Source organism: Chiroxiphia lanceolata, chromosome 1 (assembly GCF_009829145.1).
Source record: "Chiroxiphia lanceolata isolate bChiLan1 chromosome 1, bChiLan1.pri, whole genome shotgun sequence".
Classification (NCBI taxonomy): domain Eukaryota; kingdom Metazoa; phylum Chordata; class Aves; order Passeriformes; family Pipridae; genus Chiroxiphia; species Chiroxiphia lanceolata.
Window position 1 is genome coordinate 65,963,356 of NC_045637.1, and position 144,179 is coordinate 66,107,534.

General features: G+C 38.0%; 2 long non-coding RNA genes across 4 annotated transcripts; both read right to left on the reverse strand.

The window, feature by feature from the left end:
- Positions 1-21,724: 21,724 nt before the first annotated feature.
- Positions 21,725-33,794, reverse strand: LOC116780135. Its single transcript, XR_004354344.1, has 3 exons — positions 33,752-33,794; positions 30,461-30,521; positions 21,725-21,851 (listed from the first exon to the last, which is right to left on the reverse strand). It is a non-coding gene; the product is annotated as an uncharacterized LOC116780135 (long non-coding RNA).
- A 6,392-nt stretch (positions 33,795-40,186) lies between these two features.
- LOC116780131 lies at positions 40,187-112,195 on the reverse strand. Of its 3 annotated transcripts, XR_004354341.1 has the most exons (6): positions 112,078-112,195; positions 109,850-109,985; positions 60,288-60,417; positions 50,031-50,105; positions 46,480-46,900; positions 40,187-41,942 (listed from the first exon to the last, which is right to left on the reverse strand). It is a non-coding gene; the product is annotated as an uncharacterized LOC116780131 (long non-coding RNA). The 3 variants fall into 3 exon arrangements; XR_004354340.1 differs by lacking the exon at positions 40,187-41,942 and having other exon boundaries at positions 45,818-46,900; XR_004354342.1 differs by lacking the exons at positions 40,187-41,942; positions 109,850-109,985; positions 112,078-112,195 and adding an exon at positions 62,919-62,959 and having other exon boundaries at positions 45,818-46,900.
- Between the last annotated feature and the right edge of the window lie 31,984 nt (positions 112,196-144,179).

Consider the following 144,179-nt stretch of genomic DNA (forward strand, 5'->3'; position numbering starts at 1 on the left):
TTTCAGAGAGTGAGAACACAATAAAAGAATTTTCTTATAAACTTCTATGAAACTATAACTTTCCCTGTAAAGGTGTTCTTGTACCTGATTCCAAGATCCTATGAGCTAAGCAAAAAAAAAAAAAAAAAGAATAAAAAAAGAGATAAAAACTTTAGAGAGGCTTAATTACATTTTGTTATAATGTATTCATAGCTGCCAGATGAGCACTCTCAGAACTAATTTTAACACCTTATTAGAATATATATTTCAACCCAAATTAACTAAAGGCATTAATCTTCAACACATATACATAAATCCAGACTGCAATTCTTTTAACTTTTTTCCTTTGTTATAATTTAACACTACTTTTCGTACAAAATGCAGTAAGACTATCGGTTACATTTTTCCATTTGCAAAACAAAAATATTCCATAATTCAGGAGTATTCTAAATATTTTACCTGTAATTTTTATTTAAAAGACCCAAGCATACCTCAGAATATAACCCTGTCTTCAAAAGGGAATGAAATCACATCTCTAAAAGTGAACATACTTGAGAAAGTATGAGAATTTAAAAAAAAAAAAAAAAAGGATGAGCTTTATGGATGTTTTTCTGAAAGCCTAATTAGAGCAAGACACAAAGACACACCAAATACTTTTGGTAATCCCTTCCCTCCCTTCTCTCTTCTACTCAAAGGAGCTTGTTTCTCCACTCCAGCCTGAGCCTGAAGGACAGGTATACAGCAATTTTTTGCCTTCATCACTTCACAAATTGCACAAATCTTGACACTTAACTACCAACTCTAGATGAAGTTTTTTAGAACAGAAGTGCACTGTTACTTCAGCTGATCACACCATCTTCACTTGAATCTTCCTTATTTCGGCTCTTCTGAAAAGGAGAATATTAGATGGTCATTTAATCTCATGTCATTGTCATAAATTCAGAGCAGCTACAGCAGTTTAAGACATTGCCACCCCACATCAGTGACTCTAATTTGGGTCAGGGCAAAGCAAAACAGATTAACTAAGGAAAAATCCAGGCACTGAAACGGAAGTCTCTAAGTACTAGCTCTGTGAGTTGAGATGTCTCAGCTGAGGGCAACAGTGAGCAAGAAGATGTGGTAATTTCTTCAAATGTGACAGTAGCTTTTTAAACACACTCAGGTTCGTGGATATTGCAGACAGGTCCTGGCAAGTATAACTAGAGAAACTTAAGACGCCACAGAAGTAACTACAGGGCAAAAAGATATAAACAGACACCGAGGTCAATTACAGTTCAAGAGATTATCCTAAGTAATGAGTTTTAATCAGCTGAGGACTGTAGTGTGTTTATCACCTTTTAAGGAAAAGAGAGGAAGCCGGGCATGGACATCCCTGATACACTATTGCTAAATGCCTCACAGCACATTTACCAAGGCTTTAAGTCTCACAGTGTTATTTTCAGAAACAGCTGGCAAAAAAATCCTGAAATTTATTGTGATTCTGGTGGGGATTTTTTGGGATAGAATCACATTCATATAAGCACATACTGGTTTCCAGTTCTGCTGTTTGTGTTCTAGGGTTCTTTTTCTGTGAGACTGTGTGGGGTTTCTTTCCCTGAGAACATTCTCTCCTCTGTCAGCAGTACTCTGACAAATAAAATGTTCACCTGAAAAAACAGAGGGACAAACACCACTAAGCAAAACTAGGTAGTTCATCCTGGGGATGTTCTCTGGAAAGAAATGCATATGTATCTTTGAATTTCTAGTATTGCATTTTTTTATACTCAGATATTTAAAACAACAAATGTTTTAATGGTACACAGAAGTGCCTCTTCTAAAGAGTCTTCAGGGATTGGAGAATAGCTATATTGAAAGATGGCTACTGAAATATGGATGTTTGTGGTTGACATTCATAAGGTTTAGAAAACAAGCTTGGCAAGACTCTCTAAATGCAACAAAATGCATAGCACCTAATGGAGTAGTTCTCTCTCCTTGTGACATAAAGACGCTCCCCTCAGAGCTGATAACAACTTATGGGATATTGCACTCTGAGGTCTAATAAATCCATCCATTAAAAGGGTAAACAGAGCTCAGACTTTGAAAACTAAGAATACTGTAGAATGCTCTGTCAGTCTTGTGTTGGACAGGATTTGATTTACTTTTATGGCACCACATAAAGAAATAATAGGTTATAAAGCTTTCAGATCCCTAGCATAGGTGGTAGAGTCTTTATACCCTCTCTACACAACTGGATGAGAAACAGATGCCACAGCACTTTCCTACACGCTCTGTTCTCTGTGTCAAAAACTGTCAGAGAAGTAAAGGAACAAGCTGCATGCCCACTGCTCTGTAAAGTACCACAACTGGACACAGACCTGATTTCCAACAGCAGGTTCTAACCTTTGCAAGCAGGCACCCAATTTATTCTAGCTGAAAACTGTTTGTTGGGAAAGTGTAACTTCATATGCAGTTAAATTTTCTTCCAGTCTGACGGAGGTTTCAATCTTCATCTAGCAACTCCTTCACTAGAGAGCAGACTGAAGATTTTACTAACTTCCATTCTTTGGTTATTACCAGGAAAGATAAAGGCACATTGGAAGAGTTACGTTAAATAGCTGCAGGTGATCACAAAATTCACAACCAAAAATATTTTCAAGCTTTGATTCAGTAAGGAAAAAGCTGACCAGAACCTCTTCTGCAACTTTAGAAAGGAATGCATGGAGGAAAACAAAGGTTTTATACTGGTAAGTATGACCTCTCAGCAGTCAAAAAGTGTTTACCTGCTGGATATTACACTTGTTCAGCATATAGAATACAATGCTTCCACAGCCTTCACTGTGCTTATTCCTACGTGCAGTACAAGGGAACATGAACATGTTGTATAAAATGTTAAATAACTAAAAATGCCCCAGAAAATTAATGGGAATCAGAGGGAACAGAGTTCTTGATCCACATGAATGTGCCTGGTGAAAGTGTAGATAAATTTGGATTAGCAAGCAAAACTGAGCCCTGTTGTTAAATAGCACTTGATTCCATTAGACTGTGTCGGATTGTTAAAAATGCTAACATTATGTGTGACTATTCATTTTCATCACCTGCTCTTGATTAATCCAGTCCTAAATGGCATCTGTGGACCCTGCCATCTCATACTACTTAATTAAATTAGCAACACATTTGTCTCCCCCGTTTTCCTATCAAAGAGTTGTGCTCAGGAGAAATAAAACCTTTGTTCACCGCATCGCCGTATAATTTACGTTCCTTTTTCCCTTTTTCCTCCAGCTCCTGGCTCAGATGCTAAATTGTAACTGGTAATAGGGAGCTATTAGGTCTATTGAAGCATGTCAAAGAAGTCAGTAGGAAACCAGACCTGAAAGGAGGCCCCAGATCTCATAAAACAACAGGGTCAAGATTCTAGATTCAGGATTACATTGTACCAAGATTCATTCATTTTGCAGTGGAAAAAAAAAAAAAAGCATATTACTTTTATATATATTTGGGGCAGAAAGATGGGAGAAAGGCTGAAAGAAAAGAGAATGAGAGGGGAAAATGCTGAAAGTGGTAGAAAGCTTTTATTTAGGTTATTTTCCCCAGAAGAGAAAGAATATAATTGTCAGTAACAGGCACCCATTTATGAGTATTGGGTCACAGTGTATTGTGTCTCCAGGATAAAGAATTAATATAATTCATACAGCAAAAAAAAAGTACTAAAAAAGTACCATCATACTGAACAATATATGGTCACAAAATGTATTTTGTGTGAACACCAACCATCCACCATACAATTATCCACAATCTCCACATATGATCCCATATGTAGTTTCCTCCAGACTTTGTTCTGCATCCCAAAAATGTTACATCCTTTCATCTACACATGTCCTAGGGCACCTTGTGGTATGTGTCACATGTCAATCAAACAAGGATATTCTAAATACTAGCAACTGGTTCTTAGGTTCTTCTTTCCAGTTTTACAGTGGGTATGAGCAGAGGAGGAAACACAGAGCAATTCTGTTCTGGGTTGCAAGTGAACTGCAGAAGGCAGGCTGGCAGAAGTGTGCCACAGACTCTACCTTGTTCCTCATGTAGTCATCCCTTCACTAAAAGTCATTTTTAATGCTGAGATGGGAACCTAGATGATTGCAGATCTTTTTTCAGCCTTCCTTGACCTTTGCAAGTAGCCCTCTGCCCTTTGCATGTAGCCCTCTGCAAGCAAAGGATGGGGAACCCGACACTGCTGAAAATGGGACATCTTTATCTCTCTGTGCCACTATTCCCTGTTTGGAAATTACTCATCCAGAAAGTGTAGTGACAAATTCACTCATATTTGTGAGGCAGCCACAATAGTTGTGAAAATGCAGGGTAGTCCATGAAGATAATGATACACTGAGGAACCTCAGACAGGAATAATAAATAAGATCCTGTAAGACATGGTGCTTTTGCACACTCTATGAGCTCTGCATTTGGTATCTGTTTCTCCTAGATACACACAGGTGACTGAGAGTCTTGCAAAGACATTTCCAGAAAGTATTTACTTAAGCAAGTATCAGTACCATCGAGTTGTGAGACACTGACGACAGACAGCTTCTTCAGTGTTTCAGGTCTCCTCCATTTGCAATTATACTGCAGAGACAGGGGACAAAGCCGGCATACTTGAGGTCCTTAGCTGGGATGTAGGATCTTCATTTTCAAATTCTCTCTTGGGCTGGCGTGTGAAGAACTGTACAGATTTTAGTGCTGCCAGGAGATCAATTTGGGACAGGGATGTGAACTTATGTCCTTTGAGTATCCCTCAGCCTTTACTTCTGCACATCTTTGTGTAATAGAAATGTTTATGGGCCAGAAGAGGAGCAACTGTCATCCATAGCACACTGTTCTAGAAACTGGAGCTCACATCCTTCCTGAAGCAGGCATTCATTTCTAGACTTCAATATCACAACTCCATGAAGCGGGTGACCTGCTCCGAACTGTGCCAGTTCTTTCTTGTCGCGGTGCCTTGAATACATCCAAAGTGCAATAGTCCACTGGTCAGAGAGCCATTCACCTAAATAATACAAAAATCCTGCTTCAGGGTTGAACGATGGACCAATGCCAATGCTATGAGATTAAATAAGTGAAGCGCCGGGTCCTGTGCTTGGGTCACAACAGCCCCATGCAGCCCTACAGGCTGGGAGCAGGTCTGGAAAGCTGCCCAGCAGAAAAGGACCTGGGGGTGCTGGTCAACAGCTGGCTGAACAAGAGACATCAGTGTGCCCGGGTGACCAAGAAGGTCAATGGTATCCTGGCTTATTTTAGAAACAGTGTGGCCAGTAGGGCCAGGGAAGTGATTGTCCCTGGGCTCTCACTTCAAGGCAGCCATTGAGGTGCTGGAACATGTCCAGAGAAGGTCGAGGGAGCCAGTGAAGGGTCTGGAGAATAAAACATATGAGGAGCAGCTTAGGGAGCTGGGTTTGTTTAGCCTGGAGACAAGGAGGCTCAGAGAAGACCTTATAATTCTCTACAACTACCTGGAAAGAAGGTTGTAGCAAGGTGAGGGTCGGCCTCTTCTCCCAGGCAACTTGCAAAAGGACAGGAGGAAATAGCCTCAAGCTGCCCCAGGAGAGGTTCAAGTTGGACATCAGGAAAAATTTCTTCACTGAAAGGGTGGTCAGGCATTGGAACAGGCTATGCAGGAAAGTGGTTGGAGTCACCACCCCTGAAAGTGTTCAAGAAATCATAGAATCATAGAATCAGCTGGGTTGGAAAAGACCTCTAAGATCATCGAGTCCAACCCTTGATCCACGACCACTGCGGTTACTAGACCATGGCACTAAGTGCCACATCCAGTCTCATCTTAAAAGCCTCCAGGGATGGTGAATCCACCACTTCCCTAGCCAGCCCATTGCAATGCCTGATTACCCTCTCTGTAAAGAATTTCTTTCTAATATCTAACCTAAACTTCTCCTGGCAGAGCTTAAGGTCATGCCCTCTTGTCTTACTGATAGCTGCCTGGGAGAAGAGACCAACCCCCATCTGGCTGCAACCTCCTTTCGAGTAGTTGTAGAGAGTGATGAGGTCTCCCCTGAGCCTCCTCTTTTCCAGGCTAAACAACCGCAGCTCCCTCAGCCTCTCCTCGGAGGACTTGTGCCCAAGTCCCTTCACCAGCCTCGTTGCTCTTCTCTGGACCTGCTCCAGCACCTCAGTATCCTTCCTGAACTGAGGGGCCCAGAACTGGACACAGCACTCCAGGTGTGGCCTCACCAGTGCTGAGTACAGGGGAAGAATCACTTCCCTGGACCTGTTGGTCACATTGTTCCTGATCCAGGCCAGGATGCCATTGGCCTTCTTGGCCACCTGGGCACACTGCTGGCTCATGTTCAGTGTATGTGACACTTAGTGCTGTGATTTAAGTTGACACGGTGGTGTTTGGACAGAGGTCGGACTTGATGATCTTGGAGGTCTTTTCCAAGCCTAATGATTCTATGATTCTGTGAATCTCCTGGCAGCACTAAAACCTGTACAGTTCTTCACACGCCAGCCCAAGAAAACACCAGTGCTGCGTCTCTGTAAAGATGTGGAAAGTGAGCGTCTAAAGTGTGAGACAGAAATACCTCAGAAATATGTAAGCACCTTTCTCATCAAAATGGGCATGGCTTCTTTAGGAGGAGAATTTGGAAAAAATTTGAAAAACAATTGTTGATAAGTTCCCTAACGACTATCTCCTCTATCTACTGAATAAAACAAAGACCTTACTGTATTCAAGTAATCTTATAGTGATCATCAAATTAACTCTATCATAATTTATATGCACAGGCAGATGATTTACATTTTTTCCTGTGCAGCCTTGACCTCAGCATTTCCTATTTTCTGGGTGCTTCATTTTTAACAAAATTTTTTTTTCCTATGATGATTGCCCTGTGCATAGTTACACGTATACAACAATGTCAATAAAAATGTAGAAGAAAAATACAGAGCTTTCATCAGAACAAAGATGTGATGCATCTTAAAACTTATATTTTTAAAAATGTGTTTGAGTTGCTCTCCTTTGCAAAAGTGAATTTGGTGCTCTTGCAAGTATATGTTTTCCATTTAAGTCTCTCATATTGAGGTGACAGGTACAATCAATCTTCCTGGTGACATTGTAGCAAAGCAGAAATTATTGCTGCTTACTAGCGACAGGATCATAAATAAGGAAATGGAAATTGATACCTAATTAATAAGGTACCTTCTTTTCCATTTTGGAAGCTTTCTAATTGCTTCATAGAAAGACAAATAAAGCTTGTGAATGCGAGTGGACTCATAGAAATACAGGGTAAAAAAACTCCAAAACATCAACGAACTTTTCATGTGGTCTTTGTTTTCTAGAGAAATCCCAAAAGACCTTCATGTGTACTTTCTCTCCTCTGCACATTAAGGATAAATTTCAGTTATTTGGCTAACCCATTTTTGATTTAAGTCACTTCTTTTGTCAGTTTATCCTTTATTATGCAAATGTTTGATGCAAAATAAAAGTGCCACATGTTCATCCTGTTTTGAGCTCCACCAAATACTTGGTAGAGATTAAAGCTCCCACTCAGGAAATCATTCCTATTGGGACACTCTTATATTAATGTTAAAAACGTGTATATGTGTTGAATTTAAACACATGCACAAATGGTTTCTTTAAATGGGACCTACTGTGGAAATACAAGTCTAACTCTGTTACTCAGATTTGATTTTGAAAATGAAGAGTATTAAAAATGAGGATAGTATCTTTATAACTAATATTTATAACGAACAATCATCACCAGGTAACTATAAAAGGGCAAGTGTCTTCTGACATTACCTAGGGATTTTTCCGCTGAGTCAATGAACAAATCAGCTACAGCTGATGGGTTGCTTGAACATACCTATTCCTCAGCAAGTTGTTAGTACCTCTCACCTCTGAGAAATACACGAGTATGTGAATGGTGCTGGTCTTTTTCAGAGTAATTTTTGTCAATGCAGTGCGGCCCGATGTATCAATGCCTCTTATCTCCTATGCTTAATTGTCAATACTTATTCAAATCTAGCTTACAAGGAAACAAACAAAAGTTTATAGACTAAACTAATTTCCAGGTAACTCAGACATTCAGTTATGTGTACCTTCTACAGAATACAGTATCCTGAGAAATAAAAATGGGAAAGATAATTACTTCACTACATATGTAAAAGACTTCACTTCTGTGAAGTCTTCCCCCTCTGTTCCAAGTGGAAGTATAATAGGAAACAAGTGGATATTTTTGCTGCTCCCTTGTGGATGTGCTGGGGCAGAAGATAATTCCATTTTTATACCTTCCACCCAAAGAGCATGTCTTCATTAGATCAACAGAAGAATTTTTTTTATTATTAATAAGTTTATCAATTCAAATCCAGCATTATAAGTTGATGATTAAGTACTGACTGGAATATGAAATTTTATGAGTTCAGGAATAACCTTCATTAGAAAGATTTAATAGACACACAAACCATCAGGAAGCTGTATCATGCGGATCTTATCTGTTGTATAATAAATCAAACAGCTCCCCATTAATTTATATCTTCTATGTAAGTGCCTTTTGTGATGTTTCATTTCATATATTCTTGGATTGATTTGAAAATTAAGAGACAGTGATAGATTTTTAGCTTGTATCCATCAGGTAGAGTAAAAATATTACAAAATCAACATTAATTAACACATATCATCACATACTTCCATTCAGAAAATAGCAGGATTTTGAACACAGGCAAGCAATTGCAAAACTGCAAAAAAAACCCACTCTGATCATGACAAAGACAGTTATAAAATGAAGGAGGGTGTAAATCAGGGACAAAGGAAGGCTATAGAAAAGCAAAAGTTAATAATAGTTTGCATGAGAAATCATGATTTCTTAGGAAAAAATAGCAGAATTGATCTTACAACATGCTGTGATATGATATTGTGTGCCTGTATGTATTTTCCAGCACTGGAATTTCCCAGTTAGGAAGGATTATGTGTTTTCAACAAAATGTTGTTTTATTATCGGTTTTTTTGCAACCTGTAAACTCTACTCTTCCAGATTTTCTTAGGGTGCAGCTTGCTGATTGCTGCTTAGCTTTGTGGCACATTTTATTGCAGTTATGCAGTATTCAAATGTTCACACTGGATACAAGTTGGCCTGAGAAAGGGTTCAGAAAATAATTTCTTTCTTAATAGTCTTCACAGGTTGAGTCCCACACGTATCAGTGCCTTTTCTACTCTTCAGTACCCTCTGAAGACCAGTTGTGAGATGCTATATATTTTCCATGTCTTAAGTGAGCTTAGCTCTCCTTCCCTCAGTGGATGTAGGCTCAATCACACACCTGAAAACCATAATAGCCAAGCTGCAGGTGCCATAGTCTCCTAGGTCTCTTGATAATCCAGCTTATAACCTGGTTTCCTGAACATCCACACCAGAGATCTACCCAGCCTATGCAACCTTTAGAACTATCCACACAAATATCTTCTCACATACTGTGGGGGAAGAAGAGAAGGGAGAAGAGAAAAGGAAGAAAGACAGGGAAGTGACAGCCCCCAGCTTTCATCTCAAAATGGAGATAGGACACATCACTGGTGATGATAACCTAACCAATTTCTGAAGTAACCATTCTGCAAACAGGCTGAATCATTTAAATGCCTAAACTGCACTTTCAAAAACAGGATATCCTGCAATGCTATCCAAGGTCACACATTGACTATGCTATCTTGAATAAGTTGTGATTGTACTACTTTTGATAGGTGAAAAAATATTTTCTGGAAATTTTTTTTTGTTTCCGTTTATAAAAATGTCTTTATTTGATTTGCAATAGAACATGAATATTCTCAAATTACATTGAATCTGAGAAAAAAATTTCAGGATTTCATACCTAAGATTTGTGGGTAAACTTTTGTTTGGGGACCTTCTGTGCTAAGCACAGTAAGCATAAAGAGTGGCATAGAATCCTTGTTCTGAGAAATTTATTGTTGAAAGAGACAAGAAAGTAGAAGCAGCAGAAAATAGTACGTATGTTCCATTATATCTTTGGGGTATGGATGGAGGGAGGTCAAAGAAAGAACTAGGAGGTTACCTGGAAATACATGAAAAAATAAAGGAAGAAAGAATATTGAATTTGTGGTAGTTAGAGGAGAAAAAGGGCAAAAGAACTGGGTAAGAATAAACATTGGATGCAGTGACTATGAAGGAAGAGGAAAATCAAACAAAGTAGAGAGACAAGAAAATGGTCAGACTGTAAACAGTCTCTGATTGCAGCAAGGCTCAGGCTTTGGATGCGTCTGCAGCTTGTCCCACCGACTAGTGTTTCTGACTCTATTTTTTCATCTGAGGGACAAATGAGGAGGGGTGGAGAACAGAAGAGGAAAATACTAGTCTCAGTCTGTTAGCCTTAATCCAGTGCCATGGTGATGAAACCCTGGAACCAGGGAGAAGTACAAAAAATACCTGGGATCCAAAATCAGACTAAGACCAATCAAGCTCCCACAGTTCCTAGTTGGATAAATAGAACTAAATTTCCAGAAGCAACTGTAAGTATTCATGTGTAGCTCTTTTCTGTCCTCTGTGTAAAAAATCCACTGTTAATCCTCAGATTATATTTGCATATATGAGTTACATACATCTTGAATGAAAATGCAGTTTGTATATAGGTTACATAGCTTTCTGAATATGCACCAATTTGGATAAGACAAATTGCACACACACAGTTTTAGATACTGCTTAGAGGCACCCTTGAAAGGCACCCTTGATTCAAAAGCTATTAGCTACTCATCTTAAATCTCACAAATCATGCAGGATTAGTCCTAGTATTATTAATGCAGAGAACAAAGTGATTGGAGATTCAAAAGTCATTTTAGATGAATTTAGTAAATTTTATAGCAATCTTTTCACATCAAAGGGTTAAGAGGATAATGGTTATGAATAAACTCCTTGATGTTTAAAGGATCCTTCAATTCCACCTGAGGACAGTATAGGTCTGGAATAATCTATTATCCGTAATCAGATGGAGCATGCAATTTATTTTGGGTGAAACTCTCCTCATCTGCATAATTGTTCTTTACATACAAGAATCTTAAGGAAGGGAAATTCATCTTGCTACCTTAGGGTCAGGATGCATCATATGGCCCTTCACAAAAATTCCAATTCATGAGCTAAATTCAACAAACATAAATAATGCTAGGGGAGGGGAGGGGAAGGGAAGGGAAGGGAAGGGAAGGGAAGGGAAGGGAAGGGAAGGGAAGGGAAGGGAAGGGAAGGGAAGGGAAGGGAAGGGAAGGGAAGGGAAGGGAAGGGAAGGGAAGGGAAGGGAAGGGAAGGGAAGGGAAGGGAAGGGAAAAGATTTCCATTATGATCCACATTCACCCACCTGCATCCAAGATTTATCACGTAATATCAGTGCGTTTGTCCCTCAATATTATCTGTAAAGGGAGTGTAGATATTAAAAATTGTTGGTATGTAACCTTTATTCTATTTGTTCTTGCTAGGATACTGAGAAACCTCCAGATTCCTTGCTATTGAATCATTGAATTTTTAAAAGATATATTCATGTATTCGTATGGCACGTGTGTTTGCATGTAGCTTTGTTTTCAAGTCTTTAAACGAATAGAGACTCACATATTTTGTAATTCCTGTTTTAGACATTTAAGTATCAGACATTTGTATTGAAGTACTGAATTCAAGGATACATCTGCATAACTACAGTGCAGTTCTACTGTAAATATAGTGTAGTTCAATTTCTGAACTAATTGTTGATAAATATACAACATAAATATATACATATAATTTCCACTCATGAATATAACTGGAAAAATCTGTCTTTTTTAATCTCAGATAATCACATTAAAATTTTAATTGTTTTATTGGATTTCATACAAGAATTTTTCACAAAATCCTAAAATCAGATGTTTAGGTATCAGGTTGAGTTTGTTTTAATTCATACTTTTCAGTTCCTTTCCACTGCTTTGTTATACTTCTGGTTTGCACACTTGTCTGTGCTTTCTTCTATGACCAACTTTGTTTCCAAGCAAACTTCTGTGTCTATGTAAAACTATGTTGATAGAATCAAACTACAAACTTCAGTAGGAAAGAAGATAATTTGTTTTCTTTCTCCCCTTTTATGTTGGTACTTTGGGGAGTGAAGCTGTATTTTTTTATCTCACACACTTATATGTGTGCCACTACATATGAAAGTGAATAATTTTAGTGTGAAAGTCTAAAAATTATGCAGCTACATGGCTTCCTCAGGACTGAACAGTGAGTGATGACTTCTGGGAACCTTATCTGAGAATTATCAAGCCTTATCTGAAAATAAGTTTATAAATAACTAAATAAATATCCCAAAGGCATTTATATCTTGGCTTCCAAGGATAAAGGATAGACCCCTAATAGAGAGAAATGACAATGCCGGAACTCTACATTTTTGTTTTCCAGCCAGCACATCAAGCAAGCACATGTGCCCATGTGGATTGTGTTTAGAACTCCAAAGAAGCCTTTTTTTGAACCCCTTCTGTGGTAAATATGTGATTAATTTCTAAATCAAGTATTTTAATTGCAAGGGAAGGAACAGGATGCTGAATAGTAATAACCTAATGAACGTGCACACTACAGGTTTTTGAGGAATCTCTGATATGTTTCATCTGTGATGGCTTAAACCAGTCTCAGTACTGCCATGGTACTGACATGGTCAAGCATGAAAAGAAATGCACATCTGCTTCACTCATTTTTTTAACTTTATTGTGGTTTCTTTGCTTTTTGTTTTGTTTGCTACAACACACTGATTTTAATTTTCTTATGTGGCTTTTCATAACTTTCTAAAATGCATATGTTTATTAAATTAATAATATTGTCCTTGAATTTATTGTAAAAAGACACAAGTACAAGGACAATACAAATTTGTACTTTTCATTATCCAAATCTTTCAATTTTTAGATCAGTGAAAATGTTACTTACAGTCTTCAAAGAATGTCTTCAAAAATCATGTCTCCCAAGAGGAAGCCTAAAAACTGCAGACACTTCCTATTTATATTATCTTTCAACAACCAATTTTTTTCCATTATTATTGGGGTGATGAGGAAACAATGTCATTAGCTCCCTGATGCAAAACTTTGCTAGAAGTGAAGCTCTCTTAGTTGGTGTTTTACCTCTTCTCCAAATAGTCACTGCGCCTGGTTAGAGAACAAGAAATGGATTCTTCTGAAGTGTAAAAATATTTCACATCTAGTTAAAAAAAAAAAATATCTGCTTGGAGCTTCCGCTATAGCCTGATTCTCAACAAATTACCCCATTATATTTGTGTCGAACATAAATAAAACTATATGACTACTTACACAGTTGTTGGGAAAAACTGACCAAGCTGTACAGCAAAAATGAGACTTGCAGTGTAACAACATTGTAAGTACAGTGTAGTTAAGCTCTAGCTAATGAATCCAGAGTCTCTGACTCGAAAACAGGCAGGAGGATGCAGGTGGATTTTAAAAATCCACAGAAGTTACTCTCACCATCATCCCACCAATCCATTTCCCTTTCTGTTTAAAAGCGGTTTTACTTTTCAGCCTTACAGAATGTCTTCTTGGGCTTTCCTGGTGCCTTGGGCTGTGGTGATTAGGGGAATAATCATCTTGTAAAGTGCTGGAGATAAGGAAGATATTTAAATAGTGGCTTCTGTCTTTGTTTACCTCTGCAGAAGGCCAGGGACCAAACAGCTAAGGGAAATATTTTGCAAGCTTTTCAAATTTACAGAGTAAATTCAACAGTGTTACTGTGAACATTATCACTGAGTTTTGTATTCGTGCTTGATTCTTCCCTAAATTAACTCTTCTGCAAGTAAATATATCCTTCTCAGTTGCACTCTTACAAAATCAGCCTCTGTCCTGAAAGTAACAAAACTGATGGAGTATGTTCCAGATATGCAAACCAATTAGCCTACATAGCTACAACATAATCTCAGTAAAATGAGTGGTCTCCAGTTTAAAAGAATCAGATATTGAATCCAAGTTATCTCATTTTCTTCACAACACTGTATGCCAATACAAAATCTTACATTATTTTGTGAAAATTCACATCATCGATCTTGTACAGTGCAGTGGAAACTTGCTGAGAAGCTGAAAGCATATCTGAAGACAAAACGATGCGATGAAAAGAATACCAGCATTCTTACTCACACTATCTCTAATTTTTAATTTGCAGTCTTTTCACATCTAGTTTATTTAGCAACTGAATTAACTTTTGAAGAAAAAAACCTCACAGTTTAATAAATCATTTAGTAGAATAATATTTTCATTATATTTTTTAGGCATAATAATGAGTACATAATCCCTACATTGTGACAATACCATAAGTTCAAATCAAAGTTTGAGCAGTTATAGAGAGATAAAAGATATATATTCTATCAATAGGTACATATACTGACACGTATTATATATTTGCAGAGGACATATATGTATATTTGGGAGAAAAGAAAGCAATAAAATGCAAAATTCAATCTATTATGGCTTTAGTTTTTACAGACCCCTAATATATTATGCACAGAGATTTTTTGGCAACACCACAAGCTCAGATTTTCCTTCCAAATTCTGCAGAGAGCTTTAAACTGAAAAGGTTCTATTCCAGAAGAATGCAGCCTCTCTCTTCAAACTAAATATTTTGATAGGTTTGTTTCTAGTATGAATAACTCCTGCTACTTTTTGTATATTATGCTATCGTTCGATATTTGTCCAATTTCAGTGTTACTTTTACAATTACAATATATTATGAAAACCATATGAAGCCAGCTTTTTTTTTTTTTCAAACAAATGATCATCATGGCATTCACATGATACTACCTCTACAGAAAAAATAAATAATTTCATGCACAGTACTTTCATGACATGGGTCTTCTAACTTCATTGACTTTAGGACCCAAGGGAAGCCTAGGCACAATTGTCAATAGACCTCCTTGAAATAAAAACATCATTTTTCCTTCCGTCCATTGCAAGGAAGACTGAAACTGCCACTGATAATTAATCCACTGAGAGAAATCAATATTGCAACTGGTTGGAGATGAAACAAACCATAGCAAAATAAACTTTTGCCATGACAGTGCAGCAGTTCTTCAAAGCAGATTCTGTCTGTGGGCAGATGTGGAGTCTTAATAAATGGTTGCAAAAAACTAGATGCCAGTTGTAGCAAACCGGTGGATTTGGGGCTATAAAATGCAGTTACTGTTCTTGCATGTTCTGACTTGCTTTTCAAGACATAGTAATGGCCCGTTATTTATAAAGACTGGAAATGTTGTGAAAGAGAAGGAAGACAGGACAGCTTGCAAATGGCCAGTAGTGGGTACTGACTATAAGAAAAAATACCAGTATTGTATTGCATTCTGCTTGTACCATTTCTGGAACTAGACTACCATACAGAAAGTTAGATTTTGTTATGAAACTCAAGAATTTGAGTGAACTGGTCAACGTTTACAGACATATTCATTTCAACTTGCAGTTGAAGGACAAAACTGTAGAAAAGAGTTTAGGTATGGATTACAATTTCAAAGAATGGAGTAGTGCCTGTTTTAATATAGACTCTTGATTGAAATCAAACCACTTAGATAAAATCAATAAAAACAATAACAATCTCCACAGCATCACAGGTGGAAATCAAGCCTATAGCTGTTTTGGGAGTAGCATTTAGCGGGAAATACCATGACAATCAATGACAATCCACTGATGTTTTCTCCTAGCAGCCTTCCTCCAGAAGTCTTTCAATGGGCCTTCAGAAGTGTCCAGACTTTAGGGCCAAAAGGCTAACATTTCATCCTGTCGTCTCAGCACAGGTGGTCAGTGAACGCAGAATTATTCGTGTTCCTTTGTACAAAAGGCTATTGCACTTTATACCCAGTATGAACCAAACAAGTTGATTCAGCTGAAGTGTAGCTTCCAGAAGGCAGCCAGAGAGGCGTTGCCTGCTATTTCCTTTGACAGCTTTTATCAACAGTAAAAAAATATGTACCTGATTTCAATTTCTAGACTTTGGCTTTGGGATATTTAGGGTGTTCCACAGCACTTTACCAGCCTCCTTATCATAATGTCTGGTCTACATTGTTTGCTGTAACCATTTTATCTACTTATCCATGGGGATTAGGTCCTTCTAATTGGACTGCAACTGAATTTGGGCAGAACTAAATAAGGCACATACCCTGACTGACAATATTATTTTAACAGCTTTTTATGTTATTCTTTATATTAATCAAATTTTGAAAATATAATGCAGATAACCCCAAATATAATTCATCAATTTATCCTCTCTGAAAAACTTTGTGGGTTTGTTTTGACTGTTTTCATTTTGGTGGTTTGTTGGGTATTTTGTTTGGCTTTTTTTTGTTCTGCTTCGGTGTGTTAGTTTGGACCTGGCTACCTGCCCAGCCAGAATTTTAAGTCAGAAAATATTTCTGTAAGCCATTTGGAGGTGTACAGTTATCCTTTTTCTTTACACAGACGTTTTCTCATAGGGTGCTTCATTCTCTCATCAGCCCAGGGAGAGATTTTTCTTCAGTCTATCAAGCCAGAATAATTCTTACCACAATTTATGTAACAGGCTGGAAGACAAGCATCACTGATGAAGGCTAGCTTGCTTTGGTTGTCAGTGAAGTTTCACATCAACATCCCATTATGATATGTGCTAAACCTAACTTTTCGATCTTCACTATGCTTCTATTTGCAAGATTTTTGATCTCTGGAGCGAGTACAGCTGAACTTTTCAGGCACAAAAGGGTGAAATATCACCTTTGCATATAGAAGTTGCTATTGATAAAAACTAAGATCTAATCAAGTCCTGAAACTTGTGGTTACTGTGAAAGCTTCTTTGCTTCTGGCAGATATGACCCCCACATGGAGCAATTAGTCAATGACTGCCAGAAAAATTGTCTTCAAACTCCACATCAACATATATCCCAACACACACAAACGTATATTCTATTATTTCAAGATGTAACTCAATGCACTGGAACAGGACATCTGTATTAGGATTTTGCACAAAGCTTTGCTACCAATTGCATATGAGAATATCATATGAGTTGGCTAATGGTTTTTTACAAATAAACTTTGAAACTGACTAGTGATATGCAAATAGGATAATTTTAAGAGTAAAAAGAACCTGAACAGATAAACAAGTATGATTCAAAATAATAATGACATAAAAAAAATGTCTTCTTGGCACACAAAGTTGGGTATGCCTCAGGATACAAAATATTAGCAGGATACTAGAAGAAATCTCCTCAAGAGTTTTCCACATAAAAATAATAGCTAAAAAAAATGCCTAGAGAAGAATATAAATATATATGGGAATGCTACAGAAAAAACCCCAACGAGTGCATCTCTACTGATATTTATTCTCGCCATCAGAAACTGCTATGTCCATTTATAGCAGAATAGATATCACAGAAAGGACCAATGAGATCTAGGAGTTTCCAGGGCAAAAGATCTCTGCACTGAATTATCTTTCTCATCCCATTCTCCCCTTATGGTCTTAAAAATAATAGGATAGCAGTAATCATAATTCAATTTTCTTAAAAAGCTGACACTAAAAATAATGTCTATGCCACTAGCCTCAAAGAAGTAAGCTCAAGTATGGCACAGGAGATTCTTGGAGCATCTGAGAATGTGTGTGTGTACTATGTGTGCATGTATATTTGTGTATACATATGATCCTGTGCTCTGGCATCTGATGGTACAGATTTTCAACTGTTTTCACAAGACCTCTGTGAGTCAGATATTTTCCAATACAGTTTATACAGGAACAAACTAAAATGCAGCAAGGCAGGGAAGTCACCTTCAAGGAGATAACAGGGTGCAGAGCTCTGAGTCCTGTGATTCCCACCCCCCTTCTATTAAAAGCAACAAGACAGACAAGAAAATTCCTCTAGAGAGGATTTTGTAGTGCTGTGGTTTTTAACCTCTCCAGTCCTCTGGAGCAACTGCAGTTTGGGGTTAGGTTTTATAGAAGCCCACAGCACTCATGGAAACAGCTTAATGATGTTTGTTGTCAATAGATAGCCTGAGTCTGGGGATAATTCATTATTTTAGTTGCGGCTCCTCTGCTTGAGGAGGGCTGGTGGAAAAGATATTACCAACTTCACACCAAATGTCTCTGTTCATTGGAAGTGCATTTCAAAAATTAGGCTTGTGATTATTCCCTTCTGTCTCAGATAGAGGGAGCTTTCCCTGGAGGGGATGCTAGATGGAAACTAGTTTGGAATCTCCCTCTGAAGAGTGTGGTCTCCTTTCTGACCACAAGTTACCTTTTTCCTATGTTACCTATCCTGCTGCCCCGTGCCACTCAATTGCTCTAGCTGCCCCTTTTATTTACTGGTTGTCAGCTTTCCTGATTCCAGGTATCATTTCCTTGACAAATATTTATTATGCCCCATGATTTCTGTTCTCCATCTTACCAGCACAGTAAAAAGGCTTTTGTCCTGAGCTGCAGACACTACGGTAGCTTTCAAGTTCACTAGTTGCTTTACAAGAGATCATTTGTCTGCAGAGCTGGCCCTAAGGGTAGGCAAATTAAGTACCTGCCTGAGGAGCCAAATTTTGGACAAAGGGGTGGCTCACACAAGCTGCTGCACGCTGAGCACTTGCTGCCAGTGTTTCTGTCTGTATAAATTAATCACCATCGGGCATTGTGATTCCAGGAGGAGTCGAGAATCACAGGTTTTGAGCCTTGGTTAAAACCTTTTGAGCTTATTTCCCCCCAGGATGTAGAAAGCCCGATTTGGCCCGTAAGCACAGCAAGTATGGCCACATGCCATCGCAGGAAGCACACGCTGGCAGGCAGTTAGTTGCAGGCAGCCCAGGCAAAGGTTATAGCAAGACACCTATGGACAAGTATGAAAGGGAGAGGAATTAAGCCTCTAACCCACAGGCTAGACCCCATTTATGTGATATGGAGGCACAAACAAAGGTGGGATTACGTGCACTGGCATTGAGAAACTGCAGCGGGACGCCCGGGTGAGATTCTCTGTCCTCTCTGAGAACAGTGGTGTCTCAATCTGCCTTGTTTCTGACCTGAACTACATCTGCTAACCCACCACATTCCCAACTCCACGTGCTGACCTGAGGAGGTTTGATGAGAAGGACTGATTTCAAAAATAGATGGCCTGTGTGGCTGATTTATTTCTGCTAAAGCAGACTACCAGATCCTCTGAAGCTGTCTCAATTACCTCTATGTAAAGGCTGTTATTCTTCTCCTACAAGTAGTAGTCATGTTTGAGTGGCCCGATTTGTGCAGATTTGGCCTGCCTTGTCCACTTAAAAGACCATTAATCACCACTCCAGTTTATAAATCAAGGAGGCCAAGTTGCTGAGAGCAATTGAGAGGGTGAGGCTCCGCAGAAGTACTTAGCCAATTCCCAGACCCAGGCTTAGCATTTCTCTCTCCCTGCTTCTAGTCGTCAGACAATTCATCATCCTTCTCCCATTGAGGCAGAATGAGCCTGACAGAAAAATGCCTGAAAGCTAATCAATATGATCAACTTGAGGGGGAGAGAACATAAAATTTTTCTTTTTTGGTTTCTAAGTCTTTTAAATAAACACAACCTATTCACTTTAAGATTCGGTAGTTTGAATTTACAAAAGACAAAACCAAAAGACAAAGAGGTGCAAACCAACACCAAGATACAAGAACAGGGTAAAAAACCACTGCAGACATCTTTTTGCAGTAGATATCCATGAAGCAGAATAAAAGTGTCAGGCAAGGAATAGGACTATTATGATTGCAGATTATCAGTTTTGGCTACTATAGTCACACAAGATAGCTTTTCTTTTACAGCAGTGTCAAGTGCAATTGGCAGGCCAGAAGTCACAAGGAGGCCTACTCCTACTAAATAAACATCAGCTTGCACTGTGCTTGCATGTGGATTAATGAGGTTATGATAGAAAACCGATCTGCTCTGTAATAAGGCAGAGTAAGGCAACTTGAACAGGAGGTTTATATTCCTATTCTGTGATAAGTTGCTTTTACATATTTTGAGCACAGCCTTTTTCTGGAGAGAGAGAAAACATAAATCGTTCATTGTACAGAAGAAAGCATGAGTGACAACTGTAAGTGGAATAGACAGTTTCCATTACCCCCTCACAGTTACTGAAGAATAATTTGCAAAGGCTGGGTAAATTGTGTTTTAAGAAGTGTAATGACGTGTAATAATTTCCTGTCAGCATGTCAGTTACAAGCAAAGTGAGTTTGATAATTTTGGGATAGGAGATGGAAAGAATTGAGCATGAAGGGGAGGGAATAGAGAGAGAAGAAATGGGAAGGTCTTTTAGCATCGCTGGCTTCAGAAACTAATGAAAACATAATTGTAAAAAACAAACAAACAAACAAAAAAAAACAGGTGGAGTGCTAGATAAAAGCAAGAGCTGTTCAGCAACCCGCCCAGATACCAATTCCCATTTGCTTTCCCATTAATCTTGCATAAAGATTCCAGGTCACAGGTCCAGCTACAGGGAGTATTAAGCAATTTACTAGGATGGGAAATGGCTCAGAAATCAGAAAATAAATGATCAGGAAAATTTCCTTTTCTTGTCCTGAAAAGGCATCTATATCATAATGCATAAAAACATTTCTTCTCTCAGTCTCTCTGAGAAAGGGAAAAAGCCCCAAGAAAATCTGGGAAAAAAAAAAGAAAAAAAAAAAAAAAGAAAAAGAAAGAGTTGGTATGTATTTGACTGCCTGCTCTTGTCTTTGAAAATGCACAGTGTGGTAGAGATCAGTAAATGCCATGGCTTATAGATCAACCTAAGATGAATGAGCCAGTTATTTTCACACTGCTTCACTCCTTCTTCTCATTTTTATCTTAAAGACAGTATTGTCTGAGATTTATTATTTATTAATTTTGTTGTTTTATCATGCTGGCAATTCTGTCAGGAGTATAATATTTACTTTAATCCAACCATGGTTGAATCAAATTTCCAGTCTCCATTATACACATATGCACCTATAGGTAGTCTGCTGACCTCATGATGCTTATTACTGATTTACATTGCTGCAAAAGTAAAGCAAATTTGAACCTTGGCATGTAAATCTTACATTATCCAGCCCTCCTTCTTGACAGACGATGATCTCCCCTCTTCAGGACATACAGTTTTCCAGACCAATTTCCTAATCTTAAGCAGGATTGTTTCTACCGTTTCTTCATTTTTGGTGGTGGAAGAGGTGTAAGAGAGACCATTTTTCTTAGAGAAGCTACTTTAGTATTGAATATACCGAGTGGCACCATTTTCCTAGCAGTCTATTTCTCTTTTTACTCTTTTTTTAACGGTGGTCTTGCACAGCTTCCACTACTCACTGAAATTCAAGCTTTTATAGCATAGATTACTTTTGGCCTTAGATACGCCTTAGAAAAAATTCTTCTACACTTCAAATATTGAATTCACAGGTTAAAACAGAAAGGTTATTCAGCTGGTTATCCAGCAAGGTAAGCAAGTCTTTTTTTTTTAAGGTATGTCACTTTGTAAAACAGGTATTAAAATGCTCTGGGTTTGGTGGTTTTAGTTTGGGTTGTTTGGGTTTTTTCCTCCATAAAACATGCACAGCTTTTACCTGCAAATAGGTTTGAATGGAAATTTCACATAGATTTCTTTATTTTATTTTCTAATGTTTAAGAAGATCCAAGGGTAGTCATATCTTGGGACTGAGTACAGAACCACTCAGCATACTGCCGCATGCTGACTTAGAGAAAGAACCTGACGTATTTTAATTGTGTGACAGTGTATTTGTCACCACTAATTTTGAAACTGATTGCACTGGAATACTTATGCTATGAATGCAAACACATGCCAGACAGCTGGAAGAGTGTGATAAGTCTTATTTGTCTTCAAGGTGTGCCACTGAAGTAGTCTCCTCAGACTGTGCCTTTCCTTTCCCTTCCTCATATCCAACAATAATCATCTGGGGAAAACAAAAACAAAAACAAACCAAAAAAAAAAAAAAAAAAAAAAAAAAAAAAAAAAACAGAGAAAGCTTTTTTTAAATAAAGGTTGAAAACAACATAGACGCAAAATAATTAGCACTGTCCTAATGTTACACATCATAACAAATGAAAACATTTCAAATGTGACAGCACAAGTAATAGCTCCCAAATCTTATTTTCAATGAGGAACAGCTTTTACATGAGGGATTTTCTGTGAGGTTCTTCAAGAATCATCATTTCAGGTCAGATTCTACAGAATTCTAGCAATAATCCTTTGGTTACCCAATCCAAATGTCCTTTAAAATGTTACAATGCAAAGCTATATGTCCTGTTGTTAGGCATAAGATATGGAAGTTAAACCTCCAGAATGAGACATCATATTGCACTCAGGAACAATTCTGAGAATCATGGTGGGATCTGGATTAAGAAGAAACCAAACATGAACTACCACCTAAATGTGATGATAAACTGCATATAAATTGGTGGATGGGGTGGGAGGGAGCAGTTTTGTGTATGCACAAACAGACGACACCTAAAAGAGCCAGGAGCCTATTTTACTTTTTTAAAAAGTTTTAACAGTGTGGTGCTGAATCACTGCAAATTGGTTTCATGTACTTCCCTTTGAAAGGATGTGGAAGAAAACTGTGAGGTTACAGAAACTAGGAATAGAAATGATCCATATGCTGTATAAACTACCATGTGGTAAAACATTAAAGGAAATCAAGTGATTTGGCTTATCAGAAGAAAGAAAGAAAAAAGATCAAGATGGCTTAATTATAGCATAAGTATTGTGCAGTGAAGTGGCTTCTCATCTAGTAAAGAGAGCATAAATAGAAGCAACAGTCATAAGCTGAAGAAGACAGATAAATTCATATTAGCACTAAGGTATGCTTTTACAGTGACACTAACTACCAAGGGAAGTGGTAGATTCTCCACTACTTAATATATCCAAAGAATGGTCTGGAAGTCTGCCTGGAAGATATGCTTTCGTCAAACATAAATCACTAAGCTCAGGAAATAAATCTATGTGACCTAATGTCTCTTTCTAGCCCTTAGATCCCAAGTATTTATAAAATATGGTATAGATTAAAATTTAACTAATAGCTTTGAGACTCTCTTTGGTTTCTGCTAAATTATTGTCTGTTTTTACATACTTAGTGAGTATCATGGCCTGTCTCTGTTTTCTCAAAGAGCCTGGGGTCAATTCAGAAGTATTTCTCTTTACTGTAGAGAATAATTCTAAAAGCAGCTAAAGCCATACGACTCACATATGCTCATACTGGACTGAGGAGCAGTCCAGCAAAAAAGTACATGCTTCTTATTAGGTTGTCTCCCTAAGCTGCACAGAAAAAGAGTTTGAAGACATGGTATGTGTTTTGAAGGTTATGTTCTTCCACAGTTCACAGAATTTATTTCAAACAAACACAAGAAAAGCTCCAAACATTATTTATAAGTCCTGATCTTCTTTAGCTAGAACTTGGTGAAAATGAATTCTTCAATATCCTTTTTGTTCTTTTACAGAAAGCTATCAATGGACCTCCCTTTAATCAATACAGAGCTAAACAAACAAACCAATATTTAACTGTCTGAAGTTTCCACTGCTGTAATATGTAATCACAAATTAAAGGGTTTGGAAAACTTCACCTTCATGTCTCCAAAGTGGCCATCATTGCAAATTAGGCTAATAACATAGATTATTAGACATTCTTAAAGTAAAACTAAGTATAAATGGGGTTTATAAAAATCATTATTTCAATTTAAAAGATATAATGCAATCAAAATACAAATCCAAATCACAGATATATGGAGAAACTAGCAAATTATTAGTGTTTTCCGTCATTCCTCAGTTTCTCTCCTTTGAATATTGCTTTTGTAAATGCTGTGGTTCTCATTACATTGTGACTATAATTAGAATTTGCCATATCATAGGCACTCTTCAGATACCAAGGCAGGTGTTTGGAAGTACATATTAATGATCATTGTGTTCCATATTGTTTTGATTTCTAAGAATATCTAAACAATGAAACTTTAAAGTGTTTTAACTTAAATGTGGTGGAAGTAATCACTGTTTGCAAAAGAGAGATCAAACATGGACTAGGCTTACAAATCTTTCTTTCCCATAAAGATCACTTTTGCCACACATGGAAATAAGGAGCATGCAGTCTTGACAGATATCCTGATCCTTGCCTTTGTTATGGAGTGAGCTAGGACACATGGTGTGCACTGGTCTGTGAATTGCCCTGGACTGACAGGAAACTGAGCAGATGCTTGTCAGGGCTGTTACAAATTCTTTCACCCCCTCTTGGTGGCTTGAGGCATAACCATATTCCAAGCAAGAATGTCATCCACCACAAAGAGGCTTCGAGTGAAAGAGGTTAAACACACTGAAGGAACTGCCTTGTCCCCCAGACATGGGGTAACCAGCAGTGGAGTTGTAGTTTTAGAACTCCAAACCCTTTGCTTTGAGGGTTTATACCTTTCCTCCAGCACCAGCATAATGTCTTCTACAGCTACAGCAATCTGAAATTTGCCATTTCTTTTTTCATGCACCTCAACTTGGACAAAAAGTCTGAGGCACGTAAATCTGCCAGAAATATGGAGTGGCTGAGGTCTGCTGTGCCTCTCTGAAGATATTTTGCTCCTGTACAGTCCTCAGCATGGTATCTCTCAATGTCATGTGAACCTTTACTCATCTTGAATTTTCTGGCTGTGGAAACACAACCGACAGGATTCACGTGACCCTCACAACGATCTTAAAACTGTTGAAATGGTGGACATCATGACTAGATATTCTACTGATTTTGTGGCACCCATTTTCTTTGTATCTTAGAGTTTGAAGAAGGGAATAGATCAACATCTTTTTTCTTCAGAATAGACTGGCCTCCAAAAAGTCAGGATTCCAGTTCATGCCATAGGGTATACCAAATGCTCTCTATACCCTAAATCACATAGCCATTTCAAACAATCAAGGATCTATAACAAGGTCCAAAACTCATGCATGATCAAGGTGAAAGGTTAATTCAGGTGCTCAAATGAATCACACAGGACAGACCTCTGAGACAGATACACTTGACCTTGGATAGGAGGATTAGTGAAGTCTACTGAGCCATGACCATTCTGCATAAGGGTGATGACTACCCATATCAGAATCACAGAAAAACCAGGATTGGAAGGGACCTCTGGAGATCACCTCATCCCACCCCCCTGCTAAAGCACATTCATGTAGAGCAGATTGCACAGGATCATGTCCAGGCATATTTTAAATATTGCCAAAGACAAAGACTCAACAACCTTTCTGGACAGCTGCATGTTCTTTTGCCATGCCTTTAAGCAGCCTTATAATCTAGGTAAATGTTCAGTTATACAAAGGCTAAATGTCATAAAATAAAATGCAGACAATTTTGGCCATATTGGTCTAGTGGACCATGTGCAGCGTGCTTCCCTGCAGTGTGCTTTAACTAAAACCCCCCTTGCAATAAACTATGGGGAAGTAGTAGAGCTAGAACCAACCTCTGCTCCCCAGAGGTGCCTGTGACACCATAGAGTGTGACAGTGAGACCTTAATGCCATTTAGCTTCACACAGTACCTCCTGCATCCTTGCCCATCTTCCTGAAGGAAATCTGCCCCAACACCAAAGTATGCAGCTACAGGCAAAACAGTGGGTTAGACTCACTGCTGGATATGTCCACATCGAAAGAAAGACATTTGAAAATCGTTTTAACCTCCTCTGCTGCACACTATACTGTTAGCCGGGATTTTCTAACTGAGTGCCAGCATGGTGCGGTAGTGAGACTGCTCTGACCATTGCAGTATGTCTAAAGGTGGAATTACCTGCTCCTAGGTCCACCCCTCAGATGACTGCAAATTCAGAAACTTCTGGTCTCATTTCATAGTGTTCAAGGTCAGTTCTGTTTAAGCTGCCCACAGCTGTGTTACTTCTGTTTTAAAGACTCTGTGTAAAGCTTGAAATTTTACTTGGAATTTCAGGGACTATGCAAAAAGTGTGATAAAGTCCTGAGCTGCAGGCACTTTGGCCAAGGTACAAGTATAGAAATGGTTTCTAAATGCAGTTAAAATTATGAAAGCTTTATTATTCATGATGACACTGATTATCTGCCCCCATACCTCACTGACAAATTCAGCCACTGCTTTCAGATGAGATATCGTACTTTGTCCACAGACAGCCCTAGAGGTAGGAATTAATTATTAAATACTGGTTGATGATAATTACATGATAACTTTATTGACCAAAATCAGAAAGGAATGTGTGATGTGTTCTAAATTGTCTCAATAAAACGACTCGTCTGAGAAAAGAGAATGTCTTAGCTCTTTTATAAACCATCTTTAGAAACTTCTTTGTCAAAAACACTAGCATCATGCTCTAAAAGCATAAAATGGGAGCACACATTTTAAGCCAAATGTTTTCCTTGTCAGCAATAAATGAAATCTAGATAATAAAGCAGAACAGTAATTCAAATTCAGTACTGAGGATCACATTCAAACTGCGTGTCCCTGCATAAATTCATATTTAAATTTAGTTTTGTATACTCTTATGACTTTCAATAGTCACCTTTTCAGAAAGGATGTCTGACTTCAGTCTTCAAACTGAGTGGTCTTAAATGAGGCTTCCAAAAATCAGATAACATTTACCAAAAAGAAAAGCCAAGTATCTTCCAGTATATTATTATTCCTTACAATTACAATCAATATTAATTTTAATACTACTGGTTAGTTTTCTGTAATTTTAGAAGAAAAAGTACTTCATGAAGTACTACTAATATTACTTCTTTTCTGATTCTTTTTGGATATCATTGCAATAATAGAATTTCCAAGTTCAAGGGGGAATGAAAAGAGAATTTAGGTGAAAAAATAACAGTTTTGATAGCTGCATATTGCCTCTCTCAGAGTGTTGTCATTTATATTTGTGGACTACTACTTACACTTAACAGTATTTTACATATATATAGATTTAAATAAAGAGACAGGATGTATGGCAGGAATAAAAATCCACAAAAGTAGAGGAATATTTGTGACAGAAGTAGAAGAAATTAGTTTTAACATGCACATCAGAAATTAGACCTATAAAAGGAAAACAAGGTGTCAGAACCCCAACAAAATAAAACCCTAGCATTTTAACAAAACTTTAATCTTTTCAACATCCAAGGTGATAAAGTCTCCTGAAGAGTGGGCCTAGAGACTGAAATTAGAATCACAGATAGATCCATGTAGATCTACAGCTTTGTAAAAGTAGATGCAAGTGACAATTAGAGGTATGGCTAAACAGTCTAGTCTGGTGCTTTCCCAAATCTTTGAAGTCAGTGTGGTTCAGTCCCTGTTCAACTACAGGAACCCAGTCATTCTCACTGTATAACTCTTACTCCATGCCCAAATTGGAATTGAGCACTAAACAACCAGGAGAAAATCAGTTGGGCTAAGAGGACACTTTGCAATGGGATACATGCCTTACAGAGAGTCTTAGGGCACACAGTGTCAGCTATGAGACCTACTGAATCAACATAAACTGGTATCAATTGGTGGAAAATCAAGGACTCATGCACACAGAATAATACAGTACAGTATCCCTCCTACATTCTGAAGGACCAGCTCCCCCAGGAGGGTGACACCTATGCAGACTTGGATAGCACTGCTGCTATGGCCTTCTCAAGCATATGCAGTAGAGGCAGGGATGGCAGAAACGACAAGCAGCTGGTAACAGCATATTGTCTCAAGGAAGGCTGTCAACATGGTTCCCCTATGGTTTCCAAATTTGAAGCCTCTCCATGTGGTCATATGCTATATATGAAGCAGGGCACACTAGACAGATTTGTGGCTGAGTAAATGCAAGAGCATCTGAGCCTGGCCATGAGGACAACTGATACACTCCGAGGACACCTTTATGTAATGTCTGCCTTGAACACAATAACAAACAGCCTCCCAGTCCAGCTGGCCTAAAAGTCAGAAGTTACTCCTGACATGGACCACATCATTGTATAGATATATCTTTGTCTTAAGTTTGGATTGATAGCTCCAAGGACAAATGAAAGAAACTCAGCACCTCCTTCACTACCTGTTCTTTAAGAAGACATGAAAAAAATCACATGCCTTAACATAAGAGACACTGGAAGAAAGTTGTGGGGGATGCAGAATAAGAACTGTCTATTTTTATTCTGGAAGTGGACCATCCATCCACTTCTCCAGGAAAGTAATGCTTACTACAAGTGTAATCACTGTAACTGAATCATTGTGTTGTCTGGATTTTTCTTTTCTCTCTTACTGCCTTGTTCAATACTCTGCCCTTGACAGTATATCTTTCCAAAGTCTGTTTCACTGAATAGTCTTTAGACAGTTCTGGTACCTTTTAAATAGCAGATTGAAAGCCAAGTCAGATAACAGATAGAAATCATATATAATGGCAAGAGAACAGAATTAGTGGAAGCTTTATAACAAAAACGGTATTTAGAAGAGAAATGATTAATCAGTATTGGTTGAAATCTCCTGTAATGATGAATAATTCAATATATAACTGGTAAGAGTGTCACTAGTCTGTATCCCTATACATTTGGTTCATCTGAGAAAATCACTATGTAAATAGAAAGAGCACAGAAGCACTCCAAGGCTTCTGTAACAATGGGAAATTCTTTATTTAAATAATGGAATTAACATCAGCCTGAGGTTTTCCTGTGAATTTCTGATGTAAAGCCGCAATTTGCATATCTGTGTGTATGATATAGATTATCACATATAAATAAAGATCTGCATAGCTCTCTGAATTTTTCCTGTACAGATCTATGAGTAAGTAATAATGTACTGCCTATTCTGGATTTCTCTCGGTGTAAAGGAACATTAACTCCATAGCATACAAGAGTACTTTAAATTAGTGGTGTGTAATATATGGGTGGGCGACAGTCTCTGCACAGTGGCCCTGGAGTGCAGTTGTGAGAGTTTGGCCCCAAAGATCTCCCTTCCCTGATTTCCTCTATTCCTGAAATTACCTGTTAGTATACTGTGGTGTGAGGAAGAGAACAGTAAGCAGTAACTTGGCAAAAGTTCATTTGCATGTATGGCAGCACATGAACCATCCAGAAAAGTCTGTAAATTAACCAACAATCAGTATCCAACCCCTCCCAGTGACTAACAATAAATGCCACTCTCCCGTGCACCCTGCCTTATGTGAGGAGAGAAGAGAGCCATCACAGCTTGATAACTAGCTCCACCTCTGACAGGGGTCCTCCAAGGACAGGGGCTAGGTGCCCTTTTGCTCCTTTGGCATCATCTGACAAATAAGAAACAAGTCAGGAAAACAGCCTCAAAGTACAGACTATGTAATCCTTGATCACGCACTAGCAACTTACTTTGATCTTTTGACTGGAGTGGCAACATTACACTAGCGAGGAATTAACACTGAGGTGGAAGATAGAGATGTCCCAACATGTGGGAGACAGTCTTGATCATTAATTCAATCCCACCTAGGATTTGAACTGCTGGCAACAGCCACATCCCCCTTAGTAATTCTCCCAGCTATTCATGTTCCCCTTTGTTTATGTGGTACCTCACTCTACTCATCTAATCCTGCACTGATAGGGGAAGTCATTATACAAATGACAGGATATAGCACAGAAGACAACATAATCTATCATTTCTACCCATAACTATGAAGTTGTATGATATTCCTTCAGGCAGATCTGGAAAGAGAACCTTGAGGGCAGTAACACATTCACTTTGCCCATCTTTGAAAAAAAACACAAGAAGTTTGACAATTGCAAAAAATTATGCTGCATCTTGGTGTCACTTTTCATACACTCGACTTGTTTCTCATCCATTGGTCTATGAACTGCCACCAGTTTAAAGGAAAACAACACATGAAACAATTGCCAAGAAGATAAATAATAATAGTTCCTAGATTCACACACATTTGATTTTAAGTGAAAAACAGAAGCAACATGACACAAGGTGGTTGGATTTTTTTCCCAAATCCAACAGATTAAGCTGCTGCATTAAAAATGGTTGAGAGACATAGAGCTAAAACACAATCAGATCATACTTGACATTGGCAGCTTGCTCTAAAGCATCTTTTGCTTTTGCAGTAATTGAGAAGTTCATATTTTCTCATCCTGAGTTCCTAATTTAAATTTTGTCTGCTAATCAAAAATGGTAAAGTGCTTCCTGGCTAAAACCAGAAATTTAGACAGCATTTTTAGATGCTTTTTTTTAAAAGCATCTTGCTGCTTTTACATAAATACCAAGGAATCCATTGAAATAATATACAAAGCTAGAAAATAAAGAGTGTGAAAGGAAAGTTACCAGGGTATGCCATGAGACTCTACAATGGCATTTATGCCCTTCAACATTTGCCAAAAAAATTTGTTGGAAAGAAGGAAAATATGGAGACAACAAACTATGCTGAGATGGAAAGTTATTTACAATAGTCAAAACTAACACTGTATATAAAGCATTGCAGGAGAACACGCAACTTAATGACTGATCACATGACTGAATGTCAGTAGAGATGCAATGCCAACACAAGAAAACAGAAGGTATACACAAAAAGATATCCTTAACTATACAGTTTTGAACTATTATCCTTACCCCTTGCAAAGGGACTCGTTCACAGTTCACTGTTCTGTAGCAGACAAACAAAGCAATAATGCTATCAGGAAGGAAAAGCAGTAAAAAAAGTAAATTCATTATGCTACCATTATTTTTTTATTAGTTCATACCCTGAATACTTATGTGTCTCCAGTTGTCTGAGTTCATAAACGGACCTTACCCCAAAACGCTCCAAATAGTAAAGACAAAAAAAAATGCAGAAAGAGGTAGAGTTATAAAGGGTATGGAATAATGCAAGGAAAGACAAACAAGATTAGGATTTTTGGCTTGCAAAATAAGCTGCTCAAGAAGGATGCAATAAAGATCTGTAAAATAATAAATGTTGTTGACAAGGTAAGTAGGGAACCATGTTTCATGTTTACTCCTGACAAAAGAACTAGGAATACAAAAAACAATTAACACTTTGAAAGCCTGAAACAAACAGGACATTTTTTTAATACAATGCACAACTAAATCCTGGAAGTTAATGGAAGATGAATTTATTAAACCCAAGACCTGTAACAGATGATTCTCTGGATGCAATACCTGGCTCATAAATACGTTAAATCAGTGAATGGTAGAAGATCACAGGCTAAGTCAAAAGGATTATCACTGTATGTTTTTCTTCTCCTTAATACAAGCTCCTTTTTTTTCCACTGCCCAAGAGAGGTTAGACAGATCTTTGGTTTGACCCAGACATTGTGGATCACTAAAAATGGCCAACAGCTTATACTAAAAACCACTCCACCCCTTTACTCTTGCCTTGAGCTTGGTGCTGGAGTTCATGCCGAACTGCTCACAGTGCTGCTGTTATCCACAAAAGCTACCTTGGAGCTTGTCGCAGTACATTGTAAAGGTCTTGCAGCTATGCCTTTGATTGCAATATAGAACTGCTATGGGGAAAAAGTGGATATGGGTTATGGGATTTCATCTCCTTTGCAGAATACTATGAAACCTTTTGGCCCCTTCCCATGTGCCATTCCCCCAAACCAGCACCTTCTAATAAGAGCTACTGAAGAGAGAAGTGCATCTCACATAAACGTAAAGTATACCAAAGATTTAATGAAACAAAATACCAACAGGGGGTGGTGGGGGTGATGGGTACTGCTCAGGAGAGGGACAGAGACTATGAATAGCACATCAAAATCAACAACTGTGAATATATTTTTAATAAAGTAGTTCAACTCTGTATTAAAACAACAGCAAATGACATTCATTGGAAAAAAATGGCAGTTTCCCCTCCTTTCCCCAAAAATCTTAAAAGACCAAATGATATATGCATCTAAATGATGTTAAGGCTGGAGCATATCAAGGATTTTTTCATATATACTGGAAATTATTAATTCAGTTGTTTAATTACTGATGCAGTTTTCTTCAGAAGTATGAATAATTGCTAAAGTTTTCAAAAAAATTGATGTAATTTGTCTCCTTTTTGCCATGTATCTTGGTGACTGCTACACCCAGAGAGGTTCCAAGATGACAGCAAAAGTATTTCAAGGATGAATATTTATACCTTTACCTATTTGTAGGAAGTAGGGACTCATAGCAATTCTCATTATACTTTTTTCTTCCCACAAATGTTTTTGCACACATTATTATGTACTAGCAAAATAAAAGACCTAACTGCTTTGGTTTTCATCTGAATGCTACAGTCCATTTTGAAATACTGAAAAAAAGTTGCAAACACATTCAAACAAGAGTAAACAAAGAAAGTGGTGCAGTGAATTAAGGTGTCATGGTCCCTTATATTAGCACTACTCAAATGCACGGCCTTGCAGTACCTCATCTGGGCTGCCAGGCTGTGAATGCATCCATGCAGGATGGAGACACAGGAAGAAGCACTGGAATGAGCAACAGATGAAAACCAAAAGTTAAATGCTTACTTCCAAGGCTTTGTTTCTTGATAAAGTTGCTGAGAGGTCAGCCAAAAGAAATGAAAGAAAAGAAACAAGCAGAAAGCCAGAGGAGGTTTGTATTTGGTAAAGGGGAAATGTGTCAATACAAGGGTTTGGAGGTGACTGTGCAGAAGCAGAAGTGTAAGTGAAATAGCTTATTTTGATGTGACAGCATTTTTGGTAGATTTAAGGCAATAAGGTAAGTGTTGCTAGGAGGTTTCTAATAAGCAATTTAAGAAGTCTCAAGTGCCTGAACAAAAGCTGTGTAATGAAGGGCATCAAGGGGATTCAAAGATGTTAAACAGGAAGGAGAACAAGCACACTATATATAGGAACAAGTAATGAGAAGGGAGAACTAGAAGAAGAGGAGCATTTGAACACAGCAGTTTTAGCTTTCTAGGTTACACCTTTTGTTACCCATAGCAGCAAACACAGACCAGAGCAGAACAGAGTAATTCAAAAATTAAGGCAAAGGGGAAAAAAAGAGTGAGTATAGTTAGAAGAAAAGAAAGATTAGATATAGTAATTTTTTTTTTTTTATTTTGAAGCTTTGGGTACTGAGGTAGCCAGAAATTAGTTTTATCAAGGCTTGATGTTGTTACTAAAAGTTGCCAGAACTACAAAGCTGACAAAAGTTAAGGATATGAACGTTGGGGTAGCAGCTGTAAACATCTTTATGGTGAGGTAAAATGGTATAATAATTGAACACTATCAGGAGTTTCTAGAGGGCAGAGAGATAAATAATTCCATGCTAGAGGACAGAAATAGCCAGAGTACTAAATATTGTGATTAATGAGGCAAATATTTTTAACAGGTTTGAGTTAGTAATTGAAACCTTGCAAAAGAATGTACCCAAGAAACAAATTTATTTGAAGTCATCCTTGTTTCATCTTCTAATTTTATGCAAGGACCGGAAATTATGCAGTTGTGCAATGTCGAATAAACATTTTTTTATATATTAACTAAGAGATAAAAAATGAAGAGGTTTTTCTGTCTGAAGTTTGTGAAGCAGCTGTTTACAGTGCATTCTGAGGTTGAGAGAGGTTTCCTGGGATAAATCAAAGCTGGTCACATGCTATGTGGTATTTCCACTGTGTCCTTGATTATCTAAGAGCACAGCAAGTAATCAAGAGTATCTTTCCAGCTCAGCAGAAGCTATTTCCACTGACTTTCTCTGAAAAAGAGGCTTCACTTCAGCTGAAGTATTTGCAGTAGCTGGAAAAATTGAAGGCTTTCTATTTTCCCCTAGGGCCTATGCGGCTTGTGTCCATCAGTAACCTAGCACATTATTAGCAACAGAAGTATTTACCGATTATGGGAACCTGCTTTTCTTCTTCCCCTCCATTTACAAAACACAGGATTTTATATCACTGTTCACAGATTGAATATACACTACCTTCACTGCTAAAATCCTTTTGTAAACACACACTACTGTCAAGTGCCTGTGGGTGCAGCTACGAGTGCTGGAGGTGGCTGGCAGCTCTGCAGGAAGTTGAGAGGCACCTGAGGAAAAGCAGCTCTTTTGTGGTGGAGTGGTGTTCCGCTTCTGGTGTTTTCCCTGTCCAGGCAATGCTTCCTCAGCTCAGACAGGGTGAGGCACCTCCTTGCCACCACCACATGCTGGTTTCACAAAGGGGCTTCTTCCTTTAGTCCTAATTTCTCCTGCAGGATCATACTAGCATAATTTGAAGACCTTCTCCTTCCAGTCATCCCTGTTTTGATACCCGTGCATGTATCTCCTCTGGTATCTTCTCTGTTGGAAGTGAAAAAGGCACCTAATGACAGATTACAAACATCCAGAATTAACTGGATGTTAACCATTGTTAAGCATCCAACATTCAGCCTGGAAATGCCTAACCACTAGAAACACAGAGCAGTTGCAAAACATTCCCAGAAACCTGTTCCTACACTTTAATTTTCCAACATTCAGGAGTTACAACTCTCCAGTCATATCAAATTTCTTCTCCTAATTTTCCCCAGGTATGGAGATGGGCACGTATTAGAAAATCTCAGTTTATACACACCATCAGAAATACACTTATTTGAAGTTTTGTGTAGATCAATTTTCCATTTCAGGAAGAAGCATTACATGGGATAGTACCTCCCCATACTTAATAAACAAAGAAAAAAAAAGAAACAAATTAAATTTTCCCATAAAAGCTACTTAATATAAAGAGTGCCATCTGCTGGTACGATTGAAGTGAGGCATTGTTCATAGGCATCGAGGTTCAATAAAGTTTTGCTAGGCCCTATTAAGGGCACATTTCAACTCTAAGCTATTTCACACTTTCAAGTTTACTTATTCATGGTACTGCCTTTTACAGAATAAAAGTGCAGTCAAGCACAGTGGTGTAGACAGCTCTTGTTGTGTGAACATGGTGGGAAAAAGCATCATTTATTAATTCACATTTTTATATTCACAGGGTATCTTTGTTGATTTGGGATTTCTTTGTCTATTTTTATTTTTTCATCATTAATAGATTTTTTAAACAAATATTTTTAAGAACCTGAAAATTAAAAATGTAAGAGATTTTCTAAAATCCTGTCAGTGAGACTTTTAAAAGTACTTACTTTCCACTTTACCTCATGCCAAACGTATTTATATAATTGTCAAACGGCTTCAAAAATCCAACTTGCAGGTCTCAGGTTTAGAAGCACATTATTGATAAAATACGGTTGTATATCTTCTTGGTCATGTGAATCTTCTACCAAGGCATATGGATCAAGCCTTCCTGACTCATAAAATGTTACTTAAATACTCCTCCATAACCAGGATAAAAAGTATGTTCCCTGCAGTTGTCCCAGGTCCTGACCTGTGCCAACAACAAGCTGAACAGAGAGAATAAGTAGAGGGGATGAGGATGGAGGAAAGAGGAAGACAGTGAGCTTGCTACCTTACAAAAAACTCATTTGTCTAAAACCGAAGTTAAAGTAACATTGACCTTTGCTAGCTCAATGACTACTTACTGAAGAAGTCTACTTTGCATTTGGGTGTTACCATTATCAGCAACATTTGCACTTCATGTTGTATTGGTGAAGTAAAAAAAAAAATCTTAGAAAGTCCACATTCACTGCAAGGACAATAAGATTTTCATTGTTCTGAAACACTGGAGTTCAATTTCTGATTTCCAGCAGGTTCACAGCAAAAGATACTTTATAGTCTTCCCGAAAAAATTATCATTCAGATTATGACTAACTCACACTCCCTCCTCTTACTTTTTTTGAGGCCATTACATGACAAAGTGTACCAGACCAATTCCTGAATAGTTAAGCTCCTTCCATATCTCTTTTCTAATGATAACAGCTATTCCATTTTGCTTTTCTTATAATGTTGTTTCACTGACTCTTTGTTTGACTTCCTCCACTTTGTTGTGCAGTTCCTATGAATTATTGAGACAGTTTCCAGTTAAATCTCACTATCCAAATTAAGCATTCCTATTTTTAACTACCCACTTCGCTATTATCCTCAAAGCATTTACTTCCTCTCTACTGTCCATTCTCTTATTAGTCAGATTAGCAAAAATCCAAGAGGGCTACTTCTCCAGGTACTTAACCAGGCAAATATCTCAAACTCTGGATTGGTACTTTCACCAGTCCTGATGATATTCTCTTCCCAAATATTTGCTCTCTAGGTCTAGGAAATAGAAGAATTCCAGCAAAGATCTTTGAACATCTTCCCCCATCTAGCACAACTCTCTTTGAGCAGCTCAAGCAAGTTTCTTATTCTTACAGTCAAATGGTAGAATGACAGCAAAAGGATTCTTCCCCAGCCTATTTAGAACGACTTTCACACTCTGCCAGCCCCTCACAGCATTTTGCTTGGACAGACTTCACACAAGACTGTTTTCCATTTCCATCCACTTTGATGGCCAGTCTGTTAATATTTCTTATGAAAAAAAAGTGATCTTTCAGAGCAGCCTTTGGTTCCCATGAAACTTTGGCCTTCTTGCTTCCTTTTTGCTTTCCACTTATCTTTGTCTTCTCTTTTTCTTCAGCCACTAGCCCCTGCTGTTACCATTTACTCAGTCTCTTCTTTCATGCTGCTCAATATTCTGTCTCTACAGGTTGCACCTCATCACTCCTTCCACAGAACAAACTCCTTCCACAGAGAAAACTTCTTCCACAGATTTCCTTCACATTCTGGTATTTTCCTCTGCCCTGTCATCATTTTAATATATTTCTAGAGGCCTCCTTTTCATCTGGGGATCTGCCAATCAACCCATCTGCAACTACAGTTATGTTCATGCTCTTTCCTTTCATCTTATCTGTCATACTCAAATGCATTTCTATATTCTACCCTCATTTCTAGCAGCATTTATATCTCTCACACCTCTTTATTTTCCTGAACATTATGAGATGACCCTTCATGCATATGTAAATTCTGTCAGAAACTCACTGAAGGATAACATACACCTTACAGCTTCTGCATCCAGTCATCTTCATCTTTCTGCCATATTTTGGTCTTCTCCACTGGTGCCCAAGATGCTGTTTTTTTCTCCCTTACCCTAGGTTTAAAATCAAACAAACCATCTGCATACCAGGGTCCCCTCCAAAATTCTTCTTTTACTAGACTCATACCAGCCTCTAGTTGCTTTGATTCTGACACCTTCTTACCTACATTAGCCCACCACTTCATTTAGGGTTAACTATGATCAAAGGCCATGATCAAAGACTTCCTCTTTGTGCTGTTTAAACTAAGCCATATGGCTTTGCAACACAGCTTATCTAGTCTTGTTTGAACTGGTTGTGCACTTCTCTGCACAGCAATCACTTCCAATCATAGTAAGAAATCCATGTGAATTTTCTGATGCACTTATGCCAAAGCTCACATTACAGTTACCCCAGGCAGAGAAGCTGCCTGGTGCTTTGGAAGCCTGAATCAGAATTTCATAACTCCACCCTCATTCAGCACTAAGTGCCTGTCAGGAGGTGGGTATGCTTTGCTTTTGGGGTGTTAATTTGGTGGACTTTTCTTCTTTTTCAAAAGTAAAACACCAAAACAGAGTTCAAGCACAACCAAAAGTACAGGGTGATGCTGCTGATAACTTGAGAAAAAAATGCTGAGAGTCCAAAACCTTCATAATGCAGCTACTGACAATGATAAATACAGGGAAATGCTTAATATTATGGACCTCTCAGTCCAGGCAGGGTGAACTACCAATTGTAGATCTCCTCTGACCTGGCTAATAATTTTCACTAAATATAGTTCATCAGTGTCTAGACATCACTGATTCACCCTTCACATCTTCTTCTTCTCAAAATAAAAATGTGAACCAAAATCTAAATTTCAACTTAATTCTCCAGAGGTAGAAGGTAAAAAGAGTGTATTTTACTTTATTAAAAAGGCCTACAAGCATTTTGGTTGCAATATAAAACCCCTTTCTAGAAAAAAACAACCAGTATCATGATGTTAGCCAATACTGCAATAGATTATGATAATTTATAGGAAGGCTATATCTCCAAAAAAACCCCCAAGAGTGAGAAATAGAACTGGAAAGACATTCCTTGATGAGCTTCAAGTGTTTTTTATATGTGAAATTTAGACTCTTAAATCACTGGATCAGAAATATTTGTCAAGCTGACTGCAGGCCCTATAGTCTTAGTTCTTTAGTCTTTTTTTAATCTGGAGACCGAAGTGCTGTATGCTATACTTCCCTTCTCCCAGAATTTCAGTTAACAATAATGTACATATTTTCTTGATAATCTTCACAATTTCTATCATGAAAATATACTGTTCAGAAAATACTAATGCATCAATTCAGCTTCCAGAACTCTAATGGCATGAACACTAATATATTGTACTGATACAGCTAAAACTTGGACTAAAGAATCAAAATAATATGTTTATAAATGCCATATATTAGACTGCATGGTTTGTTACAAGGTAATAAACAGAAAAGCTTGCATCTAGTCACTCGTGGTTGTTAAATAAGATTCTTTGTGACTTGGAAAAAAACTAGAACACAATGAAGAATTATCAGTGCATTCTCCACGGAAGTCATCTACATGTGTTTATTTAATAAACAGAAGATGGCTTTATTATACACATTTGATTTCCATATGCAATCGTCTCCTTATCTGTCACTTGTATCTAAGCAGGGTGCTTTATACAAATCTGAAAATGAAAAATTCAGAGCAGGGCACAGGAAACTCATTTAATGTCGAGTGCAGTCAAAATCAAGATTTCTTTATTTGTAGTAACAACGCTGTTAAATCAGAAAATTACTCTCCTTTTCTGCATGTCCTTCTTCCTTTACAATTCAGTTGTTTGATCATAAATTGTCGAGTGCAATGACTTGTCTCCTCCACTTTCCACACTGGTCGAGACAGATTAAAAACTCCGGCATACCACCAACCAGTCTCAGCATACCATTAGCATATATATGAGATTTGAGACATTTTCTAATATTCTCCAGCAGAACTCATCTGTCAGCCAGGTGATGAATTATAAAAACTCTTAGCTTGTTTAGAAAAGAGAGGGGGAGAGTGAGAAAGAGAAAGAGAAAGAGAAAGAGAAAGAGAAAGAGAAAGAGAAAGAGAAAGAGAAAGAGAAAGAGAAAGAGAAAGAGAAAGAGAAAGAGAAAGAGAAAGAGAAAGAGAAAGAGAAAGAGAAAGAGAAAGAGAGAGAGACAGAAGAGGAAAACACAATCTCACCTTTCATTTTACCCATCTACCTTTGCAGTTAGTCATATAAATAAACATTATCCGAAATAAAAGAGACATAGTGTGAAAGATTTGAATACATGAGCAGCAGAGCACATTTAAAAGCTCATGGAAGTGGATAGAATTATGGAGTGGTCAATGATCTACATAAATAATTTTTAACAAATTTTTTCCCACCTCATAATAACAAAGATTCATAAGGTGCATTACAAAATTCACACAGCTATCAGAAGCTGGTAAACCAGCACAGGGACTGTTTAGGAAATAGTGGGAAAATTAAAATGCAAAATTCATGCAATTCATAGAAGGATTGGGGTGGGGTTTTTTTCAAATGTTCATGAATTCAACAAGTTTTCCTGCACAATCTGAAAATTCTGTGTATTCAATTAATAAAAATTAGTCTCCCTTATTTGGATTTCATTAATATGTTCAGGTTTTTTTCCTGATTAGAAGGTGGAAAGTGGACAGTGACTTCTTGTGACTTAAATTAACAAACCTATGTCCACTATGAGTAGGAAATAGCAAACACATGACGTTACAAAGAATGACTACCCTTTCAAATATGTCAGTAGATAATTATACCTTATGAGTATATTTGAAAACTATCAAATTGCTACATGAATGTTTTACATTAAAAAAGGGCTAAAGTTTATCATAATAATTTACACAATCATCAACTCCCAATACCATTGTAGAACCTGATACTAACTAAAAACAACTTGTATTTCCTGTGGACTCTTGGAATTAGAACTGGGAAAATATTAAAACATATATTTTTCCATAGAAAAGTCTTCTCAGGAACAAAGTTTTTCAAAAGCTCTAGGAAAATTTGGTAAATACTGTTAAAAAAGGGAGAAGGGAGATTTTTTAAAACACCATTTTTTTCATGCCAACATTTTTAACATTAATTTCGTAGTGTGACCGCAAAAAACGGTTTATTTCTATATTTCGAGGGGGGAAATTGATCCAACTGTTTGTTTTCAAAATAATGTTTTTGTTTAAAAATTAACCTACCCAGAAAAAATGAAAAAAAATTTAGAAGAAATGAAATAAAGCACTTATTTTTCATAAGTTGCACTAAAAAAAAATAATCATATGTTCATAGCATCTAACAGTGTAAGAATGACAAGGCAAATTCAATTAGAATTTAATTAGAAATTTTGTTATTAAATGTACGAGTAAAACTATGCATATATTAACTTGCTTTTTACCCATAAATACCTTTGAGATTTAGGGCACTACATATCAGTCTGGTATAAAGTACAGAATAAAAACACCATTATTTTTTTAGGTGAGAATGTGTATAGAAAAAATGACAGATTTATTTTGGCAAACAATTTGATAGAAGGTTGGAATACAATCCTATTAACAATAGTATGGTATCTGTGTTAATATACAAGAGATATCTATCATAGGATAAAGGCTTTAGCCAATAGGGTGACATCATCTGTACATACATGGACTAAGAAATTAAGAAATTAATGTATACAGATTATTTGAAGTATAAAATAGCATATTTAAGGAATAGTTATTTGGAACTGATCTTGAATGTCAGGTAATCAATTTTTTTTCTGCTAAGCTATGAAGCTTGTGAGAGCACAAGTTAGCAGTTAATGAGTGGTTTTCTAGTTGGAGCACTTGTTCCAAGTTCTAGTGATAACCAGAGCTATCAAATCATAACCTGTTTTGGTTTCCATTTGCAGATGTACACAACACCATTATTAATTCTTGTATTTATAAAGCAGAATCAATTTAAGGAACAGATATCTAACTAGTCCTTTCTCTACATGATAGTCATTGGTTGCAATACATCGGCTTTTTTCAGGCATTTAATTTTGAACAATTTTTATAAATTCAGTTTCAGACCAGTACTTCCCCACCAAATGCTTCCATTTACCACCAAAGAAAAGCAGCAGCATGCTACTAGACCCATTAATAGCCACTACTTGTTTAAGTAATTCTTTACAACATATAAAGATATATATATAAAGATATATAAACATAAACTATGCTTCAATAAGAGTACAATAAGAGATGTAGTGCATAATGCTACTGTATTGCCAGGTTTCACTAAAGCCATAGAAAAGTGTGACTTGAACATCCAGCTATTTCTTTGTCCATTTACACAATATATTCAGTGAAAGTACTAGCACAAGAAACATTACACTGAGGTACTGCCTCCTGATATTCATTATGTTTTGGAGTTAAAACTAAGGCCCTTTAAGATTCTGAAAAAATCTCACACTAAAGAATAGTGTTCTAGGACTAAAAAAGATAGCACTGGAAATCAAAACAGATGTTCTTGCAAGGCTGCAAAGCCAGTGTTGTAGATTTAAGTGATCCGGATAAGTTGCAAGCTGAAACTTTCAGAGATTTGCCAGCAAAACTTAGCAGTAAAAATCTGGTTAATATTAAAAGCAGAAATGCTTTTTCAACATAATCCTAAATGGATTTATTGTATCTCATTTTCTTAAGAAGCTTCAGTGAAGAAGTGGAATGAGAAAAACTAGCATGCTTTTACCACTAAGAAAAACAATGTGGAAAGAAACCCCCAAACCTGTAGATCTAAATCAAGTCCTAGAAAGCTCCTATTTATAATTGATTATAATTAGCAATAGAGTAATGAAACCAAATAACAATATGGAATCCAAACTGACTTAACTTTGTAAACTCAGACCCATCTGCTGGTCAAAGCTGAAACAAAGATCTCACATTCGCTTTTAAGGAAGTTTGAGTCCAGCTGTGCACCAGGAGTTAGAGCTGAGGACTTTCTTCTTCTGAGATATCACAAAACAGTCTGTGCAAAACAGAAATTAGATTTTGCTTACAGCATAGATAATATATATCTAGCAGTTTATCCTTTAAAAAACTTGGTCAAGAAAATTCTTGATTGATTCTTCACTGATCTGTTCTAGTGTTTGCAGCTGTACAAAGAAAGAAGAGGAGAATAAAGGACAAGTAGTTTCTTTGTATGATATAATAAGCAAGATTATTGGCTGAAGAAGTCTCTTATCAATGCAAAATTCATGGACAAAAAAATGTCACAGAAATTATGTTATTGGCACATTGATAAACGACATGTCTACTTAACTGGGATCACTGCCAAGGGACAGATCCAGTTTCATGCAGGGTTTCAGTCCCCCTTAACAGCACCAGCAGACAAAGTGGCAAGCAGTTTATTTTGTGGTGTTCACAGATCTCTCCGTATGTGGAATGGTAGGATAAATGTCCTTTAGTCATGCCATTATTTATCACTCTGGCATGAGTCTTACCAAATCAAAGTCATCTTAATATAGACTTCATACATGTTTCAATTAATTTAAAATTCTTAAGCACTTACCTGGACGCTGCTTAAAATAATTTCAATAAGCTCAACATACTGGAAATTAATGTCATAATCAAGATATTTGTTAAATACGGATAGGTACATTTCAGATGCAAATACACTAATATCAGAAACTTCCATTGCTGCCACAATGCTTTTACCCCATGTTAAAAATAACTCAGACACAGTGGTGTTTTAGGTGGGCTTCCCGCTAACACCCTGAACCCAAGACCATGTTCTAACACTGGGCAGCTTCAATGACTCAGAGGAAACCTTACAAAACATGGCTCTCGGCCTAGGTAATCTTCTATTTAGGAAGATTATTGATCCAGCTCCTCTCTAAACTATGCCATTTCCCATCTGGAACAGCTTAGAGAAGGAAGAATGCATATTTAAGACCGGTTGTCTTTAAAAGAAATTTATGATGATGGTGGAAAACAGGAAGAGACTGTGTTAGTCGTCAAAATCTCTTTAAAGCTACCTTTTCATACTGAATTATCAAAAACTAACCATTTCAACAGAACTTGCTGAATCAAATTCTCCTTTCAGTATGAGCTGTTTTGCTGTTTGTTATTAACTCTTTTATTTTATCTCCTCTTTCCTTCTTTGTTTTTTCTTTTCCTTTGGCCACTTAATAAACAGACCTTTACACAACAAATGGATTCCCAATCTTCACCTCCCAGGTGAATACTGTAACCACTAGGCTGTAAAATTTCTCTCTCTCAAGCTACTCTACGCACAGCAGTGCAGTTTTAATAGGAAGGGAGAAAAGTGATTCCAGCTCAGCCCCTCAGCAGGCAGCATTGTAGGAGATACTGATTTGAAGTCTTTCAGGCAGCTGGAGCTGGCTCAGACTTCTCAGTAACGCCAGCAAAATTGAATTTTGCCTTCTGAACACTACCATAAGAGTGAGACACTCTTCCCATGGGTAAGGAAAGTGCAGGGAGGAGGAGTGGTACCCTGACTGAATAAAGCAGTGAGGAGCTCACAGATCCTCTCCTGTCTGCACTGATGCGAGACATCGCAGCACTGACTGGGTATGGATCCCATCCAGAAGCAGAGGCTTCCCCATACACGCTTACCCTTTCTGTACAGCAGCAACTGCAGCCAACCCAGTTACAGTCATGTTGCTGCTCTAGACAACTCCTTGCTTTGCCTGTTTCTGGAGATAGCCCTGTTAGCAGTGAAGGGCTTTCAATCCGATCTTCTGATGACTTGAGCATGTCCAGAAACTCCTTTTCTAACACTGAACTTCTCCAGGCAAATTGCCAACAAAGGTATTAGTTGTCCCTGTATTTTCAGGTGAGTCCCATCCCAGCAGTCACTAATCGAGTACCATCTCCAAACACTTCCTGGAGTCAGATTTTTAAAGGATTCAGAATTAGATAGAAAATCTACTTTTTTGCTTCTAGATGGTCTAAACTGCTCTGATTGATCAAGCCTGGGACAATTCTGGTTGACTAAAAAAGCCAAGATGTCTGGGAGCCAACATTCAGCAGACGAGATGTGATTTACAATCTCAGATTTAGATCCACAGGCTTAAATTCATTCTGTTTCTTTAGATGCGTAAGTCCATTCATGTATGGGCAGCATGAAGTTTTATGGAAACCTCATCAGTTGCAGTACTCACATTAAACAGCAGACCTATACTTTCAGGTATAGGTCTAATATGTGCACTTTATACAGCACTAACAGCATGTCACAAAATGCTCACAAAATAAAGTGCATTCCTGTACAAGCTTTCTCAGATAAATCTTTTTGACCACACAGCCCGCTCACCAAATATGCATGCGCAACAAAGCATGATTTAGGTTAACATAATGGCAAAATGGAGGGCCAACAGCTGAAGTCATACAACCTTCAAAAACATAACATAATATAAAATATCCTAACAGACATGAAGATTAAATGCGCTGTGTGAAAGCTGAAAAAAAAAATCCCAAATCCTGCTCTTGCCTGCTCCCTGCTTACATAATACTGACACTTTGCAAAACTATTTCCAAAAGTCAAATTTTAAGAAAAGGTTGATGCATTTTGTACATACTATTACACCCAAAAGACTCATCCTGTAGTGAAAGATACAGGAATACCAAGACTTCTAAACAAGCTATAAGGTGAGTAGATTTGATGCTTAGCTTGCTTTTAGTACCAGTCAGGGATTTGCTACTTTTGCAAAAACTTATTTATTATTTTTATTTTTTAAACACTGTAATTTTATTATTCATTATTTTATTATTTGGAAAAATATTATTTCTAATGATGGAAAAATAAAAAAACAGGGTACAAAGATACAAAGGTAACAGTTAATTATCCCCATTTCCCTATATTTTTGTTACATCAGATGCATCTAATAAGAACTACAGAACTATTCAGACCTATTAAGAGCTAAAATACAAAATTTTCTTAGATAAAAAACATTTCTTACAATATGTCTAGATTTTTAAGCTATATTAATTATGTCAAATATATTCAAAATATACTGACATCTAGTATGGAAAAGTAAGGTTTACTAAAAAAAAAAAACAAACCACACTAATTTCTGAGAAGACCTTGAAATAATTGTCAGCTAGGACAGGACTCGATAACCTTCAGATTTCAGGAGAGAATATCCCTGTAATTAAAATGGAACAGAGCTTAGGGAGTCAAGAAATTGCAGGAGAACAAAGACATCAGGCTAAAAGCAGTAAATCAAGTGCTGACTCCAGGGAGGAAGGAGTAGATCAAGTGGGGCTAGAAAATGGGACTAAAATTCATAAAAGTTAGGCAGAGATGTGCAAAGTGGAAAGCACAGCAGCACAGCAGGAGAAGTGAGAGAAGCATCCAGCAGAAAAGGTAACCTTTGAATTCCTTGGTTCTACGAGACTGTCTGGAGAATCAGGAACAGCAAGTACTGCTTTATTAATCTTTTTTAAAAATCCATGTTCCAAATATATTAGGGTTTTTGGAAATTCTAGGAAAACAATTTTTATGTTATAAACTGAACATTCATGGATACTCACTGAAGATATGTTTCCAAAAAGCCTACATGGCTCAACTCTAAAGGCACATGAGACATTCTACTTTCATGCAGAGGGGACTATATCCCCAGCATTTACAAAAGCATTTTACAGTAGGCCAGTTCTGGATTTAAGTTGTTACATTCTACCATTTGCTATCCTTCCTGGCTTATTTTCCTTGTGAAGAAAGATGACTCAGAAGGGTCTCAACTACATATGTTTATGAGAGGACTTTGGTCAGAATAAAGAGAGTTTTGATGTTTACATAAGGTAAGAAAAGCAAATTGTGGTTGAATATGGCAGACATATTGTGGGAAAAGGTCCAGTTCCAACTCATGGAATTTGACATACATGCATTTTTTAGGTTAAAACTCTGCTGTAAGATGTAGATCATATGAGTTACACTTGAACTGAGATGAAAACTCAGTGAATCTCTGACAAGTGTCTGCTCTCCAGCACTATGTCCAGGGGTGTCTACAATCAACTCATATCTCCATTTTGAATGACAGTGTTTCCTAAGCACTGAGATAATCTTGCAAATGCATTACCCTTCTCTAAGCTAACACACACCTTAACCTGTGATGGGACTTGGAGATGGTTGAAGACACATGTAACTGTCTTGGTTTCATCATGCACATATGGACCTTTCCTCAAGATACTTGGACAATGATGAATTCAGCCTATTCCAGTGCTCAGTCATAGACATGGTAAAATACCTTTCTTTTCCAGTAACAGCCTACCAGACAACTCAGCCAAAAGCAAAGGGACCAAAGTGCTAGACACTCCCGCAGCCTGCAGGAGTTGAAATCCATAGCTCTCACTTCTCCGGAAAGGACCCTTTACCTCTGGGGTATTGATACGGCCTAGGACTGGTCCACCTTTCATCTTACCTGAGGATGTGAGGGCACTGTCAGAAAATAAAAGATGAGCTGAATAACTTCATATGCAACTTCAGCTTATGCAGCTTCAGCTCAGGCACCCAAATTACAGTAGCAGTAATGCTCCATGTGCCCTCGTCCCATGTAGACCAAGATCCAGCTTTAAGCATTCTTTACCTTTTGAGTTCTTATCTCCTCATTGCCTAGATAGATAGGGAGTTTAGATAACTAGTTTACATGTTTAAACTATTCTTGTTAGTACCTTAGGTCTGTGTTTATTTAGGTGCTCTGTGTCTAACATGGGTTGTCTAATCTTGACCACAATTACAGCCTGCTAGGGTCCAAGCCCACTGCAACAGGAGAATACTGGCTAGCATCACAGGCATTGTAAAAAAAAGATAGAATATCAAATATGAATTTGAAAAATTATAAAACACATCTGATGGTTGTGAAAGGGACGATTAAAATTGTTCAGTGATTACAGTAGTTGCTAGTTCATTCCCAGCATAGGTTATTACTTCATCCTCAATGTATCCTTTTCATAAATAATCAAAAAAACCTTACCACATACTTGGAACAATACTGCTATCCAGAATGGTAGCAACCTCTTTCTTAGTAAGAGAAGACAAATGTCAACGTCTTTCAAGACTACCACAGACCTCAGCTCTCTTCAGGTCTTTTTGCTAAGGTAAGTGCAAAAGAAGAACAAATCATTGCATTAGTAAAGAAAATGTTGATAAAATTCCTTTAAGGAGTTACATCCTTCGACATCATCTGCAGTTAGCCATTTGATTCAATCCAGTTCCTCATAATGCACCCTCAAATGGTAAGCATGGTAGAAGAGTGTTTCAGTGACAGCTGCAATAGTCATTGTTCGCTCTTGGCAAGATTCTGTTCATTACCCAATGTCACGATTTAGCTAGAGAAGTTACTGTTAAATAAAGTTACTAAGACCTTTATGAATCTAATAACAGTGAAGCTGAATTATATATGTAATTAATCATTAAAATCAATTAAATATGTTCTCTCCAAAGAGCAAGAGTTCTACCCCTCATATCTGCTTTCTGGTATATTTTACATATGAATGTAGAAATCAGTGAAAGTACACCTCATTGGAATCAGGACTAGTACTTTTACTCCCAGTAAAATTTGAGAGAATTATGTAGGATGGCCAGGTTCATGACACACTGTCATATGCTGTCACAATCTTATGAGATCGAGGATATAGTCTGATGTAAGAATATGTTTCTCTGCATCATGCATTTATCAAATCAATATGTATCAATTTATCTTTTGCTCATAGAGCAAAATAATAAATTAAGCAAGGAAACCAAGTTTCAGCTGGCAAGTGAAATGGTTGGAAGACTGGCACCAGGCTATACACAGTCGCAATCTGAATCTCCCTCACTCCTCAAACGTGAAACTTTCTTATAAAATTGTTCTACGGCTATGGAAATGTATCCTCATTCTACCCTCTCCTAGCCCATTAAGGTGACTGATAGACTTTAGATTACAGTGACTTGAAAAAAATTACTTTTTTAGTATTAAAAAAAAAGAAGACATTCGGAGAAAAGAAAAGAACAAAAACCTACCTTTTCAGTAAAAACAGAAGGCAACAGAAGCTTTGGAAAAAGTGCTTGCCAATAGAAGGATTTCATGCTCTTGTTAATTAAAGGAACAAAGAAAAAACAGTGCAGTAGGCTGTATCCTACATAACAGCTTCTACTAATAAAAAGTAATAGACAATTTCCTGCATTCAATTCTTTTGAATACTATTATACAAGGTAATAGAGTTTTGGAAATGGAAGTCCTAGCAGCCTGTCAGAAAGAGCTTTCTTCCACTTTTTTTATTAAATGACTAAGTGCAGCAGTCTGTGTCCTATCTCTCCCTCTTGCATCTATTGGATTGTATTATTTTACATTTTGATTGAAATGATGTCACCAGCAGATAAAAGCCTGGCCCAGGCATTGTAATTGAATCAGCCTGAGTTGTTTATTCTAGTGATCTACAGCGATGCTTTCCTTGTCCTAACACAGAATACATAAAAGATCCCCTCTTGTTTAACATGCTACTGATTAGATCTATTTTTTTAGAAGAAGGAGGAATCAAATTGGGGGGTCGAGAGAGTAGGAACTGGAGTTTGGGGGGAAATTGGAAAAAAACAGATGAGAAGAGGCACCATCTGCAAAACTTTCCATGTGTGACTGAAAGTTTAAATAAATAAATTTCACATGGCATCAGTACCAGATGCAAACAGATTTGATTGACAACATTTAAATAACAGTTAATGGGAACATCTACAATTTTTGGATGGCTTTTCATGCTTAGGTCCTAAATCTGACATTAATTCAAATTTTTATTTAAAAACAATGCTTATCTTGGAAGAAGAAATACTCTGAATTACTGGGGGGTTTACTGCTATAAAAATATTTTTTGTATTGGGTAACTAAATTATTAAGATATTCTATTTTCAGTTAAAACATTTTACATTTAAAAAAGAGTTATAACAACCTTTCATTTGGCAAGTTGTGACAAAATTTACTTTCTTTGGTAATTATTTTAAGAGAAAGTCTATCTTTTATGGTAAGTACTGTTTCTTTATTTTTTGTAGTCGCCTCCCCCACACCTTCCTGCCCCCCTGCCTCAAAGCCTCAGTCAAATAAGGGAAAAAATTGCACTATTTTTTGTATGTGATATGTGCACCTTAACATAAAACTTCTCCAACGGCATTTTTCATGGTGGTGGTGGTTTTCTGTTTGTGGTTTGGTTTACTTCTGGATCTTTCCTTAAAATAAAGTATAATCATATGATGTTTAGTAGTAGTGCCAAGATGAAAATAAACCAAGCCCATCAGGCAATTTCCTGAACTGTTTTTCACTTTAAACTTATGTTTTTAATTGTTTACCTCAAATCTGAATCTAGGAGCTTATTTAGTTTGTTATCTGGGATTTCTGTATGAGGAGAAAAAAAAGATATAATTTGAGAAAGCATTTAAGGCATAAATTAATTTTTTGAACACAAATAATTTACTAACAACTACGGTTAATAAAATACTGTAACGGAAATGGCTACTAAAGATAGCAGTAAAAAATTTAATTTGGGGAATTTTTTTAATCCTTTTTTTTTAAATATAGGTAAGATTATTTTCCACAAGTGAAAACTTAAGTCAGCAAAAAGTATAATAAAAATGCATCTATCAATTTCCCTATATAGCTTAATTTTACTGTTATTTCTAGAGTATTTGCTACAATCTATAAATAAAGAATACATTTTCCGTACCATTTACAGTCTATTTAGCACTCATTAACACATGAATTACAAAATTCACTTCATAATGATTGCTGGTACCTAAAAAACAGACCTTAGAGACCTTAATATTTTGGAAGTCATTTATTGTCCTGAAGGTATCATTATTTAAAAGCATTTGTAAAACGTACTTATTAAGATTTCTAGTCAGCAATGAACTCAGAGCTGGGAAGGTACAAGATGCATTATCTACATTAATAAATGTGCTTGTTTGGAATGTATTGTTAAGAATGCATTTTGACCGAAGTTACTCCTTCAATTTGCATTTATTAGATCCAGTTGGGCAATACTCTTTACAGTTATCTTAGTTTTCAACACTGCTATTCACTTTGAAAGTACTCATTTCATAAAAACTAAACTGAAATAAAGAACAAATTAATTCAGATCTGTGATTAATAATTATAAAACAAACTCATTGCTCTATTTATATACAAATGTGTACCACAGTCAGCCTTGTAACATAGAGAAAAACTGTTCTGTGACCACATAGAAAGATCCAGACTCACCAAAGCACCAATCCATATTCAGTCCCCAGAGCTGGTTAAATATAATTTGCATCACAGAGGCTACACATTTGGTCTCTGGGGAAAAAAAAAAAGTAGGTAATGTTGATTTAGCCGCCCTTCAATACTCTCCAGCAGCTGCCTCAGGGAATAGCACTCAGAGGAACATCCCAATATGCCATGCTTTTTCTCACCATCACATTACTTTCTTGTTAAAGCATAAATGGTTGGTACAGGCAAATTGATTTCAACAAAGGAAAACCATTGTGAACATGAACTCCAGCATCCAATCCCCCTAAACAGGAACAGAGATTTATTCATAATTCAAAAATGCAGAATTAATTTTCTAATAGCAATTTTTTCTTATTATTGGAGTTTCCACTGTGAATGCCTCTTATGTTTGGATGTCTGGCAAACATCCTAACACCATCAATGGGATTTCCTATTTTAATGGAACTTGGATCAGACACTGCGGGCAGAAAGGTGTAAAGAAAAAGAAAAGCCTATATTTTCATTTATACTTTACAGTAATTTCCTTTTATTATTTGTAGTCAGTCTTTCATGGGAGTCTTTCCCTGTGAGATTTGCAGCCACAAGCATATTTGACATACCAGCCTGGGACTTGTGCAAGCTTATCAAAATCAAACTAAACTTTCCAACCTATTAGAGGTTGCAAAAAAAAATGAAAGTTGACAAAACTTAATGCCAACAAGTGAAAAGAGTGACCAGGAAACAAACAGTCAAACACTAGTGCATGTGTCAAAAATGCAGCAAAACATAAGAAAAATGCTGCATGGTGGTTTACTTGATTTAAATAACGACATATTAAAAAACCACTCAGATCCCAGGACTAATGATGTGAGATGAAGAATGATGAAGAAAAGGAACGATGGACCCTACATCCTGCCTTCCTCCAGTGCTCCAAGCACGTGAAAGTCATCTGTATAATCAAAACCAAGATCACATAAGAGAGTAATTTGTTGGGGTTTATGGGTGAGAATGACAAAACTGAGGTTCAAAACAACAAGGCTTTCTCATTAAGTAGTGTGCTTTTAAATCCTGAAAAAAAAATATTTTTTTTCCTTCTTTAACTCATTCAGAAACCTGAAATGAGTGCTCAGCTTGTATTGGTAGAAACTACCACATACTAATATTTCAGGTCTGTCTTTAATCACAGAACCAGGCTTGAATACGAAAATAAAAAGAGCAGCAAGATGCTGAAATTTCACATATATCCTGTCTCTAACCAAGGTATAGAATACAGGAAGAAACAGGATTTTGATGATAAGAAATGGCAGTTTCCTTGATCAATTTTCTTGTTTTGGATATAAATAATATCTCATAACTTAAATCCAACTTCTTCTACAACTCGAGCAAGAGACCAGATTTTCAAAAATGCTGTGCCCCAGCAGACTCCTCTGAAGTATTTAGAAAGCTAATTGAGGAATCCAATAGACTATCATGCTTTTGAAAATTCTGATCCAGACAATGTAAATAACTGCCAAGATAGTCAAGTACATATAGTTCCTCCTGCTTTTTCTCAGAACTGATACTTCAGCTGTGTTTTGTCTTTTCTTTTAAAAAATAATTAGTCATAGCAGCTATGTAGCTCCTTCATAACATTAAAACAAAACCAAAAACTGTGCTACATTCTTGCCATTAAGGAACAGTAAGAAAATCAGTAAAAATATAGTTGTTAGTGTCAGACTTTAAGGAGTCATTTTACACTAAAACAAATGCAGATATGAATAATTCTTTGGCTATATATATGCATATATACAAATAAATGCACATACACATTAGAAAACACAGGGTGCAATTTCCTTCTATAATATTTATGAAAATATCTAAAGACTGATTAATTGCATTGTACAAAATGTGATTCTTTCAGAAAATATATTGCAGATAAGAGAAAATGTATCTCTGTAGCATATTTTTCTTCCAAAGTGTGAATATTAAAAAAAAAGTTTACATGTCATCCTGTTCCATCTTTGCATGTACTTGCTCTTTATCTCTAAAGCAGCATACGTTCCATATGAGAGAGGGGGTTGCCATGGTATCTGCACTTTAAAAAATTGAATAGCAGATCTAAAAGAAGCATAAAATCGATTTAACAAGTTGTCATGTAAGTTACCCTGGCCCATAAGGATGAAGTCTATGCACCTTTTTCTATATAAAAATGTTTCTTTTTGAAAGAACACTAATTGTAATTTTTTTAGTCACTGAGCTAAATACACTGTTTGTCATTAGGTTAGTCTCATCAACTTATGAATCATTTGGGTGTGCATGTGGATTTTCAAGAAATTTTTTCTCTTTTCGCTTAAAAAAACAACAAAATACAGAACTAGTAAAGAAATAAGTCTAAGCAGTGATCCTAATGCAGAAGATAAAATGCTAGTGTATAATCTGAGACAAAAATAAACCTTACTTAAAAATGAATTTATTAACTCCTTTCTCATTCTAGAGAAAAGATACTACAATAAACACCTTGCAAAAGGACATATTTCTTTTTATTTTTTAACTACTCTGAAGAGAAGGCTTCATAACTCTTAATGTGGAACTTCTTATAGTTGCAGGCACAAAATAGTCATTCACATTTCTAGTGCCCAGTTTGTAGGGGAGGACAGAGAGTTCTTCCAACTGTAGTAATGTAGTTCCACCAGCTAATTAGAGAAAGTGTGTTTTTCCTCTGTTTTTTGGTCATTTGTTTGTTTGGTTTTGGGCGGGGTGTTTTTGTTTATTTGTTTGATTCATTTTGTTTTTTAAAAGAGAGAGAAACATGAATGGAAGAGGAGAGGGGGAAGATGACAGTTTGTTCCAAAACCATATCCTCCCAACTTTCCTGAAGGATAGGTTACCATCAACTCATTGAGGAAACCCCACACAGAATTATTACCTCTGCTGAAACACCCTCCTTGGAGGAGTACAGCCTTTGGAAAAAGGTCAATGTTACCTAGCAACTACTAAAAGCCAGTGCCTTTTAATAAATTAACCCCTTCACATGAGCTTCAGTAAGATCTCACATCACAAAAGGACTTCCTATTTTCTCCACAGAACACACTAGACATATTATTTTCATTTTCAATGGGTTCAGCTGGCAAAAGCTGCCTGGTGAAATCATGGCTGGACCAGAAATTCTTTTAAGGATTGGATTTGTTCACCGGAATATATAATCCTAACGATGCTCAAATAGAATTATGCTGATCTCTTGTAAACTCATACAAAAATCAAAGGCTGCTTCACAGAGAGTTTCCAGAATTTTTTATGCCAAGTTGCCACCTCCATGGTTTGGCTGCAGCTAGGTCCCAGAATGGGAGAATCATAAAACACAGCCACAGTGGATGTGCAAGGCAAAGTCCACAGAGCAGCCACAGACACTGCTCCCACTGCAAGGCAAGTATGAAGTACTGATTTGCTCTCTGCTTTGAATGTAAATTCCATATGGAAATAGGAGATGAACATGAGTGGATTTAAACAAGCGAAGCTCTTTGGCTCAAGGATCCCAAATAGCTGACATTGTGTGGATTATGGTGCTCAAGGCAAATGCCAGAGCTGTCAAGTAGGGGAAACATGAGTCAGTGTTAGGGAATGCAGGCAGAGACTGTGCTAAGAGTAACTAAGAAGGGGACAACCTCTCTACCTGATTATTTTCCCACATCCTAGGACTCATTCATGGCCAATCGTTTTTCTAGGTTTGCTCTCTATCAATGAAGTGCCTCTAGGTTAACAAACTAGCTCCCAATTTTATACGCGGTTCACCTACCTACTGGCATATGCAACCTGAGGAACAAGGATTCTTCCAGACACATCCCTCTATGCCATGACACACCAGGAGAAGCATCAGAAAGCTTCACAGAACAACCATTATTGAAGGCTCTATCAAAAACTACAGATGTACATCTTTTTAGACACAGTCACTACTTGTACACTTCCCCTTTTATTTTCAGAGAGACTGAGAGAGAAACATTTTGCTGAAGTTGGGTGAGAAGCTGTTACCTTTTTTGCTTCTCACCACTTGCTGTGTAGCAAGGATTTACTTAGTCTTGTTAGACAAATTCTTGTTTTCAATACTTTATGTGGAAAATGAGGAAAGTATAATTAACATTCACCCATCTAGAAGACTGTCCTACATGTGCAACACCTGAAGTATTCTACTGCATTTAAATCCAGTGTTTTAATCCAAGAGTTCCCAGTCTTGTTCTGCCTGAAGTCTGTAACCTTATTTATGGTACAAAAATACAATCTTGCCCAGTTATGCTCTAGCCAGAAGTAAAACTCACTTGGATTTTAACCCTAGTTCTGCCTCAGTGAGAAAAATGTCTAGCTGGCTAAATAAAGAGTTAAGATCTTTTCATGACATGAGTTCAGAACAACAGGTTTATTTCCACATCTCCCAGTGTTTTGCAAAAGTATGCACGTAAGATTAAAAACTACTTTTCAGACAGAAAAGCCAATTGTATCAATTTTGCACATTCCATTTCATGCTTAATACCCTTTCCCAGGGACACCAAGCTAAACTTTATGGAACAAATTTATAGAATTAAACCTCTCTCTTTCTTAAAGGAAACATAAAAATGTTACCCAAAACTGTGACTTCAAGAATACATCTAAACCCAACCCTCCCCCACCTACATGGCAAAGTCATGATAAAATTTGTAAAAGATGGCAACCCTGACTGACATGACATGAAAGGAATGCACTGTTCTAAAGAAAGTAGTGCCTTTCACTTAAAAAGCATTTCTTATTTTATTTTCCATATTACTCTGAATTTCTTTGCATTTTTTTATTACTTTGGACTCAACTGTCTATAGTAACACCCTCATCTTCCTATCCGCTCAGAAAAATTCATTTTGCATCTAGTAAGGCATTAGGTATTTCCAATTACTCCATTCAATGCATGTTAGACACAATAGGTTTGTCAGCAAAGGATCATCCGTTTGGCTTGTGCATTATGTCCTTCTTCAAGTTCCTTAGCTTTCACTGTTTCTTAATATCCTAATTAATTTTAGGTCATCTGCATTCCTCATCTCAATCCTGCTTCTTCTACAGGAATAAGATGTATGGACTACCAGTAGAACCACCTTAACTAATGTCAGGATTTTCTTCTTAAGAGGTTTGATAAATTGTCTAAATATATATGCGCTTTGAGTTACAGGACTCATTAAAAAATAATCCTTTTTTAAGGCTGAGAACCGTAATTAGATCAGGATTCGTGTCTGTCAAGTTGTCTTTTTTATATCAATAGATTAGGAATTTAATACAAAATAGACCCCAGGCCTTCTCCAGAGCCACTTTAGGTTGGATCCACAAAGGAGGTAAGGGTAGAATTTATTTCAACTAATCTTTGAGGCCTACAAAGTAGTTACCAACATCTGAACTATACATTTGTTATTTTTTATGGCCAATGGATGAAAAGGCACTTCTGGGATACAGATCACCTTTCAGAAGGTAGATGCATCAGCTGGGTAAGAGAAGGGCAGCCCTGATGTGCTCATGGGCTGTGAAGGGGTTCTAGATTACTCCACCAAGTCTGGAAGGACAAATCTGAAGTGAGGTGGAATAAGCCCCATCCCTACCTGCAGGTCATTCTCTGGACATTATCCATAACTGCTTTTGTCTTGAGACAACAGTGATGTCTACCGTCTAAGCCTAACAGGAATCAAATATGAGGTTATCTTTTACAGATTTCATATACTAATTGAGTTCTGCTTTGGTAAGCCTTTGGACATACCAGATCAAGCGTTCCTGAAAGTCATCAACTGAAGTACCGCACAGGCCCTAATCCTGCTACTCATTCTAAAAAAAATATAAAAATATTTCCAAAAGATAAGATTCAGTTAGGTTTTCTATAATGTCTGTCTTAGAGAAATAGAGCGTGTATACACAAAAATATTTATATACACATACATACACACACACACACACAAACACATATATATATGCCCATATATATTTGAAATAAGCCAGTAAAGGAACATTATCAGCACAGGATCAAAAGTTAGAAATAGCAGAATTAAGCTTGCAAATCTAAGTGACGTTGGGAGTGCTTAAGTACTATTTGGATAAATGTCTTCCATTGAAATCCTAGCACAAAAGGATTTGATGACATTTTCATTAACTTGAATTTTTTGAAGTAATATTTCCTTAAATATCTTAGTTGCAATTTGCAATACACTTTGTTATTTTGTCCTGCCTACCTACTTCCCTATAGTTTTGATTTTGCACTGCTCTTTTTTTCTTACTCTCCCATCTCAATGTTGTGACATCTCTCTTATTCTGTGTCCTTCTCCTGGCAGGCCAGACAAACAGAAATAACAAGCAAATTCTGAGAGCAGAAAAGAATAATTAAAAATATGTATCACAAGTGATTCCTTTAAACCAGTTCTTGTGAAAATGCTGATTATGCATAATAAGATCTTTGTGTAGAGGTATAACATCTCATGAATGTCTCCTACACTGGAAAGGAACAAAAGATTACTGAGCTGCTAAAATACCATTGTGAACCTGCTGTTTTGTTCTGAGAGCTTACATCCTAATTATAGCATTTTTCTTTTTTCTTTATTTAAGAGTCTTTTTTTATCGCAGTGCAGACTGGACATAAACATTCCTTTGGATCCTGTGTGTAAATAATGAAAACATAAAAACTATGGATTTTTCCCCTATCAAGGAGGTTAATAGTTTAATTGTATACGGTTATTCTTACATTAAAAGCTGCATACCTGGCAAGCTTTATCGGGTAACAGGGACTTTTAAATGTGCCAATGTTTCTACAGAAGTAACGCGGGTCAATTGCAAAAGGGATAACCATAATGATTAAATCATTAAAATTTTGTCTATGCTTCACAGAGCATAGAGAAAATTAACTTCCCACCAACCTCATTTTTCTGCTGAACATGAAATAATGATTTTCTGCCAGTATAATTACAAAGCTAACATCTGATAGAGTCAGCATCCAGGGGGGATTATCACATGCATGAGTATTAGACCTCATTACCAGCTTGACTGCAAAATTATTACATCTTGTAATTGGATGGTGAGATTTATATACAGATTGGCTGGGTTCTCTGTAAGATTGTAATTACAAGCTTCGTTGGTTCGCTACTTATCACACGGTGCAGGAGGAGGCAAAAACAAGCAGAGGAAAGACCATTTCATTAAGCCATAACCCTATCAAGGGAGGAGCACTGTAACATCCCTGTATTTATTAGGCCAAACAGAGCTGTTTGCAGAAGGGGAGGCCATTTATTACCGCCTGACAAATGGGATTTCATTTATTTAACCTCGGTGATCTATTTCAGTAAAATGTACAAACGAGCCATCCATTTTATGATTCCGGAGTCAACGCCTCAATTATCTAAAGGCTAACTGACTGTTAAAGCACCCATCTGCTAGGATGAATTCATTGATTTAATTTGCTTCATGTTACTGAATGATTCTTAGCAGACAGGGAGGGGATGGAAGGGGAAGGGAAGAAGGGAAGGAAGGAAGGGGGCGGCTGTGGTTTAGGAGAATGCATCGGAGTGATTCAGCACACCAGTCTGTCTGTGTGTCTGCGCGCGCACAGCCCTTTTTTTTTTTATTCTTTCAGCACAATAGAAGAAGGAGATCAATAGCAGCTTAAATTTTATGAGACAAGGAGTTAAGTCGTTCAGCTCAAGCCAAAACACCTTTGTTCTACCATAACAAGTAATCTCTGTGGCGGAATTAATATTGACAAGCTGGCTTCTTTGTAGCTAATTTTGTGGGTGCCTGAGCCAATCGGAAGCCTCACAGTAATAGAGTTGTTATTAGAGTTCATTATAAAAGCTGTGGATCAATGGCTACACTGGGAGGGAGAGGACATGGTGCAGCAGAATGCATATGTATGCTCAAGGAAATGAAATCCTTTTAATGTCCTTGTAATAATTTATTCTATAGTTCTCTTTGACTAAAAAAAAAAAAAAAGTCTTTCAAAAACAAAATTAAAAATCTTCCCTTGTGAGGCTTCTAATTTTACTGTAAGACTGAAACTGATAGGAAGAAAAGCAGCATTTCAGGGGTAGGGAAATTCAGGGAGACTTTGTTACCCAGTTCTGAGTTTTATTACAAGTAGATTTTGTTTGGAAAATACCTCCACCCCTATTTTATCCGAAGCACACAGGCTGGTTTGTTGAAAGCTTACACCGCTGTGAACAGAGCATTGACGTCTTTTAAGGCACTCCTTTTCTCCTTCCTCCCTAAACCATCTGTCTCATTAAATCTGATTTTTAGGTTTTTTCTTTTATGTGGTGTCATTTTGTAAAAAACACCATTACATTCAAGGAGAAGAAGTCACAAATAGCATGCTAAAGCTTTTCTCTCATGTTTCTGGGAAGGAATGACCTGTATGCTGTGAGTTAGCACTTTCAGCAAGCTGACAAGGAGTTCAATGAACACAGCTCTTTGTAAAAGGTTGCCTCTTTCAGCTGTAAAAGGGCCCTCCTTGATGTAAGCGTTCCCAGAGTAATAATCCATTTCTCTTGTGGCAGGCTCCAACTCATACTATAATCTTTCCCACAAGCTCCAAATCAGTACAAGAAAGCTGTTTACTGGACAATTTTCCCTGCATCTCAATGTCAAATGATACTGCATTAAAATGTGAGAATATTACACTCTAAGAAAGGCAGGAGGATCAAAGGGAGCCCTCACGGTGAGTGAGTTGAAACAAATTAGCATCTTTTGGTCATGGTTTCCTAGATATAATAATGGTATTTCAGGGCCATAAGTTGTTTGCTTTGCTTCCTCCCCTTTATTTCACTATAAAAAAATAGCCATTTATTTTTTCCATCTCCCTATGCTTGTTTCTGCCAAAAAAATTGAATCACTTTCAACTGATGCAATTAAACAGGGTAAGTCCCTTGTGTAGACACTGTTGTTTCAATTCCAGCAGATATCATTAAGTCAATATAAGAGACTCTTCCACAAAAATAAGACCATCAAGTATGAGCACTGTTCAGTCTGTTAGATTTTTTCTCAATTACCCCATTTTTCACCAAGATTGACAAAAAACAATCATTTCAATTTTCTCATTTCTTTTTTTCTTTTTTTTTCTCCAGGCATCTATCTTAAAACTTAGAATCCTGCTATTTGGTGCAGTAACAGAAAATATTCTGTGAGAGAAAACCTGTGAATTAAAGAAACCTTGACATCATATTTTCCATCCACTTTTTCTTCCACTCACTCCTTCCAGCTGGAAGAAAGTAGAGACTTAATATCTGGAACCAGTGACAGAATGCACTGAAAATGAGGGAAAAGGTCAAAATACAGGCCATGTAGGAAGCTAAAAATTTTATGGACAAAAATGTTGTGTAAATTAGAAAGTTTTGAATTCGACAACTAATATCTTTTCTTATAATGGAAACCCCAGGCACCAGTACAAGCTGGGGGTTGACCTGCTGGAATGCAGATCTGCACAGAAGAACCTGGAGATCAAGCTGTCCATGAGCCAGCAGTTTGACCTTGGGGCAAAGAAGGTCAACAGTATCTTGGAATGCATTAGGAAGAGAGCATTGCCAGCAGGTTGAGGGAGATGATCCTGCCCCTCTACTCAGGCCTGGTGAGGCTGCATCTGGAATGCTGTGTCCAGTTCTGGTGGGTGACAAAGAAGATTGAGGGACTGGAGCACCTCTATTACGATGAAAGGCTGAGGGAGCTGGCCCTGTTCAGCCTCCGGAAGAGATGACTGAGAGGGGACCTCACCAATGTCTACAAGTACCTGAAAGGACTGTGCCAAGAAGATGGACCCAGGCTCTTCTCAGTGGTGCCAAACAAGATGACAAGAGGTAATAGGCAGAAACTGATGCACAGGAAGTTCCACCTGAATATAAGGAGGAACTTCTTTACTGTGTGGGTGACCGCACCCTGGAACAGGTCGTCCAGAGACGTTGTGGAGTCTCCCTCACTGGGGATATTCAAGAACCACCTGGACACAATCCTGTGCCATGTGCTCTAGGATGACCCTGCTCGAGCAGGGAGGTTGGACCAGATGACCTCCTGTGGTCCCTTCCAATCTGACCCATTCCGTGATTCTTCGCTTCTGTGATAATAACCTTAAATTTCAAAATTTGAACTGAATATACCTTGATTGGAATTTTGCTTTGAAAAAGACTAAAAGGGAAGTGTGACATACCCCCTTTTTCCCCAGTTCAAATAAATAATTTTTCCAGCCACCCTCTGTTCGCTTTCTCTTTTCTTCATGACAGCTTATTTTTAATAGTGGAAGAACGTCAACAGAAACTTAACTGTGATTGTTATGGCTTGTCATGCTGTTCTCTGACATTCACGTTCCTCCCAGTATCCTTCTGAGGGATGAGCCTCAGCCTTGATGATTTCACTGTTTTTCGGCGTTCGTTATTTGTCCACTATGGAAAGCCTGTAAGGAAAGAGAAAAAGATAATTGGTCAATGTGTCTCACAGATCAAAAGGAGTTTCCCTATTACTTGCGAAATTAGCAAGATCCTGCAACAATAATGAGAACGAATAGAAAAAGACTTTTCAGCCACATAAATGAAAAGTAAAGTCTGATCACAATGATACTGACACAACAATTAAGAGCAATCTGGATCTGGCTCCAAAATTAAATTATTACCATCCTTACTGAAAATGGAGATAAAATACTATCCTTAGAGGTAAGGGCAAGACAGCTACTGGAATTCAAAGCAGAAATTCCCCTAGCAAATTATTACTTATTCAATAAATATATATTCTTGCAGACCATCCTTTTTCCAGCATACTGCTGTAAGTGCTCTGTGGTTAGGCCAGCCTTGAACTACACAGAGCTGACATATAGGAAGCCCAGTACAGCAATTGCAAAATTGGTATTATGATTTCTCCCATGCATCTGTCCTCATTAATTAGTTTGTCAGGCCTCCGACCAGACCTTTTTAGTGTTGGCCTGAAGTTCCTTAGGACAAGAAACTTTTTCTTCCAACATTTTTTGGGACACTCCATGTCAGTGTAATACAAGCATAAAAATAATAATAAATTATCTTTAGTTTTCCATCCGCTTTCTATCAGATTTCATTTCTCTGAACCACTATTAGTCACTCTTTTTTATATTATTATTATTTTCCTTCTTTACACCATTTAAAGTCTGGAAATTATTCTGTTATTTTTTCTGATCGATGGAGCACCACGAATCCCTGATCACTGACTTTGAAAGTTACTTCTATATATCATATCACTGCAGTCCATTATAATTTCTAGCAACATATCCAGGGCTGAAATCACTCCAGCACCAAGATCATTCTCTAATTCTCCTTGATTTCAATGGTGAGAGAGTTCCATGATGCAGATCTGATGCTCTATCACAGCACTTGATTTTACTGATATCACTCCAATAATTTCACTGGGACTCTCTAGATTTACACTACACTAGAAGCAATGAACAATCAATAAACTGGTTATTTGTAGAAGACACTCTTCCTTTGCCACATCTCCTTAGCGGAGATGAAATAGATTGGGCACTTTTATTTTCTAAGCTCTCGTGTCACTAGCAGAAAGGTAGCAACATTTAAGCTGCTCCTCTGACCAACTGACTATCCTGTAATGCTATTAATACTACAGCAGCAACTTTAGAACAACATACTTTTCAGTCCTCGAATGCAACTGGAATTTCTTTCTTTGGAGTTTTTGCCTGCTTTCTGAAAATATTTTGAACTGTAGGGGAAGCTATTCATTAGAACACACATTTTTCAGCCTTATTGCTCACAATTAACACACTCAATAAACCACTGAATATAGCTGTCTGTTATATATGCAGCTAGAGTAAAAGGCATATACTTTTCAAGTTTTTAAGCTACTTGTCCTTCTACCTTATACCTCAAAAGAGACCTGTGGCAGGAACGTATTGCAGTATAAATACATGTCTTGGAGCGTGCTATTCTTTAGTAAACGTGTGTTGTAACGAGATAACACTGTACCTCTAGTAGTTTACCTGAAGGTCTACATTATCTCATTATGAAGTCTGTTCAGTCAAGTCTTATTGAGTAATTTAGGGGTTTTTTTAATTTATAAATATTCACTATGACTCGATTGTACAAATGGAACAAATAGATGTTCAGTGCCAGTTGGCTGGTTGGTGTTATTTCAATACAAGTGCCAGCATTTCCACTAACTTTCATGAGAATAGCATATGTGCTGAGATATTTTTGAAAGAACTGTTTTACTCTTTTACAAATTCATACTCAATCTAATCTACATGCACTAAGATATGAAGCATTTCACAAACTGAATATGTCCACAACTCAGAAAAGACATTTGCCAGGAAATGAAGGAATCAAACAATGTAGCCATGGTAACCTGTGATTAAAGATCAGATCCAAAAGCTGACCACAAAACTGCTACCTACCATACACACATTCTCTCTTATCTCATTAGAAATAAATTCTGAAGAAAAGCTGAACTAAAAATCAGTTTTCTTTCTAGTAAATGTGGGTTGAAGGGTTCTTTAAAGCAGAACACAGAATAGCATGAGCTGGGCCAAAGACACCACCAAACCAGGATGTCTGTTAATAGCTCTAAGGAAACTTACTGAAAAGGCATGTTTATTGAATGGGTTTAGGAAGATATCAAACTGTGAAGGCGTGTGGAGTACCAGATTGTCTCTCAACAACTCTATAAAAGCAGACACAGCAAAAAACTGTTACTGTGTGAAATAAAACCATATGACAGCTCAGGTCTTTGAAAGATCACCTGGTTCAACCTTTTGTGGAAAAGATGAGATTTGCTAGTACCCTGCCTCGTTGTGTCTTGAAAACCTTCAGTGATGGGGACTCTCATCCCATCCTTAGGGAAGCTGTTTCAGTGATTGATCTCACTTTGAAAATTTTCTTTCTCGTATCGAGATGAAACCCATCATGGTACAATTTGTACCTGTTGTCCTTTGTTATCTCCGTGTGCCTCCTCGTGAAGAGAAAGCCTCCATCCTCCAAAGCCACCCTTTAAGTACTGGAAGATGATGATGAAGTCCCCTGTGAACCTTTTCTTCTCCAGGTGTTTTCTTCTCTGATGTTTTACAGCCCTTTGACCATTCTCATGGCCTTCTTTTGGTGATGAGATTGAATATTTTTGTTATCACTTACTATGCTTCATAACTAAAAAAACCAGACATAATATTTGGGTAGGACAGAGTGGTAGTTCAAGAGTCACTGTTGTCCCATTTGCTAACTCCACATTTGCCTGGTAATGACTTTGCTAATGGACAGGAAAAGCATCCTAACTAGGACAAGAAAGGAATCAGAAAAGGGATTCATGAACTGGTTGGACATTTGGGCACTACCTTGTCTTGTAATAATGACAGTGACACAATCATCAGTCCTCTGATCTACCCCATGCACGTGTTTTAGGCTTTGCTTTAATTACTCTGGGGGAGGAAAAGACTGAAGATATCATCTGTCAGACTGGCAAAACTTCCTGGTTCCTGAATGAGAAAATACTGCTCTGGATCTATGTATTTTTAAGAATGTGGAGGTTCTTTTCCTACAGTCTAGTAAAACATAAGAAATATTTTATTTCTTAAGGACACATTCCTTCACCTGATTATGAGGACATGATTAACACACTGATTGAAATGTAGCAGTAATATTAATTAATCATTTACTATCACTTAGGTAAAAAATTGGTATTCTTGTTCGTGCATGTAAAAATAGTATTTTAAATAAAGCCTGTAATACTGGTAATGAATGCTCGAGAGTTCTTAGGAGTGACTTCACATGAACAACTCAACTCACAAGATTAATATGAGACTAGAATAAACAAAGGGTTTGCTCATCAGGAGTATTTTCTTTCATTGTCCTTGTTCTATTTTGCCTACTGCAATTTTTCATTAATATAATTTCTCTGCTGACAGTAAATGCCAATAAGACTCATCATGCTAACAATCTCTGAGATCAAGAAAGAGATAAATCCAAACCACTGTTATTTCTTATTTTGAGATAAAGACATTCCTTTAACACATATTTTTTTAAGTCAGATGTTTCTAGAGAGCAAGTTCCTCAAATACATTTTCTAACATTTCTTGTTTGCCTAGTAGCTTTGACAACTGTGATCTCAAAGAAACCATCGGTGTTCAGACACAATCAGAAGCCCTTCAGACTTCTAAACCCCCATGTTTTCCTGAAGATAAACACCATCGCGGAGGGGGCAGGGGAGGTGTAGAGGAGTATAAAATTTGTGACAAATTCTTCCCAAAAAAACGATTTGGAAGACATGCTTAGAATTAGAGTCAGTACTTAGGCAACACCTCTCTCCCCACCAGCTTTCCACAGGCCATAGTAGGGTGTCAAAATTAAGTCCATCTCCTTGTTCAGAGTCTTTGATCTAAGCGATAAAGCAATATTCTTTAGTTTGTTCCTCTGCTTTCTGTGATTTCCTCAGTATCTCATTCAAGGACTGAGCAGCCCTAGGACTTTTTAACTTCCAGAAGACAGAAAAGAAAATAGGACTGCAGTTTGGCCATCTGGCTTCTGCAGTACTGCAGATCATTGGTGGTGACCAAATTGAGCTTTCTATGTCATTGATACCTGTTTTTAGCATAAGAGCACTCTATCTCCTCATGGAAGTATGATTTGTATTCCATTAATAAAATTACCAGTTTCAGTCAAACAAAATGAAATTACAGTATAGAACAGAATCTAGTATTTTGGTTGAATAAACTAATCACAATAATTTTCTATTACTTAATTATAGTAGTTACTGGAGGGAAGGGTAAGGGAACCTCTTGCTTCTTTCTCTCAGATAAACACATAAGTCAGCAGCCTGCAGTGCTGCGCTCCCCTGTAGGCATAACAATGTTGAAATCTATTGTGCACAGCAGAGCAGCTTCAACAAGGGACCAGGGAGCACTCACCTTGAAATATCCTACATACCACCAGTGAAGGTGATTTCCTATTACATGCACTTTACACCTCTTTTCCACTCTTTTACCAATTCCTATGCAGAAGGAATATATATGCCCAGATTTACAGGGTCCTAAGTCCATGGGCTGCAAAGAAAGAAGTTTTTTTCTCCCTCAACCTTGGGAAAAGAACACTTTCCTTCTGCTAAAAATATCCACCAACCACTTCAGTGTTTTGTTTCCTTCTCTCTGTGAATCATTTCTATGGTGGACTAAACATTTCTAAGAAAATAAATAAATAAATAAATAATGAACTTATATCACACAAGTCATTCTCTCCCTTATCCACACCGAACGAGGCCAGCCTTGAGGAGACAGGATCCTTGCTTGTTAAACACAGAACTCCTGGGGTTTGCTTCTAGTGAAAACCATTCTTAATGATTCCCGTCCCCTTCATTTTGTGAGAAAATGATCGCAAAAAAAGAAATAACAAAGCATGACAAATGGGAGGCTAGGAAGGGTGCATAAGTAATATAACTCTGCATTCCTGTGAGGCCAGGACTGAGTCCAGCTGAATATGGAGACTGTCAGGGTGCTGTTTCCCCGTCCTTATAATGGAAAGTGGGCATCAGCTTCAGGGAAAATAGATATCAGACTATGAAGGGGTAAAGGAATATCTGCCTTATCTCCCTACCTTGTTCCTTGACAGGAAGTCTCCCTGTTCCCTCTACACCACGTCCACCCAGCTCCCTTCAGGTCTAGCTCAGCCCATGTCTGAAGAGAAGGCATTTCCCCAGGGACTCTCCACGTGGCTGGTCCTGAGGAGGCCCCAGTTGCTTCCTGTCTGGAAGGAGTGGTCCCATCCTACCCCAGGCACCAAAATATCTCACTACAACTCTGAAAATAACATTTCATATATAACACACGTATGGCATAACTCCTCTTATGCTGCAGGACTTTGCCAAATAAAGTTAGTGGAATTATAGTGATGTAAAGTCTGCATAATTAAGGTAAAAATAAGACTCCTTTCTGCCCTTTACAGCCTGATCATATGAGAAGCTGAACATTTCCCTCCAAGTGCTTTGTGCCCTCTGCTCACATCTATTTGGTTTCAGTGAGAGTTCAGCTAGAAGAGTTAATCTCTCACAACCTACTATTCTGATGCAATATGTTGCTCTCATTCAGGAAATCTGAACTGAGTTTAGAAATTCCCAGGTCCCTCAGACAGTCAATAACTTACTATTTTAGTGCAATGAGCACATTAGCCCTGAACGGCTTGAGACTGCATTCTCCATTGATCAGATAAACAATTCGTGAGATATTTTATTACAAAATGACGCACCAATTTAGCATTCTTTTCATCAATGATGTGCTTCAATTGGATGTGAAATGCCAAGAAAGTTGCCTCCCCAGGGTGCCATCAGTGAGAAATGTAAAGCAGAGGCTTTCAGTTAATATGGTTCATGTAGTGGAGTTTTATCTTTCAGTCAAATCAAATTTAAGTCAGCTGGTAATACACGTTTGACCTCCCATTATCGAAAGCCATAAATTGCATTGCAGTGATTTGTTAATCTGGCCTTAAATCATCCAGCAACATTTATATGTTCAGGAGTTGTTTTTTTTATGAATCATGGGGGTTTGCTTCTTCATTTTCTTATGAGCCCATAGAGTACAGTTGATTACATCTCTGGTTTCTTGTACCTACTCTGTTCATTCAAGAACCCTTATTTCTGTTAAATATAAAATGTGTTATTGTTTCTAAATCCATTTAAGTATAGAATACCACACTCTGGCTATAAATGCTTTATTCCAGAGGATAGAATGGATAGTCTCAATAGCCCACTTTAAGATTGTATCTCTGAATCACAACAGAAATGGAAAATGAATCACACAGTATTTGTGATCTTTTATCAAAAAGTATTTTAGCCTGTGCTAGCATATTTACTAATACAAATTTAATTAATAGAATGGAGGTCCTATTTTATATCACAGTCACCACAAACATTACCAGAGTTTCATCATGAAATTTCAGGAATGACACAAACCATCATTGTTCAATACATGACATAAATAAAAAAGTAACATTGTTAATTTCCGTCACCCCCACTTCTGGAAAAAAAAAAGATATGGAAAACTATGGAATATAAAGTACATGCAGAACTATGTAAAATTAAGTATCTTCAGAGTACTTCCAGAAGAAAAAGTTCCAAAGTCAAAAGTCATGAGATTATGAGAAATGTCTTTTTTTTTTTTTGTAAATGTTAAGTCTCAATTATTCACTATCATCAGACTTTCTAAGAATTCCTTTCCCTCAACATCCCCATGATACAGTGAGCTTTGAGAGCTTTTAAAAACCTGTTGCTAGGACTGTTGATTGCAGTCCACAGCCAACACAAGAGTTCGAAGGACCCGGAAAAGTCATGGTTCTGTGTGTTGTGTATTGTGAACAGCCCTAGGGAGAGATGCATTATAATCAATGTCATGAGGGAAAGAGCAGAGACTCATTAAACTCATTTCATGGTGTAGCTACTAAGTCTTTACTAGATGGGTCCCCTTTCAATCCTGGCTGATCTACACAGGATGCAGACTGATCACATGTAAAATGTTCATTAGCAATGACTTGAGAGGTTTAGTCCCTCTGCTTGCAAAAGGGAAAAAAAATCAGTCTTGTTTCCTACAATCCAATTTTTCCAGCCTTCAGAAATTTCCCAGATAGACTTTTCTCTTGCCTTGGTTCACAGGCAAAACATCCCTCTCCCTCAGTGTCCTAGTTAGAACAGCTGGGACCAGTTCATCACTGCATGGGTGTAACCAAAAACTGTGTATTCTATAGCCTTCCATGCCATTTCCCAGAAACTGGTATCAGTAGACTATTTACATCTTCTGCCCAGAGTAGCCTGACTCAGGCTATAAACTAGGTGTTAAGAGGCCTGCGAGATAGGAGGGTGCCCCCTGTCCTCACACCCACTGTGGAACTCCCCACCCTGAGGAAAGTACTGGGCATTCCTGCCTGAACTGGAGAATATATAATCTTGGAGTCTTGGAACTTTTGGAACCACTTGTGGGGTCCAGAGGAAGACTGCAGATCACTGCTCTCAACCAGACTGCAGACCACCACTCTCAACCAGACTGCGACCACCACTCTCAACTGGACTGCAACCACCACTTTTTCAACCAGACTGCAACCATTACTCTCGACTGGACTGCAATCACCACTCTTGACCAGACTGCAACAGCACTCTCACCAACAGGTTTTCCCCTCTCCTTTTACTTTGGACTCAGGGAGCCCAAAGAACACCACTCTGTTCATGCCCCAGGGAGCTGGGTTATACATTTGGGTTTTGTGGGTTAAAACCAATTGTTTGTCTGTATAATCGTACTTATTGTATTATTTTATTAAATTGTTATTCTGACTCATAATCTCTCTCTTGAGTTGAGTTCATTTCCCCTGCTGGTTTACCTTTAAACCAGCACACTCAGGTCAGACCCTCTCTTTGCTTTGGTCAGTCTCACAGACCAAAGCACAGATGGTAAAGCACATAGAGGCACTGCATTCAAATTTCATGATATTTCAGTACAGAGCACTTAGGATAATTTTTATTATGTCAAGCTTTATCCTTTGGCCTTGCAGGGTGTCTCAAAAGGTTTAAAATCGATTTCTCCTACATCACCACTCTCTTCTACTTCAGCTGTCTTCTCTGTTACTGTTTATATGGATCCCTCTTGCAAAGAAGTTCACGACACCAGTAGCAAATAAACACACTGACACTACAAGAGATCTGTAATCACGCCTAGGCTTGCATTCACACTTAAGGGACATTCAAATATCTAACCTATTACCCGTGTCTAGTTCATCCTCCCTTCGCTTCTGCCACTGCACGTGGAAACCTTTAGGATGGGATGCTAGAGAAAAGCCCTATTGCAAGAGCTACCTCTAAATATATGGTCTGTCAGTTGAACATACAGAATCTCAGGCAATTGATCTTGTAATTAAAGACCAAAAGGCAATAATGTTAGTTATTCCAAAAAGTTATATTCCAAAGAGTCATATTTTAAAAGGGTTATTCCCAGAGCAATTCACAACAACAACCCTTTACCTAGTACTTTTAACCTTCGTTCTCAATGTTTAGCACAAAAATCAAATATAAAAAATTAAAATCAAACTAGGAAAATATGGTCTGGCTTGCCTTTTATTTTTGATACAGCTGTAACGAGTTCTTTTTTCATTGCATCTCTCTGTCACCAAGACTACCCAAGAAGTAGCAATAAAGGCAGCAATACATTATATAATGTATAGAAGAGTTGTGTGGCTTATAGCTCACACATGGCTCATCAACAGTTCTGCTAAAACATAGGTGCAATACTAATAAGCATCTAATTTGAAATTAGATTATTTTAAGAACACAGATGAGTAATTAGCAGAAAATATTTGTTGGATGTTACATTTCAATAGACTGGGGAGGTTGGGGGTGATATCCAGAAGCTGTGCTTAGTACTCATAGCAATTTAACATTTGCTGAGTATCTGTGCAGTGGGGCTAACATCAAACATTAAACAAGAAATCATTGCTCTGACCCCAAAACATCATGAGGCTGCTAAAAAACAACAACAAAAAAACCTGCCAACCAAATAAACAAATGAAATCTATAAAGATAGAAAAAATAAGGAAATACTAGGGTCTTTTAATTTGACTTTTTGATTTGGTGCACTCAAACTGTTCTAAACTTCTTTCCAGCACTAGAAAGACTGAGGAGATTCTCACATTTCTGAATGAAAACTAAGTGGATAAACATAAATTCATTGCTAAACCGGTACTAAATAATTTTCTCATGCTATCATCAACTAATGGACAATTGTGTCTCAGTACAAGCTACAAAACTCAGACCAGGTAAATACTGAAAGCTCAGTTCTCAAACGCATACAGCTGCTGGTTACCACTTCATTCTCTGAGTGTCCTTTTTGACCTCAGGCACACTCAGTGTAGAGACAAACCCTATTTCAGGAGAAAGGGACATGCTGCCAGTGTGCACCCATAGGTCCTAATGTAACCATACTATTCAGCTGACAGCTTCTCTACCAAAGTACTTGAAAGGAATGGTACTGCGGAGCAGCCCATAACATCAGTAGTTACTTAAAATTAAAATCACTTTTGTAACAAATATACTGCTCTTTTAAATTTTATAAACTGAACTCAGATAAAACTCATACAAAGTCTGAACTTTTTACCTAACATCACTCTTTCACAAAATGGTACATTATCTCAACTTCCAGATTTATTAAGAAAATTGAGAATCCACTGTCACAAAATGCATACAAAGTCAAACTAAAAAATCATAATGATGACCTTATCTACACAAACAGGACAGAAAATCACTACCTAGAGGACACTGGGAGTGTTTCATAGAAACATAGGATCATTTAGATTGGAAAAGACCAAGTCCAATTTAAAAAAAGAGTTCTTCACCCTCAGATTAAAATCTTTGTCTTTTTATTTGAAGATATTATTGTATTTGTCTGTATGGGAAAAAAATCAGTAAGAACAAAGAGATCTTGTAAAAGATCTTGTAGTATGAGTTTCAAATGTGACAAGCAGTCTGGCAGATTTATTATAGGTCAGTAGTCAGAGTAGATTTTTTGAAAAAACACCAGAAGTGTTATAAAACTATATTTTTTGTGATGTTCTCAAAATTTGGAACAGTCTGTTTGTGAAAGCCTTGCAGGTTCTGGATGGTCTGGTTTTGTTTCTTCCTTTATTAGATTTGGCATTTATTATAACCAAAATTGATCTTATTTTTATCTCCACGGTCTGCTTTTGCTGCACGCTTGCAAATTTCATAGGACTCTCTTTCAACTAAACAATTTGAATTTCCTATTCATACACTCAAGACTTCAATCAGTGAAGCTATCTGAAAAATTATAGCACCGGCAAGAGCAGACAAGAATTCATCTTTTGTAGGTTATAAAAGAGGAAGATATTTATTTTCATTCTTGCAGGAGAGGAAGGTTGTGACAATAAAAGGTAAATGACACCCCCAGACTTCAACTGCACAGTCAAAAGCTGTGTTTGTTTTCAGAAAAACATGAAAATTTTCACACATTCTTATGGTTTTGCAGCTGTCACTTACATTCACCAATTAAGCCATGTGTTTAGATTTATTTTGTTTAGTATCAAATCAAACTAAAAAAATTACAACTACTTGTGAACAAACTAAAATATTGGTATTTAAAACTGCAAAGACAGAGTGTTCACATGATCTTAATAATGCTAAGGCATACACATGGACATGTAAAATTAGACTGAGTAGCATCTTAATTCAACCAATATCAGTGATCTAAACTATGGGGCAATGTAGCTCCTAATATTAAACAAGACCTCAGATTATGATCAATAACTCTTCTTGTTTGGATAGATAAATCCAGACAAGCAGTATCCCTGCCCAGCATACACAGAGACACAATCATGTATTAAGTAAAACCTACGGGAAGGTTCTCTATAATCATCTCCCGGAAAAGGTTGTTGTGACTTTAGGTTTTGCATGGTCTCTCATCTTCATAACTGGTAGAGGGCTTTTATACCCAGCAGCCCTCTGGTTATAGGCTTACCTTCTTCTTGTTCTGTGCAACTCGTGCTGCCTCCCAAAGAATGAGACACATCTAAAAACCACCATCTTCTGCTTTTACCCTTCAGGAAAAAGCTGATAGCCTGTCGAGCAACAACATGAATGTTGACAGCCCCTTCTGATGTTGCCTCAACTATCTATCTCAGCCACATCTGTAAATAATGGACGGGATACGTGGGCTAACAAGAGTGTGTAATAGAGCTGACATAGGTGACTATCCTTGCCTCTCTCCTGGCTCAGATTTCAAACATGGCACATTTCAGTAAAGCTTTGGATACTGTCTGTCACAAGATCCTTCTGGACAAAATGTCCAGCACACAGCTGGATAAACACATCGTGTGGTGGGTGAGCAATTGGCTCACTGGTCGAGCACAGAGGGTAATAGCGAACATCAGACTGGTGATCTGTCACTAGTGGAGTTCCACAGGCCCTGTGCTCTTCAACATCTTTGTAAATGACTTGGATGCAGACTGGAAGGGATACTAAGAAAGTTTGTAGATGACATAAAACTGGGAGGAGCTGTTGACTCCCTCAAAGGCAGGGAGACCCTGCAGAGAGACCTTGAAAAATTAGAGGACTGGACAATCACCAACCACATGAAGTTCAACATGGGAAAGTGCTATATTCTGCATTGGGATGGGGCAACCCCAGATGTTCGTACAGACTGGGGAATGAGACGCTGGAGGGCAGTGCCACAGAAACGGACTTGAGGATCCAGGTTGATGGCAGGTTGAGTATGAGTCAGCAGTGCCCTGGCAGCCAGGAGAGCCAACCGTGTCCTGGGGAGCAACAGGCAAAGCATCGCCAGCTGGTCGAGGGAGGGGATTGTTCCACTCTGGTCTGCACTGGTGCAGCCTCACCATGAATATTATGTGCAGTTTCGGGCAGTGCAATATAAGAAAGATATTAGGTTCTTAGAGAGTGTCCAAATGAGGGCAACAAAGATGGTGAAGGGCTTTGAGGGGAAGCCATATGAGGAGCAGCTGAGATCATTTGGTCTGTTCAGCCTGGAGGAGACTGAGGGGAGACCTCACTGCAGTCTACAACTTCCTTGTGAGGGGAAGAGGAGGGGCAGGCACTGATCTTCTCTGTGGTGACCAGTGACAGGAAGTTGGCCTGAAGTTGTGTCAGGGGAGGTTTAGGTTGGATATTAGGAAAAGATTCTTCACTCAGAGAGTGGTCGGGCACTGGAACACACTCCCCAGAGAAGTGGTCACAGCACCTATCCTGCCAAAGTTAAGAAGCATTTGGATGATACTCTCAGTCACATGGTGTGGCTCTTGGGCATGGTCCTGTTCAGAGCTAGGGGCTGGACTTAATGATCCTTGTGGGTCCCTTCAGACTCTGCATATTCTGTGATTGATGGCACGTGGCCTCCAGTCATCTCCATTCTCACTGAAGTATCTCAGAAGGAACTGGAAAATGTCATCTTCCTGTGGAAGACAAGAAGGATCTTCCTTTTGATACACAATCATGTAATACTTTTTCCCACATCATAACTCCCTTGGAAGATCTGAGGTGCAAAGGTAGCAGAGACACCTGTTCATTCAGTTTCACTCCCACTCAGTTTCAGCCCCAAGCAGGGACACACACACACACACACATAAACACACACACCCCTCTCTGCCAAGCACCATTGCTGCTTCCAGGTAGTAAGAAAAAACCCTTCACAAAATCCTGCTTTGCAGCCTACCTTCAAGCTCATTTCTCTCACAGTGCCTGCAGATAAACAGCAGTCCCCAGCAGCACGGCAAGGAGTGGTCTGAGATTACTAAGGAGGTTACCAGAGAAAGAAAGTCAACAGGCAGAAGCCATTGCACAAGAACAGTCTCTTCCAAGAATATAGTGGCTTTAATACACTGTAGCCACATTAGGCACAGGTTTAACAAACTTAGTTGACTCATTTTCTCTGAAAACCCTGTGTGAACACGGCCCCTGCCTGCGTTACCACACTCATGCTTGTCAATGTGCTCATGGCACCTTAACTATCGCAGCCTTCAGTTGCATCTGTTCTGAAATATTTCCTGTGAATTTTGTCTTTTCTCCTGTGTCCACACACTGTCTAGGGTAAGCTAACTCTGATCTTTTAAAGAAGTTCTTAAACATTACCTTGACATAAGTGACTAACAGAAACAGCAGTAGTAAGACTGTATTTTTAGGGAGCAACAACTAGCTCACCATTATGGTTGGTTTAAAACCCTCAAGGACTATGGGCTGTATGACTCTTCCAGCACATACTGCTTTGCAGACGAATTAAGTTTTGCTCATTGGATGTCTGCTCTCCCTTTAGCCACTGAGATCCTGGACAAGTACAGTTTAAACATGAATCTAAATTTTGTTCATTGGTTCTAGTTCATCTCTATTTCCAATGTAATAGAACATAAATCTGATCACACAGTTTGGATAATGTCATTGTTCACTTTATAGCCATGGTTCACCGTCACACTGGACAAGATCACACAGGGGATAAGGTCACTCTCTGTGTGTCTTCTACCCTGTGATGTTATCAGGTACTCAACCCTAAAGCAATAGAAACACACTGATAAAAGAGGGGAAAGGGAACTGTGATAATAAATCAACTCAACTGCAGAGAAAGTGCCAGGGAAAACAATATTGATTTTTTTTTACAAGTCAGCGCACAGATTTGTCAGACAAAAGAATAGAGATGTCAAAACCCACAGAATCAAACACACTAATATTAAGAGAAAAACAACTCCACTACCTACAAAATGCGAGAATGTGTGCATAGTGATGTTTATCAGGAAGATGAATGTATTTTATCATACTCAGAAAACTTAAAGAAAATATTTATATTATCTGTATTTATCAGTCTCATGCTGATTTTACAATAAGACATCTAAGTAGAGTCAAGCAGAAGGGGAGTCCACTGCAAAAGGAAAGTGCCTCTGGCCCAGTGAACAAATGATGCTTCACTCCTCACCTAAGGGAGGTGACTCACTGGTCACCACCTCCCCAGGTGACAGCAAATTATCTTGCTTCTCTTCAGCGACTTAGAGGAGCTTTCTTTCTGAAATGGCCATGTTATGCTCCTGGATAATAGGGGATTGGCCAGGGGAGGTCGAGCAGGCAAGACTATATTGGAAAGAGAAGACATTTATATTCTATTCCACTGAAGAAGTGAAGTATTTAAATTATATAACCTATTAAAATAAATATACTAGATGACATCATAAACTTTGATTCTTTCACTGAGGAGCATAAAAAAAAAGTAGTTGTATGAAATGCCAAGAATAGAAATAACTAGCAGTTCAGAATAGTGATTCATTTGCTATCTAACACTTATCTGTAATAAATTCAGAGAAACTAAGGTTAGAAGGACAATTACTTCAATGATTGTGTCCTGTGGATCAGAAGTCCTTAAATTTCATGCAGTTCCTCTTATTTGTATTCACAAAACCTGTTTGACTAAATGAATTATTTTAGAAATACATTCAATACTGATTTGAAGACTTTATAAGGTGCAGAAATCATCAGTTCCACTGGGAATCTGTGCTAATATTTCAGTGCCTTCACTGTTACAAATTACGACTAATTTCTTACTAAAATTTGTATGCCTTTAACTTCCTGCCATTAATCTTTTCTCTCTTAAACTACTGAGGCAAGATTTTCTCAACTTGAAGGTATTTGGGCATTATAATCTTCTTTTTAGAAAAATGTATAGATTGACTTTCTTAACACTCTCATTATAACTCATATTTCTCAGCACAAAAGTTATTTTTGTGGTTCCTTTACTCAACCCTTCTAATCCCTTGCAATTCTGGAGCTGTAGGACTCAGGAATTCAGCTCTTTTCATGCTGTTGCCAGTAGGGTACCAGCCATACTGATGGCTACGTGCCATTGAACGTGTGCAAGGTACGAACTAATACTGAACCACAAATCAAGGCACTGTAAAATCACTATGCTTTAGCAACTGTTGATATTCTTTATATTGGACATGATGTTTTCATTTGCTTCGCCTTGCTTTTATTACCATGTTTTTATTTCCATTAAATGAGAAGCAATGCTAAAAAAGTAGACAGTAAACTTCATGTTTCATTTTTGCAGGATGGTCACAAAAATATTGTTTAGGGAAGAAAGCATTATAGAAGTAGCAGACCAGTTCTAGGCCTCATTAGAAAGGTAAGCAGCAGTCTTGATTTTCAACACCTACTCTTTACCAGTTGCCAACATGCTAAAAGAATTATTATCTTTCAAATATTCTCGCATTTGATATTTACATTCTTTTCTGTGATGGGATTTTTGTTTTCTTTTCCCATCTTTTCAGTCTCTGAAATGGTTATTCCAAACTCAGAAATGTAATGCACAAAAATATTTAAAATTTAATTTATCCCCAGTTATTTGATACTATATCTCTGCATAGTCAACAAACCTATTCAAACAGTGGCTGTAATGAAACTCCTTTTCTGACAGTAGTTTTCCCCTTTGCAAGCTTCTCAAATTTAAAACACACATATGCCATTAGACACACACTAAAACAGTCGTCCCTGAGGTTCCCTTCTCATAGGGACACTTCCAATTACTAAAGAAAAGTGAAGTGCATCATAGCCAAAGTTTTCATAGCTTTGAGCACAGTGAAGCAGGTCTCTGTGCTGTGAATTCTTCACATAGCATGGGCAGTCACTGGTCCCACCACTCAATTAGAACCTCTTCATGACGAGGACACAGCATACCATTTGAAACATCAACTGATTAAAATGCCAGTATTTGAGAAGGCTTACAGCTAATTTTGTTTGCTTGGCACAGAATCACAGAATCACAGAATGAAAACAACTGCCTTTCCCTGATCTCTTCACAAAACAGCAGTTAGTGGTAAACAAAATTTCAGAAGCAGAATCTATGTCTTTCCTGTTAATAGTTTTTGAGCCAAGCTGAAGTGAGGGCTATTAAAGTAGCCATCCTACAGCAACTTAAACGCACTGAAACTCACTAGAACCTTTAGGAAAAAGGGTGATAGTGCTAAATGCACCATGATCAGGAGAAATACAAGCCACTGGATTAAGAGAGAAACCCTTATGTATCTACATGTGACAAATGATTACAAGCAGAAAATAACAATTACCGCCAAAAAATATGCTTTTTCCAAAATACACTGTTTTTTTCTTGTTCATCAGGTCTGTCAAACATTAGGGGAAAAAAAGTTGTTTACTTGAATATTTTGTGGGCTATTTACTACCTGGACTTCTGAATTCTAACCCACAGTTCAAGCCTATGGAGTCTTGCAAAAATTCCACCAAGATCTCTAACACTGGATTCATTGTACTTATCTATGTATTTTTATGAAAACATCTCATGGAACCATACTTCTTAGACATAAATAAAAGTCATAACTAGTATTTTAGTAAGAAATTGTCATTCCTATTACTCTTTCCTTAGGAATCTCTTTCCCACTCTGTTATCTAACGATTAAAGTGAATGCTTTCCTTTATTCTACTTTCCTGCAAAAATTAAAAGAATTCTCTTTGAACAAAATCCAAATAAAAAATCTCTAATCAATCTTAAAAGAGGTAGAAAAGCCTCAACCATGTAGGTGTAATCCAAGTTTTTTATATGACAACTTCATATGATTTGTCTAACCCAAAACAATTTAAAATTAAATTTATGTTCAAACGCCTTGAAAAAAAAAATCACACTATACCGGTGATCATCATTTTAATGCTTTATTTTTCAATTTCAAGTGTGTGATTCACAATGTGGGAGACTATACAGAATATTTCACTGGGGACTAAATCTTTATTCTCTTCCTGAATGTCCTGGTTTCAGCTGGCATAGTGTAAATTTTCTTCCCAGTAGCTGGCGCAGTTCTGTGTTTTGGACTTAGAATTAAAATAATGCTGATAACACAATGATGTTTTAGCTTTGCTAAGAAGTGCTTACACTAATTCAAGACCTTTTCTGCTTCTCACCCCACCTCACCAGCAAGGAGGCTGAAAGGGGCACAAGAAGTTTAGGAGAGACACAGCTGAGACAGTTGACCCCAAAGACAGCTAAGCAAAGGGATATTCCATATCATATGCTGTCATGCTCAGCATATAAAGCTGGGGGGAAGAAGAAGGAAGGGGCGGGACACGTTTGGAGGGATGCCATATGTCTTCCCAAGTTACTATTACATTCGATGGAGCCTGGCTTTCCTGAGGAATACTTGCATGCCCTATGGGAAGCAGAGAATTAATTCCTTGTTTTGCTCTGCTTACATGCACTCCTCTTGCCTTACCTGTTAAACTGTCCTTATCTCAACCCATGAGTTTTCTCACTTTTACTCTTCTAATTCTCTCCCCCTTCCCATGGGGGGGAAGTGAGCAAGTGGCTGCGTGGGGCTTAGTTGCCAGCTGGGGTTAAATCAGGTTGCTCTCTATTTCCTGAGCTCAGATTCTGGCACTAAAACTGAGTGCGTATTCCAGCTCATCCAACACTTCCCTCCTTCAGAGTCTCCTGCCTTGCTCACTTTTCCCTATCTGCTCAAGTGACATCAGTATTGAGCGGCAAGGACCAAAACATTCATGACAAACTTATTTTGCTCAGCCTGTGCAGCTAAGCTATTTGTGTTTTAAAGACAAGTTATTCTTATGAAGATCTAAGAAAAACACAACATGCCTGCTGGCATTTTTCCTTTGCACCATCACATCTTATGTGCATAACAACGCTCATCCATCATCTGCACTAACCATGGACTGAGGTGAAAGGTCAGGAGTCAGGAATTGGAGAAAGTCAACTGTAAGGGGAGAGAAGGTTGATAGGTAAAAGATTATATCACTGTCATCTACTGACAGCAGCGATTGACAAAGACAATATTGTTTGGTAATACATGACAATTATCCATTTATTTCATGTTTTCCTTTTGCTCTTCCCAGTTGTAAGATGCAATAGCTACTGCTGAAAGTCAGTGAGAGACTTTTATGACTTCTGCCACTGTGTAGTGCACAGCATCTGCTCCGCCTTTAGAGGTGACCCCTTAGGGAGAGGCTCAGAATTTTAGGTTCCAGGCTCAGCCATTCTGCCCTACAGAGGTGAGATTTCTTATTTCTCCAGAGGGTTCAAGAAATGGCTGAAAGAAAACAAATGATCTTAGCACTGTCAAACATTCCTGATAGAACTGTTCTGGACACTTTTCTCTGCAAGGATGTTATTTTAAAAAGTCCCATCATCATGTTAGACTTCCTTAAATCCCACAAGCTTTATAAAACAAGTCTCTCTCTCTCTCTAAGCCAGGGCTTCTCTTTCAGTCCCAACTATCCATTATAGAATTTTGGCAAAAGTTTTCCAACTTCTAGGACAATTGCATTCCATTATTCTAAATCTCTTAATCATAAGATATGACAATCTAACCAATAAAACATATTCCACGTTTTTTCATTTCATTTCATCATAAAATCATTGAGCAAAAGAACAGTGGTATATATGGGATTATTTTGAGAAGAGAAAGATGCCTCAGCAGAGTCTGCTAAACAAAAGTGTGTGCTTCTCTATGAAAAAGATCCTATGTTGCAAAAGCAGTAAACAGTAATATAAAGAAAGTTTCCTAAATTGAATGACCTTCCTTTCACAGTCAAATGAGCAAAGGATAGGAACGTTGATCTCAAAGGGGTATTTTAGGATAACATATCTTCAAAAAATATAAAGAAATAGGGTATCCTGGATCTAAAGGCAATAACCTCCACTTCTTAAACTACTGATAAAAGGTAAAGACAGAAATAGAACCAGGATCTGTGACTGTCTTTTGAGGAGCCAAGGGTGAATCTTAAATTTAAAATGTTCTCAAAGAAATAATCAGAGAGTTTACGCCCTGAAGGGATCTCTTAACCACTCAGCCTGACTTATTTTAACATGCATTATGTATATTCTAGCTATCCTATGCTGGACTGAAAAACTTCATCTTGGCTAAAGTAACTTTTGCCCAACAATTGCAGAGTTATTTGCCCTAGGACCTGCCAAAATGCATGAGGTGAAGAACCCTGTCCAACCTGTAGTACATTTCAGGGCTTACCCCCTCTTACTGCACGGAGCAGCTCCCAGGGAGTCACTCTGATTGTGCCTTTCCAGCCAGAATGATGATCTCTTCAACAGCCAGCATCTTTTTCACCTCAGAAATACTTACATACAGTAATCAAGTTACTGCAACCTTTTGTTTTCCCTTCTCTCAGCTGAACAGCTGGAGGTTTCTAGGTCTGCCCTCCAAAAGCCATTACATCATTTTCGCAGCTCATTTACGCCCTGGCCCCACTTTTAAAATATGACCACAGTCAGACTGTGAGGAACAGAACCATATTTAGTTTCTCAATATCTGTCTCACTGACTTGGTTTAAAGAGGTAAAAATCACCTACTTATTGATCCTCTGTGCTCATACCTAAGGATCACATTAGCCATTTTGTCAGCATAGCACCAAATTCAGTAGTCAAGAAAATGCTGCAAAAATGCTGTTAGTGTTCCTGTATGACACAGTTTATAGCTAAAAATTTTCACCTATAATATGAATGTCAAAAATATCACATTCCTTTTCCAATATCCCAGCCCAGAATTAACTGGAGATACAGAAGCTAGGAGATGAAAGTATACACAGGAGGGAGTGAGAGTCTTTCTTTCAATCACAGCCTTTCAATGTTTTACATACGTCTTTATTTCCATAAGAAGATAAATATTTAATCTTTCAGAATGTTACATCCTGTTACGGTTTCAAGTAGTACTTAGTCTAGTAGGACTACCACACAGACTTGGAAATGGTCAAATCGCTAGAAAGATATTAATCTTGGATATACACACCAGAAAAACTCTGTATTAAAGACAAAGAATAACTTAAGGATTTTAGTCTTTAGTGGAATAAGTTCTTTTCCTGTGCCCAGCTCCTGAAAACTTAAATCAGCCAGAAGGTGGCAGAGGAAAGGTTCATGTGAAAAAGCACTTGACTGCTGAAGGAGCCACTCCGTACAACTATTAATCCCTAAGGAGGACAACAGAGCTTACACTAAGAATGAAATATGTGCAATTGAGGGTGCTGCCCATTTCATTATTGATTACTGAATGACCCAACACTGCAACCTGCTGCAAGGAAGCAATGATTTTCCTCTCCTCCATTGCCTGCTTCCTTAACACTAAAATTCTGAGGTCTCGTATTTTAGCATTGTAGTCAGGCTGCTTTTTCTTAAGGATTTCTGGTTCTTTATTTGGTAGACACATTAGGTCAAGACTATTTAAATAGCAATTCTTGACTATGAAACATTAGTGAGAAAAAAAACCCACAACAACAACACCAACAACAACAACCACCACAAAAAAAATGCACCAAAGCAAACCTACCACCCATTTAGATATATTTTTACTAGAAATTGTATAATACATTTAGGTATTTTTCACTATTAAAATCAGTATCAGTCTCACCACTGAATTCAAACTCCCACAAGCTGAGAATAACAGAATCCTTTCTTCTTCTGAGAAAGGCACTTTATTACTCAGCAGGCATAGCGAAAGTTAATGTCAGCTTAAGGGTGTTTTTTTGTTCCCTTGTTGCTAAACTCAAGGCAGTTGCAGGAGTGGATGAGGTATGCTCAGAGCACACTTAGCCATTTCTGACTTCTCAGGGAGTTTAAGGCTGCCCAGAGAGTAAGATCTTAGACTGCAGAAACCAAATGTTTAAAATAAGGGCAGAAATATTAGCTTAGGAAATAGCTCAAAGCTTCTTCCTCCTTTTATCCAAAGAAGTTGTCGTTTTCTTTTGATCATAACAGAAATTCTAGACTCATTCACACCCTTTAATGCTAATCCTTGCAAGATGGTGGATTTCTTAGCTGTTCTTCTGACTGCATCAGTAAAATTTTCTGTTAAAATACTATTAAGCTTACAGTCTTGAGTTTCTGTAACTCTATTCTCAATTACCTATTCACCTCTGGTAGTACAGTCGGGTTATCCAGATGACTTAAGACGTTTCAAGCATCCTGTTTTAGCACTTCTGAGAAGTCTCACTAGGCATTTGTCCATCTATGAAATATATTTTTTGGTGGTTTAAATCTGTCTTTTAATGAAGTGTACAGGTGACTGGGCTTCATTATGTGTTTAATGAATAGGAGATAACAGTAACTTGAAATAATTTGTCAGTAGAGCTATTAGAATCCACTTATAAAAATCATTTTATCACATAATTTTATTGATGTAAGTAATATATGGACAGAATCTTTCCCCAATTCAGTTTTAGACTCGCAACATTTGGTTTTGGTAACAGAAAAAACGTACTTTTAAGGTGTTAACTGAAGTGTACTTCTGCCTCTTTCTGGCTTTAACAACGACTCTCTATTTAGAGAAATTACTTCACTGCAAGCGCAGAACATGCATCTCAGCTCTGAAGATTCACTTCAAGTGGGAATTGGTGGGGTTTTGAGCCCAAATCACTGTCAACTCTTATGTCAGATATTGCTGATGTGCTTCAAACATGGACTAAAGCCAGAACAAGGAGATGGTCCATGGTCCCAAAAGGATACAATTTAAGACTCAGTAGCAGAAAACAGAGGGATTAGATATACAGAGAAATACAGGAAGACAATAAAACATTGGTTTGTGTGATATATCAGAGTTAAACCACAAAACAGTGTGGAAAGGCAGATGCGAACTAAGTAGAAGAAATACTTGCTTTTATCAAGGATCTGCAGTGTCCAAACTGTATGCAGGTTATGCATCCTCCACTACTTCAAAGGCGACCATGAGGTCACTGGTTTATCATAAATTTGCTTTCACATGACTACAATTTGGCTTTGCATGGTTACTTCTGATTCCTATTCCAAGAACTTAAAAGTTCATAGATTTGCATACTACTACCTGACATTGTGTCGGGGTACTTAAAATACGTTGGAAGAGAAACTGCCAAACATTCAATGGCTAGATTCCATTTAGTGATCTAATTCAGAAGAACCTTTCTGTTTCCTTGATGTGTGCCTGTGGTCATCTGACATATTTTCAAGCTCGTTTCCAAGCTGTGTTCTCTCTCAATATTTTTCTAAATCTCTAAATCTCCATTTGATGTGGAAAATAATGTCTACATAACCCCTCTGTGCACCCTGTGATATTTTAGTACTGCCCTTGGTTAGAAGTCACCCGTTTTTGTTTTGCAGTGAAGAATAAAGTCAACAAAGTCCAACAGGATACATCATTGAAAAGAAATTATATAGCATCAACTAAATAAACTTTTTGTCTCAGTATTTGATTACTCTTTTCAGTTGACAATATAGTTAGTAAGATCACATTTCTCTATGCAACTGTCAATCATACGCTTCATCCAGTTTTAGATACTATGTTCTAACATTTTGATAAGGCTTAACTTAAGGCTTCTTTATGCTACACTCTGTATCTGACATGTTATTCAATGCATCACTTTTCCTAAAATAAAATAAAATAAAATAAAAAAAAACCTACCTTGCTATATTTCTGGCAACAATGAAATAGAATCAAAGAATATTTCAAGTTAGAAGGGACCCATAAGGACCATTGATATAGACATTTCTACACATTTTGAGTCTAAATTTCCAGTCTCCTTTGGCAAGGACCATCATGGATTTCTGCATCTGTAACAGAATGCATTATATAGCTTTAAATATTCTGTATCTCATAATATTCTAAACATTTTTAAATACTCTTATCTGGTAATAAAATCATACATAATAAAACAGTATCAAACTCTACTTTGGTCTACTCTATCTCTCTATTATAAAGTATTAAATATTAAACAATTTAGATAAAAGAAAGATGGAAAAGAGGTACTCTTCTTATCATAACTTAGCATTAATATTTCATTAAAGTCCAGATGTGACATATTATTAAACAGTGACATTTTTCTTCAGGAGTATTTCTTCTTAATGCTGCATTTTTAAATGACAATACTAAAAATGATTTTATTTTTTTTATGAGTCATTTAAATTTTGAAAAAAAAAAGTTACAGGATTCTGTATTTTTATGAACTGTGGAAGACTGAAACACAGTCAAAATCATATTCTGGGTACTTGACAGATTCCAAACATTTTATTTTTTAATTATTTATTGAAAATTTAGGCTTGGATTGAATGACATTCTCTTCTATTTTTCAAGCAGGATATTTTTTTTTCCATAGAGGTGTAAAACTTCAAGTGCAAAACTGCTCAAGAACTAAGGAATGAATGGTCGTTTTATCTAGTTATCTGAATGAGAGAAAGGTAGAAAGTCATTCATTCAACTGTTACTTGGCATTTTTTCCAAAATATAGGAAAATAAATAATTTCAGTTATCAAGTTTTTACTTCCCTTCAATTGCTGAAAAGTCACTCCCTGCTTCTCCTAGTTGGAGTTATTGCAACCAGATTTTGCACAGGCTTTTGATGAGTGTGCAAAGCATTTGTATTGATGGTTTAGCCTTCCAAAGGCATAGCTTTTTTTTTTTCTCTTTTTTTTTTTTTAAACATATCATCTGTAGGCTGTATTTATATCACCATGAGCTCTTTCCATTCTATCCTTGTTAGTACTAAGGTTGTATTTACATTCTGTTGAAATGTTTTTGTCTAGTTAGCTGCATATGCTTCAGCCAGCACGGCTCTAGCACCTAATTGTCGTGTTATGCTCTCAGGTCAGGAACTATTCAAAACATGAGAATTTTATTAAGTTGTAGCTGCAATTTTATCACATGTAAAGTACATTACAGTTTATATGTATTTTTCTCATCCTAAGGCTGATTCTTAATAACTTTAGCCTGACAGTTAATGCAGCAATTCCTTGCATCACTTTTAGTGTATTGTATAGGAAAGGCCAGCAACCCTTGGAGCCTGTACTATTTTGCTGAGATAAATGCACAGTGAGAGAGAAATAGCTAGTTCACCCATGCATGTAACACACCACACACACACAGAGAAAGAGAAGAATTGGAGAGACAGGTACACATTTCATATAGCACAACATAGACACGGAAGAGATTAGTGATGATATGCTTACGATCCCTGGACAGTGTGCATCCTTGTAGTTACACCTCTAATGATCAGGAGCTTTTGCAAAGAATGTGATGACCTATTAGTCTTACTTGGTGGGAACAAATGAGATTTTTAGGACATCTTGTGAAATCAGTAAATGAAGACACGGCATAAATAAAAAATATTTCAAGATTCATGATAGAGAATCACAGAATCATCAGCATTTGAAGAGACCTTCAAGATCATCTAGGCCAACCAACCACTCAGCACTATTTGTTTCTGCTACTATTGTCCACTCCCCTAGCTGTAAACTCTTGACTCACCCTGTCAGGCACTGACACACACACACACATCACACATACATCCTTGGCACATAAAAGCTCACAGACTTCGAATAAGTACAGTAGGCCACTAAAGAAAACAAAAAATCCCCTCAAAGACAGGAAAAGAGACATTGGATAGATTGCAAGAGTAACTGATTCGTGTTATCCCTTCATACGAAGTTCTTCCTAGAAGAAGCACTTGTTAGTAGACAAACAAACTCAATGGATTAGATAGTGACATTTTTCATCTTGTTTCCTTTGTTTATTCAAATGGAAAAAAAAAAACCAAACCAATGTTCATGAAGATAAAAGCACAAGCATCACTGGGGAAGGGTGCGATTACCATAAGCACTGCAATTTCAGACCAATTACTTTCTACACAGATAAGGTAGAAAATTAGTTTTAGTTACTTTTGTTCTCTATGGTCACATTATATAAAGCCACAGAAGTTGTTTGCTTACTTATATGCTCATTAATAACAGACATTGATCAGCCTAATTGCAAGTGCACATTTACACATCCCTGCTGAAGCTATTTATCTCTGCTATTTACCTTTCCCATTAAGTTCTTAAGTAACAATTGTTCTCAAAAATATTTCATAAGGGCTCCCATAAAATTATAATATTTAGAAAGAATGCTGTTTGACATCTCCCGTTTAATTGTTTTCTGTAGAAGACAGTAATTAAAGATCGATTCCACAAAACTAAAAATGTGTTATAATCCATAAAAATCATGCATCATAATGTGGACTTGTGATGGAGTTTACTTTTATATTGCCCAAGAAACATTTTTATATATAAACATAGGAGAATCTATTACTTTCAAAACTCATCATCACATCATTACATTAGAGTGCTCAGCTTTTGTACAAAATGGAGTTAATCAGCATCCTTAATTCATTGTCAAAGGAGAGAGTTTCTTTTCTTCCCTTTAATCCTATTTCCGTGTACATCATGGACAGCAGGGGAACTGTTGCCCTTGTCATTTATGCAAAAATAGACAGAAGTTCACTGGTAAGCTTAAAAAAGTCTGTCAGTTTGGTTCACTCCCTGGTTCGTTGGACTGGCCTAATCCCATGGGCAACTTTAACACACACAAAATAATTTATTCCTGAGCTCCAATGTGGAATAAACTGAACTGTTCCCTTGAAAGACAGAGATCCATAAGAGACACAGACAATATGATTATGAACTATGTTACATTACAATGCTGTATCTAAGATGGTCTTTCAGGATTGTTCCTGCATCTTCATGAACCCAAAAATACCCCATAAAAACAGAATATCCCTTTGTTGGCTTGGTGTAAAATCCCAGCCTGTGGGCTGCAAAGCAGCCTTCTGATGAGTTGACTAATACAATTTATTACCAAAAAAACCACCAAAACGCAAAAATAAACAAACAAACAAATTTATAACCATGTCAAATGGTAAACCAAAGCAGTCTGTGGAATGGTGGAGACTGTAGGCTTGATAAGCATCTTCAGGGAGCTGAGCTGAAATTTTGCTACCAGGAAGAAATCATGAATCATGGTAACAATACGGGAGAATGGGCTGTGAAGTTGGACCTGCCAACTCCTAAAGAAGCATCAAGAAACGCAACTTCAAAGTGAAAAATATGGAATCTCTGTAAAAGAGCTCACAAAATGACAGTGAGCATTCTGAAGAAGCTACACACGTGCCTGCAATATCTGAAGCTGCACAGTATCACTAACCAGGAAGCAGCAAAAGAGATTTTTGTGTTGCCTGACCCTGGCAATTACATGTTTTGCAGTTTTACTTCAATATTGCTTTTGGTCCATTTACCACTGTAAACATTACCTCACATCTCCTGGAATTCCTGAAATCCAAGACAGAAACACCTTCAAGTCCCCAGAGCAGCTCTCTACCAGTGCAGACTTCTAAACGTGCTGCAGACCACTACTACCTCACATCAGTGCTCTTGGGTAGTTTCTGCCACGGTGAGTCCCTGTCTGCAGCGAAGGAGATCATTCCCATGTCTTTGGTGTTCTCTGCTTCTGTAACTGCCTGCAAACAGTGGTGTCCCTGTCTACACTGAGGGGGAGACAAGCGGTGTGGAAGGCATGAACAGGGATGGCTCTCTGCAGCAGCACAAGTTACAAGCCAGCTACATCCTCTATAATGGACCATCTGTGGGAACCAGAGATGTCTGAACAGTTTGCTGTAGCTGTGCAAGCCTCAGCATTTTCCACACCACTGATGAGTTTCCTGGGGATGGCACTCTCCTAAAGACTATCATTACACCGAAAACAGAGGCAGTGTATCTGCAGTTTGCAGGGCTTCCCAAATAACTGTCAGAGGCTTATGTGATAAGTTTTAAATTCTAACTCTTTAAGATGAGTATCTAGAGCAGCAGATTATACACATATATACCTCCTGGCATTGTCTTGCCCTTTATCAATTATTTTCTAATCAAAAGGCTATAGAATTAAGAGATAGAAAAGGTCAATTAAAACTGTACAGTCTATCTTCTGCATGTTTTAATAATATTAATGTTAGTCTCCAAAGAAAACCTCAAGTAACTCAAATTTCTGAGGATTGCTTTTTATTTTTCTTATTAAAGGGAGAGTTTTAAAAAGTTTCCAAATTTAAGTAATTTATGAGTCTTCATTAATTTAATCATTTTACTGATTGATAATAGAACTCCTGCAGAATTGGGGTTTGCCTTAAATTTTATGAATGATCTTTTAAATTTTCTTCAATCTTTTACTTACATTCTTTGCCCATTTCAATTTTTCTTTTCTTGTCTTATTTTATTACTTACTTTCTACAATAATATTAGTTCATTCCTACATTGCATTGAAGCGAACATAAATAAATTACTTCAGACTTTCAAGAAGATCTTCCTAAAGTCCTTTTCCTTGTTCAGGACATCCATTTTATTGAAAATTGAGATTACCAACTAGATTTGAAGTCACTGACATTAGAGGTGAATGTCTGCTGCTAAAGAGAGGCAAGTGCTGTTTCAAACACCTTAGGTACCTGAGACATCATCATGGTAGATATGGCCCAGGGACTGGAAGAGATCTGTACCTGTCTGGAGACCAGTGCAGCTGTAAAGGCATCAGAACTGACAATGCTCATGTTTGGGCAGCTGGCTCCTGCCCAATACTACTTCAAATGAAACATCACCAGCTAGGAGCTTAACCTACTCATCTCACAGTGGAACAACAAAATAATGCAAGTTGCTAAGGTAATACAGTATTAAACACTTAGAAGGATTAAAAAGATATGTGACACCATATTTTGAGTAGGCACTTCGTAATACTGAATATATATCAAGAGAGAACTGCTTTTATCAGGAAGGCAAGAACAGTATGCTTTAGAAACCTTGGTAATGGCATGGACAAAACAAACACCAGGCTGCACTCCAAACAGAAACTGCACATGTAACTCCTAGGTGGCCCATGCAATCTCACAGTTTCTTCCCTGGTGAGTGATCATTTGCTGAAAGAACAGTTGGGTTAGCACAACTGTAGCCAAAAAGGGACATGTGGGTAGGTTCTAATATATTGTCTAGGCTGTCTCAAAACTATTTCTCATTTGTGTGTTTGTTGAATAATCAATATTAAAGGTAAAATACATAAGAAATTGTATTATTTCTTACACCATATGATGATTTCAAAGTCAAAAAAACCTGTCAAACAGACAACCTGAAACTGAAGCATCAATTTTTGAGCTACATACAAATTGAACACAGTTGCTCAGTAAGAACAAGTCTACTACTGGTACATAAAACAAAATTCTTTCTCATCCATTCAGTTACAGATTGGAAAAAAAACCAGCCTCCCATATCACTTCCTTGTAGAGTGAACACTAGGAAAACAAAGGAGAGAAGTGAAATTCAATACACTATAATTTTCAGCGTTCTTCATGAGTTGCAATAGTCAATGCCTGCACCTACATTCTGTCTATTCACATTCACTTCTTCAAGCCCTGGTTGGAAAGAAGTCAGAACTGGAAATACTGTGTCAGCTCCACACCACTGAAGAAATCCACAACCCATGGAAAATTGTCCACCAGGATTTTTACTTATTTATTTTTTACCATACTTAGAGGTGTTTCATTCCCCAGGAGAAACACAAAGCCACTGGATCACAGCCATCAATTAATCATGCCACAATATACCCAATATTTTAAGGACAAAAATAGTGCATGAAAAAAATTTAATCCTTCTCATCTCTGCTGGCCCTGCAAAAAACCCAGAACCAATAGATCATCAGTCCCTCTTAAGACATTATAAAGAAAAATTAAAAAGGCGAAACCTAGCATTTTTCCTTTCCTGTCAAGTTAACACTGAAACTTTGATACAGTATTTATTTTTTCCTTATTTAATTTCTAGCAAGTGTCTACACTGGAGAAGGAAAGATTTGGAATATATATTCAATAAAAATTAATTCCTCAGGAAAACAGCTTATACCAGATGCCTGCGAGCTGTTAGCCACATGTTGCCAGTTCAGCCTTTTGTTGTCATAAGCTGCACACAGTTCCTCCAAGTATCATTTGTTCCTTCTAATATCACCAACTAATCTGATTGAAAGACCAGACAGTAGGTTCCAAATTCCCAGATGAGGACTGCCTGGAGCTGCTAATAATTTTAACACCAGGAAAAAATAAGAAGCTCTCCTTGTGTTAAGACTGTTTTATTTTCCTTTTAAAAAGGTACCTCAGATCCTCATCTTTCCACATACTCATTCAAACCACTTGCAAACATTCTTTCACATTTTCACAGTCGGTTGCCAAAATATGTAAGACCAACAGCATCAAATTACTTCCCCCTCTTTCTGATTTTCAGACACACTTTTTTTGGCTAGTCTGATGGCTGAGTAAATTGCAAGGTGCTAAAACAATCAGATAAAACAAAACAGACCATTACCTCCTCTTACTGGCATATCCTGCTCTCCTCATGGAATTTTCATATTTGAATAATGATAGAGTTGGCTGTATTCTAGTCATCGCTATTATAAAGCCAATGCACTTACAAGAATGGAATTAAATGGAAAAGAGAAATAGAAAATATCTTGAACAAGCATAAACCTTCAACCAAAGAGGAAGTCTGAGCTGAAACAGCACATCCAAAATGAACTTTCTCATGCAACTTTCTCTAAAGTCCTAACATTTTCACTGAAGCATACACACTTCTCAGCTATACAGTATCTAAAATACACTTACAGAAGGTTTTCAATTTTCAAGTTTCTTTACTGAATTAATTACTTATTAAAATGAAATCCTAACATAAAAAGTGTACTTTTTTTTTTCTTCAACAAGCGCTCTTTTTTACCCTTGCTATATTGCTGGACTGGAATATTTGATACTTCTAATCTGTCTTTGTGGAACTAATGTCAAAGTATAGTGCAGCCTAATTTTAAAAAAGAGAAATTATAGAAAATCTCCCTTCCCAAACTTTAGCAGCTGAGCATTGAGGACCATCACAGGAAGGCAAAATGTTAAAGGTTATTCTTCCCTTGCTATCTCTGAAAATACAACAACATGTAAAATGTGTTATCTTTCCTATTAATGCAAAGTGAAATGCATTTTTGCATGCTGTCTTATATAGATCTGCAAAACAGGAAATGATTGCTTGATGGGGACAATGGCAATCAGAAGAATCAACTATGTTATTAACAACATGGAAGTTATCTTGTATTTTAGATAGCTGCATTTGTTGGAGTTGAAGGCATATTAATTGACCTGGAGGCCTGTCAGGAATTACATCATACCTACAGAAATTCAGTAAGATCAAAGATTATTTTCTACAGTACATTTAAATTTCCAGCTACCCTACTTTCATGCTTTTGTTCAAAGACAAAACTTCACAGACAAATTTGGATCTGCTTCTCCAAATTCTTTCAGTTTATGTTTTTCCACTTACCTCTATATTTCCATGTGCAGACAGAACCAAAAGGAAATAATAATTCTGTAAATAATAATTTACCCCTAACCCAGAAATTGACAACACCTAACTTTAAAACAGTTCTAATCCTCCACTATTTGCAGTTCCAAGTCTCTCCTTTATTGTTTGCAACCAAATTTACAAATGCTTTTTGTTGTCCTTCAAGGAACATGTCATAACTTCCAGTTTGAAGAACGGTCCATCCCCACTTGTAGGAAGTCAGGCAAATGGGGCAGGAGACCCATGCAGATAAACAAGGAGCTCCTGACTAAACTTAAACATAAAAAGGAACTGTGCAAGAGAGGGATGTGGGGTCAGATCATACAGGAGAAATATATAAGTACTGAGTACACGAGGATGTGATTCAGAAAGACAAAGGCCACCTAAGGTCAAATCTACTGAGGGACATGAAGGGTAATAAGAAGGGTTCCACAGGCCTAGCAACAGCAAAAGAAGTAGAAGGGGAAAAAAGTAGGCCTGACACTGAATGAGGTAGGGAACCTGGTAACAATGGACATGGGAAAAGGTACTAATATCACCTCAAACTTCACTGAAATGTGATGGACAATAAAAAGAGTTTTTTTCAAATATATTAATGGCAAAAGACAATCTAGAAATAACATCAGCCCATCCAAGGATGAGGATGGTCACCCCACAAACAGTAATAGAGACAAGGCAGCAGTGTTTAATGCTTTCTTTGTCACTGGCTTCAACACGGATGACAGACCAAGGGGGTCTCAGTGTCCTGAGCTGGAGGAACATGACTGCAAGGATGATCAGTTGAACTTGTACAGGATCTGCTGCTCCAACTGCATCCCTACAAATCTATGGGGCCTGATGGGACTCATCAAGAATCATCAAAGAGCTGACTGATGTCATCGCAAAACCTCTCGATGATTTTTGAGTGGTCTTGGGAATCCAGAGAGATCTCTAAAATATTTTTTCAAAGGGGCAAAAGGATCTAGCATTCTGTTCTGCCACTCAAAATCACATTAATGTATAAAGATCTGAATAACTAATGGAGTTTTAATAGTAACTATTTAGTGACTTAAATAGTAACTAACAATCATCAAGTGGTAATGATTTTGTATGTTATACAGCTTGATGCCTTTCAATATTTTGAAAATGATCTGGAATTAAGTAAAAACGGATTCATTATTGGATTTGTAAATCCACCAAAGTCTGCAGAATATTAAGTAAGGCAGAGAGGGCAATTGTGCAGAGGGATCTGAAAATTAATTTAGTAAATTTAAGTTCGTTCTTATAGCACATACCTTAATACAGTCAAATGCATGGTCATGGATATTGAAGCAAGGAATACCCTGCTGATCACCTGACACAAAGACTGTATTCAGGAAAACAGTGACTTCATCCTTTATGACACCTATATAACTGTCATATAGCTCAGTTCTGCCACAAAAAAGGTTACTGTGAATATATGCAAACTGAATAGCAGTATGTAAGAATACCAAGATACACTTTACCTCTTTGTGTCCTTGATGAGAACTACAATGAAGATACTGTAATTCTAGTCTATGAAATAATATATAGATTATTATATATATACATAGGAAAAGCAAAAGTGATTTAGACTGAACTAAGAATCACATTAAATTAATTCAGAAGCTCCCTCGGTTTAGTAGTAGTGATTTCATTAGGGTGAACAACTATATGAACTGAAAAAAACTGTTTGAAAGGCTGTTTAGTGCAGAAGAGTAAAAGCAGAACCCGTAAGTGATCGCTAACTCTAAATAAATTCAAATAGAATTAAGTCATCATTTTTTAACAACAAGATAAAATATTGAATCACCTCTTACAGATTTGAAATGTAGGTTGCCTACACTTCTGAAAGAGTATAATAAATTATGAGTTGTTAAGCTCTATACATGTAATGATCTAAGGGTTGTGCTACCTTGCCATCTTGAACTAAATGGTCTAATGGTCCTTTCTAACACAAAATCAATTACTTGGTGGAAATATCAAAACAGTCACATTTAATTAAAGTGCAATGTCAAAGTTTAGGTTCATTCTGAAGTCACCTGTGCGACATGGGTTAAATCGGAGGAAAAAAAAAGCAGGTAATCAGTATCCCCATGTTTCAGTAGCCACATTTTAAGGCATATCTGCTGACAGAAGCTGAATACTGACCAGTCATCTATTGTAGTATAAAACTTTTTCTGTATTTATTCTACCTTTCCTGACTACTCAGTCAGAATTTGCTAATATACATTTTGCAGTTTTACTGATCTGAAGAACATTTATAGACTCTGATTCCAATCAGAATCATGCAATTTTAACAAAGACATTAATGCTATTAACTAGTAATAAAAATCCCATCAATACACTTATTTCAGTTTATATGTTTCTTATTCCAATTTAGCAGGTCTAATTACATTTCAGTGAAAGTACCACCTAATTACTTTTATGCTCTACCTTGTCTCTACTATATGAAAGTGTCTGTGCAGAGGTAGACACTGTTTTACACTGCACTGAGTTCAGCAGCATGCAGACGGCCACAGTCCCTTCCCCCCTGGCATGTAAGAGCTAAGGGCGCGTATTAAAGCTCAGCCCCTCATTCTGCAAACGAGTGGGGACCAGCTGATCACTAAGAGACAAAGAGCAGGGCTGAGAGAACAACGGATTTCTGCTTGAAGAATGAATATAAAAACCTGACCAAGCAAAATGAAAAAGTCATCATGACAGTAGCAGATAGGAACATGTTTGTTTTCTCCTCAATAATATGGGAAAGCAAAGCTAGTTTCATTTTGGGACAAAATAAAATATTTCATTTTCTCTGACAAGAAACATTTTATTTTTACCACAAGAGTTGCTAAAGCAGCAAAGCAATGGATCAGAGAGCTAGAGTTAGGCACAAAACCAAGGAGATGACTCTTTTTTCTACAGAAACCCTGGATTTACAAAAGCCAACTCATTACATGTGCAAGCCTACTTAATAGCTCTCCACCTGAGGAGATCTGAACTCACTAACCACTCCTTGCAGAATGCCTGCAACACAAAGTCCTTGGTAATTCTGCTGAGATGCTCTGTAACTTTTTCTGTTTAACCTATTCCGATCTGAAATATTCATTGGGACAATGAGAGAAAAGCATTCTCTATCTTCCGCTTCTAATGTTCAGAGCTGAGCAGCCTGGCAAAAGCATGTTTCATCTAATGTATGAGATCTAACTGATTGACTATAGCTTACATGGGTTTCTAAAACTATCCAACAACCATTTCCAAATCCCTTTTGCAAGTGCACTTTGAGGTATTTTTCCTGTATCTTGATTTCCCAATAAAAAAATTAAATAACCCACTACCTAACACTCTGAGATTTCCTGCGATATCACACAGTGGTAAGTCATTGTTCCATTTCATTTTTGGAAAATGACACATCAAAATAGTTGTAGAGTCTATAAGACTTGTTTCTAACCAGCAGGTCCATCCTTACCCCAACAACACCCTACCCACTACAGCTAATTTCTAACATTTTTGTTGATCAAAATGGCTGGTTGAGTGACCACTAATTCATCTCCTATTGAATGCATAGCAGATAACATCAACTTCTCTGTGGTACATGCTGATATATAAGAAATGCTATCTTTTCCAACACAATATTTCAAATTATTTCCGTTTCTCCACTACTAGCTGAATCATTCAGGTCTTTACCATCATAGCACAGCATTGTTTTTATGGATTATGGGTCTCTCCTGAACACTCAAATAGTGAGGTTTTCATTTTGCTCTGCCTATATACATCTGCAGCTGGATTATAGCTTTCTAACTCTGCAGACATGCATATTTTCAGTTCTCTGAGCTAAACAAAAAGACGCTAGCAGCCAGCAAACCAAGCTTTGCTTTGTCCATCTTTAGCTGGAATACTGTTGATTAGACCCCGAGTTCCTCTTCAACTCAAGGAGGGGCTTTACTATCTTCACAACCCTGTGGTGGAATAGCTGTACCCACACTTCACCGCAAACAGCCTAATCTCCCAATAGAAACTATTATTAAATTAAACAAGGGCTAACCCAAATGGATTTGATTATGGTGACCTTTTTAGTGACAGCATGTTCAGGGAGCACTTTCTCAGAGTAGTGAAAGAACAGATGGGCAGTCAAGGCAAGCAACTCTGTTCACTTTACTGCATGGGATATTTCCCCCCCCCCCCATGCTCATCAGCAGAACTGAAAATATTCCTCTTTTTACATAAATACTTATTAGGGATGTATGAATTCAAACACTTTATTGTGTGAGGGATTTTTTTCCACTCTTACTGAGAACAGCAACTGCATCCACTCTATGGATCACTTCCCCAAGCCCTGCAGAGCAACAGGCATATCACAACCTGCTGCTTGACACAAATTATGAAAGAATTGAGGGAATGTAGCTATTTGTGCAACTTCCTTTCTTTTTCCAGGATGAAACCCTCAAATATTTCTTCAAATTCCCTCATTCTTCCAGCAATTGCCCTCTCCTGTTGAAAAGGGTTTGCCATTATTTTACCATAACAAAGAGGAGAGGCAAGGAGGGGAGGAAGAGGAAGAGGAAGAAGGGAAGAGAGGAGAATGGCTCTTCAGCCACATCATATGGGCAAACAAGTTCATATTTTTTTATTTTCTTTTATTTTCTGTTCAAAAATGAAACTCAGCTACTTCATTCTTACATCATCCCATCTCCTTTTTTCTTCCTTTCAAATGCTTTTTCTCATTTGATAATATTCTTTTTAATTTGAAAAATGAGCATTCCATACTATATTCACAATGATTGTACATGATGAATTCGCAAAGTGGTATAATGAGGTTCTGATTTGTTCTCTGTTCCTTTCACAATAATTCATAATATTCCATCTGATTTTTGACTGCCAGTCAGCGCTGCTCTCCTCTTTCCATAAGACTATCTATTACCATTTAGAATGAGATTTAGGGTTGTAATTGTCAACTCACAACCCATCCAAGAATATGTAAAATTAGGGCCATTCTTTCCTTGCCCACCCTCCCTGCCCCAAGGGCATTATTATCTATTAATCTACATTGAATTTAATCAGCTGTTTTATCATAGCATTCTTGGATTGCTTTGCAGCTCTTTATCATCAGTAGATGGTATCATCAGCAAACTTTGTTGCCTAAGTATTCTTCCTTTTTCTGATCATTTATGAATATGCTAACGAGCATATTGCAGCACAGAATAGTAGACTACATTGGCAAATTCCTTCCACTGACAGATTATGTTTTACCCATGCCCTCCTTTATCCTAGTTTATAATCCACTATTAGTCCATATGAGAATCTTCCCTGTTATCCCATGGTCTCTTAAGTCTTAGATTTTCGCAAGAAACCTTGATATATTGTTTTGGGAAATGCATTTACTAAATCCAGAAAACACTGACAGACTCGATTTTTTTTTTTTTGTTAAACAGAAGATGAAGGTTATCACAAGGAGGTGTTTTCTACTTGTCCATATAATACTGATATTCTTCAAAAACATTTGTTCTAGCTCATCTAACACTGAATTTACTGGCATGTAGTAATGTTTGAGCTGTTTCATCTCCAAGTTTCTTTAGAGCTCCTGAGTGCATGTCATCTCTGTCTATAGATTTCTTCTTGTCCTTTTGGTCCATTTGCTCAGAGACCTCATCCATCAGTAACTAGATTTGAGAAAGATACATCAAGAAATAGATATGATAAAGATCCTCCAACATTTTCCCTCCTCAAAAAGCTTTATCATTTGAAAAATCTCCCCCAGTTCTTCTTAAATGTACATATATTCAAAAGAATTACAAAAAAGTTTAATTTTTCAGCTATATTGTCTCCTTTTTCATAAGTTAATCACCTCTTGGACTTACAGTTCTCCAGAACACTTACTTTTTGAATACACACAGAAAAATTGTTATTCATGTCTATGCTTTCAATTCTTTCCTGAACACATTTTTTTCTTTTTTTTTTTTACTCAGGTTCTTTACCCACAGCATCCTCCTTTTGGTATTCAAAGACTTCCCTCCGCAACACATACAGGCAATTTGCATTTGCTCCAAGTTATCAATATGTTTTGAGTTTTTAAATAAATTACCATGTAGTCATATACGTATTAAACAAAAACTCTTGTAGAGCAAGACCGACACAATTTGTCCCTACCTCATTTAATAGTGCAACATTTACCAACAGTGCAATAGTATCTTTACCAAGAGACATTATGAAGTTTCAAGGCACAACTAGTAACATACATGACAATGATTATGTCATCTTTGAGAACAGCAAATAAGTTGGGGTCAATTCAACCTAATCAATTAGTTCAATAAACAAACATTTTAAAAAAAAAAAAGTGTACGTGCCAGATGAGTGACCAAGTCTTCTGGTCACAACTCCAAGAAGGGATGGTTAGGTAAAGGCAATCAGATTTCAACAAAGGATGATGGTTATTCCTGAAGTGTACTAAGGTAAGGATACAAGGTTATGAAACAGTGAGATCTCCGTTATCTTTCAGTGGACACCTGGTAAATGTACGTGCAATGGGCTCATAAAGGCTCAGAATTCAATTGATGATGTTAGAGCCAACTTGTCTTTTGTAACAGAGGGAAAGAGAGGAGCCTCTCTATGAAACTTTCAGTTGTATGGCACAACAAGAGAAGGTGGAAAACTGCTAGCTGAGCATATCTGCCCACAAAAGAAAAAGACAAGGTGAAATCAAAGGACTAGACTAACTTTTGAAGATGAAACAGAATAGAGAGGGAGGTTTGATGCCACAGAGAAGAAAAAAAAACTAAAAAGTAAGGGTAGCAGGAAGGACGAAAATGTATGCTAGCTCTGAAATAAGACAACAAGAATATCAGGCACTGGAAACTGAAGGAGAACCAAGGTAGTACACAGAAACACTGAAAAAAAATAGATGGGATAGAGTTCCAGACGGAAACAAAAATGGCACTCATAAGAAAAGGCTGGAGATTCACAGCATCATGTGGAAAAGTAAGTCTATGTGATCACAGCTCCTTGCTAGTTACTGACAGTCTGCTCATGAAAGGGTATCAAAAAATCCAAAATGGAATCATGTCTGTTAGGTGCAAGTGGCAGGTGCACTCAGAACTGGAAAACATTACAAGAAAGCTGAAAAACAATTACAACCCCCCAAAACCAATACTGCTCAATTCCCGCCGGAAAAAAAAAATATCAAGGACTAACTGTTTCAGGGAATACTTGCAAACAAGTAGATATTTGTGTGAACTTCAAGGACATCAAGTGACCAGAGAAGGAGTAAAATGACTAATAAGAGAATAGACTAACCAATACCTAAATGATGAGTGGTGTAAGAAGTCTCTGTAGTATTTGCCTGTTGAGGTACATTTATTGAAGGAAGTCATTTTTCAAGAGGTAAATTTGACTTGAATGCCCGGGAGAATAGCTACCTAGGATCAAAGCTGACACAACAGATAAGAACAGCTTTAAACTGAAAAATTATAGATCTCCAAACACAAGTGGAAAGACGAAACATAGGGTAAATAAGAATCCAGACATGGATTAAAAATACCTGCGGTAGCAGGAGAACATATGGCAAATAAAAAGAATTAAGACTGTGAACAGCAATCAGGTAACAGAAGATGACATGCCTGAGTCTGCTCCATATAAGCAACAGAGTAAGAAACAACTCTGATGTGTAAACAACTCTCAAGAGCTTTCTCAATACAATGGAAGATCTTGAATTACATTTATAGGATGTGAAAATTAATGTTAAGGAGAAAACAGAAGTTTGATAACATAAAATTCAAAACTGGAGTATAGATAGGGAAGAACAAATACCACTCAGGAAAGATAATTCTGAAGATGACAGCACTGGGATATGCAACAAGTTATAAGGCATGCTTTTTTTTATAAAAGCCCATGTTTAAAGAGTTTCCGCTGGAATCAAGATGAAAGTTTATAAGATCCATGGTCAGATATAAACTGGGATAATGATCACTGCAACATCATTGGAAAGAGAAATACTATTGGATATTGTGACAATATCTATTGTGACAGGAAGCAAACTTCCTGACAAAGATTACAACTAACTATAGTAACAATAGCTAGTGATATAGGTGCAAGCATGTTACAGCCAACAAACCTGCATAGCAAATAGCCGGAGCTAACAAAAACTTGCATCATTTAAATTTTATTCTGCCATGTAATGAAGACTTAAATAGTTTAACATTGAAAGCTGAGTCAGTATAAATTAAATCAAAGAACTGGAATAATGTTTTCATAACTCAATTATCAATGTCATAAGCATAAACTTCAGGGGACCCAAATGAAGGAATTCAGAGACTAGAATGTCTTTACGTCAAAGATAGTAGCACATCTAGGAAACTGAATTCCAGACATCTGGAGCAGACTCCAGATCTGATGCAATTAAGAAATATCACAAGCAGGCTACTAGCGACAAGTGAAGAGTAAAAAAAGTGCAGCAAGGATTATGAGGGTCATTTAACCTCAAAAACAACATGGAAATTGAATGGAACTTACCAAGTTTTTTCCTGGCACGGTACAGCAAAACAGAGCCAAAAATAAAAAATTAACTAATTAATTAATAAAGGTAGATTTGGTGAGTTTGAACAAAGAACAGCAATGGTCTAAACTGGGCCAGAAGCTGAATTAGGACTTTTGCATCTGTTTTCAAACAGACTTTGATGACTAAGTATGAAAATCAGCATGGATAACAAGAGGAATAGAGAACAGAAGCTATCACAAATGAGGTAAAAGTACCAAAAATTCAAATCACTATGTACTCTTAAATGAGAAAGAGTAAAACTTCTTTCCAGTGTTACCAGTAAATATGATAACAAGGAGACTGCAACCTCTCCCCCCTCGTTTCCTCATCAGAGGACAATATTGTTGACAATGCACAAGAAAAAGTTGGAAAAAGACTCAAGAGGTTGATCTTTGACTTTCAAGGTAGCACAGTTTCTCAAATCCTTGTCTTTGCATGAAGATAGTTCTGGCAGCTTTTTTGCCATTCCATAAACTCAAAGAGGAATAGGACATGCCAGCCCCTGCTAGCCGTGTCTTTTCACCACCACATGAAAAGTGGGGTGTGAAAATCCTGGGGATCTTGAGAATTCAGCAGCTTTCAGTGTCACCTTTCACTCATGCTTTGATCCATGCATGCTTCAAATCTAAGTCATGTTGCTGAGACATTAATTTACTACAATCTGCACTATCACTTAGCAGTGATCTTCAGGCAACTCTTTAAAAGTAGTATGTTTGATTTTTATGTATGATGGGTATGTTACAAATTACTTGCAATGATTTTTTTTGGTTTAGATCTTGATTCTGCCAAGAAGACAAACCAGGCAAAACAGGCACATCAGTCAGTGATAAATATTTATTTGAGTTATATTTTATCCTGAAAGAGAGAATGACCATTTCTGCAGTCAGTTTTCAGAGTGACGTTTTTATCTGTGTCACCAGTTAGAGTAACACAAAAAATACATTTTCTGATCTCACCTGGAGCTGTCACTTCAGCCCTGGATCCAGAAACTAAAGGTGGCCTGCTGCCAAGTGGGAAGTCCTGCATACTTGCCTTGTCCTCAGTCATGCCTACATAAAATTCACCTTGTCCAATTATTATGACAGTTGCAATGTGAGTCAGGTCAGGGGCTGATCTCCTCTTTTTTTCCTCCCAGGTTACTATTCCCACAGGTGGCTACACAGATTCAGCTCGCAGCACGGCTACATGAAAACTTTTGCCAGCATAGGGGATGGGACAGAACTGTATGCAAGAGAAAGCTGGGATGTAAGAGACAAGACCACATCTAGTATCAGCAGCAGCATGTACTTCAGTCATCTAAGAGTGATTATAGGCACTTCTCACTCTAAGATACTCTGTGACACTTTTCACAACCACACCATTAGATTCATGTCTCAGTAATTACTATATTAATAGCTATTTAATCTTTAGTTCATGCAATCAAAAAAAGGTCCTTATCACCCACAAAGTTGCTTTGTACTGCCAAAGACAAAAAAGCAGTTTCAGCATTTCTCTCAAAGCACGAGGAGACATTCAGTAACTGCAGACTAGGGTGGGATTGCCGGATTCACATGTAGCCTATTCTCCACTGTTCTGCAGGTAACAGAATCATCTCTGGGAGACCCTCTGACTTGTGTGTGCAACAACAGATGATGACCAACAGAATCAGCTTCAGGTGACGAATCCATTGGCATCAGGACTGAGACACAAAGGTGAGTATGCATGGGCACACATATACATATACATACATCACAAAATAACCCTTATATAGCAGTATGTAACTGCTGTATTTCTACACTACCTCTGTCTTTTCCCTACATGTGTATTTAAGGAATTATGTTCTCCTCATCAATAAAACCCTATTAAAAGGATCTTTGTTGCATGCCTATGTGTGTATATACCAAATACATATATATGCTATATATCTATTCAGCATCTCTGCACAGGGGTCTTTACATCACATATATATACACACAATCCCTGTATTTTTGTCCAAAATGTTACCCAAACATCTCATAGTTTAGCAGAGAATAAAAATCTTATTCAAAGTTTTTAAACCTCCAAGAAAGTATGATTCTGTTATGAAAAACTATCTCCAAAGTGTTCATTTTTAATACCACAAAAATAAGTCTTTTATCTAATTTACTTTCCATAGATGTGAGAGACTGAAATGTTAATGGTTAATGACTCAAACAATTGGCTTTTTGCAAAAACAACAGAGTGCTTTGCTGAGGTCAGGTTTGCACCCCACAACCGAAGGGGAGGAGAAGAGTTTTCTGTGTGTGATGACAAAACCTTTGATTTGCATAGGACAGCAGTGGTGCACGCTCACCACTGGAGAATGACCACAACAAACCAACCTTTGTTTAAGCAACAATCTTTATTTTGAGCCAGACAAGGGAGAAGACCTATAAGAAGCAAATCCTGACAGGTGGGATAATGATTTTTATCATGCCAATGTTCTCCCTTACACTACTGGCTCAGGAGTCAAACTGCCCCCCCCGGTAGGGAAGTACCAGGACATTCACACACAGGCCTGAACGTATTCATCACTTTTGATGAGGCATAACTGGCTCAACTATGCTGAAGTGAGAGGCAGCTGTTATATCTTAGAAGGGGTCATAAACCATCAAAGACCCTCAAAGTGGTCCCAGATTCATTTCTGGGGCCTATCAACACAGGACTGCGCATGATCTACAGTGTTGCAACACCCAGTGTAAAAATTCCCCCCAGGAGAGGTACCTGGGCATTCACACCTGAACTGAACATATATTGAACCCATTGAATTCTGTGTTTTGGGGCTTCCCCAACCCCTGATGGATCAAGACTGCAACTATCATTTTGACCAACCAGGTCTCATCGCTGGGTTCATGGGTGGTGACAACTTTCCTCTCCACTACCTAATCTTATCCTTTATTTATCTTTCTTTCTTTTCCTTATATACTTTCTTAAGTGATATATTTATACTTTTAGATTGCTATATTACTACAGTTCATAATAACAGAAACAGCTATATAACTCCTTTCCATTACAATCAAACTGTGCTAAAATAAACCATATACACATATATATATATGTGTGTGTGTGTGTGTGTGTGTGTGTGTGTGTGTATATACACACACACACCCCCACACACACCAGTCATTCAGTGTCGTTTCACTCTAATCCACCCCAAGGGATCTATTAACAAGAACCTCAGTTACTCTTGCCTTCAGGGGTGGGTCGTAACAATAGTGGGCAACGCTGCCTAAAGAAAAAAATGACTAATGACTACTACATTTGATATGATTTTAACTAAACAGATCAGCAGTTTCAGACTCTAATTAGAATTACTGTATTGCCCTAAACCTAGTACAGGAGTGAATTTACAGACACTGACATTTTGCCTAGCCTTCAAGGATGCAAGTTAAACAAACAGCCCAAGTAAAGCCCATAACTCAGTAACTATTATTTAGACTAGCAACTATTAGAAGCAAACTTATCAAGAGATACCTTATTTAAATCAATGCACGTGTTGCAGAAAAATAACATGTTGGTGGAAACAGACTGCATAAAATGGCTCAAGAATTTACTTGAATATCCACATCCCTTTTCGCCCCCACTGTGAGAATTATTTTATTTTGCTTCCCCAGGTAGAAACAGCAAAAGCCTGCATAAACCCTTGCCATCCCTGCACGCACACCCTCACCTCCTGCAGTCTAAAATCCTCTGGTGTGGCAGCTGTATATCTTTAGAGGCAGGAGAGCAAGCTTCACAGAATTTAATTACAGGTGGGAAACTGGAATAACTTTGTAGGACAGGAAGCTATGTCACTCTCCAGTGACAGAACAGTAGAAGACAAAATGACTTCAAATATCAATACAAATTTCACTTCAGTTGCCAACACAGAGTTCACACGCTACAACGCCACAAGTAATCACCCCATCCCAGGTCTGGCTGTTGATTACAGCAGGTAATTCTGCAGTTACCCTGGGAGGAGGTACCTCAGGCTCAGCCAATTTGGCAGTATCTACCTTATCTTAACTGTCTCTAAACTGTAAGTGTCTCATTCCATGCTGAGATTCCCATTTCTTTCTCACTGGAATGCATTGAATTAGCTACCTCTTGCAGATGGTCATTTTATTGAAGACTGATAACAAAAAACACATTAATGACATCCACCTCCTAGGTGTTATTTGTCCAAACTAACCAAATTTGCCTCTCCACAGAATGGCAATTTGACTTTCCTCTTAATGCTAGAGCATGCAGACAATTATTTCCTGCTACCTGTGCAACTTGTTTCTATTTTGTGCATTATCTTCCCAGTTTTGCTGTGCTTCTCAGAACAGAGTAACCTGATCTTTTCCTTTCTGTGCCCTTCTTTCACCTGCAGTAAATGAAGAACAATTTCAAAAAGCTGCTATCTTACTGTTTCTTATTTTTAATGCAGAATGGAAAATTATGCATGTCCTTACTACACAAGTATTTATGGAATATCTGCCCCCCTTTGGCAGATTCTACATGGCATCATTCTGCAATTCACTAGCAAAAAGCCCCATGCAGCTGATCATCCTGGTTTGGTAGCTTGTCATAAACTCTCATTATTATAGTGGTCTTTGGTTCCCCCCCACCCCATCACTAAAAAAATCTGAGTGCACTTAAATGGGAGTTTTTAATATTTGTACTCCTGTTTCCCCCAGCCTGGCACGCGGGTGCTTGGCATGGGCACGGCACGGCCCCAGGCGCAGAAAGGAGAGAGAGAGGGGGAGCTTCGCTGGCGCAGACTGTGCCCTTGTGGGAGAAGAGGGGGGAGCCCCAGAGCACACAGAGGAGAAAGACAACTCTAAACCTGGGCAGATGGAGCTCGTAATGGAGCTGTAAGGTCATCCATCTAAGAGAAGGTCACTCTAATTAAACCTATGTCCTGAGGACCTCGCTGCCACTGTCCAAGCTCGCTCGGCCCTGGCAGATGAACCTTAGGATTAAAGGGTGGGTTCAGTTCTGCGCACACTGCGTCTCACCTAAAAAATCCATTGCGCAGGTTCGAAGGCCTTACCCACATTTGCAAAGCCCTGTAGCGACATCTTCTACAAATGCAGTCACACAAGAATCAAAAGACAAAGGCATACACACCTGCCTCCAAAGGTGTACCCAAATTAACTCTAGCATGCTGGAACATCAGAACCATGCTCGATTCTGCGGATAGCGGACGTCCTGAGCACCGGTCTGCCCTAATTGCCCATGAACTGGCATGTCTCAACATCAACATTGCTGCTCTCAGTGAAGTTCACCTTCACAAGGAAGGCAGCCTTAGAGAACATGGTGCCGGTTACACACTCTTTTGGTCAGGTAAACCCAGAACTGAAAAGCATCTCTCAGGAGTTGGCTTTATGATTAAAAACTCATGTTCCTAAACTCGAAAATCTGCTGACAGGTCACTCTGACCGCATTATCTCCCTACGCCTTCCACTACACAACAAGCAACATGTTGTCCTCTTTAGTATATATGCCTCAACTCTCCAAGCTGACCCTGCTGAAAAAGAAACTTTACACCGACCTGCACCTCCTTACCCAAAAGGTTCCTGCAGATGATAAGATCATTATCCTTGGTGATTTCAACACCAGAGTAGGAAAGAATTTTGAAGCCTAGAAAGGAATATTAGACAAGCATGGTGTTGGAAACTGCAACGATAATGGTTGACTTCTGCTAGAATTCTGTGCAGAGCAACAGCTCACCATCACTAATACTATCTTTCAGCAGAAAAATAGTCTGAAGACAACCTGGATGCATCCCAAATCCAAGCATTGGCACCTCATCAATTATGTCTTGGTGCGACGGAGAGATGTCCACAATGTCCACCACACCCGTGTGATGCCCAGCGCAGAATGCCAAACAGGTCATCAACTGGTGCGCTGTAAACTTAAACTCAATCTGAAATTCAAACCTAAAAGGGGCAGTATCCCAAGGAGAAGACTCAAAGTTAACAATCTCCAATCAGCCACAGTGAGAAACAAATTCCAGGCAAATCTTCAAACTAGGCTCGAAAACCATTCCATGGATTCTACAGATACCTCTCCTAAAACACTTTGGCACCATATTAAAAACAGCATCCTGCAGTCCTCTGAAGAAACCTTAGGGTTCTCCTTCAAGAAGAACAAGGACTGGTTCGATGAAAACAATCAAGAGATCCAGGAATTGTTGAGGAAGAAGAGAACTGCCCACCAAGCACACCTTGCACTGCCATCCTGTCACGCAAGAAAAACAGCCTTTCGACTTGCATGCAGCAAGCTCCAACAGAAACTCTGTGACATCCAGAACAAGTGGTGGATCAGTCTAGCTGAAAAAACTCAATTATGCACAGATACAGGTGATCACAGAGGATTCTACGAAGCCCTGAAAACAGCATATGGGTCTACATACCAAGCCCAAAGTCATCTACTCAGCACTGATGGTCAAACGCTTCTGACAAATAAAACCTCCATTCTGAATCGATGGTCTGAACACTTTCAGACTCTTTTCAGTACTAGCCGTGTAGTCCAAGACTCAGTTATTCAGTCCATCACACAACAACCGGTGAAGTATGAATTGGATACTCCCCCCACTTTAAGAGAAACCGTTAAGGTCATTCAGCAGGTGAAAATCAGCAAGGCAGCTGGGGTTGATGGAATTCCACCCAAAGTCTGGAAACATGGGGGCCTTGCACTCCATGCTAAATTTCACGAGTTTGTACTGCGCTGCTGGGAACTAGGCGAACTACCATCAGACCTTTGTGATGCAGTCATCATCACCCTTTATAAGAAGAAAGGAATTAAATCAGACTGTTTAAATTACCATGGTATCACTCTGTTCTACATTGCTGGCAAAATCCTGGCAAGAATACTCTTGAACAGACTAATATCCGCTATAGCAGAAGGAATTCTACCTGAAAGTCAGTGCAGTTTCAGAGCCAACAGGAGTACCACAGACATGGTGTTTGTTCTCAGAGAACTGCAAGAGAAGTGTAGGGAGCAGAACAAAGGTCTTTATGTAACCTTTGTCGACCTCACCAAGGCTTTTGATACTGTGAGCAGAAAAGGTCTATGGTAGATTTTGGAACGCTTAGGTTGTCCCCTCAAGCTCCTCAAAATGATCATCTCACTCCATGAGGATCAGCATGGCCAAGTCAGATATGGCAGTGCACTTTCTGAGCCCTTTCTAATAACTAATGGAGTGAAACAAGGCTGCGTTCTCGCACCAACCCTATTCACAGTCTTTTTCAGCATGATGCTCCAAAGGGCCACGGCAGACCTCAAGGATCAGGACGGTATCTACATTCGATACTGTACTGATGGAAGCCTTTTCAACCTAAGGCAACTGAAGGTCCATACTAAAACCTTAAACCATCTTGTCCAGGAGTTGCTTTATGCTGATGACGCCACTCTTGTCGCCCACACAGAAGCAGCTCTGCAGCGTTTAACATCCTGCTTTGCAGATGCTGCTGAGTGTTTTGGGCTGGAAGTCATCTTAAAGAAGACGGAAGTTCTCTATCAACCTGCACCTCAGGAAGTCTTCCATCCTCCCTATATCACCATTGGCCAATCAGAGCTTAAATCAGTCCAATAGTTTAATTACCTAGGTAGCCTCATCTTCTCGGACAATAAGATTGACGGAGAGATAGACAACAGGTTAGCAAAGGCATATAGTGCCTTCGGAAAACTCCATAAAAGAGTTTGGTAAAAAAAACACTTAAATAAAAGTACCAAGATCAGTGTTTACAAAGCCATAGTGTTGTCTACTCTCTTATAGGGATCTGAATCATGGGTCATCTACCACCACCACCTGCGACTCTTAGAACGCTTCCATCAACGCTGTCTCCATACAATCCTAAACATCCACTGGTCAGATTATGTGACTAACATGTTTGTTCTAGAACAAGCAGCAGTCATAAGTATTGAGGCCATGTTGATGAGAACACAGATAAGCTGGGCAGGGCACATCTCAAGGATGAAGGACCACCGCCTCCCTAAAATCTTGCTTTATGGTGAACTTGCCACCGGCTGCCACATGAGAGGAGCCCCGAAGACAAGATACAAGGACTCCCTGAAACAACATCTCAGCCTTGGCCATATTGATCAACATAACTGGTCTACTCTGGCCTCCAATAGGGAGGTCTGAAGACACACTATCTATAACACTGTTGATACTTTTGAGAAAGCACGCAGGATGACTCTTGAGGAGAAAAGACAACGCAGAAAGAATCGTGCCTTGCAGAATATACCACCTAAGGAGTCTTTCTGCTGCGCCTTTTGCAACCGGACGTGCCTGCCTCGTATGGGCCTTTTCAGCCACCAGTGCGCTTGTAACAAATGTGGGTAAAGCCCTTCCCAAATCTAGCCATGATGATGACTCCTGTTTCCCCAGACAAAACTCCCTATTAATTTCTCCATCATGTCACATCATCTCTCTTCCATTTCCACTAAATCATTATTTTGAACACGTATTAAGACTTCACATTTTCTTCTGCTTATTCCTTTTTATCATGGTCATACAAGAGTTCCATCAGACTGAGCCAACCATCTACACAGTCTTGAATAACCCTGTACCTTCTAGTTCTTGTCCTAGTCCAAGACTGCTATATATGAGATTAGGTTTTCTTTATCATCCTTCAGTTTTATAGAAAACTATCTTATTACTACATTAGTGAAGTAGTAAGTTCAGTGGTAACAACACACATTTTCCATTTTTCCTTAGGAGTGCTCTATCCTATGGTCATGAAATTGTCCATTCTGTGACCATAGGCTTATCCCCAGGATATCTGTGTTTGCGTGAACTTTAATTGGAAAACCTAATTCACTCACTCTACTCTTAAATGCCAAGAGTCACTTTTGATCCATTCAGGAGCATTTCTAGCACACATAGCTATGTAGGTGGGTAATACTGTACGGCCTCAATGAATCTCAGAAATCTTTAAGTATTGTATCTGACTTGGGATCTAAAGAGACAACACATGCCCCGGACTGTAATTTGAAGAGATTGCCTCCTGAAACTGATGGAGAGAACATATCTCACAGAATGGTTTGGGTTGGAAGGGACCATAAGGATTACCGAGTTCCAACCCTCCTGCCATAGTCCCATCCAACCTGGCCTTGAACACTTTCAGGGATGAGGGATCCACAGCTTCTCTGAGCAACCTGCCAAATACATAGTGTCTTAAGTCACAGAGATTCCTTATAGTCCTAAAAAGTGAAAATACTCCTTATACTTACCCAACACTCAGTGATGCATTTTCTTCTGTTTTTATGAAGCTCAGATTTTCTGTATAAGCCATTGATCTTGTAAGCCTTTTTGTTTGTTTCAAGACCATCCAAGCTCAAGCATGCAAGAATCCGTTTTGAAACCCAAGGAGGCCAACACAGCTGTTTTTAACCGTGTCAGTGTCAAGTCACATTCAAATGGATTTCCTCCTCCATGCACAAAAGCAGCTATTTTTAAAAACTGTAAAACTGCACACATCTGGGAACTCTTACAGTACTAGTAATCCCTGTATAGTATATGTTGTCATCACTAGCAGGAATTCCCTCCTCCTTGACCACAGGCCAAAAGAATACAACTTCTTTTTGAAGTAGCTCCAGTTTATTTGGGCTTAATTTCAGACTTTTTGCCATATCCTTATCACAGATTATTACTAATTTTTCAGTTCTGGATGTTTCTACTATGAAACACAATCATCATACCATGCTACAAATACAGAGACATATGTCACACTGTATTCTTTATTATCCTACCTGTTTCAGCTCTTGCTAAAGAAACAAACTGCAATGAGTAGTCAGGGATAGTGAACATTCACGCTTCTTGATAGATTTTCAATAAACTCCAATAACTCTCTCTTTTCTGAAGTGGTTACTTGGTCAGATGGTTACCAAGCGGTTCAGTGTTCTTCAGAAAACAGCTTATGCTACTCCCATCCATTACATCTATTTTGGCTTTTTTGTTCCTTTAAAAAATTCTAGCAATGCTCTAGAACAAGAGTTTCTCATTCCCCTTCATGCTTTTTTTCTAGTCCTACTTCTAACAGGTCCACAGTTTCATGCTATGCAGCAACCCCCCCCTTTGTTGAGTATTTGCTGGTTTTGAGGGTTATTTGGCAAAACTGTCAGGGAGTTGTTTCTGTTTCAAGGAATTCTGCTAATTTCATCCCATTAAGAAAGTTTCAAGACAAGACTCAACAAATCCCTCCTCTTCAGTGAGTTCCTACTCATTATATCTAGTTGCCATTATGGTTTCTATCCCTGGAGCCAGGAAACAGTTCACTAAAAAAACCAACTGTGAAAGTTTACTGCTTTCTTGCAATTTACCTCACCTAGCCCACATCTGCATGAGGAACTTAGATGGATAAAATTTTAGGATGTTTTCCCTGAAACTTATTAAATGTTATTTATCATATAGGAATCCAAGCCAACTATTATTTCAACCCTTTTATTTTTTCTTTCCAACTTTCTTTGTCAAATTTCAGAGGTCAAATACCCCTGCTCAGTCGTCTCACTTTTGGATAAATGCACATTATCAACCACAACCCAGTTGATTTTAATGAGTTGCAAGGATTTATCTTGTGTCAGGAAGCAGTAAGGGCCCTAAGGGAGGGAGAGCCACAGGCCGAGGATGACTCAGTGCAGACAGTGCCTGTGCTGACCAAGGCACAGTCCCACATCTGAGCACAGTACACAGATCACACTACTTACTGGTAGTCTGGTAACATGGCCCTCCAATAGTCCCAGAGAAGGTAAAATGATGAGCTAGGTCCAGAGATCACACAGGTTCTCCAGCCAGGAACAAAAGGAGAAAGAAATTAGTTTACAACACAGGTCCAAAATAAACCTAGAAAACAAAGACAAAGCAGAAGACAGGCAATAAAGTACATCTAAAGAACACAAGCTGCCTATAACCCAGGTCTGAGGTCTCTCCAGGAGTTAGGGGCACACCAGAAGTCCTAAGCTGGAGCTGAAATGGCACTTCTGGGTCTATGGGCAGGGCTGTGGACAGAGGTCCCATGTGAGGCTGGTTAGAGCAGTTAAAGCCTATTGGTGCTCTCAGAGACCTGATATTTTGCAGTTTCTATTTATTACTGACATGTTTACTCCTTGGATTTTATTTTCACAATATCTATTAACAGTTTTCCTCGACTAGGGTCACCATGCCAGTGCACTTCACAGTCAGACCTCTGTTACTGCTCTCTAGTTGACCAGACCAGAACTAAAATTTTAGGGTTGCTCTTACAGTTTATTTGTTGCTTCTATTTTATATCCTTCAATTTCTCCAACAACTGAATGACTTTTCATATCTGAAAAGTCATGACTCGTGACTGTCAGCTCTACCCAAATTTATAAGCATGTTTTTTGTGCCCAGACCATTTTCTTTTTTGTTTTGTTTTCCACATAAAGACCAAATAACTGAATTTGGGGTGTTTCCTTTGATTTTTCATTACTACAAAAACATCAGCAATAGTACTTGGACATACTTTTCTTGGGCCTGTTTCAGAAGGGCACCTCACAGACTTTTACAAGATCTGGGTAGCCCAGTACCTTTCAAAGGCTGTGATCTGCTCGGCTGGACAAGTTATTTGATAAGAAAACACCTAATTCCTCCAGTTCCAGTCTTTACATTCACTTATTCTGACTTTTTTTCAAAATGGGATATTTAGACAAATGAACTACAATGGTTTTCCTCAATCTTTTACTAACTGACCTTTTTCTGAACTTTTCATGGCCTGCAAACCCAGTAACACGGATATTACAGGTGTCTTTTGTAACCTGGGCACAGCACTTGCCCAGTCTCACATCCTAAGAACTAGTTTCTTCTAAGGCCTGTAGCTCCTTCATTTGCTTAGTGGTGTGACTTGGTTGCTCTCTAAGTTCAAATTGAAGCTCCCTTCTGGCTAATGGCACTACATTTGCCATTTGCTATCACGATTTGCTCCAGCTTGGTCCCACAGAAATAGAGATCATCAGTTTGCTCCTTGGAAACTGAATCTGTTTCAAGAATCTGCAGAGGAACTTTTCACTAAGAAGCTGAAACAATTTCTTTGTTTAATTAGGAATAAATATGTAAAGTAAAATGGTATGAATTAAAATCTTTTATCGCAGGTGTCTCTTACAGACCTTTGCTGTAAATATTTATGCAAAACTAGTGCTCCCTTTCTAGTTTATGGCAATTGCCCAACTTCTCTTTCACCTCTTTTTCTTTGCCTCACTCTCAGACGATTCAGCAAGCCAGGTATCTTGGTCAATTTTTTCTTGGCCTTTGAGTTGCACTTAAATCTCAGGTTTAGGGGTGCCATTGCATAAGAATAAGCCATATGTCTCCTACATTCACGTTCGGAAACAAAAATGTCAGTAAAGCTCCACCTGATGCACTACAATCATTTAGTAGCAAATAAAGACAGCAATTATCTAACTTACGTTACACTGTTGTAAATCATAGTATGAAAACACAGAACCACAGAGTGACTTGCATTGGAAGTGACCTTAAAGAGCATCTAGTTCCAATTCCCCTACCATAGGGGCTGGGTCACCTTCCACTAAACAAGGCTGCTGAAAGCCTCATCTGACCTGGTCGCAAAGACTCCCAAGCATAGGGCACCCACAGCTTCTTTGGACAACTTGTTCCACTGCCTCATCACCCTCACAGTAAAGAATTTCTTCCTAATATCTAATGTAAAACTCTTCCTCCGTGTTCTATCACTATTTCACTGTGTAAGAAGTCACCCTCCCTCTTTTTTTAAGCCCTTTTTAGTGATGTGTACTACACTTCAAGGTGAAAAACTCAGCCGCGTTTGAAACTCCTGAATGTCAGGCAACTCGTGCCTTTATAACGCTCATTTTCAAAAGTGCCCGAGAACCTTCATGTCTCCTCCCTCCCCACAAAAACCTCCAGGACAAGTCCACTGAAAAAAAAAAAATATCTCAGTTACCATCTCAGGGCTACAAAGACGCCATTAGTGCTGCCTGGCGGGCGGCGTTGAAAGCCCAAGATTTTTACTCGTGGATTTATTCACGGCGGGCAGGTGGGCTCCCGGGTCAGCGCAAGCTTCCCTCGCTCCCCTCTCCGCTTACCCCGGGCACTGCCGCGGGCAGGCGGCGCCGGCGGGAGCCGCTCCCGGCGGGAGCCGCTCCCGGCCCCGCGGCGGCCAGCGGAGGGCGCCCGCCCCGCTTCCCGCCCGCCAGCCGAGACCGGGACCCGCGGGCGGCGGCGTGGACGGTGGGTGGGTGGCTATGTAGGTGTGTGGGCATCCTCCGTCCGGCCCCCCGGCCGCTACCACGGCCTCCGCCTCGTCCCCATGGCCGAGGTGCTGCCGCCGGGGGGAGAAAGGGCCGAAGGAAGTGCCATGTCACCTCCCCGGGGCGCTGGGGAGAGGGGCTCGGAGCCCGGCTGCCTGGGGCTTCCCGAGAGGCGACGAGCCGCTGGCCTCACCCCGGCTGCTCGGAAGAGGCGAGCATCGTCCGCGGCCTCGGGATAGCGCTTCTCCCCCCTCTTTTTTTTTTTAATAACCAAAAATACGCCCTCCACTTTATTTGGTAATTTAACGGCATATGATTTAAATCAATATAAAATTCAAATACTTTTGTGCCACCTGTTGGATTTTGCTACTAATTACATGTAGCTGGAAGCACACTGCTGTGTGCAGCCTGGGAAGTGTTGCCTTTACGAAAATACTACTTTGTTTGCTGTTTAGAAATATTTTCTCTCTAGGCAGGCAGATAGAGCTGTTTTTTTCCTCATAAAAATCTAACCTATAAATTATAGACTACATTCAATGGAGGCTCAGTGTAATGCGGGGTTGGAGTCAGAGTTCCTGTGATAATGCAGTAATAATTATTTGGGAAGGTTATTAATAGAGGAACTCCAGCCTGAAGGCCTCAGAGGCAGAAATGGCTGATTCTAGGCACACAAAGCCATAAATGCACCTGACAGTATCCGTGGTTCAGAAAAGGGAGGAGTACTGCAGGCCTGTGCTTTCTTTACGCCTATGAATACACAAACAAATACCAGCACTACTGCTCAGACTATCAATCATGGGCGGTCATACAACACAAAGCATGCCAAGTGTTATACAGCTGAGACTCTCTCAAAAAATAATTTTGTCTGATCCTTCTTCAATAGCTGTCAAGTCACAATGTCACAACACATTTTATTGTATAAGAATAACATGATTTTATTTCACATTGCAATGGCCAGATTTGTTTATTTTCGAGTAATATTTCTTAGAATGACCAGGTATAAATGAACTGCAAATCAAACTACATTCCTGTAAGAATCTGAAAATTAACCAATGATTTTATCTGGATTTCACTAGAACAGGAGATTTTTGACCTGTGGGTTATCAGCTACCCTACTAGTTATTCCTTATCTGTATGTAATCACACCACAGATACCTTACTGTTCTTTGAAATCAGGAGGTGCAGAAGCAAGTAGAGAAATGCAAGAGCCTGGAGAAGGAGTGGCCACTCTTTCTCCATCCCAACTGTAGCTGCTAAACTGAATGTGGGAGGTCTCCATGATGACACTTTCATACACTGACAGCTGAAGGGCCCATTGCTGCTTCTCATGAAATAGAGGGTTACAGCTATCTTTTCATCTGATGGAAAAGTACACTGGAACTAAGAAATGTTCTTCTATGGCAACACCAGAAATAAGTAAAGCCCCACAATTGCTTTAATTTGCTTCCATTTCCATTTTCTTATTTCATTTTCCCATTTTTAAGCAGAACGTACGCAGGACTAGTAATGTATAACATTGGAGGTTGGTATTGTTTTCTATTTTGCATACAAACACAGACATCTTTTTTGGTATGTATGTTTCCATTGTGTGTTCTACTTCTCTGTTAAAATGTAGAAGTTTAAAAAGGTATGAAGTACGTTTTATGAAAATATGCACAATTTCTAAACTGTTTGTGCTTTTTAACTCAAACCTGGCAAAGACTAAAGTACAAAATTAAACTACAAACTTAATAAACTGTATCAGTCAAATAGCATATACAATACAGTATTTCAGTGGTGACATCTGTCAGTCTGATTCACAGAAGGCTTTAGTGAAAAATTTTGCTGAGACTTCTATCAGCAAACAGTATCTTTAAACTGACTCAATTGACCACAATTTTATTGACTTTGGATTTTGCGATAGTCCTGCTTCAAAATCTTCTCTGGTTTTATGAAAACAATTTTCCGCAGTTTGAACAGTCATAAATGCCCACAAAATGTACAAGATGACAGAAAAACACACCAAGTAAAATTAAAGTGTTTACACACCAGTACTTAGCTCTTGGCAAGTGCTTAAGTGACTTCACAAGATGCAAATCAGTGCACATTACATATTACACATTGTCTTTTTAGACCACTCTTGTAGGCAACATGAGCACGTCCTGGGGCCCCGACATGCTGGCTGTTTTTTTGTTCAATTTCTACAGATTCATAAATAGCATCTGAGGCTTTAGTTCCTAATGTGGTAAAAAAAATATGATGGCTTGGACTAAACCGAAATCCAGTTATTTAAAAAATGCACAACTGAGTTCTCCGTTTTCATTCCCATCAACTTCCCTCTCATGTGGATTGTATTAATTATTTCTTATCAATTTATTTCTACATGTTAAAATAAGCCAAGAAGTGGGGAATAGAGACTTACACCATTCGAGATCTTCCCTACAAGAGAAAAAAAAGCCATTTAAAAGAAGCAATTGCAGTTTCAATTTAGCTAGTACTTTTAAAGCCAATTGTAAATAAGTTGATGAAATCTTTTGTGCTGTGGAATTTAAGATTTAAGGACTCTTTTTTAGAATGGAGGAGTCAGTAGAAGTTTAGTCATTGTAAGCCAAAATCCAAAGAGAAGTATGTTAATTAAGGAGGAAATAGTGATTTTTCTAATCCCCTTTCTTAAAAAAACCTGGGTAAACTTCTTTGATACAAACAAGGTTAGGAGAAAACATTTGGCTTGGTATTGATAGCAATCCTTTCTTGATAAAAAAACTATAAAAGAACCAAAAGTGGCACCCCACAGTAGAGACCTGCAGAATCCATGATACATATGTCTCAGCTGCATGACGTCACAAGGAATGAAAATGCAAACATTCAGTCGGAGAGAGGAGGGCTGGGAGGAAGGATAGGAGGGAGAAAGGGAGTGAGGGAAAGAGACCTCGTCTCTCTGGCTGATCTCTTTGCAATTTGAACTGCAGAACAAGGTAGCCCTTTCCAGTGACGGACATGCCTGAAGGCAAGCCGAGAGAAGGAAACCCTGCACAGAAAGAGGAGGAAGGGAGGAAAGAAGAAGAAAGGTCCTTCTTCAACCAGGAAAACTGTATGGATTAATCTAGGAAGTCGTCTTAGTTAGGAAGTGCCCTTAGCCTCTTCTTCCTGGCAAAGAGCTTAATACTACCTAGGTTGTGACTTTCATCAAAAGACATCCTTTTCAATTCTTCCATGATTTTCATTGTGGTGCTATAATTTCTCAGCTCATAACATAAAGTTTTAACACCTTTATTTCACAGGCCACTCAGAAGGGAGTCAAGTTCCTTTTTCCATTTCTCTGCATTGCAAAAGCCCTGTTTTTCTCTTCTCCCTTTCCATATCTTCCATCGATTATTCCAGGAACACCAGTTTCGTTAACTGATATGCATGACAGCTTGTTCAATCTATGCCCTTCCTTAATTCTAAAGTAGACATAAAAAACAGGCTAATTATGAGGCAGAGGACTAGCAAACATAAAAATCTAATATTTATTTCTTGGAATAGCAAGAGTTACAACTACAATTCAGGCTTCATTTTGCCTGGAAAACAAAGGCAATGACTCCAAACAGGCTATAAAATATTTTCTGCAGATGTGGAAATACACTAGTGTGGGCAGAGTTTGGAGAAATATGCACAGACCATGTGGAAATGTATGATATATAGTTTTCCTGGTTTATAAGGTATACATTTTAGGTGACAGTCTCTGTGTTTCAATAACTGTGGGAGGAAACCTAACTTTAAAAAGTGCATCCATCTTCCTAGACAAAAGAAAAGATCAGCTTCCCAGAAATTTTTGTCATGGAGTCAGTTCTTACGCAATGACATGTAATGCTAAATAAATCATTTTTTGAGTTACAAATTGTGAATCCGTCACCCTGGATGAATGTTATTTATCTGGGGGGAGGTGTGGCAGCGGGGTGAGGGAAAGGATGACCTAAGAATAATTATCTGCAATATTCAAAAGAGAGTCTGAGTTGTCACTCCTCTTTTGGAGTGCCAGCACGAAAGTTGTTGACAGCTTTTAAAATCTCTTCTTTGATTTTCAAGTAATGTGTGTATGGTCAAAAGCTAGCTAGAGAACAGCGGTGATGAACAGTGGTGATACAAGGAAAACGGCACAATTTAAAGTGTCACTAAAAATCTGTTCTCTTTGCTTAGATAAGGCCTTCCTTTCTTTTAGTCATGCTTGGATGTCCTATTCAACATAGCTACCAAACTGAGATTAACAAGAATTAATGTGCGAAAATAATGCCCTCACTTTGCATTTGGTAACACAGTTTCTTCAAGATAAGGGATTTTTCAGCTGTTTAAAAAGTGCAGTGACTGACTATACATTCAAGTAAAAGGAGTTGTTCTCTCTAGCCAAAAAATATGACCCCATTCCCCCATCACTGCCCTAAGTACCTGTAAACCGAAGGTTGTATTCTTCCCTCCAGTTCACTCTAGCAGAATTTATCTACAAGTGTCAGCAGGAAACAATCAATTTATCTGACAAATCATAAAACAATATTTTATGTTGTAAAGAAACTTTGGACTCTGCCAATGTGCCAGTCAATAGGTAAGTACGATGAATCACCAAACAAATATTTCAGGGCATGGGGAAAAAATAAATCTAGGTTCAGCCCACATGCCAGTCAATCAGAGATTGCCTGAAGAATCATGGAACACATATGGAGACAAGTAAAAAATTTCTGGGCTCTACCAGGATGCTGGGCCAATCAATCATGGTGCAGCTGGTGAATCATGAAACACACTCTACAGCATGTCACAACACATACGTGGTTGGCACAGTTCTCATCATCCCAAGTTTGTCTTGCAGTTAAATTGACTGAAGGTGAGTTATAGTTCTGTTGTTTCCTCCACCTACTGACCTCTGCAACCAGCGACTCTTAAATCCTTTTGCCTTGCACTTCGTTAAAAGTGGAGATTCAAGACAAAGATTCAACACGAGAGCAAACATAGTTCCGATTTCAGACGAGTTGTTAACATGCTGCTGAAAGCTCTTGAACACATATTTTGACAACAGAACAAACACCTACAAGAGTGTTATTCTCTTCAAATTTTGCCGTATTGTTTACATGGAAATTTCATATAAAACATAATAAATATGTAATATATTAAAAATATTATTTTTAAAAAAGATAAAGTAAATCTGGAATTTTTAGTCACTGTCCTATTGGCAATGTTTTTACCTAAGGAGTTCCCAGCTTTACTGCCATTCATTACACCAGGGGAAGGTGGAGGGCACCGTGGGACTGTTATTATTTTTGTTTTCCTGTCTCAGCCAAAATTGTTCAGCACAAAATATTTCTCCAATAGAGCAGCTTGACTTTTTGCAACTTACATCAAAGTCATCTGGGTGAAGTTAATATTGTTTGCCAGTCTATTCTCCTTTGTCTTGTGATTAACCTCCGTTACAAATATTCTAATAGTATGCTGCAAAGCATTTTCCCTGATTACACACATACTCATATTGTGTGGCATTTTTCTACTTAAGATTTTTGAGTTTAAAAATGTATATTTGAAAAAGCAACTTTTTTTCCAAAACGTAACTCTTGCATAGTTTGAGTAGTCATTGTATCCCTCTACCTAATATTATTTCAGAGAGCATTTTTCTAGACCAAAGCAGAACTTACTACAGCAGTAGGAATGACATTTCATAAATGACAGTAGCAGTCACTTTTTCAAAAAAATTAGAAGCAAAGAAAAAGCCTGTACTCACACATTTTTCCATATTTAACAAGGCCACGTGATGAAACAATGAAGGGTTCTTGCAGGTACTCCATCAGTAGGTGTTCCATTTCTATATTAAAAGGTCACTTTACTGAAAGAGCAACTGGGATCCTGTTTCCCCACGAGTGTGCTATCCAGTTCTTTATGGACCCTTTAACATCATCATCATTTCAGTAAACAGATTTCTCAAACTTTCCTAATGACTCTTCAGAATCAATGCAGCACAGCAAAGAGAATCATACTGTACAAGTGTCTTAATACAGCATTCAGAAACATCTGAAGCTGTGGGAAATTTAAATAAAACATCTTGTTCTGCCACATGTAACATTATAATCAATTGGATCGAAAGAAGTCTGGTTCCCTATGCCAGTAGAGAGATAAACCATTACTGATTTCATAGGAGTAGGTAGAGAAAAAAGAATATTTTGCATTAAAACTGAATTATCAATATCAACTAAGGAAAAATTTGATTTGACATTTTATGTAACTTCTGTTACTTCTTAGTATCATTAATAATTTATTTTCCTTTTTTTCTGATCGTTCTTAGCATCTCTATTCTTATTCAGAAAGTAAAAATCATGGTGGCAGCAGGGCAACAAACAGTTTAAGTTGCAAAATGAAACTGTTTACTAAAGATTGCAGCATAAGTTGGTAAGTACAGTCAGTTTCCTTTGATGTCAAGGTGATGGTAAGCATGTTGCAAGACTACATCTATGAATAATATAATACCATTGGAGGAAATGCCAGGAAAGCATCATAAGTTCTGAAAAAAATATGCACGTGTATATATTTATTTTCACGTATATTCTGAACACCAGTGTATTTATGTCAGAAAATTTGTTAAGGAATCAAAAGATGGCTGATATCTTTCATCATTCTTTACAGTAAGTAATTCTTGTCACTATTAAGGGCTCCCAAAAACTTATCCCATCTCAAGTTAAAAATATGCTCAAGGATAAACAATGATGGTGAATAAATAATGATGGAGAACCTACATAAAAAATACTACTTTTGAATCTTCAGTTTTAATAAAATTTCACTTTTCACTTTTTGGTAAACTGCATTAAAAAAAATACACTCCTCCCATCCTCTGGTGAGAATATCAGCCATATGATTATGAATCACTGGGGTTATGTCCATTAACATTATCAAAGAATACAACCCTTTACATTCATTATTTTAAAGAACAATTACTTTTCCTACTGTGGTCAGTAAATGTCCATCTCTTTATTTCAAGGTGAGTTGTGCCACATTGTCAGCCTTGTTTAATTATGCTTCACTGAATTAGGCTGAAGAGGATGCAAAAAAAATGACTGTATAATATTTATGAAATAAAGACCTAGTCCAGTTCTCTCCAGGATAAAAATATGCTTTAAAGACATCTGCCAACTCAGAAATACATCGATTTGCCAGCCAGTGCTTGTTACAGCCAGCAATGAGAAATGAACAACAAAACTTGGAAAAGTGAATCCTTCCCAAAACCAAATTTTGCAAGGCTTATTGTATACAGATGCTGTTTTATTCCAGCAAATGTGTGCCAGATATGCACGGCTGTCTTTCTGTCACTTTTGATCCACCTCAGTATGTCTTCCCTGCTAGTTCTATCTGTACTTCGTTGAAGGTGTTAGAAGGGAAAAAGTTCATTTCTCATTTCAAAACTTTCACTTCTCTATAGTATCCATCTCCCTCCTATTTCTGTGGGACTTTTATGTCCCTATGGTGTGGAAGCCACATATGGATGAGAAGGTGTTCAAACACCAATTGCATATGATAGCTCATATCTGAGCTGCCAATGACATTAAATAAAAGCCTAAAACAACAACAAGGTGGAGATGCTTGTCCCTCCTCTAAAAAAGCCGAACACTAATATTTTTCACTCTAACTACCTGAAGCTTATGATTTAAAGTCTTGTTTGCTCTGCTGATAGCCCCAAGCTGTGCCCAGTTTCTCTACAGACAAAAGGATGTGAGAGATGGTGACAAGCACACACCCCTTTTATGATTCAGAGAAACAGTGCTCTTCTTGTTCCCTAGGCACCAGCCAGTTGAAACCTGAGCCACGGTTTTACAGCTTAGCACTTACCAGCTGGCTCTCACGTGAAAGGCTTTTAAAATATGCACATATGTACACGCACACACATGCACAGAGTAAGATATTTTTGATTCTGATGATAGTTACAGAAATTTAGAAAAAATGAGCTTTAAATCATGTTTCTTGTTGCAACTGAGGCTCTTTGTATCTTCTCCTGTGCACCTTGGACAGGGGGAACAGATTGTGCCTCTCCTCTTTTCATCAATCTTTTATGTATTTGAAGGCTAATGTCATATCCCCCTTCAGATGTTTCTTCCTTAGGATAAATTACTCCAGGTTGTTCAACTTCTCCTTATAGCTGATATTTCCAAGTAGCCCAGGTTGGATATTTTCCTCTTGCTATTACTTGGAGCATGTTGATGGAACAGAAGGTTTACTTACATATCTTGGCATGGCATTTCCATGTTTTATCATCTCGGTGAGGTGTTTGCTTTTCTTTGCGAGAACCTGGCATTGCTTCCTAACCATTTCACCCCATTTTCTGTTCTCCAGCCAGTCCAGTTCAACACTGGGTAGAGTGGATGAATTCTTTAAGTACCTCAATATTCAGCCCAGATTGAAGGAGGGGAGTCTGATACACTGAGTTTTCTCTGCTTTGTGGATTTATTTGGGCAAAAGAATGCAATAGAGTTCCTCTAACTTTGTAGATATTTGTATCTGAACTAGTCATCCGGGAGCCCTTTGTAGGTAATGGCAATAAAAGGAAACAGGCAATTCTGTGGGACAATTAATCTTGCTCTGCTATACACATCTCAAGTAGGTCAAATGAATCACCCACTATCTGATTCAAAAGTCAGGAATGTGAACAAGGAAAACTGGGAAACAAAGGAGAACAGGTTTATCAGAACAGATAAAGAAAATAATAATAAGAAAAAAGTGTTAAGGAAAAGATGAGGGAAGAAAGTGGATACAAATTGTGAAGGCTTCACTGGTCTTTTAGAAATAGTTGCTAAGATCAAGCAAACAGTGGGTGTATATAAGTACTGAGTGGAGAAAATACAAAGTGAAAATAAGCTACAAAATATGTAATAACAGATTGAGAACTTCTCAGCTAAGCAGCTTCACTGCTCACATGGAGAATTCTCAACAGTAGTTGAGAAGTAGTACTTTCTGTTAAGGAATATATCATGCCTACTGGAAGTTGGTCATGGAAGATGCAGCAAAAAGCAATAAAGCATGGATGCGTGTAAGAAGCAAAATTTTCATTTTTCTGGGTTAAATACTGATGTGTGAGAAAGAGTCAAAGATAGAGATTGGAGGAGAAAGTGGAGTGAGTCAGTTGGAAAGGTATCAGAAAAAAAGGAAAAGAAAAGCAAAGAGGAAGAGGAGGAGAGATGTGGAGGTGGACAGGCAAACACAAAGCCATGGGCTGAATTGTATGTTAAAGAAAAGCCAGTCAAATAAGATTGGATTATTTTTATCTACCTTCAGGAAAAAACATACTGGAGAAGCATTATACATAATTACACTGAAAATATGTTTTTGCAAATCACTTTTATTCTTTATGTGAAAAAAAACAAGAACTAAATGTATTACTGGAACACCTTTGTACTTATTCATCTTGAAATGTCACAGAACAGCAATTTACATTATGATGTATTTTTTACAAGATATCTTAAGCAAATATTTTAAGTGTTTCTTACTCACACTAGTCCTTAAGTAGATTAAAACAGGAGAAAAATATATGAAACCATTGTAAAAATTGTTTCAAGTTCTATGTTTTCATTACTTTAAACACTTTACCTGGAGGTTTTTTTTTTTATTCAGCACATGCACACAAGAAATTGGCCCAAGAAAAGAAACATTCCTGGATAATGGGAAGCAACATGTGTGTGTTTCTAAAAACAGAGAAACTCTTTGAACATCTTCCAAAAAATCCAAGTGTATGCACACATTCTTCCAGCTAAAAGGAGAGCTAACACTCATTATCTTCTTACACATCGCTTTATTTTATCTTATGTATTTTTACAGCTACTGCTTATATGCTGCAATTGATCCATTAAGAATAGTTTGGGCTGGGTGCTCTTCATCCCTGCCCCCATCTTTGGTGGATTTTAAGGAGGAATTGTGTCTTGGGGGAGAGGGAAGAAATTTTTTTGGGGTAATTCTGTCAGATGGGAAAAAGCCACCAATTATATATACCGCCTCCTACCCTGCCTTATGGTTCAGCCCATGAAGGTGGAAAGGAACAAGGATGAGAGCAGTACTTTCCACTCTGCTCCTCACTCTTGGTATTGCTCACATTTCAAGAAGGTGGAAGGAATTGCTTAAAGAACAAGGAGACAAGAATTACAAAAAAAAAAAAATAGAAAAAGAAAAAAAAAAAAAGAGCTAGAAAGCAACTACTGCTGTGGTTTCTCCTTTGGTTCTGCAGTCATTTCACACTTAAAGTCTCACAGTCAATGAACATGAATGACTCTTGGAAACATGATTAATGCCAGGTGTTACCTTCTGACAGTAAGTTGTACATCGTTTCTCATATCAAGTGATTTAAATTATCCTCATATTAAGTGGCAAAATGTAACATTGGGGCACAGTTTAAGGAAAGTAATTTTGTGGCATCTGAAGTAACTGCTTCTCAGAACCAAGCTCAGAAATATCCAAAGAAAGGGGAGTTCCTTCATCCTAAATAAGGTACGAAATGGAACAAGAACCAAATTCAGAAGTTCTGCTAAGAATGGACAGTAAGGGGGCAGATGATGGCAGCTATGTTCACATGGCACCAAAACTTAATCTCGTGGTCAAAATCAGTGTCTCACTACAGGTTATTTAGGATGCTAATATTCCTTATGAACACAAAGAATCAAGAAGGTAGTGAAACATTATTAGGAAACTAAATAATTTATTCATGGGACAGAGAGCTTTAGCAACACCACAGAGTGTACTTTTCTCTTCATGCCAATTATTATTTCAGCCAGAGGTGTCTTACAAATGAGAAAGGCAGACAAAGACCTGAAATGGCTCACTTTCACTTCCTTATTTTTTCCTCCTCATTTTAGCCACATTTTTAAAGCTTCAAGAATTGGCAATGCATAAAAAATTATGCTAATGGAAAAAAACATGGTACATATCATGTACATTGACAGTCATGGCTGACGATTAGGGAGGTACTGAGGAAAGGTGAGAAGGAATTTGGAGGGTGAATGAGCATCATTTCACAAACAAATTAAGTCAGTGATGTTAAAGAGGTCAACCATATGGTTTTGTTTATTGTAGGGCAAGAATCTTAGTTTTTTATTTAAAAGACACATGTAATTGCACAGAAAGTGTCAGAATACAGAATTAAATACCACTTGTACCATGTGTGAAACCAGTCTGTCTTTGGAAACTGCAGTAGATCTGCAAGATATATAGAAAATCCCTTTTTTTGTCTTCAATGGCACTTGACACTAATCTGGTTTATAGAAATAGACATAAGCCTACAAAGTCATCCATCTTCTTAGCTGAGTTCTGTATGGTGAGTTGCTCCGCATTTTGATTTTCAGAAACACCCACGTCTATTTCTCCTCTAAGTAGAGGATGAGAGAACAAATGGGCCATGCGTCATTGGAGGGGTCAATTTGATTGTGTTCTAATGTCCTGAAATAAATCACCTTATAAAGCAGAGGCTCCTCAGAGAGAACTTTCTGTCAGCTTTTCTAGTTAGAAGAGGTTCTAACAGACACTTCAGGCTTTCAGATGGTCTCATTAAGAGAAAAATCAGTCTCTGATGATATTCAGTCACAATCTAATTTACTATTTTGTTTGTTTATTACAAATTGTTAATATTATTTTTCTTTAATTTACTTGAGTGAACTCAGAAATATAATTCAAGGCCATATGGTTTTATACATTTACTACAAGTGTGAATGAAGCCTCATGTACTCATTCAGAAAATATTGATATAAGAGCCTGTATGAGCAAGTACATAATTTATGTACAATTTCTGTTTGGGAGATGAATCCTTTAGAAAATGTAGTGTCCTTCTAATGTTGGTACGCAACTCTCACGCTTTCTAGTGTTTTGGTCATAGCCTAGAACAAAAGTGTCTGTCATTGCTGTTAGCGTGGGAATTGACTGACGAGGTATTGCTAAGACCAAAAAAAAAAGCAGGTATGCAAGAGACAATGAAACACAAGGAGCACTTTTTCATGTACTCTTTGGCTTCAGTGCATAGCCAAAGCAATTACTTGAGAATGCCTTCAGAGGTAAACTGTAAAAGGTTTCAGTAGCTGGTGCTAAGCCTAAGATCACCTACACTGAAAGACAGTATGTTTATACTAGATATTAGGAAGAATTTTTTTGCTGTGAGGGTGGTGAAGCACTGGGACAGGTTTCTCAGAGAAGTTGTGGATGTCCCATACCTGAAAGTGATCAAGGAAAAGGGTGGATGGGGCTTTGAGCAACCTGATCTAGTAGAAGGTGTCACTGACCACGGCAGGAAGGTTGGAACTAGATGATCTTTAAGGTCCCTTCCAATCCAAACCATTCCATGATTAACAATAATAACTGAAAAGTAGCACAGCTCACTCTTAGTACAGTTTTTGGAAGACCTTATCTCATGATAATTTAGTTAAATTGAGTTTCACTGGTGCACATGTACTAAGATATATTGTGAATTAAGATTCAATATGTTTTAATAATTAAGACTTGATATGAATTAAGATTCACTCTGTTTTGGTTGATTTGAGATTTTGACTTACTACTCCTTTATGGTTCTGCCAGGGCATTTGAATAAACTGTGTAGGCTCACTATGTCCTTGTTGAAGCAAAGATTAGTAACCAGAATATTTTACCTTCACAGCAAGTCGTACTGTGTATTTCTTCATCTTGTCATATCAAATATTTGGGAAGCTAAACGTTTCTCAGTATAATTACACAGTTATACATTATGGGATCCATGTTTTGTTTCCAAAGTTAAGTACTGCAGCATCTGCTCATTTATTTAAAGAAGAATAAGTCATTCTTATATTCTTCAATATATTTTTCATGTTTGTAAGTAGTTTCAGAAGTGCTTAATCTCTAGATCAGGTCTTGACATACTTATCTGTTAACTTTTCCCTGTTTCATTATATTTTGGGTTTTTTAATTCAAGTGCTAAATAGTAATACCTGAGGACTCCACCTCCATGTCCTTGTTTTTGTTGCTTTTCCTCTTTGACAAGGTTCTTTAATATTAGATTCCAGCCATGCAGTAATGTGGAGGTATGAGCTTGTCATTTCTGCCCATTAGATCTCTGATCTGCCTGTTTCCACTTACTGGTCAAATACACCATTTACCCCCAGTAATAATATTTGTTGAAGGCCTGCTCATGATATCAGGTATTCCCTCCGGTGGAAAGGGTCTTAATGAAAGAGAAGAGCATGAGCATCAGCTTTCCTTCATCCCCAGTCTCACCTGCCCGCTGGTGTGGAGAGCTGGCAGCAGCTCTTTCACTGATTTTCATCTGCGCCACAAGCCTGCTATCAGGTCACCCAGTTTGAAATGGACCAGGTAGCATCAGCCCATTCCAGAAACAATCTGATGTACCAAACAGGCACTGACAAGTTGGATTTCAGTTTTGAGAACTTTTCTGGTTGCCGTTATTGGCTGGTTACTTAAACTTTTTTCCAAACATGAACATGCTTTGAAGCAAAAAAATAAACATTGTAGCCCTTGCTTCCTTGAGAATAGAATAATTTTTATAATGAAAAATTACCAGAATCATTTAGATTAAAGACACATCAGATCAGACCAGTGTTCACTTTAATCCAGTAGATGCTGACAATAGCCAATGGTGTATTGCTAGTCAAGAGTGCAAGTACAGGACAAGCAAAGTGGGATTTAACAGTCTCTTCCATAAAACTGTCCAAACACCATTCAAACCATGTGAACTTTAAGCACCCACAGTGTTCAGTATCAGAGAATTCCACACTTTAATTTTGCATTATGAAAACAACAATCTGTTCTCATCTACTTTGCACTTATCAGTTGGTAGTTTTCACTCATAGGTCTTGTAGAGAATTAAAACAGAAGACAAGCAGTTCCCCTTCTACCCTCTTAATGGCACTCATGATTTAGATGTCTGTTGCGTACCCACTCAGACATCTCTCCAGTCTGTTTTGTGGTTCCCGTGTAGCTCAGAAAGCATCCCAGAGTTTCAATTGTCCTTGTTGCCCTTGTCTGAGCCTCTTATTTTTGAGATGCAGCAACTAGAAGTACACAGTGTGTTCAAGCTCTACGTGCCTCAGGGATTCATCACCATCAGGCGATGGCAAACTAATGTTAGTCTTCTCTTCTGTTTTATATTGCTTTCCACAAACTCCCTAACATTCAATTTCTTCTTCTTTCTCTTTTTATTTTTTTTTGTCTCCTACTGAATGACTGTGCTGCCTCCATGTTTTCACAGAGCTGTTCATCAAATCCCTAAGATCTTGTTTCTGAGTAGTAATGGTCAGCTCATGGTACATGGAAAGTTAGGATTTTTGTCCCACGTTACATTATTTTGTGTACATCTATGGTAATTACATCTCCGTTTGTCTAGTAATCCAGTGCTGTGGGATACTTCTGCACCTCTTTTACAGCTAACTTTCCATTTCACTGCCATAAATTATCAGCAACAGTCACAAAAGTGTGACCTTTTCAAGACCATTTATAAATAAGTTGAACAGCATAAACCATACCTCAGTTGCAACTGAGTTCATTCAAGTGTTCATTCAAGTCATCGACTGTTCCACAGAAAGCACAAAATTCTTTAAAGTCTGTCTTTGTTTCTTGCTTTACTGTGGGCGTCTTTCTCTTTTTACTTCCCAGACCACAGTGTGATGCCTGGAGGAACCACAAAATAATGAAGATTGTGCTTCTCAACATCTGCTTACATACCACCTGACGGCCTGCCTCCTTAAGTTAGAACTAATACATGCACAGGAAGAATAAGGATAAACAAAGTTGAGTAACCAGCGTGGGAGTTAGAGAGGTAATGACTTGGAGGCCTGGGAGACTGAAATAGAGAAAAACCTGAACATAGCCTGGAACTGCATGGATCATCAGAGAGAGCTTCAATACCAGAAAATGGAAAAGTGGGGAATCAAAAACAAGCTGAAAGCAAATAAAGAGGTAGAGGGATTGTCCAGAAAGATATTCAGTACCAAGAGACAGAAAGCGAACTCACCCTCCAGAAGTAGAAGAATATAAAGATAAGGAAAGGAGCAATTCAGCTGAAGGACAACCATTCCCAATCTTTGCACTCAAAACTCTAAAGGATGTAATTTTTTTTTCAAAAATGTGAGAGAAATAAAGTAGAGTCATACAGGGTATAAAATCACCAGTTCTATTTACCGCTATAGCCCAAGATAGAAATCTCACATCTGCTGACACTGGTTTTGGTAGAAACTATAGAACAAATGTGTGTGTAGCTTAGCAGTGCTGTAAGGGTTGAGAAAATCTGCAAGTAAACAGCCTATAAAAGAAAATTGTTACAATCTTTCCTAAATGGTCTCTAAAGGGAATTGCCCATGCTTCATGCTGTATAGACAGAGCTTGTTAGACAACATTCTCAGCAAGACCCCATGGATAGAAGATCTAATTGACACTCAAAAAACCCTGTTGCCACAGTTCTAAGCGCAGCAGTTGTTCACAAGGCCCTGAAGTCTGTGCATTCGGCAAAACCTCCCCCTGACCTCTAAAACTGCTTGTTCAAATGTTGTGCTTGTGAGAAAGTCAAGGGCTGATTTTAAAACTCTTGTTCCTGTTACAGGGCTGTCTCCAAACTGCAGATGAGAAAGTCATTCAAGAGACAGTAAACTCCAAGTCGGAGCATGTTTCACATTCTGTTTTTTGTTTCTCATTAGTTGAATTGATATTTCTTGGCTAGTATTTTTATCTGATTAATTACCAATGAGCACCAGAGCGATAACTCTGAAACCTTTGCATCGTTCACTGTACATAGAGAGTAGTGCCAGAAAAAAAACAGAATTTCCAATTATGAGCTGCCAAATTGTTTTAGCCTTGTTACAGAAGATCCACTCAGAATGACAAATTAATTCATTTTCCTTGCCAATCTAGTCATTGTCATCTCCGTTGAGACTGTCAATAAATGCCAATTGTGATGCTGAAAATTGTGTGATGTTTTATGAGACATTTGGCTTGCTTGCTGGTGGCAAGGGAAAGGAAGTAGGTTTGACATATTCACCTGGAATTTGTGCCTTACAGAACTAGTAAAATCTTACACCCAAGGAAGATTTTCATGGCAGAATGGTGAACAATTACCCCCAAAAATATATCTTGAGAATAGAAAATAACTGTCCAAGAAGCAAAAAGATGTCTTTTAAGTGTTAGAACTATCAGGATAAAATTATAAAATCACTAACAAAAAATATGGTGTGTGCTAAATTTGGTAAAGAAAGTCAGAAAACAAAATTCTCTAACTGCATGATTTAAAAAAATAGTCAACAAAAAAACAAGAGACAATAAGAAAAAGGGGAATAGGAATGGGGTGACAATGAGATGGAGATTAAAGATAGCTAAGATATGGCCCCCAAACTAAATCAATAGTCTACACTAGGTTCTCAAAAATTATGAAGATGAACAATATAGGAGGATGGTAACTGAGAACGGGGTTTGTGGAAGTAGAAATTAATTCATCTTGAGTGGGAGAAAAACTGTAAGATTTAAACGGGGGCAAGAGTGAGGAATAAAAAAAAATAACTTGATAATCTCCATCCCAATATTCTGATAAAATTAATACTCCCAATGGCATTTACAATGTCGCAGTTGGTTTGGCATAATACTATATGATTGAATTACAATGCATGCACTGTGTGCAATGTCCATGTTTGAGGATGAAGGGGAAAATAGTGCTCAGATAAGTCTGTGTCTTGTCATACATTATATCATTATACAGTAGACATTAGAACAGAGTTTGAAGTAATAAGCAATTAATGAAATGGAAATAAATAGAAAAGGAGATAGAGTGCAATATGGATTTAGCACATGTAGCCTGTATCACACACATAGTCTTTATACAGAAACATGATCCTTTAAAAAAGAGAATGGGAATGAAATATACTAAGGTTACTCAAATTGCTATAAAGTGGTTGGTACAGCTCAAGATGGGAAGTTATTACTTAAGTGGAAAAAGATAATGATGAGCAGAAAAACTATAAATGGAGAAAAGTTGTTGGTAAAAGGAAGACATCGATGAGTAGTACTAAAAGAGGTTGTATGTGGCTAGAGTGGCGATTAGCGTAAGGCTTTCTCATGGATTGGTTCTAGGACAGTTTTCTATTTATTCAGCATTTTTGTTAATTGTGTTGTCACAAGAAGAAGAAGTGAGCTAATTAGATGTACTGATGACAAAATGTGGGGAAGAACTGTAAATAAAGAGAAGAATAGGGACTTTCTGTAGGAAGTATTTTAATACAATCAGATGAAATTTAATAGTGGAGAGTCACAACAAGTCACTTAGTAACTGAGGCAAAGCATTTCTACTAGGACCTGGTCATTTAGAGAGAAGGAGAAATGCCTGGGCATATGAGGCAATCACAGCGACCTCCTGGGAACATGAGGCAGTTGAATAAAAGTGAAATGCACCCACCGGATGTTCTGGTACTAATGCTGTTGATAAAGACAATGGGAAGCAAATGTTTGTCAAAGCAGAGATGTTTCAGAAAAAAGTGACTAGAATTTTTCAGTAAATTAGGTTTTGCTAGGGAATTTCCACCCAGTTTAAGCAGTGCCACAGACCTGGATTGTCAACAGCATTCTCTCTTGGATAATCTCTTAGACTCTTTACGATACTTATAAATGACTTCAGATAAATTGCACATCCAAGCTGTACCCAGTGGCGAGCTGATGGCATCATTTCACTTCCCAGAGCACTCTCAGTAGCTCCTTTTTTGATTGTATTTGCTGCCATGTTTGTTAAGAGTTTTGCTAGCAAGCACAGGTTGACAGCTCTACAGCAGGGCAATTCCTGCAGTTCTTTCTTACTCCTTTTTTGAGGTTTTGTACCATGAGCTGGCCTGTTTGGAAAGAGCAAAATATCTAAGCATTCCTTTGTATTTCCAAATGTTTGTAATCAAGTATTAATGTGGAGGTGACTCAAAGGTGGACAGGACTTCCAATATAAAATTTTCAAAATTGTAGCTCAACTTAATAAGTCCATGGGCTTCCTTCCTTTTGACATGGACATTTCCATAGTGGCTCTTAAACTGTCTGGGTCAGTCTCTCAGAAGACAACAGGTCTTGATAGAGGCAGTTTCAGGCCCTACTGGCTTCATTTTTCTTGCATTTAGCACTCTCGCTATCTGCTTAAAGACAAGCAGTCTCTGAATATTGTCTTAGAGTAAAAGCAATCAAATCTCAGGATTGCATTTCCACAAGAAAGGTCTTCCCCACCCCAGGTACTTTATACAAGACCGACAATACATTACAGTTCAGGGCTCAAATGAAAAATACATGGTGTTAGGGGTAAGGGAGAGATTATCTGTTCCTAAAGGAAAAATTAAAACATTTCGCTTTCTGATCTCTTGAACAATGCGGAATGCAGAGCCATCCTAACTCCTGGGAACTATTTGTACTTTCCTAGAACCTGAGGGCAGCTTCTCAGGCAATCCCCAAGGCTGGGTGAGTCACAGAAGTTCCCTGGAAACACAAGGATTGCTCTCCCACGTCAAAGTCCTTGGCTAAGTTCCCAAGAGCTGTGTTACAGCATCTTTACTGCCCCGGCAGACACTCTAATTCACAGCAAACTCTAAAGTTTTCTACCTTCCCTCCAAGGGGTTTGACAGTACAGTCTGGAAGTGGTGGGTTATCTCAAGGGAGTGATCACCTTGGACCCACAAGCTGTTTGTTCGATCTGTGTCTAAAAAGTCAGGCATCAGTTTAATGAGACTTTGCCTTCATCCTCATGAAAGCATTTCAACATGATGTTTTGCCAAAGCCTTGTTTGATTTTGTTGAATTGGTTTTAAAATACTTTATCCAAAAATTCCTAGGATTTTTACTGCCTGTAGGCAATAACTCTTCACAAAAGCATAGATAACACTGATAATATAGAGAGCTCATTATGAACGGCTACCCATAGAAACAACTGCGTAACAGTACCTATGAAATGATGTGGTGCAAGTTGTCAGAGTGGGTCTGTATAGTTCACAGGGAAAACCTTATTCTTAAAATAAAGAGTAAATTTTTTTTTTTTCCCTGAATAAATCAGGTAGCCCATCTACACTCATTTGTAAAGTTTTGTAACTTTTTGCCATTACAATGCTTAGCGGTTTGGGTTCAGTGCAGATCCTTGAGCTTATCTCTAACCTCTTTTTGTCTCTCATTTCTGCTAATGTGAAGATTAGTTTCTGTGAACATTGAGATGGATCATGTCTGCAGAACTGCTGGCTTCTCGTCACCAATTCCCTGCTTCACAAAGGATGAATTCTGGAAATTTCATTGGCCTTTTTCCATTTTAAGTTCCCTCACTCACAGCCTATCTTCCTAGAAGATATTTCATGCTCTGTCAGGATCCTGGACAACAGAGCTGATTTTCTCTCACACTGAAGAGGATCTGCTTGGCTGGCACTGCTCACTGCCTAGCAGTGGGAGACAATACTGTGTGTCTCACGTATGGTGCTGTCTCTAATTAGCCAAATGTCTGTGGTTGCAAAGATAAATGTGGGTACTGGGAGCCTCGGATTTGTGATATAGGTTTCTGTGCCATCTTAGTTTGGGCTTAAGTAAAATGTTTCTCTAATTTCTCATTCTCAGTGGAGTTTCAGTGCTTGTCAAGGAAGGAGAGTGTTTTATCAGCTGTTGTAGTATGTCAGGCACTATTTCTGGCAAAAGTTTCTCACTCTTTCCTCAATAAGGGAGTGAAAAGCTTTACCTTTATAATCACATCTATAATTCCCAGTATCAAGATAATTATATATGCAAAATATCCTTGTCTTGGAGACAGGTATACTTTATTTTTGAACTCTCTCCATGCTAAGATTACAAATTTGTTCAAGTTTTAAGGGCTATTTGCCTGTTAAGGTCTCACTTTTTTTCTGTCCAAAATCCTCATTAACCAACCATTGTTACCTTATTTCATGCGAGAGAGAACTGTTTGTTTCAGCAAACTGAACCAATCTACAGGCCTGCTCACCCAAGAACACACAGCCTTACAGACTTCTCTGTGGATAACCATACACCTCTCTATGTAACAAAAGGTCATATCTAAGTACACACACATATTATCAAGCTGCGGAAAAGTGAATCAAGACCATCATGCAGAACAAACTCGTGCATCAGTCAAATAATTAACATTCAGCAATGAGGTGTATTTTCCCATCACTTGATTACAGAAAGACTTGCTTCCCTTGGCACAAATGCATTTATCCTGCAGGATGACTTTTCCTTCATTTGGAATTCTGTAGTCATTCCTTCAGCTACTGATCTACTTAATGCATTTCTTGTTTATTACACCTTTACCTGCACCTTCAGGTAACTTCCTATTTTTTTCTGTCCATCCCACTGCTTCAGGTGTTCACCGAGGCAGTGGAGTCAGAGAACAGCCAAAGGCTTACCACTGATGCCACTGTATCAAGGCTTAGTGTAAATGGTGACAGCTGAGCTGTGGCCATATTTCCCCATTTCATAGATCATATAGGAAAAAGAGGGTGGTCTGTAATGCACTGGAGAGCATTACAGCATCTTAAATGTCATGCATTAAATATTTCCTTGTATACATCTTCAGTATTCAGCACTCTTGCTGAGATGTTCTTGAAAGTCTGTAGCACAGTTTTTTATGGATTGGAAAATTAAAACTGAACCACGACATCATACAGTGGGCAATGCCAAAAAACTTGATTAGAAGGGCTATAAATGGTAAAGAATTCATAATATTCCATTGAAGAGACCATATGTCCTTCCAGCTGTTAGTCATCTTTAATAAAACAATTTAAAGCAAGGCTTATTATCAGTGTTAGTCTGTATTCCAGATTTAGTAAGAACCTTCATTCTGAGAAACAGTATTTTTTAAAACATCCAGAAGAGGAAGGAAAATAACATGGTGCCATTGTAAAAACTACCAAAAAATTCTTAATTATTAATTTTATCCTAGAAAGAGAGGACTGAGCAAAGATATTGCATGTGTGGCTGTGCATGCCATATCAACAAATCATTCTAACTTTTTCATTTCAAAATACAAAATTAATCAACCCAAAATCTTTTTTACAGAAGTGTTTTAATTGCAACATTTTTCCCTTGGACTTGGGATTAAATTTTTAATCCAAATGAGAGAGAGACAAGCAGAAGCTATTCCCGAAGTGGCTGTTGAACTGGGACATGGAAGCCACAGGTGCAAGTTCCTGTCTGTATCACACAGAAGGAATTTCACTGCAGAGCAAGTATTTCATTTCACATGAGTGCCTCCAGTATTGCTATTCTGAGAATAGCTTTTTTTTATGTTTTACATCAAGGAAAAAAGGTGTTTCAAAGTCTCTTGTTCTTTTTCGATACGAAATGAAAACAAATTTCAAAGTCTCACACTTTTTTTTTTCCCCTAAACTTGAATTCTCATTTTTCAACTAGATGTTGAAATCACATGGTCCATCTTATTTTTTACTGCCAATCTTATACATGTCATAAACAGAGTCTCCAGCTACAGAATGAATTATTTATTTGAAGGGAGTGAATCCCAGAACGTTGCAAGTTTCCTGCATGAATACTTTTGTGCCTCTCGTTTGTCACACGCTTCATCCCATATTTGGCTCTTGTCAGATTGAGAGCAAAGGCCCTGAGTAGCTGCCCCAATAGGAGTGCCTGCTCTTCTTTTTTTCCAGATCCCAGAGGAGGTAAAAATATGACACTGCTATAGTGGGAGTGCTTTAATACCTCCTTTATGTTTGCCCTGTACCTGTGCTTGAAGGGAAGCAGGGAAGATGGAAAGATTTGTTCTTTCTTAATGTCTTTTTCATGGATAAAATAAGTTCTGGCACATCATCCACATCTGACTGAACATCATGCTACAGTTTATACAGGTGCTATGTAAACACAGAGACAGCAAGTGGAATAGGTTTTACGATTTCCACAATTTCCACAAATTATTAAATGGGGAGAAGTTTTTTTTTTCCTGGTCCTATAAAATTATCTGATTTAGTGCTCAGAGTGCTCATGGATGGGAGTGGCTGCCAGGATTCCCCAAGGTGTCAGTACTTCCTAGCAAATATATCTGAATTATCCCTTTTGAACTGCAGGATTCTCCTCCAAAACTGCAAATCTGGAAGAGTCTGTAGAGAACAGGAAAACATATGAGCTATGAAAAGAATCCCTAATGAAAATCAGTGGACCTGCAGAAAACAATCTTGGGAGATAAATACCAATTATGGAGGATAACTCCTTTCAGCAACACCAGGAACAAAGCAAAATAAATTACACACAGAAAAGAAATAAATCTGACTTTAATTAGATCAGAAGTGCATGTTTCTGTAATAATGAGCTTCTCAAACTCTGCTACCTCTTAAGCACTACCCCTGCTCCTCCCCAGCTCCAGGATGTGACTCCAGGTTTTAGATGTGTTTCACCAGGAGTTTCACAACCTGTTGCCTGCAATGGCCCTGGTGCATCTCCAGAAGGCTTTGAGTGCTTTTTCTGCCTTTACTGACAGGAGCAAAGCCTTCTGGGATAATTAGTGCTGCTTCAATTGGACAGGTAGCGGATGGGAAATAAACAGGTTCAAGAGCTCAGGGGACATCCACGTTGCTGTAGGCAGGGAGGCAGTGGAAAATAAATATAGCTAAGCAGTTGGAAAAATATTTATTTATTTATGCTCCTTTCCTTTTGAGATGTGAGATGAGGACCAGCCCCAATATGAACTCATTTTTTTTCTAAGCAGTTGCCAGCTCTCCAGCCCTCAAAAATCACATCTCACATAAGTCTATGGCTAGTTACAGTGATGACCCATTTGGAAATGCTTTTCCTTATTGTTAACTGTGAAAGGAGATAATTTGTTACATAAATAATGAATTAGATGTGTATTAATTTAGAACTGCTTGTCTGAATGGTTTGCAAAGCAGCTGTGTGATTTTAGGCAGTCATATGCTGTCAATTAACAACTTATTCTAAGCCAAATCTGTGTAAGCTTATTATGTGTATCACACAGTGTGGAATTTCTTCATAGGTTTTACTAATTCTAACTGTATACTATTGGCTGCATAGTAGTTTAAAACTGCTAAAGATTAGTAAAAATCCCAGCGAAATTACTGACGGGCAAAGGGAACTTCCAGCTGCATTCCAGCTATTAAGCTACCAGTGATACTTTTCATGTTGTTGAGAAGTTGGGAGACCTCATTAAAATCCCCAGTTTTAGTATATGTAAAACTTAATGCAAGTCCAGGAAGGCAACCTTAAAGCTGAATATTAATAATACATTGCCAATATTTTATTGAATTAAGGGAAGGACCTTTTCAGTTCATAGACAAAGTAGCATGTCATACTTACAGATCTGATTGCTACCTGACTTCCCAAAACAAATATACTCCAAAATTTCAAAGGACTGATCTTGTGTCCATACTAAATTTGGGAATATCTGAGACAACCTGATCTCATTGGAAGATAACAAGACCTTTAATAAATCTTGAGGGGCTGCCTCTGAACAGTGCAATTATTAAAATCTTCTCTTAACAACGAGAGTTTTCTCCACTCAGTACTTCTAAGAGGATAATCCTAAAGATGATAGCATGACTGAGCTATGCCCTTTTATACTTGCCATTAGTATTTACAATATACACCACTGTATGGTTTGGACTGAAGTATACAAGCACCACCATGTCCAGTTTTCTGCAAAAGTTTTACTTCTCTAAGAACATGGTCATTGCTAAGAAAAAAAGAAAAGCACACAAAATCCTGGGCATTTTTTGCCACACAAATTTAACCATAATCTCCCAAGCATATGGAGCTTTAAGCATTTTCACAGGAAGAATTGCTCATGCTGTGTATCAAGTCCTTAATAAAATCACTTACTTTGAAACTTGTTCCACTAAAAAAATGGTGTAGAAGCTTGGCTATGAGTCAGGTAAAGCTCAAGAGTATTGATAGTATGTATTTCTGTGGTTTGCAGTGTGATGGCTCCCCAGCTTCTCATTCACATTATCTGAGCACCTGACCCACAGCTAAGTATGAGAATAAACAACTCTGTGTCATTTCTGGGAAATGTGTCCTACTGTAAAGAATTTTTAAAAGTTTCCTTATTAACTATGTTATCTAGCAGTGCTTTGGGATATCTGCTTCTCCCTGATGTGCAAGGAAGCTCTGCCTTCCATTCAACACAGTGTGAATATACTTAATCCTGACTCCTTTACTCTTCTTCATCTTGATTCTCCTTGCTTTCTCCATTTCCTCTCTTCTCCATCTGATGTTTTTCTTCCACTGCCTATCCAGCTCCATCTTTCTCTCCAATCTATCTACTCCTTCAGAGACAAATAATTTTTTCCAGATCTCGAATTCAGTATTTCTCCTGTCCAGACACATGGCAAAACCAAAATTCCTTTCAAACTAATATAAAAAAAAAAGTAGACTAGAAAAGCCTGCAGAAGAGTTTAATCAAAATGTCTTTGGGGTACAGATACCTGTAGACAAATTTAGTCAGCAAACAATAAGTTTCAGTGTCACCACTCTCTGATCCCTCCCTCACTAGAGTAAGTCAGCTGTAGTTAAGTGGGTAAAATTGCTGGTAACATGATGCAAGAGTAAATAGAACTGCCATAAAACTGAAAGGCAACAATTTCTAAGCCTTATTATTTTCTTGTGTAGAAAATATTTCACACGAAGTTTCCCTTGGAATGAGATAACATTGACATCAAGAGCTTAGACCAATACAGTGATTTCTACATAGAGTGTCAAAGTCCGATTACATCAGACAGATTTAAGTTCAAGATTTCAATGAGTATTATCTAGTCTACTAGAGTCAAACCAGGAGGAAACTTTCCTAACAGCAGATTATTTCATGGTTTTGCATAACAAAACTTCCTAAACCTCCTGATGAACCATTTGGCCATTCAAAAAGTACAGAGAAAAGGTAGTATGCCAAATTATTAGCTTGATTCTGGTTCATTTAATAGTAAACAAAAGAAGTAGCATCATATTAGATCATGAAATATCCACATATTTCATTTATGTTAGGAAAAATCACAAAGATTCATTCTGACTTTTTCAGGTCAAAGTTCTTAACTAAAATGAACTGCCCTTACATTGCATTTTTTCCTTTCTGCTTCCTTCTTTTTTCCAGTTTGCCTTTTCTGCCTCTGCATTCCTCTACCTGCATAATATAACCACTTCCTCTACTTCTTCACTCAAACAGCAAATTCTGATTCCTCAGCTAAGTTTCTCTAGTAAGCCAAGCAGACAGTAAAATTAATAACATTTTCATAGCATTTCTTTTTAATTCATTCTATTGCCTAATTTGCTTATATGATTGTGTAGCTGAAGAAAAGGGATAAAATGTCAGACTATTGTATAGATCCAAACCAACCCCTTTGAACTCTGATTTTACAGCAGAAGCATCAAAGAAGAATTGCTACTCCAAGGCTTTTTATCAATAGGAACTGTAAGAAAGAAATGATAAAAGAACATATTCGCAGTCTTACCTCAATTTCCCATTCTAACTTCAGGAAGCTCCTATTGACTTTGATGCTATAGGATTAAGCCTTTGGGCCCAGATCCTCAAAGGTACTTAAATGTTGCAAAGCTAACTTTTTTCCCTCCTGTGACCTCATGGATTTCTCAACCCAAATACAACTTCCCAGGCAATGAATCATGAGAATGATTTTATTTTTTTTTTTAGTAAAAAAAAAATAAAATCAGAAATCAGTAGAGCAAGGATCTGCCTAAATCAGCCATATCTGAAGAACAGAGAAGTGGAACTAGACATTGTCAACTGCCTCTGCAAAGGTCAGAGTGACCTGACTTCATCTCTACATTCTGATTTTTTTGGTGTGCAAGGGCTAGTTGATGTCTGTACCTATGTGACAATGGTTAACATATGCCCAATTCGACTCCTAAGGAAATGGTAAGTAAAAAGGTAGAATGGAATGGTGCTGCATCCAGTTGGTGGCCAGTCACTAGTGGTGTTCCCCAGGGATAGTGTTGGGCCCAGTCCTGTTTAATACCTTTACTGATGATCTGGATGAGGGGATTGAGTTCACCATCAGCAAATTTGCAGATGACACCAAGCTGGGGGGCAGTGTTGATCTGCTGGATGGAAGGAGGGCTCTGCAGAGGGACCTGGACAGAGTGGATAAGTGGGCCGAATCCAATGGTACCAAGACCTGAGGGGTTCTAATCAACAGGAAGTTGAATATGAGCCAGCAGTGTGCCCAGGTGGCCAAGAAGGCCAATGGCATCCTGGCCTGGATCAGGAACAGTGTGGCCAGCAGGACCAGGGCAGTGATTCTGCCCCTGTACTCAGCACTAGTTAGGCCACACCTTGAGTGCTGTGTCCAGTTCTGGGCCCCTCAGTTCAAGAAGGACACTGAGGTGCTGGAGAGTGCCCAAAGAAGGGCAACAAGGCTGGTGAAGGGACTGGAGCAGAGGCCCTGTGAGGAGAGGCTGAGGGAGCAGGGACTATTTAGCCTGGAGAAGCAAAGGCTCAGGGGAGACCTCATCACTCTCTACAGCTACCTGAAAGGATGTTGGAGTGAGGTGGGAGTCAGTCTCTTTTCCTAGGCAACCAGCAGTAGGACAAGAGGGCATGGTCTTAAGCTGTGACAGAGGAGGTTTAGGTTAGACATTAGAAAGAAATTCTTTATGGAGAGTGTGATGAGATATTGGAATGGGCTGCTCAGGGAGGTGGTGGATTCACCGTCCCTGGAGGTATTTAAGAAGAGACTGGATGTGGCACTTAGTGCCATGGTCTAGTTGACATGGTGGTGCTAGGTCATGGATTGGACTTGATGATCTCAGAGGTCTTTTCCAACCTGATTGATTCTGTGATTCTCTGTGTGATTCTGTGAATTGGATGGGAAGGAATAGAATAGAATAGAATAGAATAGAATAGAATAGAATAGAATAGAATAGAATAGAATAGAATAGAATAGAATATTTTCAGTTGGAAGGGACCTACAGTGATCACCGACTCAAACTTCCAGGGCTAGTTCACCTGGATGATCTGATGCAGGTATGTCACTTTTAGAGCTAACTTGCTCAGAGTCATTGCACATCTGTTCACAGAGCTGAACTATTCATTGTGGACCAACCAGGTCTCCTGTTGAGGCCCGTCCCCTGTCTAAAAATTATTACATGTAGATTGCAAAAGACAGACCATGATTAAAGACCTCACTTGACATGTAGGAAGGTGACACTCAAGCCCTTGGCTTGGAGATTAGACTTAGTACTAATCTAAAACCCAGTTGCAGGCTGAGGTGGGGATCTCAGCTACTGTTAACTCTCAGGTTGTCAGTGGTCAGCCAGCTACAAGATTTAAACACCCATCCTGTCCAGTAGCTTGGCAGAGGTTTTGACCACTTCGGTGGTGGGGGGGGCGGGGGGGTGCATGGGCCTTCATTTCACTAACCTGGAGAACCTGTTTTGTGTTTCCAGCCTAGTATGCTGTCCTTCAAGGACAGGACATTCTTGCTTTGAGTGTGGATGTGCCTCCTCATGATGAGGGATGGGGACTGTTGAGGAATGGGGAATGTGAGTTACCATCATTGGGTGGCTCTAACCTCCTTGCTGGGGTAGGGCAGGACATCAACCCTCAGCCCCCACTACCCCCTGCCCTTGCAGAGCACTTGCTTCTCCTTTCGTCTGCTGTGTGAGACGTGAAATAGTGGAGCCAAGTAGTATTGCAGCTGCAGGGGAATGAAAGATTTCCAGATGTATCTAACCTGCTGCTGCCTCTGATTCCCTCCCCAGCTGCATTTGTCAGGCCCACCATCTTTCACTATACTCCATCACCTCTCACTCTTCTCTGTTGCTCCATTTTTATGGAAATTCATTTATAAAAGAAAGACAGTTATATTCATAATGTAGAGCATGCTGGAATACTTAATCTTTCACTTCATTTTTTTTCAAGTGTGCCTTACTCAGACGTGGACTGATAAGCTGACAAGTGCTAAAACAATCTGTGAAATGATGCATGGACTTTTAAGAAAATTAATAAGTGCCTTGGAGCAAAGATATATATAATCACAGAAAAACCTGACTCTTTTCATAGGAGATATATCCTTGAAATACTGTTTTATCTGGTTAATTAGAGTTAAGGAGTGGAAACGTTGGCTTTCCCAAGATTAAAGAGAAAACTTAAAATATTCAGATGGGAATTTGTTTTATATAATATACTACATACACACTTAAATATGAAAGTTTGATCCTTTAATATTTAACCAATGGACAGTCCACCGAGACATCTCTTTCATTTCCACTGAGGTCCTGGTACAAGCACCAGCTAGTTTTAATAGACATCACACATTTTTAAAAAAAATAGGCACAGTTAAGACACAGTTCAGCTAAGAGCCATGGGGCACAATATGTTGCATGGGTCAAAAGCGCACGTCCTAAAGGAACTAGTGAACTAGAACAGTGTCTTTGTTATTAATCCGGAAATTGCATTTTTAGAACATATATTGCTGACTATATGTCTTCTTTTTTTTTTCTTCCAGTAATTTCTTTTTTCACATGAACAGAGCAAACATCTCTCTTTGTTCCTTATAAAGATCTTTTAACTTTCCTGTTCCATCTAGACAGTAACAATCCCTTATGCATCTTAACATTTATGTTTATGCAGGCTATAAATGTTCATGCTCATACTCATACTAGACATCTTTAATACACACTTCCATCTGCCAGCGACCTGCCCGTGACCTTCTTCAGAAATGCAAGGTAACTTGGCTAGCTCTAGTTCTGGTCCTTCTGAAAAAGGATTGTCAGGTCAAATTGTGACAGTTTAAGTGTGATGTCTGATATTGACTGCTGTCCAGCAGGGACTGTAAGCACTGCGTCTCCTACTTCATTCAGGACCTTACTATTGACTTGCACTATCGTCTTAAGGTTAGTCTTTTATCTCCTGTGCTTACAGGCAAAGAAATATGTGGCACTGGAGCAAACTGCTGTACTGCAGCCTTGGGACACTGCTTGCGGGAAGCTAGTGGCTGTAAGACCTCAATACCCACAAATAAGATGACCGCTTCCCAGTGTGTCAAACAGGTGTAATTACTATTACAGCAGGTTTCTGTAGCTCAATTTTAAGAAAAATAACTTTCCCAATATGTCTGTTTCTCCGTGTGTCTGTGTGCATGTGTATGCTTTGGACAACACAGGACAATTTCTTTTAATGAGGTCCTTCTACAGTGAGGCAAGAAAGTAAGCGAGATACCAAAAATCAAGCAAACCAAGAAACAAAAAAAATAAAACCCCCCACTGTTTCTAATTGTATGTTAGTGCTAAAATATTATTATTTCACGTTTTTCTTCCCCTTTCCACTCTCCAGGCTTGTCAAACCACTTTCCTAACACCCGTATTTGTGCTTGCCAATGCTTTCCCACAGCTGTGTGTGTCCTCATGGTTATTTCACTACCGACTCTAATTTTTTTACAAAAAATGAAATGTGGGACATTAGGAGCTTTGAAGTAGTCCTTTTGATATAGTAGGAACCTGAAAGTACTTGCAGGTGCAGAGGATCCCTTCTGGTTACTGGCCAGGGTCACTAGCAAAGGGACAGGGAACAGAAACATCTTTACATTCCTATCTTTCTCCTTTTGAATTTAGTGACTTCTCTACATAAATAAATGAGTTGGAGTTAAAAACTGAACACTTCAGGAATTACAGCATGCAGTTTGGTCTGATCTTTCACCTAATTTTGTTTAACAGTGGAATATCAGACTCTTGAAAGTATGCAAATTATTTCTAATTTGTAAATGTCTTGCGAATAGACACCATTCAAAAAATAGTTTGTAAATCAGCTGCACTACTATTTCTATTGCATTTAGTTGCAGTTATTGTAATTTAGACTGCAGATACAGGTTCAATTTAAGTGTGTGGTATTGCACCACCTGCCATATTTTATCCCAGAATAAAACCGTGTAATTTCATTCTTCTTGCCCATTTCCCAGGTACAGTTTCTCACTGGATCATTCCATAGCTTAAAACTTTTCTCTTCTGCTTCTCTTCACATGAAACTCTGCCAAGCCTTGAAGAAACCTTTGCTGACACAAACGTATCAACTATAATTTTTTTTTCAAGTCTGGATTTTAGAAAAAGAAAAGTTGCAAACTCCTACCTCATTCCACACGTGAAAACTTTGTTCAGTGTTGGCTTAGAATAGCTCAGTCTTGTTCAAAGAGATTAGCAACAATGGGTTTTCAGTTTTTACAATGTTAATCCGTGATTAATCTAAACATATTTTAATGCTCCTTGAAGAACAGTATTATTTTCCTAATACAAAATTTGCAACATTGATACCATCCTTGCTTATTTTTCCCACAACAATTCAACTTATACAAGACTGTAGCTAAAATCTTTACATTTAAATCTGAAATAAATTATTATTATGCTGAATGTAGCTATAAGAGTTGATAAGATAGAAAGATAGGCCTCTTTCCTGCCCTTCAAACATGACCATCATCCAAAAAAACTACTGAAAGATTAAGTGTTGATGTGATAAATTTCTATTTACTTGGGATTCATGAGTATTTAGAGATGCTGTACACATGCCACTTTGATGTTAGTGAGAAGAAAAACAGTTAATAAGATTTCATAAGATGCTAGTTAAAAATTTTGCTCACTAATATACCATTTTCCAAAAAGGAGAAAAAGATTTCAGAATGATAAGGAGATTTTCTTGGATTTTGAATTGTACCAGGATATTTCCAGGATATTACTGTTTGTTAATATTTTTTCATTTCTTTGAGGTGATTAATGAAGCCTATTTGCTATTTCTGAGTAGACCTCACTATATCTGAAGCAGTAATGGACAATCAAAGGAATGTGATAGTCACAAAATATGCCTTCAGATTCATATAGTATCTCTAGAAATAAAATGGTTTCCCACACTTTTTTAAACAATTAAAACCTACATTAAATAACAACAATATGTTAATGCTAAGGGTTGATTCATGGCTCCCATTGTTTAAAATTAAAAACTTCAAATGGATTTGTTAAGTGTCTCTGATGGCTGATGCCTCATAATATCTGCAACATTCATCCAAACCTCTGTGAAGGTCAGGACACAGGCATTATTTAGTGTCTGCTTTTAACGTTCAGGTTTTGAGCAAAGTCAACATCACGAAAAGAGCTGAAAGTTTCAGTGATTTTGCTTTGCATTACATTTTCAATGGCCCTGAGTAAAAACTAATCATATTCGTATCTGTTAATTTTCCTACTTCGAGACTGCACTCCTTTGCCATAAGTAATCTTTATTATGGTAAAGGGCTTTATACTCCCCAACAACATTTTGGGAACCCAAAACATATTTTTTAACCTTTCTATGTAAATGTAATACCCATCCTACCCACCACTGCTCCTCCAGTGACTATACAGGTTGTTTTAGCAGGCAGGATGTGTTGGAAAACTGAATATAACCATGCTACCTGTAGCCCCAGATAGCTCTACATTGCCGTAGTCAGATGGACAGGAAGGAGCTCCTGGCTTTGGGCTGACTGTGAGCTGGCAGCTGCCCAGTCTGCCCTTCCATTTCCCTGTGACAAAAAAGTGGCAGCATCCACACACTCCATTCAATCTGTCACCAATTTTCCCTCTGTCAGAGTCTGGCATCCATGGGGTTGGCATTCCTCTCCTTTCCCTATGGAGGACATAAGAGTTGTCATACCACAAAAAAACATCCAGTGACACTTAAGACAGGCCATCTGATATGTAAAAATAAAATGCCACCTACCAGGAGAAATACCCCATCTCCCACCTGTGAGGGTTACTAGCTTTTCCAGTGACTTTCTACACTGAGGTGAGCAAGGATACCTCTGTGGTTGCCCACTGCTTTGTGAGCTGATGGAGGACACCTCTGTGATTGTCCATTGTGTATGGGCAAAGTT